The following is a 144,179-nucleotide window of genomic DNA, read 5'->3' as shown; positions in this document are numbered from 1 at the left end:
TAACGACCACCATGATCAACATCTTTTTCCTTCTTAACCTTCTATTTCATGAAGCTCACTTCTATATATTCTATCTATCTACTCTATATTTCTATCTACATATACGTACATACAAGCTTATATATATATATATATATATATATATATATATATATATATATACACACACATAAGCTAAATCAAACATCACCACCTCAAGAACCACTTTGAATCCATCGTAAAAACTGCTGCATTCTTTTCTGTCTTGATCGAACCTCAACTCCAACTTCGCTACTTATTTCTGTTTCAAATTGATAACCATCACCACAATCTCCTAACACCGCCATATTTCGTTCTATTTAACTGCTATTATATTTCAGTTTCTGTTATGGGTTGAATAACTGCCACCACCTACAAAACTCGCTGTAACAATTGTTATTATAACTTTGATAATGATGTTGATAATTAATGGTGATAAAGAATAAAGATGATGAAGGTGGACATACGTGGAACTGCTACTACGTAATACTTTTTCTGTTTGGCCGACAATTACTAAACAAGATAGCCCCACATGTGCAAGTGATTGAAACAAAAAGACGTCTAATAGTTCCTGTATAATCAAACCCATCTAGAGTTTATATTTGGGCCGAGATAATCAAATTGAATTGTTGGACCAAGCTCAAATTTTATTCTGTTGGGCTGCTGCCCGAGTTATCTATTTTCCTTTTCTGTCAAGGCCCAACATTTTTATCAAACCATTGTACGCCCATCTACTTCTGTCTTTTGTTTCTGCTGTATGAAACCAAACCAACCTTTCATTTAATTTCGTTTATACATTCTATAATCCAAAGTTATGATGACTAGATGATGATTTGGTGATGTTTAAATGATGTTAAAAGATCATGATAATGGAAGAAGGTTATAAATTTATGATGATAATTTGATGATGATGACGGATGTTATGATCTTATGAGGAAGAAGATGATTACATGTACATAATGATATGATGGTTATGAGGTTACAATAAAAGAACGATGAGGATGATATTGACGATGTTATGATCGTGAGACGATGATGACGGTTTGATTATGGAGAGATCACGATTAGAAGATGATGACCTAAAGAAACGAACCCATCCGGGTGTGTTGTCTGCATCGATTTAAAAAAAAAAAAAAAAAACCAAATATCCATCGGTCTGTTTATCTCAATCATATTAATGGGCTAGTGTGATGGATCTAAACTAATTAAGCATATGGACTATTAGTAAATGGGCCTTATTATTGTAACCAGGGACTTCGAAATTTAATGTTATATAAATTAAGGTATAATCTAAATCAGAAAAAGCGACTTGGCTAGATGGTTTGGATGTGTGTCCATTAAGCGGGAGGTTGCAGGTTCGAGCCTCGTCAAAGGCATTTATTTTGTGAAAAGCTCCAAAGGTAGTTATTGTTATTATTATTATTATCATTATTAAGTAAAAGTATTATTATTATCGATATTATAATTATTATTATAAATATTTTATTATCACTAAAATTACCATCATTATTAGGATTATCATAATTTTTATCATAATTAGTATTATTTTTATCATTTTTTATTATTAGCATATCAAATAAAGATTTTCTGTATTAAAAGATATTTATGACATAAAACATATCTATACTAATAATTTTTGTAATAAATATTATTTAGTAATTTAATGTATATAAAAATAAATATATCTAATTAGGTTACTAATGAAACATGTAATTTATTAAAATGATATTTATATCACTAATAATATAAAGTTGTTCGATTACGATTATGTGTGTTAATAATTATACAAATGATATAGGTTCGTGAATCCGAGGCCAACCCTACACTTGTTCAATATAGTCATATGTATTTTTACTACAAAATACATTAGGTGAGTTTCATTACTCCCTTTTTAAATGCTTTTGCAATATATATTTTTAGGACTGAGAATACATGCGCTGTTTTTATAACTGTTTTACGAAATAGACACAAGTAATCAAAACTACATTCTATGGTTGAATTATCGAAATCGAATATGCCCCTTTTTATTAAGTCTGGTAATCTAAGAATTAGGGAACATACACCCGAATTGACGCGAACTCTAAAGATAGATCTATCGGGCCCAACAAGCCCCATCCAAAGTACCGGATGCTTTAGTACTTCGAAATTTATATCATGTCCAAAGGAGGATCCCAGAATGATGGGGATATTCTAATATGCATATTGTGAATGTCGGTTACCAGGTGTTCAATCCATATGAATGATTATTTTGTCTCTATGTACGGGACGTATGTTTATGAGAAATGGAAATATGAAATCTTGTGGTCTATTAAAAGTTATGAAATGATTATTTATGATAAACTAATGAACTCACCAACCTTTTGGTTGACACTTTAAAGCATGTTTATTCTCAGGAATGAAAGAAATCTTCCGCTGTGCACTTGCTCATATTAGAGACCATTCTTGGAGTCATTCATGACATATTTCAAAAGACGTTGCATTCTAGTCGTCGAGTTCATCAAGATTATTATTAAGTCATTTATAGTTGGATGTATTATGAAATGGTATGCATGTCGTCAACTTTCAATGAAATGAAAGTTTGTCTTTTAAAAACGAATGCAATGTTTGTAAAATGTATCATATAGAGGTCAAGTACCTCGCGATGAAATCAACTATTGTGATTCGTTTGTAATCGATGTGGACTTCGTCCGGATGGATTAGGATGGGTCCTTTCATCAAGTACCTTCGTGACTCACTTTTTTTAATCACACCTACGACTGTTTCAATTCCCATTCCTGTTTACGTTCGAATAGTCACAAAAAAAATCAAGCACCAGATGCCATGTTGCTATTGTTCTGTGATCATTGTTATAGAACATCACCTTATCACCACCACCGAAGACCATTACAAATCCAATTTAATCACTGATGTTTATTCTTGTTTCTACTACAAAGTACAACCCATAACCACAATGATCAGTTTTTTTTCTCCTCTCTCCCTTACTCTCTTTTCCTGAAACAACCAACACAAACGAACACCTTATATTTTTTTTCTTTTTCTCATCGTTGTTGCTGCTTCAGCAGCCTTGTTATTACTGATTCAGTACAACGAATTTGATGATACATGATGATCCAGATGAAGAGATAATTAACGATGAGACATAGAACGATGATATAGGGTTACATAAAATAACGAATGGTGTAGGATTATAATTATGAACGAGCAATAGTGACCTATAGTTAATTTCCTGTGTTATTCGAAACCTTCACCTGCTACTCGCTGGGTGTTGTTGATGTACCATTCTTTTATCAAATACAGATACGAGAATGATGATGATATTGTGAATATTTTATGCTTATTGGGGATGAGCTGTAAAGATAAAAAAAATAAAAAAGAGGGTGCGTGTACGTTTTTGTCTTGCTCGAACCATCCCTTTTTGCATTTAACCGTTGGTTGTGATTTCCCTTTTAAGAACCAAAACCCTTAATGGGCTTTAACTTTAAAACATTAAAATTGATTCTTGGTTGGGCCGATTGTTGCTTTTGGGCCAAAATAAAGAAGTGGGCCGAGGAGTGGTTAAATAGATTTAGGCTATTGTTAAATCTTATAAGCCATGGCAGAGGAGTGGTTTGGCACTGTATGTGGTTAGCAAGAGGTTGCGGGTTCAAGTCCCGTCTAGGGCAGTTTTCTTCTTTTTAATGCTACTAAGGTATGATTTAATGTTATGATTATTATTTTTATTATTATGATTATTATTGTTATCACTATGAATATTGTTATTATTATTATTATGTTAACATAAGGATTAGGATTAGTATTACTATTAGTTTTGTTATTAAGTAATATCAATAAGTATTATTAGTGTTATTATTAGTAGTATTAGAATTGATATATGTATTATCATAATTAGGATTATTATTATTATTGTAGTATGAAAATATACCAAACTAGTATCATTAAATATTAATAATTTCATCATATTTACAATTTATATTATCATTATTATCATTAGTATTATTGTTAGTAGAAAAACTATTATAATTACTAATATTAGTATCATTATTAAAATTATTATATAAAGTATGGTTATTATACTTACTAAGCATATTATTATATTTATCATCAATAACATATTATTATCTAAAATTGTCATTTTTAGTAAAGATTAGTATTATTATTAAAAAGTATAATTATTACTATTATTACAATTGTATTATTATTAAACGAATCATTATAAGTAAAACTATCATTTTATTATTATTAGTAAAAAACATCAATTTTAGTAAAATTATCATTAATAAAGTTATAAGCATAAAATTAAAGATTAGATATATAAATATATATATTTAATACACATAACTTAACTATATTAATATAGCTATATATATAAAATGAAAATATATATAATGAAATTTATTAATCTATTATATAAATGAAGTACATCACTAATAATAATATATTTGCTCGATTACGATTATACGTTTTAATATAAATATACAAATGATATAGGTTCGTGAATCCGAGGCCAACCCTGCATTGTTCAGTTGTTCAATATCGTCATATTATTTTTACTACAAAATACATTAAGTGAGTTTCATTTACCTTTTTACCCTTTAAATTTTTGGGCTGAGAATACATGCGCAAGTTTTTATAACTGTTTTACGAAATAGACACAAGTAATCGAAACTACATTATATGGTTGAATGATCGAAATTGAATATGCCCTTTTATAGTCTGGTAATCTAAGAATTAGAGAACAGACACCCTAATTGACGCGAACTCTAAAGATAGATCTATCGGGCCCAACAAGCCCCATCTAAAGTACCGGATGCTTTAGTACTTCGAAATTTATATCATGTCCAAAGGAGGATCCCGGAATGATGGGGATATTCTTATATGCATATTGTGAATGTCGGTTACCAGCTGTTCAATCCACATAAATGATTATTTTTGTCTCTATGCATGAGACGTATATTTATGAGAAATGCAAATCTTGTGGTCTATTAAAATGATGGAAATGATTATTTATGTTAAACTAATGAACTTACCAACCTTTTAGTTGACACTTTAAAGCATGTTTATTCTCAGGTATGAAAGAAATCTTCCGCTATGTATTTGCTCATTTTAGAGACATTACTTAGAGTCGTTCATGACATATTTCAAAACACGTTGCATTTGAGTCGTTGCGTTCATCAAGATTATTATTAAGTCAATTATAGTTAGATATATTATGAAATGGTATACCTGCCGTCAACTTTTGATGTAAAGCAAGTTGTCTCTTAAAAATGAATGCAATGTTTGTAAAATGTATCATATAGAGGTCAAGTACCTCGCGATGTAATCAACTATTGTGAACCGGTTGTAATCGATATGGACTTCATCCAGATGGATTAGGACGGGTCGTTAGAGATCATCATCCAGACAACCTGAAAACGAACCTGAACCAGAAATGCAATATGAACCAGAACCTAAACAAGAACAACAATAACAACAACCTGATCAACACATACTACACTATGATCCGCAACAAGAATATGTTAATGCCTACGTACAATTTCCGATTCATCCAATAATAGAACACCCAACGATTCATGAAGAACAGTTGCATCCTAATTTGAGATTTGATCGAAGTTGGAGAGATTACCTGACATACCAAAGTAACAAATTTAAACTGGTAACGAAAAATGTAGAAGTGTCGAGGGTAATCGATTGGGAGCCTTTGGAAAGGGTCCAACTAGCTAACTCAGTTAGGCAGCATCTGATCCAAAGGTATGGGAACACTTCTTTTCCCGATTGGGAACATTTATTCACCATTCGTAGGCCTGTATATAAAGAGAGTTGTGTTGAGCTTATGAGTACTATATCACTTGATATGAATGTAGTTAGGTTAGACGATAGGAATTTTCTTAGATTTTTACTTGGCCGTAGGATGTATAGGATGTCCATGCTGGACATGGCCAGGACTTTACAGATTTACACTCCTGGTGAATTGCTACTACCTGATTGTACAAATTTGATTTATCATGATGAAAGGGTAGATAGAAATTTTGACGCTGACGCTGACGCTGTCTGGAGGCGTATGTCAAATTATAATGTTTTTACGCTGGGAGGAAGACACTCCTATTTGGATATTAACAAAGCAGAGCTTCGTATTATACATAGATTTTTAGCTAATTCGATTACACAAAGATGTAACAACAAGGAGAAGATGACCTTACACGATTTATTTTACCTTAAGTGTATTCGAAACACTAGAAGCTTTGTTAATATCCCCTACTGTGTTGGTTTTTATCTGTCCAAAATGGTGGCAGGAATACAGGACGGGGGAATAATAGGAGGTATTTTTGTTACTCTCATTGGAGAGTATTTGGGTGTAGATAGTGTGATGACCCGGGAATTTTCGACCAAATTTAAACTTAATCTTTATATGTTTCCGATACGATAAGCGAAGTATGTAAAGTTGAGTCTAGAAAATTTTGAAACGATGTTCATATACTCAATTGACCTTCGACTGCCCTCGACGATTCACGAACTATTGTCTATAGATAAATATTTAAATACATTTATGTAAATATGAATATAAGAATATATATGGTATTTTAAATAAATAGGATACACTTTAATTAATTAGAAATAAAACTGTAAAATAATAAACAAAATTTAAGTACAATTAAAAAGAATCTATACAAACTTATACAAGATATCATTATCTACATGTATATTTATGATTCAATATCCAATAAATGTTATCATAGGATATATAATATAATTATTAAAATATTACATAGCTAATAAGATATAATATCAATATATTAAACTTAGTTGTAAATAAAAACACAGTTACTATATTACTATCAATATTAATAGTAATATCTGTATTGATAATATTATTATACCTAACATATAGATATCAAAGTTGATATGTAAGAATTGCTCTATCATTTTTTTTATTATTAATATTATTATCATTTATTATAATTGGTATTATTATTTGTATTAATAATAATAATAGTAATATTATTAACGGTGTTATTAGTATTGCTTATTCTAAAATTTATTGACATTATCACTATTATTATTAATATCATCATAATATATTCATTATCATTATGTATTATTAGTATTATCTTATGAATAATATGGTGATTATTATCATTAATATAATTATTATTAAATAGTATTATTCTTATTACCAAAAAATATTATTTTTAGCACTATCATAATTCTTATTAATTTTATTATTGTTATTAATATTACTAGTATTATTTTATTAATATTATCATTATAATTTTACTAGGGAATATTAAAAGCATTATTATTATTATTTATATAGATATACTAAATAATTATTATAATAATTATATAATCTATTGTTAAAGCCAAGAAAAATCGTACATTCTGTTTCATGTATCACTCAATCTGCAGTATGATTTTTGTTTGAATCCTTTAAGTTGTTACCTATATCAATCATTCGTACAAATCAGTGGACTTTGTTAAACACTTTAATTTTTTTATTTATTTCCTGCTGGAAATTGCCTGTCAAAACAATGGATTATATAATCCAACGAATTACACATTATTATTGATTTGGTCTTTCACCTATACAATTTCTCTATCAATTAAAAACCATTGCAGTAATTATTTGATCGATTTTAAACTAAAAATTTTGAGAAAAACAGTCCAGACCCCTGTTCTTGTTTTCGTTTTTCAAAATTAGAGATTTCGAAATCCATTTTAAAATCTAATAATGCCAATTTGTTAGGATTCAATTTCTCAAACTATCTGCAAATCTTGAGCCTTTAATTTTTCGTATTGGTCACGAATTAGAGAGTCAAAGTTGTAAATTAAAAAGTCAACAGGATCGTTCATGAGAAAATTAGAATTCAACGTGATGTTTTATGATCAATTGATGATCCAGAAACTTTATAGAAATGATTTGTAACATGTTTGATGTTATAAATTTTGGCTAAAACCTTCCAGAAATCGAAATCCATTTTTGAGTTCTTATTTTTTTTCTCGATACAGCAGGTCTGTCTTTTATTTTTTTTAATTTTTTTTATGCTGCCACAATAAATTGTTGTTAACGATTATTGAGATGTTAATGAAAAATCTAATTATGGTTGGTAACTAATCCCTTTAGTTTTGATCTCTTGTCGATGTTTAATTGGGGAAGAAGATGAACAAATATAAACTGAAGGAAACAGGTTTTATATTTATGGGATAGGAATAATTCAGATAATCAGGGACAGCAGAATGGTTAGGGAAGGTTGCGGGTTAGCGAGTGGTCCTGGGTTCGAGCCCGGGTCGTAGCTGTTTTTTTTAAAAAAGCTTAATTATTGAGGTAGCCTATTTTCCTTTCATGTATTATTATTATTATTATTATTATTATTATTATTATTATTATTATTATTATTATTATTATTATTATTATTATTATTATTATTATTATTATTATTATTATTATTATTATCAATTATAGTTATTATTAGTTGTTATTATTAATACTAGTTATATTATATGTTTATTAGAATAATTAAAAGTATTATTATTATTAATATTAGGAACCTAATAAAACTTCCATTATAAACATTATAATTAGTGACAAAGTAATGCAACTTATTATTATTTTTGTAAATATTAGTAATTGTACCATTTTTAGTACTATTATTATTATTATGAATATGTTTAGAATTATTATTATTGTTATAAAACAATACAGGTTATTATTACTGAAATGTCCCGTTCTTATTGATTAAAAACGTTCCATATTAATTGATTTCATTGCGAGGTTTTGACCTCTATATGAGACGTTTTTCAAAGACTGCATTCATTTTAAAACAAACCATAACCTTTATTTCATCAATAAAGGTTTAAAAAGCTTTATATAGATTATCAAATAATGATAATCTAAAATATCCTGTTTACACACGACCATTACATAATGGTTTACAATACAAATATGTTACAACAAAATAAGTTTCTTGAATGCAGTTTTTACACAATATCATACAAGCATGGACTCCAAATCTCGTCCTTATTTAAGTATGCGACAGCGGAAGCTCTTAATAATCACCTGAGAATAAACATGCTTAAAATGTCAACAAAAATGTTGGTGAGTTATAGGTTTAACCTATATATATCAAATCATAATAATAGGCCACAAGATTTCATATTTCAATACACATCCCATACATAGAGATAAAAATCATTCATATGGTGAACACCTGGTAACCGACATTAACAAGATGCATATATAAGAATATCCCCATCATTCCAGGACACCCTTCGGATATGATATAAATTTCGAAGTACTAAAGCATCCGGTACTTTGGATGGGGTTTGTTAGGCCCAATAGATCTATCTTTAGGATTCGCGTCAATTAGGGTGTCTGTTCCCTAATTCTTAGATTACCAGACTTAATAAAAAGGGGCATATTCAATTTCGATAATTCAACCATAGAATGTAGTTTCACGTACTTGTGTCTATTTTGTAAATCATTTATAAAACCTGCATGTATTCTCATCCCAAAAATATTAGATTTTAAAAGTGGGACTATAACTCACTTTCACAGATTTTTACTTCGTCGGGAAGTAAGACTTGGCCACTGGTTGATTCACGAACCTATAACAATATATACATATATATCAAAGTATGTTCAAAATATATTTACAACACTTTTAATATACTTTGATGTTTTAAGTTTATTAAGTCAGCTGTCCTCGTTAGTAACCTACAACTAGTTGTCCACAGTTAGATGTACAGAAATAAATCGATAAATATTATCTTGAATCAATCCAAGACCCAGTGTATACGTATCTCAGTATTGATCACAACTCAAACTATATATATTTTGGAATCAACCTCAACCCTGTATAGCTAACTCCAACATTCACATATAGAGTGTCTATGGTTGTTCCGAAATATATATAGATGTGTCGACATGATAGGTCGAAACATTGTATACGTGTCTATGGTATCTCATGATTACATAATATACAATACAAGTTGATTAAGTTATGGTTGGAATAGATTTGTTACCAATTTTCACGTAGCTAAAATGAGAAAAATTATCCAATCTTGTTTTACCCATAACTTCTTCATTTTAAATCCGTTTTGAGTGAATCAAATTGCTATGGTTTCATATTGAACTCTATTTTATGAATCTAAACAGAAAAATTATAGGTTTATAGTCGGAAAAATAAGTTACAAGTCGTTTTTGTAAAGGTAGTCATTTCAGTCGAAAGAACGACGTCTAGATGACCATTTTAGAAAACATACTTCCACTTTGAGTTTAACCATGATTTTTGGATATAGTTTCATGTTCATAATAAAAATCATTTTCCCAGAATAACAACTTTTAAATCAAAGTTTATCATAGTTTTTTTAATTAACTAACCCAAAACAGCCCGCGGTGTTACTACGACGGCGTAAATCCGGTTTTATGGTGTTTTTCGTGTTTCCAGGTTTTAAATCATTAAGTTAGCATATCATATAGATATAGAACATGTGTTTAGTTGATTTTAAAAGTCAAGTTAGAAGGATTAACTTGTGTTTGCGAACAAGTTTAGAATTAACTAAACTATGTTCTAGTGATTACAAGTTTAAACCTTCGAATAAGATAGCTTTATATGTATGAATCGAATGATGTTATGAACATCATTACTACCTTAAGTTCCTTGGATAAACCTACTGGAAAAGAGAAAAATGGATCTAGCTTCAACGGATCCTTGGATGGCTCGAAGTTCTTGAAGCAGAATCATGACACGAAAACAAGTTCAAGTAAGATCATCACTTGAAATAAAATTGTTATAGTTATAGAAATTGAACCAAAGTTTGAATATGATTATTACCTTGTATTAGAATGATAACCTACTGTAAGAAACAAAGATTTCTTGAGGTTGGATGATCACCTTACAAGATTGGAAGTGAGCTAGCAAACTTGAAAGTATTCTTGATTTTATGTAACTAGAACTTGTAGAATATATGAAGAACATTTAGAACTTGAAGATAGAACTTGAGAGAGATCAATTAGAAGAAGAAAATTGAAGAATGAAAGTGTTTGTAGGTGTTTTTGGTCATTGGTGTATGGATTAGATATAAAGGATATGTAATTTTGTTTTCATGTAAATAAGTCATGAATGATTACTCATATTTTTGTAATTTTATGAGATATTTCATGCTAGTTGCCAAATGATGGTTCCCACATGTGTTAGGTGACTCACATGGGCTGCTAAGAGCTGATCATTGGATTGTATATACCAATAGTACATACATCTAAAAGCTGTGTATTGTACGAGTACGAATACAGGTGCATACGAGTAGAATTGTTGATGAAACTGAACGAGGATGTAATTGTAAGCATTTTTGTTAAGTAGAAGTATTTTGATAAGTGTATTGAAGTCTTTCAAAAGTGTATAAATACATATTAAAACACTACATGTATATACATTTTAACTGAGTCGTTAAGTCATCGTTAGTCGTTACATGTAAGTGTTGTTTTGAAACCTTTAGGTTAACGATCTTGTTAAATGTTGTTAACCCAATGATTATAATATCAAATGAGATTTTAAATTATTATATTATCATGATATTATCATGTATGAATATCTCTTAATATGATATATATATACATTAAATGTCTTTACAACGATAATCGTTACATATATGTCTCGTTTAAAAATCATTAAGTTAGTAGTCTTGTTTTTACATATGTAGTTCATTGTTAATATACTTAATGATATGTTTAATTATCATAGTATCATGTTAACTATATATATATCCATATATATGTCATCATATAGTTTTTACAAGTTTTAACGTTTGTGAATCACCGGTCAACTTGGGTGGTCAATTATCTATATGAAACATATTTCAATTAATCAAGTCTTAACAAGTTTGATTGCTTAACATATTGGAAACATTTAATCATGTAAATATCAATCTCAATTAATATATATAAACATGGAAAAGTTCGGGTCACTACAGTACCTACCCGTTAAATAAATTTCGTCCCGAAATTTTAAGCTGTTGAAGGTGTTGACGAATCTTCTGGAAATAGATGCGGGTATTTCTTCTTCATCTGATCTTCACGCTCCCAGGTGAACTCGGGTCCTCTACGAGCATTCCATCGAACCTTAACAATTGGTATCTTGTTTTACTTAAGTCTTTTAACCTCACGATCCATTATTTCGACGGGTTCTTCGACGGGTTCTTCGATGAATTGAAGTCTTTTAAACTCACGATCCATTAGCAAAAAATTTCTTCAAATTTGAGACGTGGAAAGTGTTATGTACAGCCGCGAGTTGTTGAGGTAACTCAAGTCGGTAAGCTACTGGTCCGACACGATCAATAATCTTGAATGGTCCAATATACCTTGGATTTAATTTCCCTCGTTTACCAAATTAAACAACGCCTTTCCAAGGTGCAACTTTAAGCATGACCATCTCTCCAATTTCAAATTCTATATCTTTTCTTTTAATGTCAGCGTAGCTCTTTTGTCGACTTTGGGCGGTTTTCAACCGTTGTTGAATTTGGATGATCTTCTCGGTAGTTTCTTGTATAATCTCTGGACCCGTAATCTGTCTATCCCCCACTTCACTCCAACAAATCGGAGACCTGCACTTTCTACCATAAAGTGCTTCAAACGGCGCCATCTCAATGCTTAAATGGTAGCTGTTGTTGTAGGAAAATTATGCTAACGGTAGATGTCGATCCCAACTGTTTCCGAAATCAATAACACATGCTCGTAGCATGTCTTCAAGCGTTTGTATCATCCTTTCGCTCTGCCCATCAGTTTATGGATGATAGGCAGTACTCATGTCTAGACGAGTTCCTAATGCTTGCTGTAATGTCTGCCAGAATCTTGAAATAAATCTGCCATCCCTATCAGAGATAATAGAGATTGGTATTCCATGTCTGGAGACGACTTCCTTCAAATACAGTCGTGCTAACTTCTCCATCTTGTCATCTTCTCTTATTGGCAGGAAGTGTGCTGATTTGGTGAGACGATCAACTATTACCCAAATAGTATCAAAACCACTTGCAGTCCTTGGCAATTTAGTGATGAAATCCATGGTAATGTTTTCCCATTTCCATTCCGGGATTTCGGGTTGTTGAAGTAGACCTGATGGTTTCTGATGCTCAGCTTTGACCTTAGAACACGTCAAACATTCTCCTACGTATTTAGCAACATCGGCTTTCATACCCGACCACCAAAAATGTTTCTTGAGATCCTTGTACATCTTCCCCGTTCCAGGATGTATTGAGTATCAGGTTTTATGAGCTTCTCTAAGTACCATTTCTCTCATATCTCCAAATTTTGGTACCCAAATCCTTTCAGCCCTATACCGGGTTCCGTCTTCCCGAATATTAAGATGCTTCTCTGATCCTTTGGGTATTTCATCCTTTAAATTTCCCTCTTTTAAAACTCCTTGTTGCGCCTCCTTTATTTGAGTAGTAAGGTTATTATGAATCATTATATTCATAGATTTTACTCGAATGGGTTCTCTGTCCTTCCTACTCAAGGCATCGGCTACCACATTTGCCTTCCCCGAGTGGTAACGAATCTCAAAGTCGTAATCATTCAATAATTCAATCCACCTACGCTGCCTCATATTCAGTTGTTTCTGATTAAATATGTGTTGAAGACTTTTGTGGTCGGTATATATAATACTTTTGACCCCATATAAGTAGTGCCTCTAAGTCTTTAATGCAAAAACAACCGCGCCTAATTCCAAATCATGCGTCGTATAATTTTGTTCGTGAATCTTCAATTGTCTAGACGCATAAGCAATCACCTTTGTTCGTTGCATTAATACACAACCGAGACCTTGCTTTAATGCGTCACAATAAATCACAAAATCATCATTCCCTTCAGGCAATGACAATATAGGTGCCGTAGTTAGCTTTTTCTTCAATAACTGAAACGCTTTCTCTTGTTCATCATTCCATTCAAATTTCTTCCCTTTATGCGTTAATGCAGTCAAGGGTTTTGCTATTCTGGAAAAGTCTTGGATGAACCTTCTGTAGTAACCAGCTAGTCCTAAAAACTGGCGTATGTGTTTCGGAGTTTTCGGGTTTTCCCACTTTTCAACAGTTTCTATCTTTGCCGGATCCACCTTAATACCTTTTTTGTTCACTATGTGACCGAGGAATTGAACTTCTTCCAACCAAAATGCACACTTTGAAAATTTAGCGTACAATTCTTCCTTCCTCAATAGTTCTAACACCTTTCTCAAATGTTCACCGTGTTCTTGGTCATTCTTTGAGTAAATAAGTATGTCATCAATGAAAACAATGACAAACTTGTCAAGGTATGGTCCACACACTCGGTTCATAAGGTCCATGAACACAGCTGGTGCATTAGTTAAACCAAACAGCATGACCATAAACTCGTAATGACCGTAACGTGTTCTGAAAGCAGTCTTTGGAATATCATCTTCTTTCACCCGCATTTGATGATACCCGGAACGTAAGTCAATCTTTGAATAAACAGACAAGCCTTGTAGTTGATCAAATAAGTCTTCGATTCTCGGTAGTGGGTAGCGGTTCTTGATGGTAAGTTTGTTCAACTCTCGGTAGTCGATACACAACCTGAATGTACCATCTTTCTTCTTGACAAACAAAACAGGAGCTCCCCACGGTGATGTGCTTGGTCGAATGAACCCACGCTCTAAAAGTTCTTGTAATTAGCTTTGCAGTTCTTTCATCTCACTGGGTGCGAGTCTGTAAGGAGCACGAGCTATTGGTGCAGCTCCTGGTACAAGATCTATTTGAAATTCAACGGATCGATGTGAGGGTAATCCCGGTAATTCTTTCGGAAATACATCGGGAAATTCTTTTGCGACGGGAACATCATTGATGCTCTTTTCTTCAGTTTGTACTTTCTCGACGTGTGCTAGAACATCATAGCAACCTTTTCTTATTAGTTTTTATGCCTTCAAATTACTAATAAAATGTAGCTTTGTGTTGCCCTTTTCTCCGTACACCATTAAGGGTTTTCCTTTTTCTCGTATAATGCGAATTGCATTTTTGTAACAAACGATCTCTGCTTTCACTTCTTTCAACCAGTCCATACCGATTATCACATCAAAACTCCCTAACTCTACTGGTATCAAATCAATCTTAAATGTTTCGCTAACCAGTTTAATTTCTTGATTCCGACATATATTATCTGCTGAAATTAATTTACCATTTGCTAATTCGAGTAAAAATTTACTATCCAAAGGCGTCAATGGACAACTTAATTTAGCACAAAAATCTCTACTCATATAGCTTCTATCCGCACCCGAATCAAATAAAACGTAAGCAGATTTATTGTCAATAAGAAACGTACCCGTAACAAGCTCCGGGTCTTCCTGTGCCTCTGCCGCATTAATATTGAAAACTCTTCCACGGCCTTGTCCATTTGTGTTCTCCTGGTTCGGGCAATTTCTAATAATGTTGCCCGGTTTTCCACATTTATAACAAACTACATTGGCATAACTTGCTCCGACACTACTTGCTCCGCCATTACTCGTTCCGACACCATTTGTTCCTTTCGTTCTGTTAACCCCTGGTCCGTAGACCTCACACTTCGCCGCGCTATGACCATTTCTTTTACACTTGTTGCAAAATTTGGTGCAGAACCCCGAGTGATACTTTTCACACCTTTGGCATAGCTGCTTCTGATTGTTGTTGTTGTTGTTGTTGTTGCGGTTGTTATTGTTGTTGGGACGATTGTTGTAGTTGCTGTTGTTGTTGTTGTTGTTGTTGTTGTTGTTGTTGTTGTTATTGTTGGGCCATTTGTTGTAGTTGCGATTGATGTTGCGATTGTTGGGATAATTGTTGCGATTATTATTGTAATTGCTGTTGTTGTTGTATTGGTGATTCTTATCACCGTTTTCCTCCCACTTTCTTTTGACTTGATTCACATTAGCCTCTTCAGCCGTCTGTTCTTTAATTCTTTCCTCAATCTGGTTCACTAGTTTGTGAGCCATTCTACATGCCTGTTGTATGGAGGCGGGCTCGTGTGAACTTATATCTTCTTGGATTCTTTTCGGTAATCCTTTCACAAACGCGTCGATCTTCTCTTCCTCATCTTCGAATGCTCCCGGACACAATAGGCACAATTCTGTGAATCGTCTTTCGTACGTGGTAATATCAAATCCTTGGGTTCGTAACCCTCTAAGTTCTGTCTTGAGCTTATTGACCTCGGTTCTGGGACGGTACTTCTCGTTCATCAAGTGCTTGAATGCTGACCACGGTAGTGCGTACGCATCATCTTGTCCCACTTGTTCTAGATAGGTATTCCACCATGTTAACGCAGAACCTGTGAAGGTATGCGTAGCGTACTTCACTTTGTCCTCTTCAGTACACTTACTTATGGCAAACACCGATTTGACCTTTTCGGTCCACCGTTTCAATCCGATCGGTCCTTCGGTTCCATCAAATTCCAAAGGTTTGCAGGCAGTGAATTCTTTGTAGGTGCATCCTACACGATTTCCTATACTGCTAGATCCAAGGTTATTGTTGGTATGTAGCGCATCCTGTACTGCAGCTATGTTTGAAGCTAGAAAAGTACGGAATTTCTCTTCATTCATATTCACGGTGTGTCGAGTAGTCGGTGCCATTTCCTTCAAAATAGTCAAATGGAACAAGTTAATCATACAGAATATTAAGAGTAGTTAATAGTATTTCGTAGCATAATATGAACTCATTTATAAAAGCTTTTTCTTCATATTAGCGTTTTATAAGTTTAAATTCGGGTAGTACCTACCTGTTAAGTTCATACTTAGTAGCTAATATACAATTCAACTACTACAATTCTATATGAAAAACTGATTATAATAATATTTCGCATTCAAACTTTTACACAATATTTTACAAACTTACAATACCGCTTATTTTACATATAACATGAAATATAGCACACAATAAATTTGATACAAGATGGTTGTGAAGATAATTCTAGCTAGTACACAACTCGTTCAGCAAAGGCAATAAAGACACATAATTCATACGTCCAGAAACAAGTCATGCATTCTGGTTTTACTAGGATTACTTCCCATCCTTGGTCTTGTGGAACTTAACCGTTATGGCCGTTGATAAGACAGCGTGTTGTAACGTCGTCAAAGGGATGAGGGTTACGTAATGACCAACAGTCTCGTAATAACCTAAAAACCTCATTTCTTACCCCAATTACCAACTCCGTCACTTGTGGGAACGTTTTGTTTAATAGTTTTAGCCCGATGTTCTTTTTCTCACTTTGGTGAGAAGCGAACATTACAAACCCGTAAGCATAGCATGCTTCTTTATGTTGCATGTTAGCCGCTTTTTCTAAATCATGAAGTCCTATATTCGGATACATTGAGTCAAAATAATTTCTTAACCCGTTGCGTAAAATAGCATTTGGGTTCCCCGCAATATATGCGTCAAAGTAAACACATCGTAACTTATGGGTTTCCCAATGTGATATCCCCCATCTTTCAAACGAAAGTCTCTTATAAACCAAGACATTCTTGGAACGTTCTTCGAATGTCTTACAAACTGATTTCGCCGTAAATAGTTGTGCCGAAGAATTCTGACCGACTCTAGACAAGATTTCATCAATCATGTCTCCGGGTAGGTCTCTTAAAATATTGGGTTGTCTATCCATTTTGTGTTTTTGTACTGTAAAATAGACAAGAGTTAGATTCATAAAAAAAATACTTATTAATACAAGCAATTTTTACATATATCATAAAGCATAAGCACACTATATTACATATATTACACCACATGAATACAACTATCTTATTCCGACTTGCTCGTTTCTTCTTCTTCGGTTTTGGTTCGTTTTGCCAAGTTTCTAGGGATATATGATGTTCCCCTAATACGAGCTGTCGTTTTCCACAACGGTTTAGAAAAACCTGGTGGTTTAGAGGTTCTCGGGTCATTGTTACAACTTAAGGGCTTCGGGGGTTGATGATACATATAAAGTTCGTCGGGGTTGGAATTAGATTTCTCTATTTTTATGCCCTTTCCCTTATTATTTTCTTTTGCCTTTTTAAATTCAGTTGGGGTAATTTCTATAACATCATCGGAATTCTCGTCGGAATCCGATTCATCGGAGAATTGGTAATCCTCCCAATATTTTGCTTCCTTGGCGGAAACACCATTGACCATAATTAACCGTGGTCGGATGGTTGAGGATTTTCTTTTACTTAACCGTTTTATTATTTCCCCCACCGGTTCTATTTCTTCAACCGGTTCTGATTCTTCTTCCGGTTCCGATTCTTCTTTTTGTTCCGACTCTTCTTCCGGTTCCTCTTCGGGAACTTGTGAATCAGTCCACGAATCATTCCAATTTACATTGGACTCTTCATTATTATTAGGTGAGTCAATGGGACTTGTTCTAGAGGTAGACATCTATCACATAATATCAAACACGTTAAGAGATTAATATATTACATAATATTCACATGTTAAAAATATATAGTTTCCAACAAAATTTGTTAAGCAATCATTTTTCAAGTAAACACGGTCGAAGTCCAGACTAACTAATGCATCCTAACAAACTCGATAAGACACACTAATGCAAAATTCTGGTTCTCTAAGACCAACGCTCGGATACCAACTGAAATGTCCCGTTCTTATTGATTAAAAACGTTCCATATTAATTGATTTCGTTGCGAGGTTTTGACCTCTATATGAGACGTTTTTCAAAGACTGCATTCATTTTAAAACAAACCATAACCTTTATTTTCATCAATAAAGGTTTAAAAAGCTTTATGTAGATTATCAAATAATGATAATCTAAAATATCCTGTTTACACACGACCATTACATAATGGTTTACAATACAAATATGTTACAACAAAATAAGTTTCTTGAATGCAGTTTTTACACAATATCATACAAGCATGGACTTCAAATCTCGTCCTTATTTAAGTATGCGACAGCGGAAGCTCTTAATAATCACCTGAGAATAAACATGCTTAAAACGTCAACAAAAATGTTGGTGAGTTATAGGTTTAACATATATATATCAAATCATAATAATAGACCACAAGATTTCATATTTCAATACACATCCCATACATAGAGATAAAAATCATTCATATGGTGAAAACCTGGTAACCGACATTAACAAGATGCATATATAAGAATATCCCCATCATTCCAGGACACCCTTCGGATATGATATAAATTTCGAAGTACTAAAGCATCCGGTACTTTGGATGGGGTTTGTTAGGCCCAATAGATCTATCTTTAGGATTCGCGTCAATTAGGGTGTCTGTTCCCTAATTCTTAGATTACCAGACTTAATAAAAAGGGGCATATTCGATTTCGATAATTCAACCATAGAATGTAGTTTCACGTACTTGTGTCTATTTTGTAAATCATTTATAAAACCTGCATGTATTCTCATCCCAAAAATATTAGATTTTAAAAGTGGGACTATAACTCACTTTCACAGATTTTTACTTCGTTGGGAAGTAAGACTTGGCCACTGGTTGATTCACGAACCTATAACAATATATACATATATATCAAAGTATGTTCAAAATATATTTACAACACTTTTAATATATTTTGATGTTTTAAGTTTATTAAGTCAGCTGTCCTAGTTAGTAACCTACAACTAGTTGTCCACAGTTAGATGTACAGAAATAAATCGATAAATATTATCTTGAATCAATCCACGACCCAGTGTGTACGTATCTCAGTATTGATCACAACTCAAACTATATATATTTTGAAATCAACCTCAACCCTGTATAGCTAACTCCAACATTCACATATAGAGTGTCTATGGTTGTTCCGAAATATATATAGATGTGTCGACATGATAGGTCGAAACATTGTATACGTGTCTATGGTATCTCAAGATTACATAATATACAATACAAGTTGATTAAGTTATGGTTGGAATAGATTTGTTACCAATTTTCACGTAGCTAAAATGATAAAAATTATCCAATCTTGTTTTACCCATAACTTCTTCATTTTAAATCCGTTTTGAGTGAATCAAATTGCTATGGTTTCATATTGAACTATATTTTATGAATCTAAATAGAAAAAGTATAGGTTTATAGTCGGAAAAATAAGTTACAAGTCGTTTTTGTAAAGGTAGTCATTTCAGTCGAAAGAACGACGTCTAGATGACCATTTTAGAAAACATACTTCCACTTTGAGTTTAACCATAATTTTTGGATATAGTTTCATGTTCATAATAAAAATAATTTTCCCAGAATAACAACTTTTAAATCAAAGTTTATCATAGTTTTTTTAATTAACTAACCCAAAACAGCCCGCGGTGTTACTACGACGGCGTAAATCCGGTTTTACGGTGTTTTTCGTGTTTCCAGGTTTTAAATCATTAAGTTAGCATATCATATAGATATAGAACATGTGTTTATTTGATTTTAAAAGTCAAGTTAGAAGGATTATCTTTTGTTTGCGAACAAGTTTAGAATTAACTAAACTATGTTCTAGTGATTACAAGTTTAAACCTTCGAATAAGATAGCTTTATATGTATGAATCGAATGATGTTATGAACATCATTACTACCTTAAGTTCCTTGGATAAACCTACTGGAAAAGAGAAAAATGGATCTAGCTTCAACGGATCCTTGGATGGCTCGAAGTTCTTGAAGCAGAATCATGACACGAAAACAAGTTCAAGTAAGATCATCACTTGAAATAAGATTGTTATAGTTATAGAAATTGAACCAAAGTTTGAATATGATTATTACCTTGTATTAGAATGATAACTACTGTAAAACAAAGATTTCTTGAGGTTGGATGATCACCTTACAAGATTGGAAGTGAGCTAGCAAACTTGAAAGTATTCTTGATTTTATGTAACTAGAACTTGTAGAATATATGAAGAACACTTAGAACTTGAAGATAGAACTTGAGAGAGATCAATTAAATGAAGAAAATTGAAGAATGAAAGTGTTTGTAGGTATTTTTGGTCGTTGGTGTATGGATTAGATATAAAGGATATGTAATTTTGTTTTCATGTAAATAAGTCATGAATGATTACTCATATTTTTGTAATTTTATGAGATATTTCATGCTAGTTGCCAAATGATGGTTCCCACATGTGTTAGGTGACTCACATGGGCTGCTAAGAGCTGATCATTGGAGTGTATATACCAATAGTACATACATCTAAAAGCTGTGTATTGTACGAGTACGAATACGGGTGCATACGAGTAGAATTGTTGATGAAACTGAACGAGGATGTAATTGTAAGCATTTTTGTTAAGTAGAAGTATTTTGATAAGTGTATTGAAGTCTTTCAAAAGTGTATAAATACATATTAAAACACTACATGTATATACATTTTAACTGAGTCGTTAAGTCATCGTTAGTCGTTACATGTAAGTGTTGTTTTGAAACCTTTAGGTTAACGATCTTGTTAAATGTTGTTAACCCAATGTTTATAATATCAAATGAGATTTTAAATTATTATATTATCATGATATTATCATGTATGAATATCTATTAATATGATATATATACATTAAATGTCTTTACAACGATAATCGTTACATATATGTCTCGTTTAAAAATCATTAAGTTAGTAGTCTTGTTTTTACATATGTAGTTCATTGTTAATATACTTAATGATATGTTTACTTATCATAGTATCATGTTAACTATATATATATCCATATATATGTCATCATATAGTTTTTACAAGTTTTAACGTTCGTGAATCACCGGTCAACTTGGGTGGTCAATTGTCTATATGAAACATATTTCAATTAATCAAGTCTTAACAAGTTTGATTGCTTAACATATTGGAAACATTTAATCATGTAAATATCAATCTCAATTAATATATATAAACATGGAAAAGTTCGGGTCACTACAATTACTCTCACTAATATTAGTATAAATATCATTGTCGTAATTATTAGTTTTACTATTATTATTATTAACATATGTATCAATTTTAACAATATCGTTATTTATATTAGTATTATCAATATTAAGAAAGTAATTATTATTAGTAAATCATTATTATCAAAACTATCATTTTCGTTACAAATAAATATTTTGTACCTAAAATATACTTAATACATATATTATAATCATATTAATAGTTTATATATCACCTACCAATTATAATAACATTATTTATATAAATAATTATATATAACGAATTAAGAATATTTTCATATAATACTAACCATATGTATATATATATATATATATATATATATATATATATATATATATATATATATATATATATATATATATTAATATAACTAAATATATAGATACTAAACAATTAAAACTAAATAAGTATAATATATAATTCAAGTTATAATATATAAACTTGTTCGAATACGATTATACATTTTAATATATATACAATTGATATAGGTTCGTGAATCCAAGGGCAACCCTGCATTGTTCAGTTTATCTAATGTTGTCATATGTATTTTTACTACAAAATACATTAGGTGAGTTCATTTGAATCCCTTTTACTCTTTACATTTTTGGGGCTGAGAATACATGCAAATGCTTTATTAACTGTTTTACAATATTTATATGCGTGAGTTTCATTTGCTCCCTTTTTAAATGCTTTTGCAATATATATTTTTGGGACTGAGAATACATGCGCAATTTTTATAAATGTTTTACTAAATAGACACAAGTAATCGAAACTACATTATATGGTTGAATTATCGAAATCGAATATGCCCCTTTTTATTAAGTCTGGTAATCTAAGAATTAGGGAACAGACACCCTAATTGACGCGAACTCTAAAGGTAGATCTATCGGGCCCAACAAACCCCATCCAAAGTACCGGATGCTTTAGTACTTCGAAATTATTATAATGGGGATATTCTTATATGCATATTGTGAATGTCGGTTACCAGGTGTTCAATCCATATGAATGATTTTTGTCTCTATGTATGGGACGTATGTTTATGAGAAACGGAAATATGAAATCTTGTGGTCTATTATAATTATGAAATGATTATTTATGTTAAACTAATGAACTCACCAACCTTTTGGTTGACACTTGAAAGCATGTTTATTCTCAGGTTTGAAAGAAATCGTTCGCTGTGCATTTGCTCATTTTAGAGACATTACTTGGAGTCATACATGACATATTTCAAAAGACGTTGCATTCGAGTCGTCGAGTTCATCAAGATTATTATTAAGTCAATTATAGTTAGATATATTATGAAATGGTATGCATGCCGTCAATTTTTAATGTAATGAAAGATTGTCTTTTCAAAAACGAATGCAATGCTTGTAAAATGTATCATATAGAGGTCAAGTACCTCGCGATGTAATCAACTGTTGTGAATCGTTTATAATCGATATAGACTTCGTCCGGATGGATTAGGACGGGTCCTTTCAGATAGGGATCAAGGGGGTCCACTGATGGTGTGTAGGGAACAGGTTGAGACTTTAGGATTGCGAGTCTATTAGGGTGCAAAGGTATTAAAGAGCAGACACAATCAGGCAGTACCATATGAGGGTCGTCATCCACAGGTAGAGAGAGGTTCAGATGAGGAAATGGAGGAACTGGATGACATTAGGGATGTCATTAGGGAGGCTATTACTGACGTTTACCAGCGTATAGATGAGGTAGAAATGACAAATGAGGCTAGACATAGTCAGTTCGAGCAGTGGCACGCCGAGAATATGTATGAGCATTCTAGGCAATGACAGCATGATAGATGGCACTATCATCAGCATCAGATCATGAGCCAGCTATCACCTCAGGTACCAAATAACTACGTACTTACCCGACCTGCTTACTATCCTACACACCAGCCCGATATGCGACCACCATTTACTCTCTACGACCCCAACCAGGCTTATCAGTACACCTATAACCAACTGTGGAACCCGACCGACGACATAAACTGGAACCCCTATCCAGATTGATACAGTTCCCGTTGGTGATTTCTATGATTTTTATATTTTTTATTATTTTTTATTTATGTTTAAACATATAATATTGTGATACTTGTTTTAACATTTTTATTATGTTGTACTAATATTTCATATTTGATTTGAAAGTGGGATGTTATGTCCCATTTCAAATTACCATGCATGTTATTATTTGTATGCATGTATATTGTCAATTGTACACGACATGGTAAAACAACGAATTTTCAAAGACTGGCATTAAGTTAAGCAAAAGCTACTAATTTTGACGACAAAACGAAAAACAAATGTGATGTAACAACAAGACGGAATGAACAAATGATGTGCACCATTTATCATTCAACAAACAAACGCCAATATGTTTGGAAACTTTGGTAAAATTTAATCATTTTTCTACGCTAATCACCCTCAATAATTTAAAATTGCTACTGATTTTTTGTAAATGAGGGCATTACAAGATCTTAAGTGTGGGAAGGGGTTAAATTCTTTCGGATTTTTAAAATTTTTTGACTTATACACTTGGTTACCATTAAAAATACTTGTAACGCAGTAGTTGTATTAGAATCTAGTGCTCTCTGATAATAAAGAACATCCCTAGTCTTATATACTGACTACCCAATTCTAGTAAAATTTTTCAAAATTTTCAAATAAATGAATTCAAAATCATGTTTATACATATTTATGAACGATAAAACTAGGTGTTAACACCGAAATTATTGTTACCTCGTAAAGGACATAAATTGAGAAACAACTTAAAATGTTAGAATTCATTTAAAATGGAATAGAGGAAAATAAAAAGGCAAAGAAAGGAAAATAAAAGCCAAGTGTGGGAAAATTTTACAAAAGTTATTTAGAACATATGTCATATATTTTTGTACAAATAATTGAAGATACTTTTGTTTTGGACAAAATTAACTGTTTTACCCAGTAAATTGTAATATATTTGAAAGAAAGATGGATCTACACGATGAATCAATTCCATCATTAAAAGGAAGTAAAGTATTCCGAGAAAAAAAGACACGCGCTTCTTGATTTAGGTCAGGAAGTTATCGTCCAGACCAGTTGTAGAGTCTACGAAAAACCTTGAAAAGTTTTCTCGAAAATCAGCTGAAAATCCACGGACCTCAGCATCAAACAGGGTCGCCAAGTGGTCAGACTTATCCTAACCATGAGAGGATCTGTCTTGTACAATGGGGGGCACCATGCAAATTAGCTTATAAGACTAATGAATCAGATCTCCAGAAAGGATAATCTCCTTAAAGATCAAAAATCAGCTTTTAAGCCTGATATTACTCAATCCTTGAGATTTACCTTAAAGATTGAGAATTACAAACTCATAGAATTCAGTGATATCTAAACTCGAGCTTGAACGAGAAAATATTTTGATCAAATTACAAACCGATTTGTTTTCTGAAAACCCTATTTTCAATGCGTTCATTACCATTGAACGTAAAATCCTAGGAATTCACCTGGAATTCATTAGGTCACCTGAACCAAATCGGGTGTCAACCGTAAGAACGGTGGTTGCATAGCATGGTCGAAGACAGGACCTTGTGCCAGAAAAAAAAACTATAGGGTGATCTTTACTATTGCTCCTACAAAGGATAGTAATTGTATCCGACACGATATAGACCATAATTAAAAGCATGTCACGGGACATTGCCTCAACAGTTGCTTGTTCAACGCTTTCCTTTACAACCGGACGGTAGTTTACTGAAAGGTAATATACGGAGCAAGTATACTGGACGTGTTGCTTTCCTAATAACTAGGTTAGCAAGTGGGTGACACAAAACCGCAAGTTTTAAGCTAAAATTTTCAAATCTGAAATCCACAAAACCCACAAACAATTTCGCAGACACCGGTGAAGGGTTATTCCAGAAAACTTATCTAGGGTAAAAGCTAGATTGAAATTTCAAAAAGATCAAATATTTTCATAAAGATCCAATTTCCTAAAGGATCTAAATTTTCATAGTCATGTGGGACTGTAAACCACAATGTTACTACCATTATTCATACCGTCGTATAGAAATCACTGATGTACAAAGTGTGAAGAATAAAGAAGTGATTCTAGTATTTTTATTTCAAGACTATATTGCTTGAGGACAAGCAACGCTCAAGTGTGGGAATATTTGATAATGCTAAAAACGAACATATATTTCATAGCATTATCCTTCAAGAAAGACAAGCTTTTGGTTGCAATTGTTCTATTTACAAGTGATATTCGTTTAAATAATAAAAGATGAAGACAAAAGACAGATTCGACGATTTGAAGATGCAAATGACCAAAAAGCTAAAAAGTACAAAGTACAATCAAAGTAGTTCAAATTATTGATGAGAAACGTCTAAAAATTACAAGAGTACGAGCCGCAAAACGCAAAGTACAAGATATTAAATTGTACGCAAGGACGTTCGAAAATCCGGAATCGGGACCAGAGTCAACTCTCAACGCACGACGCAACGGACTAAAAATTACAAGTCAACTATGCACATGAATATAATATAATATATAATTAATTCTTAAAATTATATATATATTATATTATATATTAAAACCGTCGGCAAACTAGCAAACAAGCAAATGTGAGCTGTCTCAGGGGGCCATGTGATCGCATGGCCAGGCTGTGTTAAATCCATGCGATCGCATGGCAAGAAGTAGCTGGCCACATCTATAAATTTCGCAGTTTTCAGCCGAATATGATACACCTAATTCAATCTCTCTCTCTCTCACGATATATATATATATATATATATATATATATATATATATATATATATATATATATATATATAATTTATAATTTTAATTTTAATTTAAGATTAATAATAATAATAACAAGGTTATGTTAGCGAAAGTTGTAAGTGTATAAGTTGACATTCTGTCCGTGTAACGCTACGCTATTATTAATCATTGTAAGTTATGTTCAACCTTTTTAAATTAATGTCTCGTAGCTAAGTTATTATTATGCTTATTTATGCTGAAGTAATCATGATGTTGGGCTAAATATTAAGATTGGGTAATTAGGTTTTGTACCATAATTGGGGTTTGGACAAAAGAACGACACTTGTGGAAATTGGACTATGGGCTATTAATGGGCTTTATATTAACTAAAAGATACCTCATTAATTTAATATAAAGATTACAATTTGACGTATCTATATATAACCACATACGCTTAATCGGGTACGGTGGGCGGGATATCTATAAATACGAATTATCGTTCATTTTACAGGATACGGGAATGGATTAATAGTTAATGGACTCATTAAAACAGGGGTGGATTACATTCAAGAGTAATTGGTGTAATTGTTAACAAAGTAGTAAAACCTTGGACTACACGCAGTCGATAACCTGGTGTATTCATTAAACAAAGTATTAAGACCTTGTTACAATTCGAATCCCCAATTAGTTAGAATATTTGACTTCGGGTATAAGGATAATTTGACGTAGACTCTCGCACTTTATATTTATGACTGATGGACTATTATGGACAAAACTATATGGACATATAGAATAATCCAGGACAAAGGACAATTAACCCATGGTAATAAACTAAAATCAACACGTCAAACATCATGATTATGGAAGTTTAAATAAGCATAATTCCTTTATTTCATATTTCATCGCACTTTTATTTACTGTCATTTTATTTATCGTACTTTTAATTATCGCAATTTTATTTATCTTCAATTTATTTATCGCACTTTTAATTATCGCACTTTAATTATCGTTATTTACTTTACGCTTTAAATTAAGTTATATTTATTTTTAATATTTTACATTAGGTTTTAACTGCGACTTAATACATAAAATCGGCAAACTGGTCATTAAACGGTAAAACCCCCCTTTTATAATAATAAATATTACTTATATATATATATATATATATATATATATATATATATATATATATATATATATATATATATATATATATATATATATATATATATATATATATATATATATTTATACAAATATAGTTTTAAAAATATAGCGTTAAACTTGGCTAGTTCCCTGTGGACGAACCGGACTTACTAAAAACTACACTACTGTACAATTAGGTACACTACCTATAAGTGTTGTAGAAAGGTTTAGGTATATCTACTCTATAAATAAATAAATAACTTGTGTAAATTTGTATCGTATTTAATAGTATTTCGTAGCAAAAATATAACTATTTCGTATACACCTATACGCACATCCGAAAGTAAAAAGGAAAAGACGGGTTGTTACATTACCTACTCCTTAAAAGAAATTTCGTCCCGAAATTTAAGTAGATGTAGTGGTCGTTGTTTCTTCCTCGAGATCTTGCGTTACAACTTCTACGAATAAGTGAGGATACTTTCTTTGCATTTCATCTTGTCTTTCCCAAGTAAACTCAGGTCCTCTTTTGGCATTCCAACGGACTTTGACAATTGGGATTTTACTTTGTTTTAGCGTCTTGACGGAGTGGTCCACAATTTCAACCGGTTCTTCCACGAAATGAAGTTTGTCATCAATGGTAAGCTCCTCGAGAGGGATGACGAGTTTGGGTTCAACAAGGAACTTCTTTAAATTAGATATATGGAAAGTAGGATGAACAGAGCTCAATTGGGTCGGAAGATCTAAACGGTAAGCAACGGGTCCAGTACGCTTCAAGATTTCAAAAGGACCAATATATCGCGAATTTCGCTTCCCACGTTTCCCGAAACAGATTACACCTTTCCAAGTTGCGACTTTTAACATTACATGGTCACCCACTTGGAATTCGAGATCCTTACGTCTAATGTTGGCATAGCTCATTTGACGACTATGGGCCGTCCTGAGCCTATCTCGGATTTGAACGATCTTCTAGGTTATCTCGTGAATGAGTTCGGGTCCGGTGATTTGCTTGTCACCTACTTTGGCCCAACAAATAGGAGAACGACACTTGATGCAAAATGGTTTGCCACACTCACCAAGATGATGTTTTTGGCACTTGTTATAATAAGGTAGGTATCCGGCATACCCTTTCATGCCATTGGAGGTGAAAGCCTTCTTGGCGAAGTTATTGTTGTTGTAGTTGCTTGATTGGGGGGCTTCCCACTTTGTTTTGTTGCCACCCGCTTTATCCTCGGCCTTAGGTGCCGGCACTTCAATTTCATCCACCGTCTCTATCAATTGACGGGCCATCTTTAAAGCCTCTTGTAGGTTAGCGGGTTTGGATGACATTACCCCGTGTTTGATGCTCTTAGGGAGGCCAGCCATTTAAAGTTCAACTCGTAGGGACTCGGGATTCACGAGGTTTGGACACATTAAGGCTAGCTCGGCAAACCATTTATTATAAGCCTTGAGGTCATTTCCGACCGCTTTTAACTTCTTAGCTCATTTTTTAGCCTTCGAGTCTCTTCACGTGGGAAGTATTCGGTGATCATCTTTTCCCTTAAATCGGCCCAAGAGAGAGCATGGGCTTCATCGGTACCCACTGATTTTACATACGTATTCCACCATGTGAGGGCGATACCGGCGAAAGTGTGAGTGGAGTACTTAACTTTGTCTTGGTCCCGGCAACCGCTTATGCTAAAAACGGCTTCTGTTTGTTCAAACCATCAGGTGAGAGCAACCGGTCCCCCGGTTCCATTGAAAGTGTGAGGTTTGCACCCCATGAAGTTCTTGTAGGAGCACGCTCGTTTGAATTACCGACTCCATGGTTGTTGTTATTGTGGTTGTTGTTATTGTTGTTGTTGGAGGAGTGATCGGCCATGGCTGCATCTACGGTGGTGGCTATCATTCATTGAAGAGCTTGTTTGGGAGTTTCATTGCGTTAACCTCGGCGAGGAGGCATTGTTCCTTCAAGACGCAAGAATATCGTTGATTAGTATTCTCAATAATACTAATCGTGATATGGAAATAAAGGTAGAGAGAAAATTTTCCTTAGCCCACCCTCAATTCTTTATGTTATAATGTCGGAACGTCCATATGAGTCACCGTAATATAATCCCGACAATTATATTACCTTAATTCATATGTGCATTCGACATTACCTCATAAGGTCAAGATGGTGTGTCAATCAAATTAAACATCGTGAGAATAAGATGAAATATGAGTTAGATACGAATAGAAGAGTTCAAGTATAAATGTACAAGTAGTCAAGCAAGTACTACTTCAAGTCTATATGCCGGTTGTAGTCTAGACTCACTAATGTACCCTATGACTCAGGGTTGACACTAATGAACTCTAAATCCCTACAACCAACGCTCCGATACCATCTGTAGCGACCCGACAAAATCAACATTGACGACTCCGTCTACTTAGGTCCCGTTACGTGGTCATAAGTCTTTAAAACAACGTTTGACCAAAATATGTCGCATTCATTTCAAATGTAAAGACGTTTCAAAGTTTACAAAGTAGTTCAACGACTAAACATATTACAACGTTTTAAGTACAAATGAAACCTATGCGACACAATTTTGAAACAACCCAACCCGTATTAAACACGAGTAAATTTTTTTTTTAAATAAAAACCATTAGCGCTCAATTAAACGGTTACATATATCCCATTTAACAATATCACAAGTTTAATATTTACAAAAGGCACGAAGGCCATTAATCAAATGTAATACAAGTTCGACCCACTTAAAATGATAGTTAAAATCCAAACTACACCCGAGCATGGTTTGGGGCTAAACTACCCAAAACGCTAGGTCGGCTACAAAAGCTTCAACACAAATCCAACATGGGGAACTAGTATCCAACAACCCCCTTTCCCTTCTCCGCACCTGCATCTAAAAAGATAAACAACGATAGGGGTAAGCTAACACTTAGTGAGTGCAATAAGTATACACATGCATATATAACCTACTTACTTGCAATCACAAACACAATACTGCATACAAGCTAGCAATTCAACAACCATGGAAACATCATGCATAAACTACTATCCGCGATTCATAATAAGCTAGCAATAACAATAACATATGGTTCACAATTTAATACGCTAAATACAAATTCACACAACCATGGTTAACCAATCGAACAAGGGAACGGTACTTGAAAGACCGTCGGAGTTCATAACATCCATTAGTGTACAATACCCCGCGTATTCACTAATCCCCCGGGTGATGTCTTGAACACCGTGACTAACTCACCCCCATGACAATGTGGTGTCTTGAACACCGCAACAATTCCACATGTCAATCAACCAATGAGTGGTGTCTTGAACACCGCGACAATTCAACTCCCATGACAATGTGGTGTCTTGAACACCGCGACAATTCCACATGTCAATCAAACCAATGAGTGGTGTCTTGAACACCGCGACAATTCCACTGGTTACATAGAATGTGGTGTCTTAAACACCGCGACAATTCCACATTCCACGCTACACAAATAAATACATTATATACGTACACGCATAATTATTCCACTCACCTTAACACCAAGATGATGATTATGCACTTCTAAAACTTCAAAGCAACGTACCTAATACATTAAGTACACATTCAATACACAACTTGTGGAACCAACCATAATACTTACACTTGAGCATTTAATGACCCAATTGCATTAAATAACTCAACTACACCAAAACCACCCATAAATGGCCAAGTGTAACGACCCGAAAATTTCCGACCAAATTTAAACCCTATTCTTTATATGTTTCCGACACGATAAGCAAAAACCTTAATATTGAGTCTAGAAAGTTTGAAATCTATATTCGGATAATCAGTTGCCCTTTTACCAAGCCTGACGATTCACGAACTATTATACTTAAATATATATATATATATAATTATTGTAGGAGTATTGCAGTATATATGCATAATATTAAATATATTATAGATGTGATTATATATTGCAAATATTATATAATTAATTAATAATATGTAATATCAATATAATTAAATGGTATTACAAGTTAAAATAGAATGACTATAATAATATTATTATTTACTTTCAATACTAATGTCAACATTTATATTGTCAATATTATTACTTTAAAAACACCACAAAAAAAAAAATATGAAATTTGATATAAATTGATATATTATTACATATATTTATTATCTTTATTAGATAGTATTATTATTATTATAAATAATAATGTTATTATTATTATTATTATTTTCATTATTATTATTGTTATTACTTAGTATTATTACATCTAATATTAATAATATTAATAGATTTAATTAATAGACTCATATTAGTAATTAAATGATATTACAGAATTTATTATTAATTAACAAGAAATCGATAATATAGGAATTGATATTTCAGATATATTTATAAATATATAAATATGTGTAATCTTATATATCAATATCAGAATCTGTTTAGTCTTGTTTTTATCTTCTTTTTCTGTTTACATGTGAGTAATGGTCTGTCCACTTTATTTAAATCGATTGGATAAGTGATATGATTCAACAACTGGTACTTTGTGTAATACTTACTGCAATTCGGGTTTTCTTTAAAAAAAAAAAAATCGATGAACACAGGTTACCCTCTGTACGTGCTAATTTTTACTCATAAATCAAATTTGAATCCTATCTCAAATTCTATAAATGCAGTTCTATTCTAAAACCTCTGTTTAAACTTTCTGAAAGCTTTCAAAACCCAATTTAAAGTATGGAGTGGGAATTCTCGAGTCAAATCTTCGGTTCTTATGACAAACGAAGTTACACAGATCGAATTGAAGATTTACAAGGAGTTTTAGTTGAAATTAATAAATTATAAAGTTTCTATTTGGGATTTAAAACGCATTTCGTTTTAGAGTCAATATCAAAAAGTGTCTGGATTAATGAATCAAATTTTGAGTTTATAATCGGGTTCGTGATCATCAGGGTCTGTACAGCGAGTGTTTCTGTTGTTGTCTGTTTAATTAAATCAAAGTAATCGATATGTTTGATTTCTGGTTACTGACAAAAATTTAAAACGAACGAACAAAACTAAGGTTGAAGGATCCTTGATTGATTTTGGGTCGAGGTTGAAGAAGATGATTATAATAGTAAAACTAATACGAGTTAAATAGAAATGGGTTCTTGTACATAACAGAAAAACAGATCAGCTTAGCTGGTTTAGTGCGTTAACGGTTACCCGAGAGGTCGGGAGTTCGAGACCAGGCAGGGACTTTATTTTTAGGATCTATTCTCTAAGGTAGCTACTTTTATTTATTATTATTATTATTATTATTATTATTATTATTAATTTAATCAATTTAATATTATTAACATTATTATTATAACTATTGTTATTATTGTTATTATAACAAAATAAAGTTATTATGACTATAATTAAAATAATAAAAGTTATGACTAATTTCAGTAACATTAATATTGGTATCACTTTATTAGAACTAATATTATTAATATTATCATTATTTTGTTTATTAGTATTGTTATTATTAAATTTATTTTCATGACAAACATTTTTTTATATATATAAAAATTTTTATCTTGATATCACTAAAGTTATCATTATTATTGTTACCAGTATTATCTATATTATTATTATTATTATTATTAATTATGATTATGAAAATGAAAGTTTTAATGATGTTATTAATGTTTTAGGCGTAAAAAAAAAAATGAAAATTATATATAAATATATATTTATTTCACATAATTTAACTATATAAATATTTCTATATATATATATATAAAATGAAAATATATATAATGAAACTTATTACTTTATTATATAAATTACATCACTAATAATAATAATGTTCGATTACAATTACGTGTGTTAATATTTATACGAATAATATAGGTTCGTGAATCGAAGGCCAAACTTATACGTGTTCAACGATGTTATATGTATTTTTACTACAAAATACATTAGGTGAGTATATAGTCCCTTTTTAAACTATAAATATTTTTGGGCTGAGAATACATGTGCTATTTTTATAAATGATTTACGTTATGGACACAAGTGACTAAAATTACGTTCTACATGGGTTTGAATCAAAAATCCCCTAGCTTGGTAACTTTAACTATTGGTTTATGAACTGGTAGGCGCGAATCCTAAAGATAGATCTATCGGGTTTTACACCCCCACCCAGATGTTGTTCTAGTCAAAACTAGAAGAACGGGTGTTTAGTACTTCGAGGTTAACGGAACGCACTTGATTCGGTGCATATATTATTATAACTCAGGGGTACACACTCTTGTTAAGGCTAGTTACCGGGTGCCCACTACTTAGAATGCTTTTCATACACTTGCGAGTGTATTATGTTTATAAACTTTAAATCTTGTGGTCCATAGTTATAACGCTGCTAGCAACAAACCTATATATCTCACCAACTTTATGTTGACTTTTTAAAGCATGTTTATTCTCAGGTACGAATTAAGTCTTCCGCTGTGCATTAGCTCATACTAAGGACCTTACTTGGAGTCGATCATCGCAATGGAACCAGATATTGATGATTTCGTCCACGGGGACTTGGACGGGGTTTGACACCAAGGCTCATCTTTAATCATTAAAGCTAGTGATATAAAGTCTACTAACTCTTACTAACACAAACTTAGGGTATTTCATACCCATTTCACCTATTTAGGTCAACATTACCCATTTGACCCATTTTAACACTTAGACTTACAAATTTGGTCAAACTTAACCCATTTACAATCTTTCAACATTTAGCAAGTGTATTAGTGCCTAATCAACACAATTAACACTTACAAATCTCAATTTTCATGACCAAACCCTAGATTATAGCCATTTGGGTTTCCTTTCATCAATATAACCTAAATTCACCCATTTAACCCCCAAATAGGTCATACAAGACTCAAGTAAACAAAACCCTAACCATAAATCAATTAAAACTCAAAACATAGAGTTAAGACTTACCAATACAACCACAATGTAGCTAGTGACATAGGGAACAACTTTAAAGCTTGGGTTCGGGTGAGATTTGGCCTTCTTCTTCACCAAAGTGAGCTCTCTCACTCTAAAACCTTATCTCTCTCTCTAGATTTAATTTGGGTAGATGAGAAAGTGATAAATGAGGATGGGATAAGGTTGAACCAGTTTTAGACTCCCCAAAACCAGCCATAAGTGAATAGACTAATATGCCACCAAAAGATGCCATTTAAAATGGCTAAAAAGTCATTTCAGCGACATTTGTCGCGTTTTGCGACACAATGTCGCGTTCCGCAACAACCAAACGCGACAAACATGTTTCAAACGCGATAACCTTGACAGAAGTGGGGTTCTGGAGTTGTCACGTACAGCTTTGTCGCGGTTCGCGACAAACCAAAACGCGATGGGACACATTAAAAGGCGATAGATCATCTGGTCAAGCCATTTTTCAACATTTTCTACATTTAAACCATACACACTCATTCGCGGTTAATATTAAACGTTAGCAAGGTAAAATACGTACCGCGACAAACCAAAACGCGATGGGACACATTAAAAGGCGATAGATCATCTGGTCAAGCCATTTTTCAACATTTTCTACATTTAAACCATACACACTCATTCGCGGTTAATATTAAACGTTAGCAAGGTAAAATACGTACCTTTTTAACCATGTATGGGGAAACGGGATGTTACAACTCTCCCTACTTGAATCAGAGCGCGTCCTCGCGATCCAAGCCGCATGACAAGCTGGAAGATAAACCAGAACAAACTCTTCGGATTCCCACGTAAACTCGGAACCCTTTCGATGTCACCATTGCACTTTGTAAGTTCGAACTTCCTTGTTTCGCAACATCTTAACCTTCTCATCAAGAATAGCTATTGGTTCTTCAACGTATTCTAGCTTGTTGTTCAAGGTAATCTCATCTAATGGCACCCAAGTCGAGTCATCCGCAAGATACGGAGATGGGAAACATGAAATGTGTTATGAATTCCCGCAAGTTCTTCGGGTAACTCTAGTCGATAAGCAACCTCACCAACACGAGCCAAAACCTTGAAGGGTCCAATAAACCGAGGAGCTAACTTTCCTCACTTTCGAAACCGAATAACACCCTTCCATGGAGATACCTTAAGCATCACCATGTCACCTTCTTGAAACTCAATCGGTCTCCTACCTTTATCGGCATAAGATTTTTCTCTATCTTGCACCGCCTTTAGACGATCCCGAATCATCTCAATCTTACTATTCGTCTCTAAAACCAAATTGGTACTCCCGATTTCTCTTTGACCCACTTCACCCCAACAAATAGGAATTCGACACCTACACCCATAAAGCATCTTATAAGGTGGCATTCCAATACTAGTGTGGTAACTATTATTGTACGAGAATTCCACCAATGGTAAGTGCTCATCCCAACTACCACCGAAATTAATAACACACGCCCTTAACATATCCTCCAACGTTTGATTCGTACGTTTGGTTTGACCGTCCGTTTGAGGATGATACACCGTGCTCATTTTCAATTGAGTACCCATATCTTCATGAAACTTATTCCAAAACCGAGAAGTGAAATGAGTATCTCGATCCGAAACAATAGATATAGGAACCCCATGTCTTGATATCACTTCCTTGATAAACAACTTGGACAAAGTCTCCGACGATATCGTTTCCTGAATGGGAAGAAACAAAGCACTCTTCGTCAACCGATCAACTATCACCCAAATCGTATCATATTGGGTTCTCGCCATCTTTGGTAACTTGGTAATGAAGTCCATGGTAATTGTGACGACCCGGAAATTTACGATCAAATTTAAACTTTAATCTTAATAATATCTCGACATGATAAGCAAAGTCTAATAAATTGAATCTCAAAATTTTTTAAACTATTCATTTAACCGTTGACTAATCTGGACAACTCACGATACAATTATTTGTAAATAGATATGCATATAATTAAACATATATACATATATGAATATATATGTAGATAATAAAATGAAATATTATATATTGTATTGGTCGGAATTATTTATGTAAATAAGGATAATATATAATAAATATTATTCAGAAAGTATATATATATACATATAAATAAAGTGTATAGAATATATGTTTACTGATTTTGAAATTATTTAGTAAACGACGGTAAGGCTCAAATTTTCATTCGAATGATAGAAAATGAGTTAAAAAGAAACTTATGTAATTTAAAATGAAGGGTGATCCGAAAGATGAGTTTTATAAATCATAGGCTTATTAAAAATAGATTTAGGAACTATTTGTTGAATTTTAAAACTTTTTATATTTTACTTGGAGTTGGGAGTGAACAATTAATGTAATTTTTATTTAATAGTTAATGATCGAATTTTATAACATAGTGACCAGAATAAATAAATGGACTTAATTTAAAAATTAGGGATTTTTAGGAACACTTGTATATTTTAACTGTTTAGCAATGGACACGATTTAATATCCCGTGAAAACCGTCGGCAAAAACAATCCAAATAATTGCGATGGCTTTACTATTTCGCACAGTATAGATGGAAAATTATTAAGTGAACTCACTGTTTTTGTTTTTACTCATAATATAAAATCTTTTACTCATAATATAAAATCTTATACGGAGTATATGTAAAATATATGATTAGCAACTAATGCTTATTTCTGTGTAACCATCGACCAAACTTTACTCTTCTACTTGATTATGTTCTCTTCGACATTCCTCAACGGCACAACCACCTCTCACCACCACAACAAACCGCCATCTACCATGAACACCCATATCACCACCTCTATTTTTTTCCTCTTCTTCTTTCCCTGCGAAACCGTCATTATAACGACCACCCTCATCACTCTTGCATTATTATTTTTTTACTGCTACATACAACCTGAACAGGCTGCCTTGCTGCCGCCACAAAGCCACCCTAAATCAGCTATTATACAGCCCAAAATCACCACCCGTTACCACCCTGAACCACCACCACCGAACCTGCATAGAAACTACATTTTTTTTTCTCTTCTTTTTATTCGCTGTTCACATCACCCCACCACCTTGTGTTGCTACTGCGCTACGAATGATGAAACAATGATGATGATGTTACGGAGGTGATAACGAAGACGATGATGATGAGATAATGATGATGATGTTCGATGAAGTTGAAGATTAGGTTATGATTTTATGTTGATAAATGATAATGTTAGGGTATGAAAAGATAATCATGATGATGATTTTGATGATGAGGTATAGTTCTGGTTCTGTTTTTTTTTTTTTTAGAAGAAGAAGAAGTCCAAACAGAAAATGGTTAAATATATATGTCATACGATTTAAATCAGGATAACTGAATAGCTCAGTTGGTTAGGAGTGTTGTGTTTAACCAAGAGGTCGTAGGTTCGAAACTAGGATATTACAATTATTTTTTTTAAGAAAAGAGATGCTGTGAAGATTTGATATTTGAAAGCTGGGCCGATTTTGAACTTCAGTTGGGCTGCCATTCTATTTGGGCCGAAGGGATTGATTAAGTATATATGGTATAGGTTTTTAATTAGAAAGGCAAGGATAGAGGGATGGTTGGGCGTGTTGTCTTTAAGCTAGAGGTTGCGGGTTCGAGTCCAGGCTGAGGTGTTTTTTGTTTTTTTTGGGAAAGCTTTAAAGGTATTATTACTAATACTTATTAATATTACGATTATTATTATTATCATTATTATTATTGTTATTATTATAACTATTATTGTCATTAATATTATATTTTTTTTTTAGTATTAACATTATGTATTATTAGTATTAAGGGTTATTATCAAAATTATAATTTTATTTTAAAAGTAATACTTTTTATTTTATTATCATCATTGTTAAAATTATCATTTTCACTAAAACTATATTATTATAAAAAAAATAATAACATTATTAATAAAATTATTTTTTTTTATATATATTTGAATTGACATTATTTATATCATTAATATTATCATTATAATGAGATCACAACTTTTTATTTATTAGTATTAGTATTATTTTACCAAATAACAATTAGTACATAACACTATGTTTAAAACATATAACATATGATTTATTAAAATAACAAGTATATCTCTAATGTTATAAATTCGTTCGATTACAATCATGTGTGTTAATAAATACATAAATGATTTAGGTTCGTGAATCCGAGGCCAACCCTACATTTGTCCATTGTCGTTATATGTATTTTTACTACAAAATATATTAGGTGAGTTCATTTGATTCCCTTTTACTCTTTACATTTTTGGGGCTGAGAATACATGCAAATGTTTTATTAACTGTTTTACAATAATTAGAAGCGTGATTTTTCATTACTCCCTTTTAAATGCTTTTGCAATATATATTTTTGGGACTGAGAATGCATGCGCTGCTTTTATAAATGTTTTACGAAATGGACACAAGTGATCGAAACTACATTCTATGGTTGGATTATCTAATCGAATATGCCCTTTTTATTAAGTCTGGTATTCTAAGAATTAGGGAACAGACACCCTAATTGACGCGAACTCTAAAGATAGATCTATCGGGCCCAACAAGCCCCATCCAAAGTACCGGATGCTTTAGTACTTCGAAATTTATATCATGTCCGATGGAGGATCCCGGAATGATGGGGATATTCTTATATGTATATTGTGAATGTCGGTTACCAGGTGTTCAATCCATATGAATGATATTTTAGTCTCTATGCATGGGACGTATGTTTGTGAGAAATGGAAATATGTAATCTTGTGGTCTATTAAAATTATGAAATGATTATTTTTGTTAAACTAATGAACTCACCAACCTTTTGGTTGACACTTTAAAGCATGTTTATTCTCAGGTACGAAAGAAATATTCCGCTGTGCATTTGCTCATATTACATGGACTCGTTCATGGAATATAGAGGTCCGTTCATCGCAATGGTACCAGATGTTATTGAATTCGTTCAGGAAAAATTTGGACGGGGTATGACATGTGGTATCAGAGCGGTGGTCTTGGCGAACCAGGTCTTGCATTAGTGTGCCTAACTGATAGTTGCTTAGATGCATTAGTGAGTCTGGACTTCGACCGTGTCTGCATGTCAAAAGTTTTGCTTATCATTTCGTGTTAAAAATTACCTACTTATCATCCTTAGGAAATTACCTGCTTATCATTCTTAGTCTAGACACATCTTACTGCATAGATTGCATAAATAGTGTATAGACAAAAATTCATATCTTAGCGTATCTGCTAATTCATATCTTATAGTATCTGTTACTGTAAATCTTGTCTGACATATTCCGTAAATTCCTCCGTAATCTACGAAATCTTTTGTTCTATATATAGATATATATATATATATATATTCTATATAATTAGAATACCACCCGATAGCCGGAAATAATTTCATATCAAAAAATTCTTTACTCAATCGAACGAAATGGAACTCACCAATAGTTCAAGTTCTTCAGAATTCGACAGCTATTCCGATATGGATGTTCACCTAAGCTCCGAAAGTAGTATAACCGGAATGGATCAACAAATCAGTCATCACCAATTCTGGATGAATTGGGGATGGGTTCGTAGTCGACTTAATCAATGGAGACGAGAAGTAGATAATCCCTTCCATCCATCACATTTTCCTCTTGACGAAGAACCTGAAGCACTTATCGGCGAACCTGTCTGTAATACCATTTTCTCTCTCATTTCCAGAGTATCTCGTCATGATTATATACTATCTCAAATTCAAAACCTTATTCACCCGCTTATTCCAACCACCAATCATCCCGGAGTAATCGAAGAAGTCAACGAGCTTCGCGCCTGAGTAATGATTTTGGAGAATATGGTGCAAAACATACCAGATCCAGCAACAACACTCGTACCATCAACACCACACACCACAATATCACAATCTATACCCCAAGCATGATCTTCGTTCTACGTATCGTTCTACATCATTTATCTTAGTTCTACCTGACAATTATATAACCTCTAAAGTTTTAGAGATTATGTATTCTGGTTCTAACGGTAAATTAAATGAGATTAATGCCTTATTAACTCATCAAATCCATAATTACATATGAAGACAATATACATGTAAGTATATTTTTATAAAGTTTGTAATTAAAAATTCCTTTGTACAAAATATTAATGATGAAAATATTTTAACGGGTAGGTAATACCCGAAAAATATTTAGATTTCACATTAATATAATACAGCATTCTTCAATTCCGATTCAACAATCATTATCTACCTTATTTAACTCCGCATAGATACGTATCCGTTCACCGCAGAATAACCATTTTCATTCAAATTCAAATTTTATATTCGGATTTTGACCGATTAGAATCCAAGTCAAGATTTGACAAGTGGCATAATGAGGAAAATAATGGACAAAAATAAAATTGATTAGTAACCAATTAATTAATTACGTAAAATTTCTTCATCATCTCCTAATTTTAAATATTTAAAATTTTAAGATTTTATATCGGACTGTTGGACTACTAACATTGGATTTCTAACCTTGGACAATTACAACGTATTAAAATATTGATCATAACATATGAAACTAAACATTTCTTCTAGTTTTCCACTTGATTTCATCTTAAACATCCTTTGTATCTTGACGATTACCATCAGCGTTTAATCATCTAAAAACACAGTTCTCTTGAAACCACCTTGGATTGATAACCGATGATTCAGATATGGTAGCATTAAATGCAGAGGAAACAGGAAAATTTTAGATGGTCTAAACGGCCAAAAGTTTGATAATAAAGAAAGGAATGTTGGGAACGCTCGATAGAAAATTTGGTACTGAAAAATGAATTGAGCTAACCATGAAGGAGACCTAGGACAAATACAAGGACCAAACCCTATATTCAAAGAATCCAGATGATTCTGTATCTGATGAACTCCTTAGCGAATATCTTGCTCCTTAGCTAATCTAAATCCTCGAGGAAGAATTTTCTACATCAAATTTCAAACTTAGAAATCTCAAAATATCATCATAAATATCTTCGATATTCCTGAAGATATTTTCATAAATATTCTCGTTCGAAATTATACATCTCTTCGTGCTATCTATATTACATCATAAAGGAAACTATTTTAGTTTCTAAATTTCTTTAAAATTCGGGTTCAAATTATGAATGGTTTCTGGAGAAGTGTTGGGAATTGAAGCATGAGTTAGTATAATATAATGACACTTGGTCAACGTGATTATATTACAATAAGTCATGCTGAGTTTCTAATGGAACGTGATGATTCACAGATCATAACGTCATCATGTGTCATGTTACACGACTCTACATTCTATTTAACCTCTGAACATATCAGGAAAATATATTCTTGATAGTTCTATCCTCTGTGATTCTGGTAATTTACCAAAATCAAAATCGTGCTATTACGTTCCTTCCTGCTTAGAACATTATGATCATTCGAAACTTTATATCCACGAATTCTGGACCATTATTCGCTTGATTTAGAATCGAAAAGAGAAAACAAGAGCATGGAGCTCCGAAATATAAAGGAAAATATAAAGCCGATCACAAACACATAAATTACAAACCGTGTATATCAATGCAGATAGCAACATAAATACACGGGAGAATGAAAAGCACTATAACCCCAAGGTAACAGTAGAAGTTAACAGATTCCTCCAGTGGTAGATGAAAAAGGAGGAAGACAGAAGCGATTGTCAGAAGAAGGACAAGGATCAGTACTGGATTAAGCATTCCTCTGGTGGTAGATGAAAAAGGAGGAAGACAGAAGCGATTGTCAGAAGAAGGACAAGGATCAGTACTGGATTAAGCATTTTCACAATCTTTGAAAGTATGAATTGAGGAAGAAAGTATTGGAATTGTGAAAATAATGGAACGGAAAGAGATTAATTTATAGCAAAATATCAGACATAACAATCGAGGTAGATGACTGCATTTAATTATAGAGATCTTAATTTCCTTACTCGTCGAAGAATCAAATCTTTTAGATTTCGAAGATTTTCTTTAAATCCCTTGAATTCCGGAATTCAACAAAGACAATGTCAAAAGTTAAGACGCATCTTATTTTCTAAATTCAACCATGACTACATCAAAAGTAAAGACGAATATCTATTACCTTATCTCAATCTTTTGTGATAGCTTCACTCATACGCTTCGAGTAATCGAATCGTTTTATCCAAATTATTCAATGGTGATAAAACTCTATTTATCAACTCATATTCGTCATGAAAACATTTTTATTGTTAGCCATGACCACCTCACTCAAATTTCGGGACGAAATTTCTTTAACGGGTAGGTACTGTGACGACCCGGAAATTTACGATCAAATTTAAACTTTAATCTTAATAATATCTCGACATGATAAGCAAAGTCTAATAAATTGAATCTCAAAATATTTTAAACTATTCATTTGACCATTGACTAATCTCGACAACTCACGATACAATTATTTGTAAATAGATATGCATATAATTAAACATATATACATATATGAATATATATGTAGATAATAAAATGAAATATTATATATTGTTGATAATGCTAAAAATGAACATATATTTCATAGCATTATTCCTCAAGAAAGACAAGCTTTTAGTTGCAATTGTTCTATTTACAAGTGATATTCGTTTAAATAATAAAAGGTGAAGACAAAAGACAGATTCGACAAATTGAAGACGCAAACGACCAAAAAGCTCAAAAGTACAAAAGACAATCAAAAAGGTTCCAATTATTGATAAGAAATGTCTCGAAATTACAAGAGTACGAGATTCAAAACGCAAAGTACAAGATATTAAATTGTACGCAAGGACGTTCGAAAATCCGGAACCGGGACCAGAGTCAACTCTCAACGCTCGACGCAACGGACTAAAAATTACAAGTTAACTATGTATATAAATATAATATAATATATAATTAATTATATTAATTATATATATATTATATTTATATTATAAACCGTCGATAAACAAAGAGCCAAACTCCTCTGAGCTGTAAAAGCAAACTCCGCGACTCGCGGAGTTTGAAGGCCAAAAAGGCCGCGAGTCGCGGAGCCCCCAGTTTTGAAACTCCCTATAAAGCAAACCGAATTCTGATCATTTTCATCATCTTTTTCTTCTTCTCCTCATACGTAAAATATATATATATATTTATAATTCATATTTTAATTTTAATTATAATTCTAATAATAAGGGTATGTTAGCGAATGTTGTAAGGGTGTAATTCGAAATTCTGTCCGTGTAACGCTACGCTATTTTTAATCATTGTAAGTTATGTTCAACCTTTTTACATTAATGTCTCGTAGCTAAGTTATTATTATGCTTATTTAAAACGAAGTAATCATGATGTTGGGCTAATTACTAAAATTGGGTAATTGGGCTTTGTACCATAATTGGGGTTTGGACAAAAGAACGACACTTGTGGAAATTAGATTATGGGCTATTAATGGGCTTTATATTTGTTTAACTAAATGATAGTTTGTTAATGTTAATATAAAGATTGACAATTGGACGTCCCTATAAATTACCATATACACTCAATCGGACACGATGGGCGGGGTATTTATATGTACGAATAATCGTTCATTTAACCGGACACGGAAATGGATTAATAGTTAATAAACTTGTTGAAACAGGGGTGAATTACATTCAAGGGTAATTGGTGTAATTGTTAACAAAGTAGTAAAACCTTGGTTTACACGCAGTCGATAACCTGGTGTATTCATTAAACAAAGTATTAAAACCTTATTACAATTCGAATCCCCAATTAGTTGGAATATTTAACTTCGGGTATAAGGATAATTTGACGAGGACACTCGCACTTTATATTTATGACTGATGGACTGTTATGGACAAAAACCAGACGGACATATTAAATAATCCAGGACAAATGACAATTAACCCATGGGCATAAAACAAAAATCAACACGTCAAACATCATGATAACGGAAGTTTAAATAAGCATAATTCTTTTATTTCATATTTAATTTCCTTTATTTTATATTTAATTGCACTTCTAAATATCGCATTTTTATTATTATTGTATTTAATTGCACTTTTAATTATAGTACTTTTTAATTATCGCAAGTTTATTTTATCGCACTTTTATTATTCGCAATTTCATTATCGTCATTTACTTTACGCTTTAATTTAAGTCTTGTATTTATTTTTAATATTTTACATTTGGTTTTAACTGCGACTAAAGTTTTAAAATCGACAAACCGGTCATTAAACGGTAAAAACCCCCCTTTATAATAATAATATTACTTATATATATATTTGTATTTTTATAAAAGTAAACTAATATAGCGTTAAGCTTTGTTTAAAGATTTCCCTGTGGAACGAACCGGACTTACTAAAAACTACACTACTGTACGATTAGGTACACTGCCTATAAGTGTTGTAGCAAGGTTTAAGTATATCCATTCTATAAATAAATAAATATCTTGTGTAAAATTGTATCGTATTTAATAGTATTTCTTGTAAAAATTTAATAACTATTTTATATACACCCCGCTGCACATCAAGTATTTTTGCCGCCGCTGCCGGGGAACTTTCTAAACGCCGGAAGCGCAACGCTAATTTAAAAAAAAAAAAAACGTTTTAAATATTAGAAAATATAAAAAGAAAAACAAAAATATAAATATTTTTAGGAGTTTGATAAATATTTAAGTTTTATAAAGTTTCTTTGTTTTTATAAAAACATATAAATATAAAAAAATATATATATATAAATCTAGTTTTAAGATTTTTATTTATAAAATTATAAAGTGATTCTATTTTTATTTAAGTTTTAAATATAAAGTTTTATTAATACACATATTTAAAAACAGAAAATAAAATAAATAAATAAATAAATAAAGAAAAACGCGTTGAAATTAAACCTGTCAGTTGAAATTCTGAACCCCGCGACTCGCGGGGTTTGCTGCATCGAATACCGCAACTCGCGGAGATATTCTGACACGCGACAAAAGCCCTAATCCTGCATTTATTACGGTAATTATTAATTAATTATTATTATAAACCCTAATTATTATTATTATTATAATTAGTTTTAGTTTAATTTAAGTTTAATTTAATTTATATTTTAGTTTATTAAGTTTAATTAAATTGTAAAATTAATAGTTTAATAAAATAAATAATATAAAAAATAATATTTTTATAAAAATTGTACTTTTTACAACTTTTTGTATATTTTTATATTTTGTCCCTTTTTAATCGTTTTAACGTAATATTTGTATTTTTCGCTCATATTTAGTTTTAAACTTAGTTTTTGCCATAGTCATTTTTACTCTTAGATTTTTAGGCTTTGCCGTAGAATTCCTTAAGTGCTTTTTCTTTAGACTAAGATTTAGGTACTTTAGAATTTTGCGACGCCTTTTTAAGTTTTAGTTTCTTTTTAAGTTATTTCCATTTGGGATTTAGTTTTTCCTGTAAGCTTTAATATTTTTAGACGACTTTTACCTATGTATCAATTATCATTCCAATTAGTAATTTCAATTTGCGATTATAATTTTAAGTTAGTTGTAGTAATAAGGTTAGGTTAGTCAAGTATTTTTAAGTTTTATAAGTTTCTTTTATTTTTTCGTCACCTTTTATTTTTCAACCATTTTTCTTTTTCGACCTTTTTCGACGAACTCTTTTTCTTTCTTATTTTTCGCTATTCTAGTTTTAGGACATAGATTTTTATTCTACTTCTTATCTAAATTTCTTAAAATTACGAAAATTTATTTTAAGTGGTTAAATTAATAGACATCAAAATTTTCTGGTTCGTAGTAATAGTTGGATTTGTACGTGGACCGGGTTATTGGAGCCAAACAGTCCTCAATTATATTGAGACCAAATGAATCCTGCCCCTCTGCTGCATCTTTTGGCTATTCGAAACGTGGGCAAAATCAGAAAAGTCTATTGATTAGATAACTTATTATAATTTTTCTTTCCTTTTAAAAACTAATAGGATATTCAGTAAATGCACCGAGCAAGACGTTCATCACCTTTTGTACGTTCACCACCTGTAACTAGATCAAGACATTTAGCAAATATAACCGCCAAGTCATCCAGTAGACCAAGTACTTCAGTTCAAATTTCCGATAATCCATTTTTTGAACCCGACCTCACAATTGAGAATCCGGAAAATATTCAGGAACGGTTCGTAGATCCTGAACCATTAAACTTTCCTCCAGAACCACCAATCATTCAAACAGAGATTGTTGAGGAACGAACCATTAAATCAGAATCATCTAGTGATACCGATTCAACAAATTCAATTATGGAGAATCTGGAACCTTTAAGTATGGAAGACCGAATGAGAGCTAAACGCACTGGCCAAGGTCACGCAATTACTCATCCAGACATTAATGCGCCAGATTATGAAATCAAAGGACAAATTCTACACATGGTGACTAATCAATGCCAATTTAGTGGTGCGCCGAAGGAAGATCCAAATGAACATCTACGTACCTTTAATAGGATCTGCACACTATTTAAAATCCGAGAAGTGGAGGATGAACAGATATATCTCATGTTATTTCCCTGGACTTTAAAGGGAGAAGCCAAAGATTGGTTGGAATCGTTACCTGAAGGGGCGATCGATACATGGGACGTTTTAGTTGACAAATTTCTTAAACAATTCTTTCCTGCATCTAAAGCCGTAAGACTTCAAGCAGAAATTGTTACGTTTACACAGAAACCAAATGAAACTCTATATGAGGCGTGGACTAGATATGGAAAGTTGTTAAGAGGATGTCCGCAACATGGTTTAGACACCTGTCAAATAGTACAAATATTCTACCAAGGATGCGACATCACTACAAGGAAAGACATAGATATAGCAGCTGGTGGTTCTATTATGAAGAAAACCGAAACTGATGCTTACAAAATTATTGATAATACTGCTTCCCACTCACATGAGTGACACCAAGAAAAAGACATCGTTAGATCATCTAAAGCAGCTAGAGCCGATTCTAGCCATGACTTAGATTCCATTTCCGCAAAGATAGATGCTGTGGAGAGACGAATGGAAAAGATGACTAAAGATATTCACTCAATACGAATTAGTTGTGAGCAGTGTGGAGGACCACATTTGACAAAAGATTGTCTCAGTATTGAATTAACAATGGAACAAAGAGAGAATATTTCATACATAAACCAAAGGCCTGGAAATAATTATCAGAATAATTATCAACCGCCAAGACCGATTTACAATCAAAACCAGAATTATAACAGAAATATTCCATACAACAACCAACAAGGTCCTAGCAATCAACAAGTATCCAATAATACTTACAATCAGCAAAGACCGAATTTTCAAAACAAACCACCACAACAAACCGATGATAAAAATCCGAATTTAGAAGATATGATGACGAAGCTAGTTGAAACTCAAACGCAGTTTTTCACATCTCAGAAACAAACCAATGAACAAAATGCTCAAGCATTTAGAAATCAACAAGCTTCTATTCAAAATCTGGAACAAGAAGTGAGTAACCTAGCAAGGTTAATAGGTGAAAGAAAACCGGGAAGTCTACCTAGTGATACAAATGCTAACCCCCGGAATGAAACAGCTAAAGCCATTACCACAAGAAGTGGTATAACACTTAAACCACCTGAAATAACTGTAACTTCTGATGAAGCCATTCCTACTCCACAAGAACCACAACCTGATCAAGATAAGGAAAAAGAACCGGTAGTTGAAAAGGTTAATGAAGATAACACAGTTAAGGTTAAACCTTATGTTAAACCATATCAACCACCACTTCCTTACCCGAGTAAAATAAAGAAAGAGAAACTTGAAGCCGAGCAATCCAAATTCTTGGATATGTTTAAACAGATAAATGTAAATCTTCCTTTCATTGATGTGATTTCAGGAATGCCTAGATATGCTAAATTCTTGAAAGATCTAATCTCAAATAGAAAGAAAATGGAAGAGCTCTCGGCTGTTACTATGAATGCTAATTGTTCAGCAGTGCTGTTGAATAAGATACCAGAAAAATTATCTGATCCAGGAAGTTTCACAATTCCATGTTTTCTGGGTAGTCTTAGTTCAATAGAAGCATTGGCAGACTTAGGTGCTAGTATAAATCTAATGCCGTATTCACTATACACTAAACTAGACCTTGGAGAATTGAAACCAACCAGAATAAGCATACAACTAGCCGATAGATCAATAAAATATCCTAGAGGGATAATGGAGAACATGCTAGTTAAAGTTGGTACTTTAATATTTCCAGTAGATTTTGTTGTTTTGGACATGGAAGAAGATTCTCAAGTTCCTCTCATATTAGGAAGACCATTCTTAAACACGGCTAAAGCAATGATAGACGTGTTCGGTAAGAAACTGACCCTAAGTATAGAGGATGAGAGTGTTACCTTTTCAGTTTATAGAGCAATGCAACAACCACAATCTGCAGATGATACATGTTATTATATTCAAACTATAGATGCACATGCAGAATTATTAGAAGAATTTCCAGAATTACAAGGAACAGGAGAATGTTCTTTAGGAGAAGGTAATGAACCAATTGATGAAGCTGAAATGTTAGCTACACTTATAGCTAATGGATATGAACCAACAACAGAAGAAATTCAAATGCTAAAAGAAGAAGACAGATATCGATACAAATCATCGATAGAAGAACCTCCGAAATTAGAGTTAAAGCCACTTCCAAACCATTTGGAATACGCTTATTTACATGGTGAATCTGAATTACCTGTAATAATATCATCTTCTCTTACTGAAAATGAGAAATCACAACTCATTTCTGTGTTGAAAGCTCATAAACCAGCCATTGCATGGAAGATTCATGATATTAAAGGAATAAGTCCTTCGTATTGCACACATAAAATCCTTATGGAAGAAGGTCATAAAACATATGTGCAACGCCAACGAAGACTAAATCCTAATATGCAAGATGTAGTTAAGAAAGAGATTATTAAACTGCTAGATGCAGGTTTGATATATCCAATCTCTGATAGTCCATGGGTAAGCCCAGTTCAATGCGTGCCTAAGAAGGGTGGCATGACTGTCATTACAAATGAGAAAAATGAGCTTATTCCTACTAGGACTGTAACAGGATGGCGTGTGTGTATTGATTATAGAAAATTAAATGACGCCACCAGAAAAGATCACTTTCCCTTACCTTTCATAGATCAAATGTTGGAAAGATTAGCCGGAAATAGTTACTATTGTTTTCTAGATGGATTTTCCGGATATTTTCAAATTCCAATAGCACCCGAAGATCAAGAGAAAACCACATTCACGTGCCCTTATGGTACTTTTGCTTACAAACGCATGCCATTTGGACTTTGTAACGCCCCTGCAACCTTTCAAAGGTGTATGATGGCGATTTTTCACGACATGATAGAAGAATGCATGGAAGTATTCATGGATGACTTTTCAGTCTTCGGTGATACATTTAAATCATGTCTAGTTAATCTGGAACGAATGCTAATTAGATGCGAAAAATCAAATCTAGTACTTAATTGGGAGAAATGCCATTTCATGGTTAAAGAAGGCATCGTTCTTGGACATAAAATTTCAAAAGAAGGAATTGAAGTGGATAGAGCTAAAGTAGATGTAATTGCTAAACTTCCACATCCCACCAATGTTAGAGGAGTTAGGAGTTTTCTAGGGCATGCCGGTTTTTACCGACGTTTCATAAAAGATTTTTCTAAAATTGCCACTCCTATGAATAAACTCCTAGAAAAGGATGCTCCATTCATCTTTTCAGATGAGTGTATCAAATCTTTTAATATTCTTAAAGAGAAACTCACTAATGCACCGATCATGATAACACCAAATTGGAATCTACCATTTGAACTAATGTGCGATGCAAGTGATTTTGCAATGGGAGCCGTTTTAGGACAAAGGATTGAAAAACGATTTCAACCTATATATTATGCTAGTAAGACATTACAAGGAGCACAAACGAACTATACAACTACTGAAAAAGAACTCCTTGCTATTGTCTTTGCTTTTGACAAATTTCGATCATATCTCGTTCTAGCAAAAACGGTGGTCTATACCGACCATTCTGCTCTTAGATACCTATTTTCAAAACAAGATGCTAAACCAAGATTAATCCGTTGGATCTTACTCTTACAAGAGTTTGATATTGAAATCCGAGATAAAAGAGGAGCAGAAAATCTCGCCGCTGATCATCTTTCTCGTCTTGAAAATCCTGAGTTAGAAGTTCTAAATGAATCGGCCATACAAGAAAACTTTCCTGATGAATATCTATTGAAGATAGATTATAAAGAAATCCCATGGTTTGCAGACTATGCAAACTACTTAGTTTGTGGATTCCTTGAAAAGGGATTATCGTACCAAAGACGAAAGAAATTCTTCAGTGATATAAAACACTATTTTTGGGAAGATCCACATCTGTTTAAAAGTTGTCCCGATGGAATAATACGCCGATGTGTATTTGGAGATGAAGCTAGTAAAATATTAAACCATTGTCACACAGGACCAACAGGAGGGCATTATGGGCCTCAACTAACAGCAAGAAAAGTTTATGAAGCTGGATTCTATTGGCCTACAATTTACAAAGACGCACACCTTCTTTGCAAATCCTGTGATGCATGTCAAAGGGCCGGAAAAATAAGTCAACGTGATGAAATGCCACAAAATGTCATCCAAGTATGTGAAGTATTTGACATTTGGGGTATTGACTTTATGGGTCCATTTCCAAAATCTCATAATAATCTATATATACTCGTAGCCATTGATTATGTATCTAAATGGGCGGAAGCACAAGCTCTCCCAACTAACAATGCACGAGTTGTAGTCAATTTTTTAAAACGTCTTTTTGCAAGGTTTGGAACACCGAAAGCTTTAATAAGTGATCGGGGTACTCATTTCTGTAATAATCAACTTGAGAAAGTTCTTAAAAGATATGGAGTAACTCATAAAATCTCCACCGCATATCATCCACAAACAAGTGGACAAGTTGAAAATACCAACCGAGCTTTAAAACGTATTCTAGAGAAAACCGTAGGATCAAATCCGAAGGAATGGTCCATTAAATTAGAGGATGCACTCTGGGCTTTTAGAACAGCCTACAAAACTCCAATTGGAACCACACCTTTTAGACTTGTTTATGGAAAAGCATGTCATCTTCCAGTAGAAATTGAACACAAAGCATTTTGGGCTTTGAAGACATGTAATCTTGATTTACATGAAGCCGGACGTCTACGATTAAGTCAACTAAACGAATTAGAAGAATTAAGACATGAAGCATACGATAATTCGTTAATCTATAAAGAAAGAACGAAGAAATTGTGAAGACCCGTCCTAATCCATCCGGACGAAGTCCATATCGATTATAAACGATTCACAACAGTTGATTACATCGCGAGGTACTTGACCTCTATATGATACATTTAACAAACATTGCATTCGTTTTTGAAAAGACAAACTTTCATTACATCGAAAGTTGACAGGCATGCATACCATTTCATAATATATCCAACTATAATTGACTTGATAATAATCTTGATGAACTCGACGACTCGAATGCAACGTCTTTTGAAATATGCCATGAATGACTCCAAGTAATATCTATAAAATGAGCAAATACACAGCGGAAGATTTCTTTCGTACCTGAGAATAAACATGCTTTAAAGTGTCAACCAAAAGGTTGGTGATTTCATTAGTTTAACTTAAACAATCGTTTCCATCATTTTAATAGACCACAAGATTTCAGATTTTCATTTCTCATAAACATACGTCCCATGCATAGAGACAAAAATATCATTCATATGGATTGAACACCTGGTAACCGACATTAACAATATGCATATATAAGAATATCCCCATCATTCCGGGATCCTCCTTCGGACATGATATAAATTTCGAAGTACTAAAACATCCGGTACTTTGGATGGGGCTTGTTGGGCCCGATAGATCTATCTTTAGGATTCGCGTCAATTAGGGTGTCTGTTCCCTAATTCTTAGATTACCAGACTTAATAAAAAGGGGCATATTCGACTTCGATAATCCAACCATAAAATGTAGTTTCACGTACTTGTGTCAATTTCGTAAAACAGTTATAAAAGTTGCGCATGTATTCTCAGCCCAAAAATATAAAGGGTAAAAAGGCAAATGAAACTCACGTATATAAAGATTGTAAAACAGTTAATAAAGTATTTGCATGTATTCTCAGCCCAAAAATGTAAAGAGTAAAAGGGATCAAATGAAACTCACGATACTGTATTTTGTAGTAAAAATACATATGACGTCATTGAACAATGCAGGGTTGGCCTCGGATTCACGAACCTATATCAATTGTGTATATATTAATACGTATAATGTAAGTTACAAAATTTCATTTATTAATATGTATTATTTATATATTATAGTTTTGTAGAATTTATTCTAACCTTTATTTTAAAACGTATATTTATATTATATTTTAAGTTATATTTTATATATATATCGATTTTATGTATATATATCTATAATGATTTACGTTTATATAAATAGTGACATTAATATATTTATATACATATATTTGTGGTTAGTATTGTATTTATGAAATTTTATTAGTTTGTTATGTGAATTATTAATACAATCCTAGTATATACCATAAGTATATATATAGTGTACAAAAGATTTATTTGTTAAAATAATAATTTAGATAATAATGATTTACTAATAATAATAATAATTTTATTAATAATGATAATACTAATAGCAAAAAAATGAAAATGATAACTGTTAATGATACTAATAATAATAACTCTAAAATAATATTAATACTAATACCATACTTATGTTAATAATAAGGGTTCTAATATTTATAAAATGATAAATGATAATCATAATAATACTAGTAAATATTAATGATGATACTGATAAATATGATATTATTAATTGTAAATGTACTGATGATACTATTATTTATAAACCGGTACAAATTCTAATATTGATGATAATAATATATTTTTATTTCCTTCATAATAATAATAATGATAATCATAATCATAATCCTAATGATGATAAAATACTAAAATGATAAGTTTATTACTAATAATAATATTATTAATACCTATCATAATAATAATAGTAATGTCTATAATACTTTCAAATATGATAACAAGTATGATACTAATAATAACAATAACAATAACAATCAAAACAATCACAATAATAATAATAATACTAATAATAATTAATATATAATAACAATAATAAAATTAGAAAAGAAAACTACCTCACATGAAAAGAGTTTCAAAAAAAAAAAAGAAACTACCGTCCTCTGGACTCGATCTCGTGACCACATGCTCACACGCAAACACTCTCGACCATCCCACCAATTCTGATTCTCTGTACTAATATCGAATTTAAATTTTATATATAAACTGTTTTTCTTTTATTCCTCTTCTTCTCCACAAGTCTCATGGATTCAACAAAACATCAATAACCAAAAAAAAAAAAAAAAATCGGGGTTCCCTTTAAAGCTTCAAAACATTACAGAAAAAAATAATAATTTGGGTTCTAAAATAAAAAAAAAAACACTAAAGGCCTACTGCAGCGTCGGTTCTTGGAACAAAACAAAAAAAATTGATTTCGTAATAGATAACATTATAGATAATGTTTATAACACGAAATAGTTTTCTAAACATGTATAAAAACTACTGGAATTGTCAATTTGATCAGAAACATATACACGAACGCGAATTTGTCTCAAGAACAATTGTTGACTTTTTTTAAACTAAACTTTGACTTCAAAATTCAAGATCGATATAAAGATTTGATAGTTGAGATTTTGCAGATAGATTCAAAGAAAGATTTCTAACCTTTCTGCATTTTTAGATTTTGAAACTTTATTCGAAATTGAATTAAGAGAAAAAAAAATTGGAGCGTGTAGAGAAGAAGAAAAAAAAATATCGCTGTGCTCTTTAATCCCATTGGATTCCCTTTTTATTTGATTTGCAATTATACATAATCATGTTGTAATAATAGAGATCGGTTGATAAAAAATGGAGAAAATGTCAACACAGGTTCACGAGTTGGGAGCAGGAAAGAAACAAAAAAAATAATAATAATAGAGATAAAGGATACAGAGGTCAAGCGTATAATATAGATCCCTACTGTTTTTTTTAATTAATAATAATAATATATAATAACAATACTATTAATATCTAATAATATTAATAAAATTAATAATAATGATAAATATAATATTAATGAAAATAATAATTGTAAAAATGATAATAATAATAATAATAATAATAATAATAATAATACCATACTAATTATGATAATATTAATATTTTATCGATAATAATAATATTAGTAATAATAATCTAATTTATACATCTAATTTCATCTTTATATGATATAAAGTGATATTATGAATACAAATATTGATATTTGACGATACAAATAACATTACTACAACAACTATATTTGTATTTAAATTTAATAATTATGTAATATGTATTGTAACATATACTGAATATTATATATTTATGCATTTTAATATAAATATATTATAATATTTATTTACATACTAATTATATTATACTTATGTATGTAATTATGAAAAATATAAATGTTTTATATATGTAAGTATTATATATATTTATTAAAATAGTACATTATTTCATCATAGATATATTATAAATTTCTACATATACATAATATAATAATTATGTATAAAATCATATATATATATATATATATATATAGTTATATTTATGTATATATGTATACTACCATATATATATAAAATCATGTTTTAAATGTTGAGTAGATGATTAATTATGTATATTAAACAATTAACTACAAAGTATAACATTGTACATTTAATATTTTGATAACGTTGGTAAAATATGTTTGAATCATTTATATACAATATACTATATATATTCAAAATGAAAATCTTTAGTTATTAAATGTTATCTTTTATAATAACAAAATTACTTAATAGTTCATTAATACTAATATAATTAGTTTTATATATAATTATTTATATTTACATTCTTAGTTACAATTAAAGGTTCGTGAATCGTCAGAAATAGTTAAAGGTCAAATGTTATCATGAAATAGTTCAAACATAATGAGACTCGGTTTAATAGACTTTGCTTATCGAGTCGAATCATATAAGATTATGTTTAAATTTGGTCGGAAATTCCCGGGTCATCACAGTACCTACCCGTTAAAGAAATTTCGTCCCGAAATTTGAGTGAGGTCGTCATAGCTAACAATAAATATGTTTTCCTGACGAATATGAGTTGATAACTTGAGTTTTATCATCATTGAGTAATATGGATAAAAATAATTCGATTATTCGAAGAGTGCGAATGAAGCTATTCACAAAAGGATGAAATGAGAAACAAAGATTTGTTTTTAACTTTTGACGTAGTCAGGTTTGAATTTAGAAAATAAGGCGCGTCTTAACTTTTGACATTGCCTTGGTTGAATTCCGGAATTTAAGGGATTTAAAGAAAATCTTGAAGATCTATAAAATCTGATTCTTCGGGATTTATGGAAATTAAGATCTCTTTAATTAAATACGGTGATCGGCCCCGATTACTACGTCTGATATTTCCAGTATAAATTAAGCTCTTCCTTTCCATTATTCTCACCATTCTTATACTTTCTTTCTTAGTTCATACATCCAAAAGATTCTGAAAATGATTAATCCAGTTCTGATCCTTGTCCTCATCCTTACTATCGCAACAATCATTCTCCTTTTCCAACTTCCACCAGAGGAATCTGCTTTCTTCTACTTCGCCCTCGGGATTATAATGTTTTTAATTCTCCCGTGTCTTTATGTTGCGATAAACATTGATATACACGGTTTGTAATTTATGTGTTATTATCGGACTTTATATTCTCCCTTATATTTCAAAGCTCTATGCTTTTGTTTTCTCTTCCCGACTTCAAGTCAAGCGAATAATGGTCCAGAATTTATAGATATAGAGTTTTGAATGATTATAATGTTCTAAGCATGAAGGAACGTGATAGCACGATTTGATTTTCAAATTTATTAACATCACGAAAGATAGAACCATCAAGAATACATTTTCTTGATTTGTTACGGAGTTAAGTAGGATGAAAGAGTTATGTAACATGGCACATGATGACGTTATGATCTGTGAATCATCACGTTTCATTTAGAAACTCAGCATGACTTACTGTAATATAATCACGTTGATCAAGTGTCATTATATTATACTAACTCATGCATCAGTTCCCATCATTACTACAATAACATTCATATTTTAAGCTTGAAAATTTACAGAATATAGAAACTAACAGTTTCTATATGATGTAATATTGATAGCACGAAAAGATTAATGATTTCAGATAAGAATAGTTATAAAAATATCTCCAGAAATATGGAGGATATTTATAATGAAAGGTACGATAATATCTCAGAATATCTAAGATCAGAGGATGATAGAAACTATTGTCTGCAAGGGTTTAGAGTAAGGAGCAAGTTATTCACTATAGACTTTAGCAGACATTGAATTATTTAGATTCTTTGAAGTCAAACTTATTCTTTGTGATTTATCCACCGCTTTCTTCATAGTTTCGCATAATCTGCTTTTCGGTACTATATTTTCTATTGAATGTTTCCAATATATTGATACACAGGAAGCACGAAGAGGTATATAATTTCGGACGAGAATATTTATGAAAATATCCTCAGAAATATCAAAGATATTGATGATGATATTTTGGAATTTCTAAGTTCGACGGTTAATGGAGAAAGATTTTCCGCAAGATTTTAACATGACTTCGGAGCAAGATATTCTCTAAAGATTTCAACGGATCCAGAATTACCTGAATCCTTTGAATATAGGATTTGGTCCTTGTATTTGTCCTTGGTCTCCTTCATGGGTAACTCAATCTGTTTTTCAATACCCAATTTTCTATCGAGCGTTCCTAACACTCCTTTCTTTATCATCAAACTTTTGTCCGTTTAGACCATCTACCATTTTTCTGTTTCCTCTGCATTTAATGCTATGATATCTGAATCATCGGTTATTAATCCGAGGTGGTTTCAGGAGAATTGTGTTTTTAGATGATTAAACGCTGATGGTAATATGATGGAATATGAAAGGTTACCTGGTAACAATAAAAGAGCACGCGTATATATAAACGTTATAATAAGGTTGTTTCGTACGAAAAGTCGAAGTTGGCTTGTTGGAGCTGTGACAAAATTGGCTAATTTTGAAAAGGGATCGTAAAGTTGTTTTTGTTAATAAATGCCAAAGGATCTGACGCGGCTACGTGTTGAACTTTTACTCAATTACCGAGAGTTTCTCAGGTGCATAACTATATGCATAAATCTTTCCTTACGTAGATGAAGTGCGGTTGATTCATCCTATCGATTGAGGTGTTTTCAAGAATCATGAAAGGTTTGAACGCAGAATGTAATCGTGAAGATACAAATGAGGTTTAAGACGAAATCAAGTGGCAAACTTGAAGAATTGTTTAGTTTCATATGTTATATTCAATATTTTAATTCATTTTAATTGTCCAATGTTATTAGTCCACAGTCGATAGTCCACAGTTGACAGTGCAATCATTCATATATAGTTTAATATATAATATTTGAATTAATTAATACGTATCGTGACCCGTGTACATGTCTCAGACTCGATCACAACTCAAAGTATATATATTATTATAGAATCAACCTCAACCCTGTATAGAGAACTCGATCATTACTGCATATAGAGTGTCTATGGTGATTCCAAATAATATATATAGATGTGTCGATATGATATGTCAAAACCTTGTATACGTGTCCCGATATTTAAAGTACGTAAAATAAATAACAGAAATTAAATGACGATAAATAAAGTGCGTAAAGTAAATAACAGAAATTAAATGACAATAAATAAAATTGCGAGAATATAAATTGCGATAAAATAAATTGCGATAAAATAAATTGCGATAAATAAATTGCGATAAATAAAATGTAATACGGAATTAACAGTTAGCTAGGAACAGTTAGCTAGGATTTTGTTAGCGTGGTTTCTTAATAAAATTTAATATTGTTAATTAGTCTATTTCTAATCAATTTTTATTGTGTCCATTATTTCTTCATTATGCCACTTGTTGGATTCTGATAGGTCAAAATTCAAATATGAAATTGAATTTGAATGAAAATAGTTATTCTTTGGTGAACGGATAAGTATCCCGGTGGTTGTAAATAGGATAGTGAATAACTGTTGAATCAGATTCGAAGAATATACAGTGTAACTTATTAATGTGAAATTTAAATATTCCTCGGGTATTACCTACCCGTTAAAATATTTTTATTATTAACAGTTTGTACAAAAGAATTTTTAATTACAATCTTTATGAAAACATATATACATATATATTTTCTTCAGATGTAATCATGAATTTAATGAGTTAACATGATATTAAACTCATTTAGTTTTCAGTTGGAACTAGAATAAATAATCTCTAAAACATTAGAGATTACATAATCACCATGTCGAACGAAGATAACTGATGTAGAATGTCATGTAGAATGATGATTATACTCGAGGTATAGATTGAGATGTTGAGGCATGTGATATTGAAATTTGGGTTGTTGGTGGTACTGTTGGTGCCGGTGATTTGGATGAAGCTGGTACGTTTTGCACCATATTTTCCAAGACTACAACTTATGCGCGAAGTTCGTTAACTTCTTCTATTACACCGGGATGATTGTCGGTTCGGACGAGCGGATGAATGAGGTTTAGAATCTGAGATAGTATATGATCGTGATGAGATACTTTGGAAATGAGAGAGAAAATGGTGTCTCGAACAGGTTCGCCGGTAAACGTTTTAGGTTCATTGTCAAGAGGTGAATTTGGTTAGTGGAAATGATCGCCTTCTTCGCGTTTCCATTGATTAAGTTGACTACGAACCCATCTCCAATTCATTCAGAATAGATGATGGCTAATTGATCGATTCATTCCGGTTACTCTGCTTTCGGAGCTCGAGTGGAAATCCATATCGAAATAGCTGCCGGAATAACTATCGAAATAGCTATCGAAATCTGATGGACTCGAACTGGTTGAGGGATTCATCTCGTACGATCAGATGAAGGATTTTCGATAAGAAATAGATTATAGGATGTAGATTAGTACCCTGCAATACATAATTTACATATGCATATATAATACTAAAATCCCATAAGCTACGGAGGAATCTACGGAAGCTGTCAGGCAAAGGTAACAATAACAGATACGCTAAGATATGAATTTAACTATACACTGTCTATGCAATAAAGGCAGTAAGACGTGTCTTAGAGTTTAAGGATGATAAGCAAATAATTTTTCGACACTAAATGATAAGCAAAACTTTTGACATGCAAACACGGTCGAAGTCCAGACTCATTAATGCATTCTAACGACTATCAGTTAGACTCACTAATGCAAGACCTGGTTCACTAAGACCACCGCTCTGATACCAACTGTGAAGACCCGTCCTAATCCATCCGGACGAAGTCCATATCGATTATAAACGATTCACAACAGTTGATTACATCGCGAGGTACTTGACCTCTATATGATACATTTTACAAACATTGCATTCATTTTTGAAAAGACAAACTTTCATTACATCAAAAGTTGACAGGCATGCATACCATTTCATAATATATCCAACTATAATTGACTTGATAATAATCTTGATGAACTCGACGACTCGAATGCAACGTCTTTTGAAATATGCCATGAATGACTCCAAGTAATATCTATAAAATGAGCAAATACACAGCGGAAGATTTCTTTCGTACCTGAGAATAAACATGCTTTAAAGTGTCAACCAAAAGGTTGGTGAGTTCATTAGTTTAACTTAAACAATCGTTTCCATCATTTTAATAGACCACAAGATTTCAGATTTCCATTTCTCATAAACATACGTCCCATGCATAGAGACAAAAATATCATTCATATGGATTGAACACCTGGTAACCGACATTAACAATATGCATATATAAGAATATCCCCATCATTCCGGGATCCTCCTTCGGACATGATATAAATTTCGAAGTACTAAAACATCCGGTACTTTGGATGGGGCTTGTTGGGCCCGATAGATCTATCTTTAGGATTCGCGTCAATTAGGGTGTCTGTTCCCTAATTCTTAGATTACCAGACTTAATAAAAAGGGGCATATTCGACTTCGATAATCCAACCATAAAATGTAGTTTCACGTACTTGTGTCAATTTCGTAAAACAGTTATAAAAGTTGCGCATGTATTCTCAGCCCAAAAATATAAAGGGTAAAAAGGCAAATGAAACTCACGTATATAAAGATTGTAAAACAGTTAATAAAGTATTTGCATGTATTCTCAGCCCAAAAATGTAAAGAGTAAAAGGGATCAAATGAAACTCACGATACTGTATTTTGTAGTAAAAATACATATGACGTCATTGAACAATGCAGGGTTGGCCTCGGATTCACGAACCTATATCAATTGTGTATATATTAATACGTATAATGTAAGTTACAAAATTTCATTTATTAATATGTATTATTTATATATTATAGTTTTGTAGAATTTATTCTAACCTTTATTTTAAAACGTATACTTATATTATATTTTAAGTTATATTTTATATATATATCGATTTTATGTATATATATCTATAATGATTTACGTTTATATAAATAGTGACATTAATATATTTATATACATATATTTGTGGTTAGTATTGTATTTATAAAATTTTATTAGTTTGTTATGTGAATTATTAATACAATCCTAGTATATACCATAAGTATATATATAGTGTACAAAAGATTTATTTGTTAAAATAATAATTTAGATAATAATGATTTACTAATAATAATAATAATTTTATTAATAATGAGAATACTAATAGCAAAAAAAATGAAAATGATAACTGTTAATGATACTAATAATAATAACTCTAAAATAATATTAATACTAATACCATACTTATGTTAATAATAAGGGTTCTAATATTTATAAAATGATAAATGATAATCATAATAATACAAGTAAATATTAATGATGATACTGATAAATATGATATTATTAATTGTAAATGTACTGATGATACTATTATTTATAAACCGGTACAAATTCTAATATTGATGATAATAATATATTTTTATTTCCTTCATAATAATAATAATGATAATCATAATCATAATCCTAATGATGATAAAATACTAAAATGATAAGTTTATTACTAATAATAATATTATAAATACCTATCATAATAATAATAGTAATGTCTATAATACTTTCAAATATGATAACAAGTATGATACTAATAATAACAATAACAATAACAATCAAAACAATCACAATAATAATAATAATACTAATAATAATTAATATATAATAACAATAATAAAATTAGAAAAGAAAACTACCTCACATGAAAAGAGTTTCAAAAAAAAAAAAGAAACTACCGTCCTCTGGACTCGATCTCGTGACCACATGCTCACACGCAAACACTCTCGACCATCCCACCAATTCTGATTCTCTGTACTAATATCGAATTTAAATTTTATATATAAACTGTTTTTCTTCTATTCCTCTTCTTCTCCACAAGTTTCATGGATTCAACAAAACATCAATAACCAAAAAAAAAAAAAAAAAAAAAATCGGGGTTCCCTTTAAAGCTTCAAAACATTACAGAAAAAAAAAATAATTTGGGTTCTAAAATAAAAAAAAAACACTAAAGGCCTACTTCAGCGTCGGTTCTTGGAACAAAACAAAAAAAATTGATTTCGTAATAGATAACATTATAGATAATGTTTATAACACGAAATAGTTTTCTAAACATGTATAAAAACTACTGGAATCGTCAATTTGATCAGAAACATATACACGAACGCGAATTTGTCTCAAGAACAATTGTTGACTTTTTTTAAACTAAACTTTGACTTCAAAATTCAAGATCGATATAAAGATTTGACAGTTGAGATTTTGCAGATAGATTCAAAGAAATATTTCTAACCTTTCTGCATTTTTAGATTTTGAAACTTTATTCGAAATTGAATTAAGAGAAAAAAAAAATTGGAGCGTGCAGAGAAGAAGAAAAAAAAAATATCGCTGTGCTCTTTAATCCCATTGGATTTCCTTTTTATTTGATTTTCAATTATACATAATCATGTTGTAATAATAGAGATCGGTTGATAAAAAATGGAGAAAATATCAACACAGGTTCACGAGTTGGGAGCAGGAAAGAAACAAAAAAAATAATAATAATAGAGATAAAGGATACAGAGGTCAAGCGTATAATATAGATCCCTACTATTTTTTTTAATTAATAATAATAATATATAATAACAATACTATTAATATCTAATAATATTAATAAAATTAATAATAATGATAAATATAATATTAATGATAATAATAATTGTAAAAATGATAATAATAATAATAATAATACCATACTAATTATGATAATATTAATATTTTATCGATAATAATAATATTAGTAATAATAATCTAATTTATACATCCAATTTCATCTTTATATGATATAAAGTGATATTATGAATACAAATATTGATATTTGACGATACAAATAACATTACTACAACAACTATATTTGTATTTAAATTTAATTTATTAATATCATCTATTATTATGTAATATTTAATAATTATGTAATATGTATTGTAACATATACTGAATATTATATATTTATGCATTTTAATATAAATATATTATAATATTTATTTACATACTAATTATATTATACTTATGTATGTAATTATGAAAAATATAAATGTTTTATATATGTAAGTATTATATATATTTATTAAAATAGTACATTATTTCATCATAGATATATTATAAATTTCTACATATACATAATATAATAATTATGTATAAAATCATATATATATATATATATAGTTATATTTATGTATATATGTATACTACCATATATATATAAAATCATGTTTTAAATGTTGAGTAGATGATTAATTATGTATATTAAACAATTAACTACAAAGTATACCATTGTACATTTAATATTTTGATAACGTTGGTAAAATATGTTTGAATCATTTATATACAATATACTATATATATTCAAAATAAAAATCTTTAGTTATTAAATGTTATCTTTTATAATAACAAAATTACTTAATAGTTCATTAATACTAATATAATTAGTTTTATATATAATTATTTATATTTACATTCTTAGTTACAATTAAAGGTTCGTGAATCGTCGGAAATAGTTAAAGGTCAAATGTTATCATGAAATAGTTCAAACATAATGAGACTCGGTTTAATAGACTTTGCTTATCGAGTGGAATCATATAAGATTATGTTTAAATTTGGTCGGAAATTCCCGGGTCATCACAGAAATGGCATGATAAAAGAATCAGAAGTTCAAAAGAATTTAAAGAAGGAGACAGAGTTCTTCTTTTCAATTCACGATTCAAGCTATTTCCTGGAAAATTGAAATCAAGATGGTCTGGACCATTCATAGTCAAAAGAGTTTTCCCATACGGAACGATAGAATTAATAAATTCAAATGGGATTGAATTTAAAGTTAATGGTCACAGAGTTAAATATTACATACATGGTCCGATGGAAGTCGACAACGAAGTTAATCACAATTTCGACACAACAGCTAACTAAGTGTGGGGAGAATCAAGTCTTTAAAGGATAATATGTATTTCTGTTAGAGTTAGATTGTCTATTTTCGTGTAGTTCTCGAAAATGGAACCCGAATGGTCTTTCCCTAGCAGACCCTAAAGAACTAGTCTTCTCCCCCCATTCTGAATTTTTATTTTTTTTAGGTTTTTACAAAATGAAGACTGCCTGTGAACTAAACCATGGTCTAATGCTACACGCTTTGATCACTAAACGTAATAATGACATACTACCGAGTGAAATAGTATCAGTAATCAGAGAAAGAATGGACGGAGTTAGAAAAGAATCCAGATGCGAAGATAATAAGTTACAATTTGGTAAAGGAAAATCAAAATCCGCAGCAAAAAGAAGAGCACGACACCTAGAAAGATGTCACAAATGCGGAAAATGGTCACATGGAGGTAAATGTTCAAATAATCAAACCTATTCAAATACCGAATTTGTTACTTTATGCAAAGACGGACCGTTCATATGTTTAGAAGAAAAGACACTGAATGCTCGAGGTTACGCCTATGTAGCCATGGAAAACCAATTAAACCAACTATCTTATGAATGGGATAGATCATATAACTAAGAAATCTATTTCACAGGTATGTCTGTACAGTTTTTATTTTTATTTTTATTTTTAACCTTTTGATAATAAACGCTAATTTGTTCGCTAAAAAGTATTAAATTGGTATTGAATAAAATTAGGTTTGGCGACCGAAATTATTGATATCATTCAAAAATTTATTACATCACTGCGAAATTTAACGTTTATTCTTAAGGTATAAATATGTTTAATCAATCAACCCAAAGTATTTCAAAAATTCGTCATGAGTTAAATTAGGTTTTGGAACCGAAATTACTTTACCGAAAAGAGGGGCGCATATTTTTGATAATATTTGATTGATTAAAGTGGGATAAAAAGACAAAAAGTTTTTTAATTTTATTTTTACCATGTTTTTAAAATTAATATTTAAATCTTAAATTAATATTGTAAACTTTGTAAAATCAATATTTTTAAAATTGTAAATATTTGAAAAAAAATTAATATAAGTTTGGTGTGAATTTATAATATGAATTTTTAAATTAAGTTTGGTGTGAACTTTTAATTTTTAAAGTATGAATTTTTAATTTTATGCATTTCAAATTTTAAGTTTGGTGTGAATTTTTAATATTAATTTTGAATTTCATATTTAAGTTGTGTGAATTTAAAAACAAAAATTTACTTTATCTCATTAAGTTAAAAATATGATTTTTAAAATTCGTCGTAAGTTGAAGACTAGGTCTTTGAACCGAAATTGCTTTACCCGAGAGAGGGACGAGAACTTTTATTATCATTATTTTTAATCTCATTGAATTAAAGTATGCCAAAAACATTAAAAAACCCCAAAAATCTTAGCTTTTAAAACAATCGCTACAAAAAGACAAATTTTAAAATTTTGTCGAGGGACGGACTAGGACAACGATCCGAAACGACCTCGTCCTAAATAACAAGGGAAACAAAATTTTAAAATTAAGTACTTAATTGTTTTATAAGTTAATGATTATAAAAAATAAAAAAATAAAAAAATACCAAACTCCGCGACTCGCGGAGTTTGGAGGGTTAATCCCCGCGACTCGCTGGAGGACCAATTTACAGAAAAAAAAAATAAAACGCACAAACTGATCAGTCCACACCCCCAAAACAGAAAATAACTGCGAAATAACCCACGAAAAACCCGAAAAATACACCCCAAAATCACAATTTTTAACCGTTAATCACCAAATCTTTTACTAAAATCATGTTGAGAAGGATGCTATCTAGGAATTACTCAAGAAAAACGGTAAATTTCTACACCTAAACTCCATTTAATCCGAAATTTGGTGTTCTTGAACAATTTTTTCCCCAATTTGATTTTGATGCTTTTTAGTGTAATTAGGCTTAAATTGTTTATGTATTATGCTTGTATAACCTAGATTGATGCTGTTTAACATGATTAGAAGCCTTAAACTTCAAATTTTGAGTAATCTAGGGTTTGTGTTCTTGAGCAAATTTGGGACTTTTTGATATAAACAGGTTATGGCCGATTTTTGTCATGAATTGTTGCTAAATTGAGTAGTGTAACATGTCTAGGTAGTTAAATGATCCAAACTTTGAGCCTAAACATGATTTTGAGAATTAAAGTGGACTTTTTCAAGTCTAAAATTCATGAACTTGATTTTTGAAAGATAATGCCATTTGACACTTGTTTAATTGCTAATAATGATTATTTTGACATGTTATTTGAGTTGAATGCTTATGAACTTGGCAAACATTTTCGTATATGCTTATTTGAAAAAGTGTAGATTTGATGAAAATGTGAAAATGAGCTTAAGTTTGATATAAATTGATCATGTCATTGTGATTATTTTGATTGATGATTTTGCTGACACTAATGCATATTTGGATGCACAAAAATTGTGTTTGATGTGTTTTGCAGACTGAAAGGGGTGAATCTTCATCTCAAGCCCGCAATGCTCCTACTGAGAATGTGGAACAACAGGAGGTGGATAACTACTACAAGCAGGATATACCTCATCCAGTCATGACCTTTTCTGATATGCACTTGGAAGAATTGCACCCGAACCTGAGATTTGACAGACTTTGGATAGATTATCCAAAATATCAAAGGGGTTTGCATACTCTTCATTCTAAGGTTGTTGAGGTACCAAGGGTCATAGAATGGGGACCCTTAGAAGCTGTAGAATTGGCCGGGCCAATTAGGGAATTACTTGTACAGAGGTATGGTAATTCTTCTTTTAATGACTGGGTACGTTTATTCACCATGCGTAGACCTGTATATAAAGTATGGTGTGAAGAATTGTTATGTAGTATAGAGTTGAATGATCGGGTAGCTAGTTTAATCGATCGTTCTTTTATTAGATTTTTGTTAGGCGGTTCGATGCGCCACATGTCTTTGCTCAGGCTTTACGTATATATACGCCTGAGGAGTTAGCATCTGCCGATTGTAGAGGGTTGATACTAAACGGTAGAAAGATAGATGAAAATTTTGATACACACGGTGTGTGGAGTCAAATGACAAGCCATCACCGTTTCAAAGGGGGAAATTACTCTTATTTGGATATAGATAGAGCTGAATTAAGAGTGATACATAGGTTTTTAGCTAATTCGATTACACAAAGGGGTAAGAACAAGGAAAAAGTAAATGAACAGGATTTGTTTTACCATATGTGTATTCGAGACCCACAAAGCGCTGTAAGTATACCGTATTGTGTGGGTTATTATTTATCAGCTATGGTTCGGGGGATGCGACCGCATAGCATAATAGGAGGTGGTATTTTTATTACTTTGATTGGTGAATATCTCGGTGTGGATATAAGTCGGGGGGGATTATTAGTAGAAGAACCGGAACCCCGCGATACTATAGGTTTAAATGTATACCATGGTGCGAAAGTTTTGAAGAGGCGAAATAACGCCGCAGTACAATACCATGGTAGACATCCACAGGTGGAGAGAAACCAACAGCAAGGTAATGCAGGAGGGGGGAATGAGATGCAAGAAATGCAAAGGTTTATAGCTTCTCAGGAATACGAAAATGCTAGACAGAGAGCATTTGAAGATTGGCAAGTTCATCAGAACCAAATCATAGCTCATTGCCAACATATAGGTAGAAACTATATTCCTACACCGAAACCCATCTTCCCTCCCTGGTCTATAGAGATGCAGCCACCGTATCCTACGTATGACCCTGCCGAAGCATTCTATAGCACCTATGGTTATGCCTGGAACCCCTATTGGTACCAGTATCATCCCTAGTATACTTATTTTTTTTTGTAATTTGTAATTATTGATACGTTTAATACTTTTGTTAATATTGTAATCATTTTTATAATTATCTAACTTTTATTCTTAGATTTTAATAATTTTTGAATGTGGGGTAATATACCAAACTTCAAAAATATGTATATATGTTTGCAAGTTTATCTTATGTACACAACAGGGTAAAACAACGCATTTTCAAAGACTGGCATTAAGTTCAGCAAAAGCAACTAATTTTGACGACAAGATGCAAAATATATGTGAAATAACAACAAGACGGAATGAACAAATGATGTGCACCATTTATCATTCAGCAAACAAACGCCAATATATTTGGAAACTTTGGTAAAATTTAATCATTTTCACACAAATCACCCTCAATAATTTAAATTGTTACTGATTTCTTGCAAATGAGGGCATTGCAAGATCTTAAGTGTGGGAAGGGGTTAAATTCTTTCGGATTTTAAAATTTTTTACTTTATACCCTTGGTTACCATTAAAAATACTAGTAAAGCAGTAGTTGTATTAGAATCTAGTGCTCTCTGATAATAAAGAACAGTCCTGGTCTTATATACTGACTACCCAATTCTAGTAAAATTTTTCAAAATTTTCAATTAAATGAACTCAAAATCATGTTTATACATATTTATGAACGATAAAACTAGGTTTTAACACCGAAATTATTGTAACCTCGGAAAGGACATAAATTGAGAAACAAACCAAAATGTTAAAAATTCAGTTAAAATGGAATAGAGGACGATAAAAAGGAAAATAAAAGCCAAGTGTGGGAAAATTTACCAAGTTATCTTAAACATATGTCACATATATCTGTAACAAATAACTGAAAATACTTTTGCTTTGGACTAAACTAAACTGTTTTACCCGATAAAAGAAAAGAAGAGATGGATCTACACGATGAATCAATTCCATCATTAAAAGGAAGTAAAGTCTTCCGAAAAAGACATGCGCTTCTTGATTTAGGTCATGAAGTTGTCGTCCAGACCAGCTGTAGGTTGACGAAAAATCTAGAAAAGTCATCACTAAAATCAGCAGGAAATCCACGGACCTCAGCATCAAACAGGGTCGCCAAGTGGTCAGATTTATCCTAACCATGAGAAGGATTTATCTCGTACAATGGGGGGGGCACCGTGCAAACTAGCTTGATAAGACTAATGAATCAGATCCCCAGAAAGGATAATCTCCTTAAAGATTAAAAATCAGCTTTTAAGACTGATATTACTCAATCATAGAGATTGACCTTAAAGATTGAGAATTCAAACTCATGGAATTCAATGATATCTAAACTCGAGCTTGAACGAGAAAATATTTTGATCAAAATTACAAACCGATTTGTTTTCTGAAAACCCATTTTCAATGCGTTCATTACCATTGAACGTAAAATCCTAGGAATTCACCTGGAATTCATTAGGTCACCTGAACTAAAACGGGTGTCAACCGTAAGAACGGTGGTTGCATAGTGGTCAAAGACAGGACCTTGTGCCATACCGAAATTAAAAGCATGTCAGGGGACATTGCCTTAACAGTTGCTTGTTCAACGCTTTCCTTTACAACTGGACGGTAGTTTACCGAAAGGTAATATACGGGACAAGTAAACTGGACGTGTTGCTATTCAAATACAAGGTTAGCAAGTGGGTGACACAAAACCGCAAGTTTTGAGCTAAAATTTTCAATTCTGAAACCCACCAAACCCACAAAAATATTTTGCAAACACCGGTAAAGGGTTATTCCGGAAAACTTATCTAGGGTAAAAACTAGATTTAATTTTCAAAAGATCAAATGTTTTCATAAAGATCCAATTTCCTTAATGGATCTAAATTTTTATAGTCATGTGGGACTGTAAACCATATCGTTACTACCATTGTTTATACCGCCGTATAGAAATCACTGATGTACAAAGTGTGAAGAATAAAGAAGTGATTCTAGTATTTCAAGACGATATTGCTTGAGGACAAGCAACGCTCAAGTGTGGGAATATTTGATAATGCTAAAAACGAACATATATTTCATAGCATTATTCCTCAAGAAAGACAAGCTTTTAGTTGCAATTGTTCTATTTACAAGTGATATTCGTTTAAATAATAAAAGGTGAAGACAAAAGACAGATTCGACAAATTGAAGACGCAAACGACCAAAAAGCTCAAAAGTACAAAAGACAATCAAAAAGGTTCCAATTATTGATAAGAAACGTCTCGAAATTACAAGAGTACAAGATTCAAAACGCAAAGTACAAGATATTAAATTGTACGCAAGGACGTTCGAAAATCCGGAACCGGGACCAGAGTCAACTCTCAACGCTCGACGCAACGGACTAAAAATTACAAGTTAACTATGTATATAAATATAATATAATATATAATTAATTATATTAATTATATATATATTATATATATATTATAAACTGTCGGTAAACAAAGAGCCAAACTCCTTTGAGCTGTAAAAGCAAACTCCGCGACTCGCGGAGTTTGAAGGCCAAAAAGGCCGCGAGTCGCGGAGCCCCCAGTTTTGAAACTCCCTATAAAGCAAACCGAATTCTGATCATTTTCATCATCTTTTTCTTCTTCTCCTCATACGTAAAATATATATATATATATATTTATAATTTATATTTTAATTTTAATTATAATTCTAATAATAAGGGTATGTTAGCGAATGTTGTAAGGGTGTAAGTCGAAATTCTGTCCGTGTAACGCTACGCTATTTTTAATCATTGTAAGTTATGTTCAACCTTTTTACATTAATGTCTCGTAGCTAAGTTATTATTATGCTTATTTAAAACGAAGTAATCATGATGTTGGGCTAATTACTAAAATTGGGTAATTGGGCTTTGTACCATAATTGGGGTTTGGACAAAAGAACGACACTTGTGGAAATTAGATTATGGGCTATTAATGGGCTTTATATTTGTTTAACTAAATGATAGTTTGTTAATGTTAATATAAAGATTTACAATTGGGCGTCCCTATAAATTACCATATACACTCAATCGGACACGATGGGCGGGGTATTTATATGTACGAATAATCGTTCATTTAACCGGACACGGAAATGGATTAATAGTTAATAAACTTGTTGAAACAGGGGTGAATTACATTCAAGGGTAATTGGTGTAATTGTTAACAAAGTAGTAAAACCTTGGTTTACACGCAGTCGATAACCTGGTGTATTCATTAAACAAAGTATTAAAACCTTGTTACAATTCGAATCCCCAATTAGTTGGAATATTTAACTTCGGGTATAAGGATAATTTGACGAGGACACTCGCACTTTATATTTATGACTGATGGACTGTTATGGACAAAAACCAGACGGACATATTAAATAATCCAGGACAAAGGACAATTAACCCATGGGCATAAAACAAAAATCAACACGTCAAACATCATGATAACGGAAGTTTAAATAAGCATAATTCTTTTATTTCATATTTAATTTCCTTTATTTTATATTTAATTGCACTTCTAAATATCGCATTTTTATTATTATTGTATTTAATTGCACTTTTAATTATCGTACTTTTTAATTATCGCAAGTTTATTTTATCGCACTTTTATTATTCGCAATTTCATTATCGTCATTTACTTTACGCTTTAATTTAAGTCTTGTATTTATTTTTAATATTTTACATTTGGTTTTAACTGCGACTAAAGTTTTAAAATCGACAAACCGGTCATTAAACGGTAAAAACCCCCCTTTATAATAATAATATTACTTATATATATATTTGTATTTTTATAAAAGTAAACTAATATAGCGTTAAGCTTTGTTTAAAGATTTCCCTGTGGAACGAACCGGACTTACTAAAAACTACACTACTGTACGATTAGGTACACTGCCTATAAGTGTTGTAGCAAGGTTTAAGTATATCCATTCTATAAATAAATAAATATCTTGTGTAAAATTGTATCGTATTTAATAGTATTTCCTGTAAAAATTTAATAACTATTTTATATACACCCCGCTGCACATCAATTGTAATGGTCAGAATTATTTATGTAAATAAGGATAATATATAATAAATATTATTCAGAAAGTATATATATATACATATAAATAAAGTGTATAGAATATATGTTTACTGATTTTGAAATTATTTAGTAAACGACGGTAAGGCTCAAATTTTCATTCGAATGATAGAAAATGAGTTAAAAAGAAACTTATGTAATTTAAAATGAAGGGTGATCCGAAAGATGAGTTTTATAAATCATAGGCTTATTAAAAATAGATTTAGGAACTATTTGTTGAATTTTAAAACTTTTTATATTTTACTTGGAGTTGGGAGTGAACAATTAATGTAATTTTTATTTAATAGTTAATGATCGAATTTTATACCATAGTGACCAGAATAAATAAATGGACTTAATTTAAAAATTAGGGATTTTTAGGAACACTTGTATATTTTAACTGTTTAGCAATGGACACGATTTAATATCCCATGAAAACCGTCGGCAAAAACAATCCAAATAATTGCGATGGCTTTACTATTTCGCACAGTATAGATGGAAAATTATTAAGTGAACTCACTGTTTTTGTTTTTACTCATAATATAAAATCTTTTACTCATAATATAAAATCTTATACGGAGTATATGTAAAATATATGATTAGCAACTAATGCTTATTTCTGTGTAACCATCGACCAAACTTTACTCTTCTACTTGATTATGTTCTCTTCGACATTCCTCAATGACACAACCACCTCTCACCACCACAACAAACTGCCATCTACCATGAACACCCATATCACCACCTCTATTTTTTTCCTCTTCTTCTTTCCCTGCGAAACCGTCATTATAACGACCACCCTCATCACTCTTGCATTATTATTTTTTTACTGCTACATACAACCTGAACAGGCTGCCTTGCTGCTGCCACAAAGCCACCCTAAATCAGCTATTATACAGCCCAAAATCACCACCCGTTACCACCCTGAACCGCCACCACCGAACCTGCATAGAAACTACATTTTTTTTTCTCTTCTTTTTGTTCGCTGTTCACATCACCCCACCACCTTGTGTTGCTACTGCCCTACGAATGATGAAACAATGATGATGATGTTACGGAGGTGATAACGAAGACGATGATGATGAGATAATGATGATGATGTTCGATGAAGTTGAAGATTAGGTTATGATTTTATGTTGATAAGTGATAATGTTAGGGTATGAAAAGATAATCACGATGATGATTTTGATGATGAGGTATAGTTCTGGTTCTGTTTTTTTTTTAGAAAAAGAAGAAGTCCAAACAGAAAATGGTTAAATATATATGTCATACGATTTAAATCAGGATAACTGAATAGCTCAGTTGGTTAGGAGTGTTGTGTTTAACCAAGAGGTCGTAGGTTCGAAACTAGGCTATTACAATTATTTTTTTTAAGAAAAGAGATGCTGTGAAGATTTGATATTTGAAAGCTGGGCCGATTTTGAACTTCAGTTGGGCTGCCATTCTATTTGGGCCGAAGGGATTGATTAAGTATATATGGTATAGGTTTTTAATTAGAAAGGCAAGGATAGAGGGATGGTTGGGCGTGTTGTCTTTAAGCTAGAGGTTGCGGGTTCGAGTCCAGGCTGAGGTGTTTTTTTTTTTTGGGAAAGCTTTATAGGTAGTATTACTAATACTTATTAATATTACGATTATTATTATTATCATTATTATTATTGTTATTATTATAACTATTATTGTCATTAATATTATATTTTTTTTAGTATTAACATTATGTATTATTAGTATTAAGGGTTATTATCAAAATTATAATTTTATTTTAAAAGTAATACTTTTTATTTTATTATCATCATTGTTAAAATTATCATTTTCACTAAAACTATATTATTATAAAAAAAATAATAACATTATTAATAAAATTATTATTTTTTTTATATATTTGAATTGACATTATTTATATCATTAATATTATCATTATAATGAGATCACAACTTTTTATTTATTAGTATTAGTATTATTTTACCAAATAACAATTAGTACATAACACTATGTTTAAAACATATAACATATGATTTATTAAAATAACAAGTATATCTCTAATGTTATAAATTCGTTCGATTACAATCATGTGTGTTAATAAATACATAAATGATTTAGGTTCGTGAATCCGAGGCCAACCCTACATTTGTCCATTGTCGTTATATGTATTTTTACTACAAAATACATTATGTGAGTTCATTTGATTCTCTTTTACTCTTTACATTTTTGGGGCTGAGAATACATGCAAATGTTTTATTAACTGTTTTACAATAATTAGAAGCGTGAGTTTTCATTACTCCCTTTTAAATGCTTTTGCAATATATATTTTTGGGACTGAGAATGCATGTGCTGCTTTTATAAATGTTTTACGAAATGGACACAAGTGATCGAAACTACATTCTATGGTTGGATTATCTAATCGAATATGCCCTTTTTATTAAGTCTGGTAATCTAAGAATTAGGGAACAGACACCCTAATTGACGCAAACTCTAAAGATAGATCTATCGGGCCCAACAAGCCCCATCCAAAGTACCGGATGCTTTAGTACTTCGAAATTTATATCATGTCCGATGGAGGATCCCGGAATGATGGGGATATTCTTATATGTATATTGTGAATGTCGGTTACCAGGTGTTCAATCCATATGAATGATATTTTAGTCTCTATGCATGGGACGTATGTTTGTGAGAAATGGAAATATGTAATCTTGTGGTATATTAAAATTATGAAATGATTATTTTTGTTAAACTAATGAACTCACCAACCTTTTGGTTGACACTTTAAAGCATGTTTATTCTCAGCTACGAAAGAAATCTTCCGCTGTGCATTTGCTCATTCTAGAAATATTACTTGGAGTCATTCATGGTCTATTTCAAAAGATGTTGCATTCGATTCATTGAATTTATCAAGATTATTATTAAGTCAAATATAGTTAGATATATTATGAAATGGTATGCATAATGTCAACTTTCGATGTAATGAAAGATTGTCTTTTAGAAACGAATGCAATGTTTGTAAAATGTATCATATAGAGGTCAAGTACCTCGCGATGTAATCAACTGTTGTGAATCGTTTATAATCAATATGGACTTTGTCCGGATGGATTAGGACGGGTCCTTTCAGTAATGTGCTCCCATTTCCATTTTGGAACTTCCAACGGTTGTAACTTACCATACGGCTTTTGGTGTTCGGCTTTAACTTGCAAACACGTAACGCATTGTTCAACATACTTAACAATATCGGGCCACCAATACTCTTTCTTCAAGTCATAGTACATCTTTGTTGCACCCGGATGAATGGAATACTTTGACTTATGTGCTTCATCAAGTAGCACTTGTCGGTAGTTACCCATCTTAGGCACCCACACTCTTCCTTGAAAAGACAACAAACCATGCGGACCTAAAGTAATAGACTCTGTTTGCCCCACAATCCGCTCTTCATGTTTGTTGTGAACGTACGCTTCTATTTGAATCTCACCAAGCTTTACAAGAAAATCGTTAGTAATGATCATGCGTAACGACCCTACTCGTATTGCTGGATGTTGACTCTTTCGACTTAACGAATTCGCGACCACGTTCACCTTACCCGGATGATAAAGTATTTCGCAATCATAATCCTTTACCACATCCATCCACCTACGTTGACGATAATTCAAATCTCGTGGTTAAAGAGGTGTTTCAAACTCTTATGATCCGAATAAATCGTACACTTGACACCATACAAGTAGTGGCGCCAAATTTTCAACGCATGTACCACTCCACCAATTCAAGATCATGAGTCGGGTATCTCTTTTCGTTTTCCTTTAATTGTCGAGAGGCGTAAGCGATGACTTTACCTCTTTGCATTAGAACACACCCGATTCCATTTAATGAAGCATCACAATAAACCGTCATATCTTCAATTCCTTCCAGTAATACCAACACCGGAGCTTGACACAATTTTCCTTCAATAATTGGAAAGCAATTTCTTGCTCGTTTTCCCAATTAAACCTCACGTTCTTCCTTGTTAACTTCATCAAAGGAGAAGCAATTTTAGAAAAGTCTTGGATAAACCGACGATAATAACCGGCCAACCCGAGAAAACTTCGAATTTTCGTAGGCGTAGTCGGTTTTCCCCAATTCTTCACCGTTTCTATTTTCCCTGGATCTACTTGAATACCTTCTTTATTCACAATATGGCCAAGGAATTGAACTTCCCTTAGCCAAAATTCACATTTGGAGAATTTAGCATACAACTTCTCCTTCCGCAACGTCTTCAACACTTCACGTAAATGGTGCTCATGTTCCTTCATACTCTTAGAATAAACAAGTATGTCATCAATGAACACAATTACGGACTTGTCCAACCTGTACACTCGGTTCATAAGATCCGTGAATGTTGCCGATGCATTCGTAAGACCAAAAGGCATAACTACAAACTCAAAATGCCCGTAACGAGTTCGGAAAGCCGTTTTCTCTATGTCTTCCTCACGGACCCGCACTTGATGATAGCCAGATCGTAAGTCAATCTTAGAAAAATACGTTGCACCTTGGAGTTGGTCAAACAAATCGTCAATCTGAGGCAAGGGATAACGATTCTTGATTGTCACTTTGTTCAACTCCCGATAATCGATGCACATCTGCACACTACCATCTTTCTTTTTCACAAACAAAACCGGAGCACCCCATGGCGAGGAACTCGGTCGAATAAAAGCCTTTTCAAGTAACTCTTGGGTTTGATTTAACAATTCTTGCATTTTCATCGGCGCTAAACGATAAGGAGTTTTAGCAATGGGAGTAGCTCCCGGAACCAACTCAATGCGAAATTCGACTTGTCTTTTCACCGGAACACCTGGTAATTCATCCGAAAAAACATCTTCAAATTCATTAACCACCGGAATTTCACGAATGGATGGTGGCTCATCACGAGTATCAACTACATGGGCAAGATAAACCATACCACCACTCTTAAGAAAACGTCGTGCCCGTGCATAAGTGCATAATGGTACTAGTCTTCTTCGTTTATCGCCATGAATAATCAACTCTCCCCCACTTGGGGTCTTGAAACGAATGAACTTATCATGGCATGCAATATCGGCTCTATAACGATCGAGCCAATCCATACCCACAAAAATATCAAACTCACCCAAAGTCATCGGAATGAGATCAATTTTAAACGTTTCGGTACCAAACACAACATTACAATCCTTACACACATCAACCCCTAGCACCGTCTTACCATCCGCTATATCAACTTCTACCGGATGACTTAACTTAGCTAGTGGTTTGTTAAGCTTAGGCACAAATCGAGGCGACACAAAAGACAAATTAGTACCGCTATCAAATAATATCCTTGCCGGATTAGAGTTAACCATGAAAGTACATGAGACAACTTCATTGGATTGCTTGGCCTCATCATTGGTCATCAAATAGTTTCGCCCCTTAGCCGTGCTCGTCACCTTCTCTAACCTCTTAACATTATCATTATTCAAATCGGGACACTCCGGCCTTCGGTGCCCATCTTTACCACAATTGTAACAAGTAAGTTTGGTTGTAATAGATGGTTTGATGCAATCACGTGTAGTGACCCGAACTTTTCCATGTTTATATATATTAATTGAGATTGATATTTACATGATTAAATGTTTCCAACATGTTAAGCAATCAAACTTGTTAAGACTTGATTAATTGAAATATGTTTCATATAGACAATTGACCACCCAAGTTGACCGGTGATTCACGAACGTTAAAACTTGTAAAAACTATATGATGACATATATATGGATATATATATAGTTAACATGATACTATGATAAGTAAACATATCATTAAGTATATTAACAATGAACTACATATGTAAAAACAAGACTACTAACTTAATGATTTTTAAACGAGACATATATGTAACGATTATCGTTGTAAAGACATTTAATGTATATATATCATATTAAGAGATTTTCATACATGATAATATCATGATAATATAATAATTTAAAATCTCATTTGATATTATAAACATTGGGTTAACAACATTTAACAAGATCGTTAACCTAAAGGTTTCAAAACAACACTTACATGTAACGACTAACGATGACTTAACGACTCAGTTAAAATGTATATACATGTAGTGTTTTAATATGTATTTATACACTTTTGAAAGACTTCAATACACTTATCAAAATACTTCTACTTAACAAAAATGCTTACAATTACATCCTCGTTCAGTTTCATCAACAATTCTACTCGTATGCACTCGTATTCGTACTCGTACAATACACAGCTTTTAGATGTATGTACTATTAGTATATACACTCTAATGATCAGCTCTTAGCAGCCCATGTGAGTCACCTAACACATGTGGGAACCATCATTTGGCAACTAGCATGAAATATCTCATAAAATTACAAAAATATGAGTCAAGACTTATTTACATGAAAACAAAATTACATATCCTTTATATCTAATCCATACACCAACGACCAAAAACACCTACAAACACTTTCATTCTTCAATTTTCTTCATCTAATTGATCTCTCAAGTTCTATCTTCAAGTTCTAAGTGTTCTTCATATATTCTACAAGTTCTAGTTACATAAAATCAAGAATACTTTCAAGTTTGCTAGCTCACTTCCAATCTTGTAAGGTGATCATCCAACCTCAAGAAATCTTTGTTTCTTACAGTAGGTTATCATTCTAATACAAGGTAATAATCATATTCAAACTTTGGTTCAATTTCTATAACTATAACAATCTTATTTCAAGTGATGATCTTACTTGAACTTGTTTTCGTGTCATGATTCTGCTTCAAGAACTTCGAGCCATCCAAGGATCCGTTGAAGCTAGATCCATTTTTTTCTTTTCCAGTAGGTTTATCCAAGGAACTTAAGGTAGTAATGATGTTCATAACATCATTCGATTCATACATATAAAGGTATCTTATTCGAAGGTTTAAACTTGTAATCACTAGAACATAGTTTAGTTAATTCTAAACTTGTTCGCAAACAAAAGTTAATCCTTCTAACTTGACCTTTAAAATCAACTAAACACATGTTCTATATCTATATGATATGCTAACTTAATGATTTAAAACCTGGAAACACGAAAAACACCGTAAAACCGGATTTACGCCGTCGTAGTAACACCGAGGCTGTTTTGGGTTAGTTAATTAAAAACTATGATAAACTTTGATTTAAAAGTTGTTATTCTGAGAAAATGATTGTTATTATGAACATGAAACTATATCCAAAAATTATGGTTAAACTCAAAGTGGAAGTATGTTTTCTAAAATGGTCATCTAGACGTCGTTCTTTCGACTGAAATGACTACCTTTACAAAAATAACTTGTAACTTATTTTTATGACTATAAACCTATACTTTTTCTGTTTATATTCATAAAATAGAGTTCAATATGAAACCATAGCAATTTGATTCACTCAAAACGGATTTAAAATGAAGAAGTTATGGGTAAAACAAGATTGGATAATTTTTCTCATTTTAGCTACGTGAAAATTGGTAACAAATCTATTCCAACCATAACTTAATCAACTTGTATTGTATATTATGTAATCTTGAGATACCATAGACACGTATACAATGTTTCGACCTATCATGTCGACACATCTGTATATATTTCGGAACAACCATAGACACTCTATATGTGAATGTTGGAGTTAGCTATACAGGGTTGAGGTTGATTCCAAAATATATATAGTTTGAGTTGTGATCAATACTGAGATACGTATACACTGGGTCATGGATTGATTCAAGATAATATTTATCGATTTATTTCTGTACATCTAACTGTGGACAACTAGTTGTAGGTTACTAACGAGGACAGCTGACTTAATAAACTTAAAACATCAAAATATATTAAAAGTGTTGTAAATATATTTTGAACATACTTTGATATATATGTATATATTGTTATAGGTTCGTGAATCAACCAGTGGCCAAGTCTTACTTCCCGACGAATTAAAAATCTATGAAGGTGAGTTATAGTCCCACTTTTAAAATCTAATATTTTTGGGATGAGAATACATGCAGGTTTTATAAATGATTTACAAAATAGACACAAGTACGTGAAACTACATTCTATGGTTGAATTATCGAAATCGAATATGCCCTTTTTTATTAAGTCTGGTAATCTAAGAATTAGGGAACAGACACCCTAATTGACGCGAATCCTAAAGATAGACCTATTGGGCCTAACAAACCCCATCCAAAGTACCGGATGCTTTAGTACTTCGAAATTTATATCATATCCGAAGGGTGTCCCGGAATGATGGAGATATTCTTATATATGCATCTTGTTAATGTCGATTACCAGGTGTTCACCATATGAATGATTTTTATCTCTATGTATGGGATGTGTATTGAAATATGAAATCTTGTGGTCTATTATTATGATTTGATATATATAGGTTATACCTATAACTCACCAACATTTTTGTTGACGTTTTAAGCATGTTTATTCTCAGGTGATTATTAAGAGCTTCCGCTGTCGCATACTTAAATAAGGACGTGATTTGGAGTCCATGCTTGTATGATATTGTGTAAAAACTGCATTCAAGAAACTTATTTTTTTGTAACATATTTGTATTGTAAACCATTATGTAATGGTCGTGTGTAAACAGGATATTTTAGATTATCATTATTTGATAATCTACGTAAAGCTTTTTAAACCTTTATTGATGAAATAAAGGTTATGGTTTGTTTTAAAATGAATGCAGTCTTTGAAAAACGTCTCATATAGAGGTCAAAATCTCACAACGAAATCAATTAATATGGAACGTTTTTAATCAATAAGAACGGGACATTTCATCACGGGCCATATTCCCCTTTCATCCACAATTGTGACAAACATAAGGAAAATCTCCGGAAGCACCTTTCTTCACACTACCAAAACTCTCGAAGCCCTTCTTGTTCTTCTTGTTTGAAAAGTTCGAATGACTAGTAGCTTCAAACTTCCTTTTGCCAAAAGTAAAGCCACTCTTTCTCAACACAAGCGCCTCAAAACCTTTGGCCATATTGAACAACTCATCAAAACTCTTCACCACATTTACACTAATATTCTCTTGATAAATATCGTTCAAGATTCGCTAGAAGTCTTCCTTCAACATTTTATCATTCCCGACATACTCCGGGCAAAATTGGGTCTTGGACAAGAAAACGAATTTGAGAGTGTTCAAATCCATCGACCCTTGCCTTATGGAACGTAATTTTTCCTTAAGCCTTGTAAGATCGGCCGAAGTTCGATATTCGTCAAAAAATTCCGCCTTGAATTCATCCCAAGTGAATTCCATGCATTGTTCTTCACCATAAACTTGGATCTTTGCGTCCCACCATAACTTGGCAACGCCCCTCAACATGCTACAACCGTACCTCGTCTTTTTATCAAGAGGGCATTCATAAATACGAAAAGCTCCCACCATATCGGAGATCCATCAGGCACTCTTAAGTGGGTCCCGTTCGCCCTCAAAAGTGGGAGGTTGAGCATATTTGAAATTTTTGTAGAAAAAGTCACGCCTTCCAACGTTATCCTCTTGAAGGACAACCTTAATTTGTTCCTTTACTACATTGACTAATTGCTTGTCAATCGTATCTAGAAACATCTTCTTAACATCTTCTAGGAAAGACATATGATGACTTTTCAAAATGGCCTCAACCTTGGCCGTGAACTCGGGGTCCTCGCTCGTCCCCCCATTATCGGTGTCGTGTCCGTTTCTCATCTTCATTCTATAAAACAGAAGAGGTTAAACATCGAAACGAAAAGACATAACATATATATGTAACATATATATATATATATATATATATATATATATATATATATATATATATATATATATATATATATATATATATATATATATATATATATATATATATATATATATATATATATATATATATATATATGTGTGTGTGTGTGTATGTGTGTGAGTGCACATATACACCTTACAGCCCTATCTTGCTCAACATTCATCGTACATCGCTTGTTTGACACGATTTGCACCCGTAACAATGGTAGCTAGTCATTGTTACGCGAGCACCTCGCATTAACTTGCTAGTACAACGTCTATCTCTCTTGATGTGTAGAGACCCGTCCTAATCCATCCGGACGAAGTCCATATCGATTATAAACATTTCACAACAGTTGATTACATCGTGAGGTACTTGACCTCTATATGATACATTTTACAAACATTGCATTCGTTTTTGAAAAGTCAATCTTTCATTACATCGAAAGTTGACGACATGCATACCATTTCATAATATATCTAACTATATTTGACTTAACAATAATCTTGAAGAATTCAACGACTCGAATGCAACGTCTTTTGAAATATGTCATGAATGACTCAAAATAATATCTTTAAAATGAGCAATTGCACAGCGGAAGATTTCTTTCGTACCTGAGAATAAACATGCTTTAAAGTGTCAACCAAAAGGTTGGTGAGTTCATTATTTTAACATAAATAATCATTGTAGTGACCCAAACTTTTCCATTTTATATATATATTAAATGAAATTTTTATTTACATGATTAAGTGTTTCCAACATGTTAAGCAATCAAACTTGTTAAGACTTGTTTAATTGAAATAGGTTTCATATAGACAATTGACCACCCAAGTTGACCGGTGATTCACGAACGTTAAAACTTGTAAAAACTATACGATGACATATATATGGTTATATATATAGTTAACATGATTTTATTATAAGTATGTATCTCATTAGGTATTTTAACAATGAGTTATATACATAAAAATGAGACTATTAATTTAAGAAACTCGAAAACGATATATATAACGATTATCGTTATAACAACGTCTTACTAGGTACATATGAATCATATTAAGATATTGATACACTTGGTTAATTATGTTAAATGATAAGTAAATATATTATGAAGTGTATTAACAATGAAATACATATGTAAAAATAAGACTACTAACTTAATGATTTCGAAACGAGACATATATGTAACGATTATCGTTGTAACGACATTTAACTGTATATATATCATACTAAGATATATTATATATCATAATATCATGATAATATAACAATTTAACATCTCATTTGTTATAATAAACAATGGGTTAACAACATTCAACAAGATCGTTAACCTAAAGGTTTCAAAACAACATTTACATGTAACGACTAACGATGACTTAACGACTCAGTTAAAATGTATATACATGTAGTGTTTTAATATGTATTCATACACTTTTGAAAGACTTCAAGACACTTATCAAAATACTTCTACTTAACAAAAATGCTTACAATTACATCCTCGTTCAGTTTCATCAACAATTCTACTCATATGCTCCCGTATTCGTACTCGTACAATACACAGCTTTTAGATGTATGTACTATTGGTATATACACTCCAATTGTAGTGACCTGAACTTTTCCATGTTTATATATATTAATTGAGATTGATATTTACATGATTAAATGTTTCCAACATGTTAAGCAATCAAACTTGTTAAGACTTGATTAATTGAAATATGTTTCATATAGACAATTGACCACCCAAGTTGACCGGTGATTCACGAACGTTAAAACTTGTAAAAACTATATGATGACATATATATGGATATATATATAGTTAACATGATACTATGATAAGTAAACATATCATTAAGTATATTAACAATGAACTACATATGTAAAAACAAGACTACTAACTTAATGATTTTTAAACGAGACATATATGTAACGATTATCGTTGTAAAGACATTTAATGTATATATATCATATTAAGAGATATTCATACATGATAATATCATGATAATATAATAATTTAAAATCTCATTTGATATTATAAACATTGGGTTAACAACATTTAACAAGATCGTTAACCTAAAGGTTTCAAAACAACACTTACATGTAACGACTAACGATGACTTAACGACTCAGTTAAAATGTATATACATGTAGTGTTTTAATATGTATTTATACACTTTTGAAAGACTTCAATACACTTATCAAAATACTTCTACTTAACAAAAATGCTTACAATTACATCCTCGTTCAGTTTCATCAACAATTCTACTCGTATGCACCCGTATTCGTACTCGTACAATACACAGCTTTTAGATGTATGTACTATTGGTATATACACTCCAATGATCAGCTCTTAGCAGCCCATGTGAGTCACCTAATACATGTGGGAACCATCATTTGGCAACTAGCATGAAATATCTCATAAAATTACAAAAATATGAGTAATCATTCATGACTTATTTACATGAAAACAAAATTACATATCCTTTATATCTAATCCATACACCAACGACCAAAAACACCTACAAACACTTTCATTCTTCAATTTTCTTCATCTAATTGATCTCTCTCAAGTTCTATCTTCAAGTTCTAAGTGTTCTTCATAAATTCCAAAAGTTCTAGTTTCATAAAATCAAGAATACTTTCAAGTTTGCTAGCTCACTTCCAATCTTGTAAGGTGATCATCCAACCTCAAGAAATCTTTGTTTCTTACAGTAGGTTATCATTCTAATACAAGGTAATAATCATATTCAAACTTTGGTTCAATTTCTATAACTATAACAATCTTATTTCAAGTGATGATCTTACTTGAACTTGTTTTCGTGTCATGATTCTGCTTCAAGAACTTCGAGCCATCCAAGGATCCATTGAAGCTAGATCCATTTTTCTCTTTTCCAGTAGGTTTATCCAAGGAACTTAAGGTAGTAATGATGTTCATAACATCATTCGATTCATACATATAAAGCTATCTTATTCGAAGGTTTAAACTTGTAATCACTAGAACATAGTTTAGTTAATTCTAAACTTGTTCGCAAACAAAAGTTAATCCTTCTAACTTGACTTTTAAAATAAACTAAACACATGTTCTATATCTATATGATATGCTAACTTAATGATTTAAAACCTGGAAACACGAAAAACACCGTAAAACCGGATTTACGCCGTCGTAGTAACACCGCGGGCTGTTTTGGGTTAGTTAATTAAAAACTATGATAAACTTTGATTTAAAAGTTGTTATTCTGAGAAAATGATTGTTATTATGAACATGAAACTATATCCAAAAATTATGGTTAAACTCAAAGTGGAAGTATGTTTTCTAAAATGGTCATCTAGACGTCGTTCTTTCGACTGAAATGACTACCTTTACAAAAACGACTTGTAACTTATTTTTCCGACTATAAACCTATACTTTTTCTGTTTAGATTCATAAAATAGAGTTCAATATGAAACCATAGCAATTTGATTCACTCAAAACGGATTTAAAATGAAGAAGTTATGGGTAAAACAAGATTGGATAATTTTTCTCATTTTAGCTACGTGAAAATTGGTAACAAATCTATTCCAACCATAACTTAATCAACTTGTATTGTATATTATGTAATCTTGAGATACCATAGACACGTATACAATGTTTCGACCTATCATGTCGACACATCTATATATATTTCGGAACAACCATAGACACTCTATATGTGAATGTTGGAGTTAGCTATACAGGGTTGAGGTTGATTCCAAAATATATATAGTTTGAGTTGTGATCAATACTGAGATACATATACACAGGGTCGTGGATTGATTCAAGATAATATTTATCGATTTATTTCTGTACATCTAACTGTGGACAACTAGTTGTAGGTTACTAACGAGGACAGCTAACTTAATAAACTTAAAACATCAAAATATATTAAAAGTGTTGTAAATATATTTTGAACATACTTTGATATATATGTATATATTGTTATAGGTTCGTGAATCAACCAGTGGCCAAGTCTTACTTCCCGACGAAGTAAAAATCTGTGAAAGTGAGTTATAGTCCCACTTTTAAAATCTAATATTTTTGGGATGAGAATACATGCAGGTTTTATAAATGATTTACAAAATAGACACAAGTACGTGAAACTACATTCTATGGTTGAATTATCGAAATCGAATATGCCTCTTTTTATTAAGTCTGGTAATCTAAGAATTAGGGAACAGACACCCTAATTGACGCGAATCCTAAAGATAGATCTATCGGGCCCAACAAGCCCCATCCAAAGTACCGGATGCTTTAGTACTTCGAAATATATATCATATCCGAAGGGTGTCCTGGAATGATGGGGATATTCTTATATATGCATCTTGTTAATGTCGGTTACCAGGTGTTCACCATATGAATGATTTTTATCTCTATGTATGGGATGTGTATTGAAATATGAAATCTTGTGGTCTATTACTATGATTTGATATATATAGGTTAAACCTATAACTCACCAACATTTTTGTTGACGTTTTAAGCATGTTTATTCTCAGGTGATTATTAAGAGCTTCCGCTGTTGCATACTTAAATAAGGACGAGATTTGGAGTCCATGCTTGTATGATATTGTGTAAAAACTGCATTCAAGAAACTTATTTTTTTGTAACATATTTGTATTGTAAACCATTATGTAATGGTCGTGTGTAAACAGGATATTTTAGATTATCATTATTTGATAATCTACGTAAAGCTTTTTAAAACCTTTATCTATGAAATAAAGGTTATGGTTTGTTTTAAAAATGAATGCAGTCTTTGAAAAACGTCTCATATAGAGGTCAAAACCTCGCAACGAAATCAATTAATATGGAACGTTTTTAATCAATATGAACGGGACATTTCAGTTAGTATCCGAGCGTTGGTCTTAGAGAACCAGAAAATTTGCATTAGTGTGTCTTATCAAGTTTGTTAGGATGCATTAGTGAGTCTGGACTTCGACCGTGTTTTCTTTAAAAATGATTGCTTAACATTTTTATTGGAAACTATATATTTTTAACATATGAATATTATGTGATATATTAATCTCTTAACGTGTTTGATATTATGTGATAGATGTCTACCTCTAGAACAAGTCCCATTGACTCACCTAATAATAATGAAGAGTCAAATGTAAATTGAAATGATTCGTGGACTGATTCACAAGTTCCCGAAGAGGAACCGGAAGAAGAGTCGGAACCGGAAGAAGAATCGGAACCGGAAGAAGAATCGGAACCGGAAGAAGAAATAGAACCGGTAGGGGAAATAATAAAACGGTTAAGTAAAAGAGAATCCTCAACCAACCGACCAAGGTTAATTATGGTCAATGGTGTTTCCACCAAGGAAGCAAAATATTGGGAGGATTACCAATTCTCCGATGAATCGGATTCCGACGAGAATTCCGATAATGTTATAGAAATTACCCCAACTGAATTTAAAAAGGCAAAAGAAAATAATAAGGGAAAGGGCATAAAAATAGAGAAATCTAATTCCAACCCCGATGAACTTTATATGTATCGTCAACCCCCGAAGTCCTTAAGTTGTAACAATGACCCGGGAACCTCTAAACCACCAGGTTTTTCTAAACCAATGTGGACAACGACGGCTCGTATTAGGGGAACATCATATATCCCTAGAAACTTGGCAAAACGAACCAAAACCGAACAAGAAGAAACGAGCGAGTCGGAATAAGATAGTTATATTCGTGTGGTGTAATATATGTAATATAGTGTGCTTATGCTTTATGATATATGTAAAAATTGCTTGTATTAATAAGAAATTTTTATTTATGAATCTAACTCTTGTCTATTTTACAGTATAAAAACACAAAATGGATAGACAACCCAATATTTTAAGAGACCTACCAGGAGACATGATTGATGAAATCTTGTCTAGAGTCGGTCAGAATTCCTCGGCACAACTATTTAAGGCGAGATCAGTTTGTAAGACATTCGAAGAACGTTCCAAGAATGTCTTGGTTTATAAGAGACTTTCGTTTGAAAGATGGGGGATATCACATTGGGAAACCCATAAGTTACGATGTGTTTACTTTGACGCATATATTGCGGGAAACCCAAATGCTATTTTACGCAACGGGTTAAGAAATTATTTTGACTCAATATATCCGAATATTGGACTTCGTGATTTAGAAAAAGCGGCTAACATGCAACATAAAGAAGCATGTTATGCTTACGGATTAGTAATGTTCGCTTCTCACCAAAGTGAGAACAAGAACATCGGGCTACAACTATTAAACAAAACGTTTCCACAAGTGACGGAGTCGGTAATTGGGGTAAGAAATGAGGTTTTTAGATTGTTACGGGACTGTTGGACATTACGTAACCCTCGTCCCTTTGACGACGTTACAACACGCTGTCTTATCAACGGCCATAACAGTTATGTTCCACAAGACCAAGGATGGGAAGTAATCCTAGTAAAACCAGAATGCATGACTTGTTTCTGGACGTATGAATTACGTGTCTTTATTGCCTTTGCTGAACGACTTGTGTACTAGCTAGAATTATCTTCACAACTATCTTGTATCAAAGTTATTGCGTGCTATATTTCATGCTTTATGTAAAATAAGCGGTATTGTAAGTTTGTAAAATATTGTATAAAAGTTTGAACACGAAATATTATTATAATCAGTTTTTCATATAGAATTGTAGTAGTTGAATTGTATATTAGCTACTAAGTATGAACTTAACGGGTAGGTACTACCCGAATTTAAACTTATAAAACGCTAATATGAAGAAAAAGCTTTTATAAATGAGTTCATATTATGCTACGAAATACTATTAACTACTCTTAATATTCTGTATGATTAACTTGTTCCATTTGACTATTTTGAAGGAAATGGCACCGACTACTCGACACACCGTGAATATGAATGAAGAGGAATTCCGTACTTTTCTAGCTTCAAACATAGCCGCAGTACAGGCTGCGCTACATACCAACAATAACCTTGGATCTAGCAGTACAGGAAATCGTGTAGGATGCACCTACAAAGAATTCACTGCCTGCAAACCTTTGGAATTTGATGGAACCGAAGGACCGATTGGATTGAAACGGTGGACCGAGAAGGTCGAATCGGTGTTTGCCATAAGTAAGTGTACTGAAGAGGACAAAGTGAAGTACGCTACGCATACCTTCACAGGTTCTACGTTAACATGGTGGAATACCTATCTAGAGCAAGTGGGACAAGACGATGCGTACGCACTACCGTGGTCAGCATTCAAGCACTTGATGAACGAGAAGTACCGTCCCAGAACCGAGGTCAATAAGCTCAAGACAGAACTTAGAGGGTTACGAACCCAAGGATTTGATATTACCACGTACGAAAGACGATTCACAGAATTGTGCCTATTGTGTCCGGGAGCATTCGAAGATGAGGAAGAGAAGATCGACGCGTTTGTGAAAGGATTACCGGAAAGAATCCAAGAAGATATAAGTTCACACGAGCCCGCCTCCATACAACAGGCATGTAGAATGGCTCACAAACTAGTGAACCAGATTGAAGAAAGAATTAAAGAACAGACTGCTGAAGAGGCCAATGTGAAGCAAGTCAAAAGAAAGTGGGAGCAAAACGGTGATAAGAATCACCAATACAAAAACAACAGCAATTACAACAATAATCGCAACAATTATCCCAACAATCGCAACATCAATCGCAACTACAACAAACGGCCCAACAACAACAACAACAACAACAACAACAACAACAACAACAACAACAACAACAACAACAGCAACTACAACAATCATCCCAACAACAATAATAACTGCAACAACAACAACAATCAGAAGCAGCTATGCCAAAGGTGTGAAAAGTATCACTCGGGGTTCTGCACCAAATTTTGCAACAAGTGTGAAAGAAATGGTCATAGCGCGGCGAAGTGTGAGGTCTACGGACCAGGGGTTAATAAAACGAAAGGAACAAATGGTGTCGGAACGAGTAATGGCGGAGCAAGTAGTGTCAGAGCAAGTTATGCCAATGTAGTTTGTTATAAATGTGGAAAACCGGGCCACATTATTAGAAATTACCCGAACCAGGAGAACACGAATGGACAAGGCCGCGGAAGAGTTTTCAATATTAATGCGACAGAGGCACAGGAAGACCCGGAGCTTGTTACGGGTACGTTTCTTATTGACAATAAATCTGCTTACGTTTTATTTGATTCGGGTGCGGATAGAAGCTATATGAGTAGAGATTTTTGTGCTAAATTAAGTTGTCCATTGACGCCTTTGGATAGTAAATTTTTACTCGAACTAGCAAATGATAAATTAATTTCAGCAGATAATATATGTCGGAATCGAGAAATTAAACTGGTTAGCGAAACATTTAAGATTGATTTGATACCAGTAGAGTTAGGGAGTTTTAATGTGATAATCGGTATGGACTGGTTGAAAGAGGTGAAAGCAGAGATCGTTTGTTACAAAAATGCAATTCGCATTATACGAGAAAAAGGAAAACCCTTAATGGTGTACGGAGAAAAGGGCAACACGAAGCTACATCTTATTAGTAATTTGAAGGCACAAAAACTAATAAGAAAAGGTTGCTATGCTATTCTAGCACACGTCGAGAAAGTACAAACTGAAGAAAAGAGCATCAATGATGTTCCCATTGCAAAAGAATTTCCCGATGTATTTCCGAAAGAATTACCGGAATTACCCCCACATCGATCCGTAGAATTTCAAATAGATCTTGTACCAGGAGCTGCAACAAAAGCTCGTGCTCCTTACAGACTCGCACCCAGTGAGATGAAAGAACTGCAAAGCCAATTACAAGAACTTTTAGAGCGTGGTTTCATTCAACCAAGCACATCACCGTGGGGAGCTCCTGTTTTGTTTGTCAAGAAGAAAGATGGTACATTCAGGTTGTGTATCGACTACCGAGAGTTGAATAAACTTACCATCAAGAACCGCTACCCAATACCGAGAATCGACGACTTATTTGATCAACTACAAGGCTCGTCTGTTTATTCAAAGATTGACTTACGTTCCGGGTATCATCAAATGCGGGTGAAAGAAGATGATATTCCAAAGACTGCTTTCAGAACACGTTACGGTCATTACGAGTTTATGGTCATGCCATTTGGTTTAACTAATGCACCAGCTGTGTTCATGGACCTTATGAACCTAGTGTGTGGACCATACCTTGACAAGTTTGTCATTGTTTTCATTGATGACATACTTATTTACTCAAAGAATGACCAAGAACACGGTGAACATTTGAGAAAGGTGTTAGAAGTATTGAGGAAGGAAGAATTGTACGCTAAGTTTTCAAAGTGTGCATTTTGGTTGGAAGAAATTCACTTCCTCGGTCACATAGTGAACAAAGAAGGTATTAAGGTAGATCCGGCAAAGATAGAAACTGTTGAAAAGTGGGAAACCCCGAAAACTCCGAAACACATACGCCAGTTTTTAGGACTAGCTGGTTACTACAGAAGGTTCATCCAAGACTTTTCCAGAATAGCAAAACCCTTGACTGCATTAACGCATAAAGGGAAGAAATTTGAATGGAATGATGAACAAGAGAAAGCGTTTCAGTTATTGAAGAAAAAGCTAACTACGGCACCTATATTGTCATTGCCTGAAGGGAATGATGATTTTGTGATTTATTGTGACGCATCAAAGCAAGGTCTCGGTTGTGTATTAATGCAACGAACGAAGGTGATTGCTTATGCGTCTAGACAATTGAAGATTCACGAACAAAATTATACGACGCATGATTTGGAATTAGGCGCGGTTGTTTTTGCATTAAAGACTTGGAGGCACTACTTATATGGGGTCAAAAGTATTAAATATACCGACCACAAAAGTCTTCAACACATATTTAATCAGAAACAACTGAATATGAGGCAGCGTAGGTGGATTGAATTATTGAATGATTACGACTTTGAGATTCGTTACCACCCGGGGAAGGCAAATGTGGTAGCCGATGCCTTGAGCAGGAAGGACAGAGAACCCATTCGAGTAAAATCTATGAATATAATGATTCATAATAACCTTACTACTCAAATAAAGGAGGCGCAACAAGGAGTTTTAAAAGAGGGAAATTTAAAGGATGAAATACCCAAAGGATCGGAGAAACATCTTAATATTCGAGAAGACGGAACCCAGTATAGGGCTGAAAGGATTTGGGTACCAAAATTTGGAGATATGAGAGAAATGGTACTTAGAGAAGCTCATAAAACCAGATACTCAATACATCCTGGAACGGGGAAGATGTACAAGGATCTCAAGAAACATTTTTGGTGGCCGGGTATGAAAGCCGATGTTGCTAAATACGTAGGAGAATGTTTGACGTGTTCTAAGGTCAAAGCTAAGCATCAGAAACCATCAGGTCTACTTCAACAACCCGAAATCCCGGAATGGAAATGGGAAAACATTACCATGGATTTCATCACTAAATTGCCAAGGATTGCAAGTGGTTTTGATACTATTTGGGTAATAGTTGATCGTCTCACCAAATCAGCACACTTCCTGCCAATAAGAGAAGATGACAAGATGGAGAAGTTAGCACGACTGTATTTGAAGGAAGTCGTCTCCAGACATGGAATACCAATCTCTATTATCTCTGATAGGGATGGCAGATTTATTTCAAGATTCTGGCAGACATTACAGCAAGCATTAGGAACTCGTCTAGACATGAGTACTGCCTATCATCCACAAACTGATGGGCAGAGCAAAAGGACGATACAAACACTTGAAGACATGCTACGAGCATGTGTTATTGATTTCGGAAACAGTTGGGATCGACATCTACCGTTACCAGAATTTTCCTACAACAACAGCTACCATTCAAGCATTAAGATGGCGCCGTTTGAAGCACTTTATGGTAGAAAGTGCAGGTCTCCGATTTGTTGGAGTGAAGTGGGGGATAGACAGATTACGGGTCTGGAGATTATACAAGAAACTACCGAGAAGATCATCCAAATTCAACAACGGTTGAAAACCGCCCAAAGTCGACAAAAGAGCTACGCTGACATTAAAAGAAAAGATATAGAATTTGAAATTGGAGAGATGGTCATGCTTAAAGTTGCACCTTGGAAAGGCGTTGTTCGATTTGGTAAACGAGGGAAATTAAATCCAAGGTATATTGGACCATTCAAGATTATTGATCGTGTCGGACCAGTAGCTTACCGACTTGAGTTACCTCAACAACTCGCGGCTGTACATAACACTTTCCACGTCTCGAATTTGAAGAAATGTTTTGCTAAAGAAGATCTCACTATTCCGTTAGATGAAATCCAAATCAACGAAAAACTTCAATTCATCAAAGAACCCGTCGAAATAATGGATCGTGAGGTTAAAAGACTTAAGCAAAACAAGATACCAATTGTTAAGGTTCGATGGAATGCTCGTAGAGGACCCGAGTTCACCTGGGAGCATGAAGATCAGATGAAGAAGAAATACCCGCATCTATTTCCAGAATATTCGTCAACACCTTCAACAACTTAAAATTTCGGGACGAAATTTATTTAACGGGTAGGTACTGTAGTGACCCGAACTTTTCCATGTTTATATATATTAATTGAGATTGATATTTACATGATTAAATGTTTCCAACATGTTAAGCAATCAAACTTGTTAAGACTTGATTAATTGAAATATGTTTCATATAGACAATTGACCACCCAAGTAGACCGGTGATTCACGAACGTTAAAACTTGTAAAAACTATATGATGACATATATATGGATATATATATAGTTAACATGATACTATGATAAGTAAACATATCATTAAGTATATTAACAATGAACTACATATGTAAAAACAAGACTACTAACTTAATGATTTTTAAACGAGACATATATGTAACGATTATCGTTGTAAAGACATTTAATGTATATATATCATATTAAGAGATATTCATACATGATAATATCATGATAATATAATAATTTAAAATCTCATTTGATATTATAAACATTGGGTTAACAACATTTAACAAGATCGTTAACCTAAAGGTTTCAAAACAACACTTACATGTAACGACTAACGATGACTTAACGACTCAGTTAAAATGTATATACATGTAGTGTTTTAATATGTATTTATATACTTTTGAAAGACTTCAATACACTTATCAAAATACTTCTACTTAAAAAAAATGCTTACAATTACATCCTCGTTCAGTTTCATCAACAATTCTACTCGTATGCACCCGTATTCGTACTCGTACAATACACAGCTTTTAGATGTATGTACTATTGGTATATACACTCCAATGATCAGCTCTTAGCAGCCCATGTGAGTCACCTAACACATGTGGGAACCATCATTTGGCAACTAGCATGAAATATCTCATAAAATTACAAAAATATGAGTAATCATTCATGACTTATTTACATGAAAACAAAATTACATATCCTTTATATCTAATCCATACACCAACGACCAAAAACACCTACAAACACTTTCATTCTTCAATTTTCTTCATCTAATTGATCTCTCTCAAGTTCTATCTTCAAGTTCTAAGTGTTCTTCATAAATTCCAAAAGTTCTAGTTTCATAAAATCAAGAATACTTTCAAGTTTGCTAGCTCACTTCCAATCTTGTAAGGTGATCATCCAACCTCAAGAAATCTTTGTTTCTTACAGTAGGTTATCATTCTAATACAAGGTAATAATCATATTCAAACTTTGGTTCAATTTCTATAACTATAACAATCTTATTTCAAGTGATGATCTTACTTGAACTTGTTTTCGTGTCATGATTCTGCTTCAAGAACTTCGAGCCATTCAAGGATCCATTGAAGCTAGATCCATTTTTCTCTTTTCCAGTAGGTTTATCCAAGGAACTTAAGGTAGTAATGATGTTCATAACATCATTCGATTCATACATATAAAGCTATCTTATTCGAAGGTTTAAACTTGTAATCACTAGAACATAGTTTAGTTAATTCTAAACTTGTTCGCAAACAAAAGTTAATCCTTCTAACTTGACTTTTAAAATCAACTAAACACATGTTCTATATCTATATGATATGCTAACTTAATGATTTAAAACCTGGAAACACGAAAAACACCGTAAAACCGAATTTACGCCGTCGTAGTAACACCGCGGGCTGTTTTGGGTTAGTTAATTAAAAACTATGATAAACTTTGATTTAAAAGTTGTTATTCTGAGAAAATGATTGTTATTATGAACATGAAACTATATCCAAAAATTATGGTTAAACTCAAAGTGGAAGTATGTTTTCTAAAATGGTCATCTAGACGTCGTTCTTTCGACTGAAATGACTACCTTTACAAAAACGACTTGTAACTTATTTTTCCGACTATAAACCTATACTTTTTCTGTTTAGATTCATAAAATAGAGTTCAATATGAAACCATAGCAATTTGATTCACTCAAAACGGATTTAAAATGAAGAAGTTATGGGTAAAACAAGATTGGATAATTTTTCTCATTTTAGCTACGTGAAAATTGGTAACAAATCTATTCCAACCATAACTTAATCAACTTGTATTGTATATTATGTAATCTTGAGATACCATAGACACGTATACAATGTTTCGACCTATCATGTCGACACATCTATATATATTTCGGAACAACCATAGACACTCTATATGTGAATGTTGGAGTTAGCTATACAGGGTTGAGGTTGATTCCAAAATATATGTAGTTTGAGTTGTGATCAATACTGAGATACGTATACACAGGGTCGTGGATTGATTCAAGATAATATTTATCGATTTATTTCTGTACATCTAACTGTGGACAACTAGTTGTAGGTTACTAACGAGGACAGCTAACTTAATAAACTTAAAACATCAAAATATATTAAAAGTGTTGTAAATATATTTTGAACATACTTTGATATATATGTATATATTGTTATAGGTTCGTGAATCAACCAGTGGACAAGTCTTACTTCCCGACGAAGTAAAAATCTGTGAAAGTGAGTTATAGTCCCACTTTTAAAATCTAATATTTTTGGGATGAGAATACATGCAGGTTTTATAAATGATTTACAAAATAGACACAAGTACGTGAAACTACATTCTATGGTTGAATTATCAAAATCGAATATGCCCCTTTTTATTAAGTCTGGTAATCTAAGAATTAGGGAACAGACACCATAATTGACGCGAATCCTAAAGATAGATCTATCGGGCCCAACAAGCCCCATCCCAAGTACCGGATGCTTTAGTACTTCGAAATTTATATCATATCCGAAGGGTGTCCCGGAATGATGGGGATATTCTTATATATGCATCTTGTTAATGTCGGTTACCAGGTGTTCACCATATGAATGATTTTTATCTCTATGTATGGGATGTGTATTGAAATATGAAATCTTGTGGTCTATTACTATGATTTGATATATATAGGTTAAACCTATAACTCACCAACATTTTTGTTGACGTTTTAAGCATGTTTATTCTCAGGTGATTATTAAGAGCTTCCGCTGTTGCATACTTAAATAAGGACGAGATTTGGAGTCCATGCTTGTATGATATTGTGTAAAAACTGCATTCAAGAAACTTATTTTTTTGTAACATATTTGTATTGTAAACCATTATGTAATGGTCGTGTGTAAACAGGATATTTTAGATTATCATTATTTGATAATCTACGTAAAGCTTTTTAAAACCTTTATCTATGAAATAAAGGTTAAGGTTTGTTTTAAAAATGAATGCAGTCTTTGAAAAACGTCTCATATAGAGGTCAAAACCTCGCAACGAAATCAATTAATATGGAACGTTTTTAATCAATAAGAACGGGACATTTCACCAATGATCAGCTCTTAGCAGCCCATGTGAGTCACCTAACACATGTGGGAACCATCATTTGGCAACTAGCATGAAATATCTCATAAAATTACAAAAATATGAGTAATCATTCATGACTTATTTACATGAAAACAAAATTACATATCCTTTATATCTAATCCATACACCAACGACTAAAAATTTCATAACCCGTCCTAATCCATCCGGACGAAGTCCATATCGATTATAAACGATTCACAATAGTTGATTACATCGCGAGGTACTTGACCTCTATATGATACATTTTACAAACATTGCATTCGTTTTTGAAAAGACAATCTTTCATTACATCGAAAGTTGACGTCATAATATATCCAACTATAATTGACTTAATAATAATCTTGATGAAATCGACGACTCGAATGCAACGTCTTTTGAAATATGCCATGAATGAATCCAAGTAATATCTATAAAATGAGCAAATGCACAGCGGAAGATTTCTTTCGTACCTGAGAATAAACATGCTTTCAAGTGTCAACCAAAAGGTTGGTGAATTCATTAGGTTAACATAAATAATCATTTCATAATTTTAATAGACCACAAGATTTCATATTTCCATTTCTCATAAACATACGTCCCATGCATAGAGACAAAAATATCATTCATATGGATTGAACACCTGGTAACCGACATTCACAGTATACATATAAGAATATCCCCATCATTCCGGGATCCTCCTTCGGACATGATATAAATTTTGAAGTACTAAAGCATCCGGTACTTTGGATGGGGCTTGTTGGGCCCGATAGATCTATCTTTAGAGTTCGCGTCAATTAGGGTGTCTGTTCCCTAATTCTTAGATTACCAGACTTAATAAAAAGGGGCATATTCGATTTCAATCATTCAACCATATAATGTAGTTTCAATTACTTGTGTCTATTTCGTAAAACAATTATAAAAACAGCGCATGTATTCTCAGTCCCAAAAATATATATTGGGAAAGCATTTAAAAAGGGAATAATGAAACTCACCTAATGTATTTTGTAGTAAAAATACATAGAACGACATTGAACAAGTATAGGGTTGGCCTCAGATTCATGAACCTATATCATTTATATATCTATTAACACATATAATGGAAATCACATAATTTCATTTATTACTATATATTATTTATATATTTGTAGTTATATAGAATTTATACTAAATTCCATTTAAAAACGTATACTTATATTATATCTTAAATTATGTGTTATATATATTTATTTGTTAAAAATGATAGTTTTGATATTAACAGTTCTACTAATAATAACTTTATTAATAACAATAATACTAATAATAAAAATGATAATGATAATAATGATAATACATATGTTAATAATGATTCTAATAATACTAATAAGTACATAATGATACTAATACTAATATTAATAATAATAATAATAATAATAATAATAATAATAGTTTGTGTTATTTTGATAATAATAATAATCCTAATCATAATAATAGTAATAATACATATATTAGTAATAATGATAATGATAAAGATTATAATTTTAGTAACAATAACAATAATAATAATAATAATAATAATAATAATAATAATTTTGGTAATGAAATCTACCTTCAAAAGCCTTTCTAAAAAATATATGTCCCGAACCGGATTTGAACCCGAGACCTCTCACTCACCTACAAACACCCTTAACCATTCTTCCATTCATGTCTTTCTGATTATACTACAACCCAAATATATATATCTAGTACTTGTTTCAACTAGTTCATCATCTTCTTCACCATAATTAAAATCAAACAGAGGCAATTTATAACAACAATCGAAAGGGTATTGAACTTAGGATTTATAAACAATCATGAACAAAAAATAAAAGTGTTCTTGTAATTAAGAAAATTCAAAAAAAACTGAAAACGAGCCTACTGCTGAAGCTCGTAGCTTCTTAAAAAAAAATGTTCTTCCATTTCGAATACGTTTTGGACAATTCTTACAACACGAAATATGTTTCAAATCATTCCTAAAAACTATTGGAATCGTCATTTGAACTTAAAACATCAAAACAAGCTCTAATTTCTCGATGAACAAATTAGTTGACTTTTGACAAAATAACTTTGACTCGCAAATTCGAATTCGTTATTAAGAATTGGAACTTGAGATTTTACAGAAAGTTTAAGTAAATGATTCCTAGCAATGCTGCATTTTTAGTTTTTGAAATTTATTTCGAGTTCAAGTTTTTGTATATCACTGTCAAGAACCCATGAACTCAAAAGTTGATTTTTAGATTAAGACTGTTATAGATTATGATTACAACATGAATTGTGCTGCAAATCATTCCTATAATCTTTATGGATCATCAAATTAACTGAAAACATCAAAACAAATTCGAATTTGATTCAAGAACACTCAGTTGACTTTTAAAACCAAAACTTTGACACAAAAATTAGATTTCGATAGAAAGAATTGAGGATTGAAAACTTACAGATAGTTTAGATAGACGATTCCTAACAAGACTGTGTTATTACATTTTGAAAATTCATTCAAAATAAAAATATGGTTAAAAAGATGAAGAACAGAGGTTACGGTTTGTTTTTCTTGAGTTTTCTGTCTTAATTGATTCTCAATTGCATATGTATATAAACGAATTTTGATTGTCAATGATCTGTAACAAACTCCAACATAGACAAAAATTAACAACAGTTTGGATGGGTATGTGAAACTGAATTGGAATCTCATTGTACCATTTTTGATTATATAATTATTACAAATATAAATATATTAACAATAATAATACTTTATATTATTAATAAAATAAAAATAAAAATAATATAAATAACAAAAATAATGATTTTTATTAATAATAATGTCAATATTAATATTAATAATAATAATGACATTAATGATAATTGTAATAAATTTAAAAATAACAATACTTATTTTAATAATCTCAATAATAATAATGATATTAATAATATTAATATTGTTAGAAATACCAATATTAATATAACACATTATGCGTATTAAATTTAATATTACTGTTACTAATATTATTATTAGTATTATTATTAATAATGAAATTAATGATCTTAATATAGCACTTATATTCAAATTTGTAATTACGTTTACTATATTAATATTACAATTTATTATTAATTAGGTAATTTTTAACATATCTTCTATATTTAATAATTATACATTTTTTATAGTACAATATACATAAACACGTTTTAAATAAACGTTGCAAGTTACTTATATATCTAACAACCAATATTCCAACTTAAGTTATTTAAACAAAGACATTTTAATAACAAGTTCTATTATATCGAAAAACATTTTTGCACGTTTGAAAATAGATCAATCAAGTATTATGAAATTCAATTCTCCATTAACTTCTGTCTGACACTAGATAAGTGATACTTTGTTCTCATTTGAAAATCACTTTACTATTTATTCCGAATACTGTTAAAAAGAAACGATTTTTCAAATTAACGTGGGCCTCGTAACAGAGACTCGTAATCATAATTCAATGTATCTGATAATTCAATCATATGATATTATCTTTTAATTCCGTCAATAACTATATTGAACAAATATCGAAACAAACACGTTTATGTAAAATATTATACATCTAATATCTTAACGTTTTCAATTAATAATTATATATTATATATACATATCTATATACACATAAATGTTCGTGAATCGTCAGGCATGGTCAAAGGGTAATTGATTACATGAATATAGATTTCAAAACTTTCGAGACTCAACATTACAGATTTTGCTTATCGTGTCGGAAACATATAAAGATTAAAGTTTAAATTTGATCAGAAATTTCCGGGTCATCACAGTACCTACCCGTTAAAGAAATTTCGTTCCGAAATTTGATCGAGGTCGTCATGGCTAACTATAAAAATGTTTTCATGACGAATATGAGTCGATGAATCGAGTTTTATCATCATTGAGTAATAAAGATAAAACAATTTGATTACGCGAAGAGTATAATCGAAGCTATCGCAAGAGAGGGAAATGAGTAAATGTAGAATCGTTTAAACTAATGACGTAGTTATAATTGATTTCCGGAATTCATGGGATTTAAAGAAAATCTTCGTAATAAGATTTGGTTCTTCGGCGATATAGGAAATCAGATCTTCTTTAATTAAATGCAATAATCTATTTCGATTGCTCTGTCGGATATTTTACTATAAATCCACCCCCTTCGTTTCCTTATTTCCATATCTCACACCTTCCATTCTTTCTCCCCTAATTCATATTTTTAAAGCATTCATCAATATGCTCTATCCATTACTGATTCTTGATATACTCCTAACTTTTATATCTATCATTCTTCTTTTTCATCTACCGTCGGAGGAATCTATTCACTTTTACTATACTCTTGGCTTTATAGTGTTTTTAGTTCTCCCGTGTCTTTACGTTGCAATACTTATTGATATACACGGTTTGTAATGTATGTGTTGTTGTTGGGATTTATACCTTTCCTTATTCTTCGAAGTCCATGCTTGTGTTTCCTATAATCATTATCATCCATAGTTAATGCTCTCTCCTATTTGCTGCGATTTATACCCTCATTTACACTTCGAAACTTCATTCTTTCGTTTCCTCTTCTTGCTATTAAGCATCGTATGTAAAAGTCCAGAATTTGTAGGTATGGATTTCAGAATGAACATAGTATATGTTCTAAGAAGGAAATCGAAATGGCGCGATTTTGATTTGTTAAATTACCAGAATACCCTGGAAAATAGAACTATCAAGAAAATATGTTCTTAACATGTTTAGAGATTGAGTAGAATGCAAGAGTCGTGTAAATGGCACATGATGACGGTATGTTATGTGAATCATCACGTTCCATTAGAAACTCAGCATGAATTACTGTAATATAATCACATTGATCAAGTGTCATTATATTATACTAACTCATGCATCAGTTCCCAACACTACCTCAAAAACATTCATATTCGAATTTTTCAGAATTTAGAAACTAACACAGTTTCTCTTATGTTGCAAATATTACGGAGAGATAAAAGATTTCAGATAAGAATAGTTGTGAGAATATCTCCAAAAATATGGAGAATATGTATAATGGGAGATACGAAGATATCTTATAATATTTAAGATAAGATGATGATGAAGAATAATGTCCGTAAAGGTTTAGAGTAGGGAGTAAGGTGTTTGCTAACGATTTCAGCAGACACTGAATCATTTGAATTCTTTGAAGGCAGGTTTAGTCTTTGTGATTTGTCCACAGCTTCCTTCATGGTTTACTCAATCCGTTTTCCAGTTCCAATCCTTTTCTTTTTCTCAACCTTACCACCATGCTATTCTTTATCATCAAACTTTTGATCTTTAAAGTCGTTTGCAGTTTTTGCTGCTTCCTCAACATTTTTCCAATTTTAGAGAACTAGTTCAAAGTTTGGGATGTTTTTCAGAAACTTCACATTCTAATTTTGTAAGTATCGGAGTTAGGCGTTATATGTATACATATAACTGTTGGCGTAGAATCGTTGCGAATTTCAAAATACTGATTGCTGATTCCCAGTAGTTGGTATGCCCATTATTGTTACAGGATGTAGGTGAGTACATGATGGGGTTTCAATGAATAAGTACAATGACTTTTCGGAGAGGCTTAAGTCAAAGGTTAATGAAGTTGTTGATAAGTCTACTGTTAATGTGGCGAGATATAAAAGGTTCCCCAGTAACGATGGTAAAAGGACAACATATCCATCGAGGTTATAATAAGACTAGTCCGACTGAAGAGTTGAAATTGACTTGCTGGAGCTGGACAAAATTGGCTAATTTTGAAAGAAATCGTAAGGTTGTTTTTGCTAATAAATGATAAAGAATTCGACACGGGTACGTGTTAAACTATGACTTCGGTTTCGAGAGTTTTTCAGGTACAAGACTGCGATTAATGTGTGGTTGGATCATCATTTCGATAGTTCATTATTTGAAGTGTCTTCCGAAATTTCGAAGTGTTTTAAATGCAGCTTGTCATTGTCAATATCCAAAGGATGAAATCGTCATGAATCTCGATTGATTCTCATATCCTTCTGAGTGTTACAAATAAAAGTGATGTTCTATCACAGTTTTGAAGTCAAAGAATAGCTTTGAAAAATGTAAAGATCTAAGAGTGATGGTTTTGCTTATATCTCGAGTTGCATTCTGAGATTTCAAAATCAGAATATGTAATTGAATTTGAATGAGTATGGTTGCTTTGATTTCTTATAAAAGAAGGTATATTGTTGTGAAAATAAGGAGTATAGTTGATGATTTACTGAATTAGAATCAAAGAATGTAATATATTAATTGTGAATTTATATATTTCTCGGGTATTACCTACCCGTTAAAAAAATTTCACAAATAATATTTTGAACAAGAATTTTTCATTACAGTCTTGATGAAAATATATGTATGTATATTTTCTTCAGATGTAATACAGATTTAACGAGTTAATATCATATTAAGCTCATTTAGTTTTTGGCTTGAATTAGTAAAGAATAATCTCTAAAACATTAGAGATTACATAATCTTCGCGGAGTATTTCGCTAACGTAATCAATACTTCAATATTTATTCTTATAGATATCTCCTTAGTGAATCATGTTAATGCTCATAGAACTCTTGCTAACTTCGCAAGATACGAATGTTGTTTTCTAGTAAGTTTCGAGTACATCGAAGATGAAAGTGTAAAATCAAACATGTTATTGAGTGATACACTTGGTTTATTATGAAACCAAATTCATTTAATTGAAACAGAGATCATAATTAACGATGGTTAGGTTGTTAACGAAGGATGTACATCATAGCATATTGGTAATATGAATTTAACCGAGTAGTATCTACCCTTTTTCAATTCATACTCAATAGCTTAGTACGAAAGATTTATATAGTTTCAGAATTCATATATAAAATATATATATAAATTCTTCCGAAAGAATGAGTTATTACTTCATAACTCGTTGATACAATATACTCGTTGTTGATCAGTGATGATGTCCACGGCGATTCTTGAATTGGCGGAACTTGTGATGTCATAGGTGCTGCTGATGATGCTGACGATATTGTTGGTGCTGATAATACTTCCGGTAACTGCTGATGATGCTTGTATAACAAGTTTAGCTTGTAAATCACGCACCATTCTTGTCATGGCTTTGATTCTTCTTTCTATCATTTCTATCCACTTATCTGATTTGTGGTTAAGGCTGAAGTAGATAATCTCTAAGACTTTAGAGATTACATAATCATCGTAGAATGTTTCTCTAATGAAGTTATGAATCAATACTTCATCGTTTGTTGTTGTTGGTATTCCTTGGCATCTATAGTGCGTGTGATGTTGATATCCGAGGTACAGATTGTAATGTTTGAGGCATGTGATGCGGATGTGATTGTTGGTGGTGGTAATGGTACTGTTGGTGTTGATGATGGTGATACTGTTGATGCCGGTGATGCTGCTGATGTTTAGGGTATTGGGGCTTGCGATGTTGTTGTTACTGGTGGTACGGATTATGCTGCTGGTGCTGCTGATGGTGTTTGTAATCCTTGCACCATGTGTTCCAAAGCCACTACTCGAGCGCGAAGTTCGTTAACTTCTGCTAGTACACCGGGATGATTGGCGGTTGGAACGAGTGGATGAATAAGATTTGCAATATGGAATATTATATAATCGTAACGGGATACTCTAGCAATGATTGAGAAAATGGTATCTCGAACAGGTTCACCGGTAAGTGCTTCAGGTTCATCGCCAAGAGGGCAATGTGGTGGATGGAAGGGATCATCTTCTTCTTGTCTCCAATGATTGAGTAGACTACGGACCCATCCCCAATTCATCCAAAATAGATGATGGGAAATTGGTTGATCCATTCCGGTCACACTGCTTTCAGAGCTCGAATGGAAATCCATATCGGCATAGCTGTCGGAATCTGAGGAATTCGAACTAGATGCGGAATCCATCTTGTATAATTGGGGAAATAAATTTTTGGTGTGAAATAGATTATAGGAGTTAGATTTGGTATTCTTCAATACATAATTTACATATGCATATATAATACCATAGTCCCGTAATTTATGGAGAATCTTTGAAAAGATATCAGTCAAAGTTAGCAGTAATAGATGTGTTAAGATAAGAATTCGTCTATACACTGTTATGCAATAAATGCAGGAAAACGCGTCTAGACTTAAGCATGATAAGCAGTAAGAATAATAAGCAGACATTTCCTAAGAATGGTAAGTAAATGATTTCCGACTAAAAATGATAAGCAAAATTTTTGACATGCAGACACGGTCGAAGTCCAGACTCACTAATGCATCTTAACGACTATCTATTAGACACACTAATGCAAGACCTGGTTCGCTAAGACCACCGCTCTGATACCAACTTTCATAACCCGTCCTAATCCATCCGGACGAAGTCCATATCGATTATAAACGATTCACAACAGTTGATTACATCGCGAGGTACTTGACCTCTATATGATACATTTTACAAACATTGCATTCGTTTTTGAAAAGACAATCTTTCATTACATCGAAAGTTGACGTCATAATATATCCAACTATAATTGACTTAATAATAATCTTGATGAACTCGACGACTCGAATGCAACGTATTTTGAAATATGCCATGAATGAATCCAAGTAATATCTATAAAATGAACAAATGCACAGCGAAAGATTTCTTTCGTACCTGAGAATAAACATGCTTTCAAGTGTCAACCAAAAGGTTGGTGAATTCATTAGTTTAACATAAATAATCATTTCATAATTTTAATAGACCACAAGATTTCATATTTCCATTTCTCATAAACATACGTCCCATGCATAGAGACAAAAATATCATTCATATGGATTGAACACCTGGTAACCGACATTCACAGTATACATATAAGAATATCCCCATCATTCCGGGATCCTCCTTCGGACATGATATAAATTTCGAAGTACTAAAGCATCCAGTACTTTGGATGGGGCTTGTTGCGCCCGATAGATCTATCTTTAGAGTTCGCGTCAATTAGGGTGTATGTTCCCTAATTATTAGATTACCAGACTTAATAAAAAGGGGCATATTCGATTTCGATCATTCAACCATATAATGTAGTTTCAATTACTTGTGTCTATTTCGTAAAACAATTATAAAAACAGCGCATGTATTCTTAGTCCCAAAAATATATATTGCGAAAGCATTTAAAAAGGGAATAATGAAACTCACCTAATATATTTTGTAGTAAAAATACATAGAACGACATTGAACAAGTATAGGGTTGGCCTCAGATTCACGAACCTATATCATTTATATATCTATTAACACATATAATGGAAATCACATAATTTCATTTATTACTATATATTATTTATATATTTGTAGTTATATAGAATTTATACTAAATTCCATTTAAAAACGTATACTTATATTATATCTTAAATTATGTGTTATATATATTTATTTGTTAAAAATGATAGTTTTGATATTAACAGTTCTACTAATAATAACTTTATTAATAACAATAATACTAATAATAAAAATGATAATGATAATAATGATAATACATATGTTAATAATGATTCTAATAATACTAATAAGTACATAATGATACTAATACTAATATTAATAATAATAATAATAATAATAATAATAATAATAATAATAATAATAATAATAATAATAATAATAATAATAATAATAGTTTGTGTTATTTTGATAATAATAATAATCCTAATCATAATAATAATAATAATACATATATTAGTAATAATGATAATGATAAAGATTATAATTTTAGTAACAATAACAATAATAATAATAATAATAATAATTTTGGTAATGAAATCTACCTTCAAAAGCCTTTCTAAAAAATATATGTCCCGAACCGGATTTGAACCCGAGACCTCTCGCTCACCTACAAACACCCTTAACCATTCTTCCATTCATGTCTTTCTGATTATACTACAACCTAAATATATATATCTAGTACTTGTTTCAACTAGTTCATCATCTTCTTCACCATAATTAAAATCAAACAGAGGCAATTTAACAACAACAATCGAAAGGGTATTGAACTTAGGATTTATAAACAATCATGAAACAAAAAATAAAAGTGTTCTTGTAATTAAGAAAATTCAAAAAAAACTGAAAACGAGCCTACTGCTGAAGCTCGTAGCTTCTTAAAAAAAAATGGTCTTCCATTTCGAATACGTTTTGGACAATTCTTACAACACGAAATATGTTTCAAATCATTCCTAAAAACTATTGGAATCGTCATTTGAACTTAAAACATCAAAACAAGCTCTAATTTCTCGATGAACAAATTAGTTGACTTTTGGCAAAATAACTTTGACTCGCAAATTCGAATTCGTTATTAAGAATTGGAACTTGAGATTTTACAGAAAGTTTAAGTAAATGATTCCTAACAATGCTGCATTTTTAGTTTTTGAAATTTATTTCGAGTTCAAGTTTTTGTATATCACTGTCAAGAACCCATGAACTCAAAAGTTGATTTTTAGATTAAGACTGTTATAGATTATGATTACAACATGAATTGTGTTGCAAATCATCCCTATAATCTTTATGGATCATCAAATTAACTGAAAACATCAAAACAAATTCGAATTTGATTCAAGAACACTCAGTTGACTTTTAAAACCAAAACTTTGACACAAAAATTAGATTTCGATAGAAAGAATTGAGGATTGAAAACTTACAGATAGTTTAGATAGACGATTCCTAACAAGACTGTGTTATTACATTTTGAAAATTCATTCAAAATCAAAATATGGTTAAAAAGATGAAGAACAGAGGTTACGGTTTGTTTTTCTTGAGTTTTCTGTCTTAATTGATTCTCAATTGCATATGTATATAAACGAATTTTGCTTGACAATGATCTGTAACAAACTCCGACATAGACAAAAATTAACAACAGTTTGGATGGGTATGTGAAACTAAATTGGAATCTCATTGTACCATTTTTGATTATATAATTATTACAAATATAAATATATTAATAATAATAATACTTTATATTATTAATAAAATAAAAATAATAATAATATAAATAACAAAAATAATGATTTTTATTAATAATAATGTCAATATTAATATTAATAATAATAATGACATTAATGATAATTGTAATAAATTTAAAAATAACAATACTTATTTTAATAATCTCAAAAATAATAATGATATTAATAATATTAATATTGTTAGAAATACCAATATTAATATAACACATTATGCGTATTAAATTTAATATTACTGTTACTAATATTATTATTAGTATTAATATTAATAATGAAATTAATGATCTTAATATAGCACTTATATTCAAATTTGTAATTACCTTTACTATATTAATATTATAATTTATTATTAATTAGGTAATTTTTAACATATCTTCTATATTTAATAATTATACATTTTTATATAGTACAATATACATAAACACGTTTTAAATAAACGTTGCAAGTTACTTATATATCTAACAACCAATATTCCAACTTAACTTATTTAAACAAAGACATTTTAATAACAAGTTCTATTATATCGAAAAACATTTTCGCACGTTTGAAAATAGATCAATCAAGTATTATGAAATTCAATTCTCCATTAACTTCTGTCTGACACTAGATAAGTGATACTTTGTTCTCATTTGAAAATCACTTTACTATTTATTCCGAATACCGTTAAAAAGAAACGATTTTTCAAGTTAACGTGGGCCTCGTAACAGAGACTCGTAATCATAATTCACTGTATCTGATAATTCAATCATATGATATTATCTTTTAATTCCGTCAATAACTATATTGAACAAATATCGAAACAAACACGTTTATGTAAAATATTATACATCTAATATCTTAACGTTTTCAATTAATAATTATATATTATATATACATATCTATATACACATAAATGTTCGTGAATCGTCAGGCATGGTCAAAGGGTAATTGATTACATGAATATAGATTTCAAAACTTTCGAGACTCAACATTACAGATTTTGCTTATCGTGTCGGAAACATATAAAGATTAAAGTTTAAATTTGATCAGAAATTTCCGGGTCATCACAGTACCTACCCGTTAAAGAAATTTCGTCCCGAAATTTGATCGAGGTCGTCATGGCTAACTATAAAAATGTTTTCATGACGAATATGAGTCGATGAATTAAGTTTTATCATCATTGAGTAATAAAGATAAAACAATTTGATTACGCGAAGAGTATAATCGAAGCTATCGCAAGAGAGGGAAATGAGTAAATGTAGAATCGTTTGAACTGATGACGTAGTTATAATTGATTTCCGGAATTCATGGGATTTAAAGAAAATCTTCGTTATAAGATTTGGTTCTTCGGCGATATAGGAAATCAGATCTTCTTTGATTAAATGCAATAATCTATTTCGATTGCTCTGTCGGATATTTTACTATAAATCCACCCCCTTCGTTTCCTTATTTCCATATCTCACACCTTCCATTCTTTCTCCCCTAATTCATATTTTTAAAGCATTCATCAATATGCTCGATCCATTACTGATTCTTGATATACTCCTAACTTTTATATCTATCATTCTTCTTTTTCATCTACCGTCGGAGGAATCTATTCACTTTTACTATACTATTGGCTTTATAGTGTTTTTAGTTCTCCCGTGTCTTTACGTTGCAATACTTATTGATATACACGGTTTGTAATTTATGTGTTGTTGTTGGGATTTATACCTTTCCTTATTCTTCGAAGTCCATGCTTCTGTTTCCTATAATAATTATCATCCATAGTTAATGCTCTCTCCTATTTGCTGCGATTTATACCCTCATTTACACTTCGAAACTTCATTCTTTCGTTTCCTCTTCTTGCTATTAAGCATCGTATGTAAAAGTCCAGAATTTGTAGGTATGGATTTCAGAATGAACATAGTATATGTTCTAAGAAGGAAATCGAAATGGCGCGATTTTGATTTGTTAAAATACCAGAATACCCTGGAAAATAGAACTATCAAGAAAATATGTTCTTAACATGTTTAGAGATTGAGTAGAATGCAAGAGTCGTGTAAATGGCACATGATGACGGTATGTTATGTGAATCATCATGTTCCATTAGAAACTCAGCATGAATTACTGTAATATAATCACATTGATCAAGTGTCATTATATTATACTAACTCATGCATCAGTTCCCAACACTACCTCAAAAACATTCATATTCGAATTTTTTAGAATTTAGAAACTAACACAGTTTCTCTTATGTTGCAAATATTACGGAGAGATAAATGATTTCAGATAAGAATAGTTGTGAGAATATCTCCAAAAATATGGAGAATATGTATAATGGGAGATACGAAGATGTCTTATAATATTTAAGATAAGATGATGATGAAGAATAATGTCCGTAAAGGTTTAGAGTAAGGAGTAAGGTGTTTGCTAACGATTTTAGCAGACACTGAATCATTTGAATTCTTTGAAGGCAGGTTTAGTCTTTGTGATTTGTCCACAGCTTCCTTCATGGTTTACTCAATCCGTTTTCCAGTTCCAATCCTTTTCTTTTTCTCAACCTTACCACCATGCTATTCTTTATCATCAAACTTTTGATCTTTAAAGTCGTTTGTAGTTTTTGCTGCTTCCTCGGCATTTTTCCAATTTTAGAGAACCAGTTCACAGTTTGGGATGTTTTTCAGAAACTTCACATTCGAATTATGTAAGTATCGGAGTTAGGCATTATATGTATACATATAACTGTTGGCGTAGAATCGTTGCAAATTTCAAAATACTGATTGCTGATTCCCAGTAGTTGGTATGCCCATTATTGTTACAGGATGTAGGTGAGTACATGATGGGGTTTCAATGAATAAGTACAATGACTTTTCGGAGAGGCTTAAGTCAAAGGTTAATGAAGTTGTTGATAAGTCTACTGTTAATGTGGCGAGATATAAAAGGTTCCCCAGTAACGATGGTGAAAGGACAACATATCCATCGAGGTTATAATAAGACTAGTCCGACTGAAGAGTTGAAATTGACTTGCTGGAGCTGTGACAAAATTGGCTAATTTTGAAAGAAATCGTAAGGTTGTTTTTGCTAATAAATGATAAAGAATTCGACACGGGTACGTGTTAAACTATGACTTCGGTTTCGAGAGTTTTTCAGGTACTAGACTGCGATTAATGTGTGGTTGGATCATCATTTCGATAGTTCATTATTTGAAGTGTCTTCCGAAATTTCGAAGTGTTTTAAATGCAGCTTGTCATTGTCAATATCCAAAGGATGAAATCGTCACGAATCTCGATTGATTCTCATATCCTTCTGAGTGTTACAAATAAAAGTGATGTTCTATCACAGTTTTGAAGTCAAAGTATAGCTTTGAAAAATGTAAAGATCTAAGAGTGATGGTTTTGCTTATATCTCGAGTTGCATTCTGAGATTTCAAAATCAGAATATGTAATTGAATTTGAATGAGTATGGTTGCTTTGATTTCTTATAAAAGAAGGTATATTGTTGTGAAAGTAAGGAGTATAGTTAAACTCAAAGTGGAAGTATGTTTTCTAAAATGATCATCTAGACGTCGTTCTTTCGACTTAAATGACTACCTTTACAAAAATGACTTGTAACTTATTTTTCCGACTATAAACCTATACTTTTTCTGTTTAGATTCATAAAATAGAGTTCAATATGAAACCATAGCAATTTGATTCACTCAAAACGGATTTAAAATGAAGAAGTTATGGGTAAAACAAGATTGGATAATTTTTCTCATTTTAGCTACGTGAAAATTGGTAACAAATCTATTCCAACCATATCTTAATCAACTTGTATTGTATATTATGTAATCTTGAGATACCATAGACACGTATACAATGTTTCGACCTATCATGTCGACAGATCTATATATATTTCGGAACAACCATAGACACTCTATATGTGAATGTTGGAGTTAGCTATACAGGGTTGAGGTTGATTCCAAAATATATATAGTTTGAGTTGTGATCAATACTAAGATACGTATACACTGGGTCGTGGATTGATTCAAGATAATATTTATCGATTTATTTCTGTACATCTAACTGTGGACAACTAGTTGTACGTTACTAACGAGGACAGCTGACTTAATAAACTTAAAACATCAAAATGTATTAAAAGTGTTGTAAATATATTTTGAACATACTTTGATATATATGTACATATTTGTTATAGGTTCGTGAATCGACCAGTGGCCAAGTCTTACTTCCCGACGAAGTAAAAATATGTGAAAGTGAGTTATAGTCTCACTTTTAAAATCTAATATTTTTGGGATGAGAATACATGGAGGTTTTATAAATGATTTACAAAATAGACACAAGTACGTGAAACTACATTCTATGGTTGAATTATCGAAATCGAATATGCCCCTTTTTATTAAGTCTGGTAATCTAAGAATTAGGGAACAGACACCCTAATTGACGCGAATCCTAAAGATAGATCTATTGGGCCTAACAAACCCCATCCAAAGTACCGGATGCTTTAGTGCTTCGAAATTTATATCATATCCGAAGGGTGTCCCGGAATGATGGGGATATTCTTATATATGCATCTTGTTAATGTCGGTTACCAGGTGTTCACCATATGAATGATTTTTATCTCTATGTATGGGATGTGTATTGAAATATGAAATCTTGTGGTCTATTGTTACGATTTGATATATATAGGTTAAACCTATAACTCACCAACATTTTTGTTGACGTTTAAAGTATGTTTATTCTCAGGTGAATACTAAGAGCTTCCGTTGTTGCATACTAAAATAAGGACAAGATTTGGAGTCCATGTTTGTATGATATTGTGTAAAAACTACATTCAAGAAACTGATTTCGATGTAACATATTTGTATTGTAAACCATTATGTAATGGTCGTGTGTAAACAGGATATTTTAGATTATCATTATTTGATAATCTACGTAAAGCTTTTTAAACCTTTATTTATGAAATAAAGGTTATAGTTTGTTTTAAAAATGAATGCAGTCTTTGAAAAACGTCTCATATAGAGGTCAAAACCTCGCAACGAAATCAATTAATATGGAACGTTTTTAATCAATAAGAACGGGAGATTTCAGTTGGTATCCGAGCGTTGGTCTTAGAGAACCAGAAATTTGCATTAGTGTGTCTTATCGAGTTTGTTAGGATGCATTAGTGAGTCTGGACTGTTTTCTTTAAAAATGATTGCTTAACATTTTTGTTGGAAACTATATATTATTAACATGTATATATTATATGATATATTAATCTCTTAACATGTTTGATATTGTGTGATAGATGTCTACCTCTAGCACAAATCCCATTGACTCACCTAATAAAAACGAAGAGTCGAATATATATTGGACTGATTCACAAGTTCCTGAAGAAGAACCGGAAGAAGAATCAGAACCGGAAGAAGAATCAGAACCGGAAGAGGAGGAACCGGAGGAGGAAATAGAACCGGTGGGGGAAATAATAAAATGGTTAAGTAAAAGAAAATCCTCAACCAACCGACCAAGGTTAATTATGGTCAATGGTGTTTCCGCCAAGGAAGCAAAATATTGGGAGGATTACCAATTTTCCGATGAATCGGATTCCGACGAGAATTCCGATGATGTTATAGAAATTACCCCAACTAAATTTAAAAAGGCAAAATAAAATAATAAGGGAAAGGGCATAAAAATAGAGAAATTTAATTCCAACCCCGATGAACTTTATATGTATCGTCAACCCCCGAAGCCCTTAAGTTGTAACAATGACCCGGGAACCTCTAAACCACCAGGTTTTTCTAAACCAATGTGGAAAACGACGGCTCGTATTAGGGGAACATCATATATCCCTAGAAACTTGAAATGTCCCGTTCTTATTGATTAAAAACGTTCCATATTAATTGATTTCGTTGCGAGGTTTTGACCTCTATATGAGACGTTTTCCAAAGACTGCATTCATTTTTAAAACAAAACATAACCTTTATTTCATAAATAAAGGTTTAAAAAGCTTTACGTAGATTATCAAATAATAATAATCTAAAATATCCTGTTTACACACGACCATTACATAATGGTTTACAATACAAATATGTTACATAGAAATCAGTTTCTTGAATGCAGTTTTTACACAATATCATACAAACATAGACTCCAAATCTTGTCCTTATTTTAGTATGCAACAGCGGAAGCTCTTAGTATTCACCTGAGAATAAACATTCTTTAAACGTCAACAAAAATGTTGGTGAGTTATAGGTTTAACCTATATATATCAAATCGTAACAATAGACCACAAGATTTCATATTTCAATACACATCCCATACATAGAGATAAAAATCATTCATATGGTGAACACCTGGTAACCGACATTAACAAGATGCATATATATAAGAATATCCCCATCATTCCGGGACACCCTTCGAATATGATATAAATTTCGAAGTACTAAAGCATTCTGTACTTTAGATGGGGTTTGTTAGGCCCAATAGATCTATCTTTAGGATTCGCGTCAATTAGGGTGTCTGTTCCCTAATTCTTAGATTACCAGACTTAATAAAAAGGGGCATATTCGATTTCGATAATTCAACCATAGAATGTAGTTTCACGTACTTGTGTCTATTTTGTAAATCATTTATAAAACCTGCATGTATTCTCATCCCAAAAATATTAGATTTTAAAAGTGGGACTATAACTCACTTTCACAGATTTTTACTTCGTCGGGAAGTAAGACTTGGCCACTGGTTGATTCATGAACCTATAATAATATATACATATATATCAAAGTATGTTCAAAATATATTTACAACACTTTTAATATATTTTGATGTTTTAAGTTTATTAAGTCAGCTGTCCTCGTTAGTAACCTACAACTAGTTGTCCACAGTTAGATGTACAGAAATAAATCGATAAATATTATCTTGAATCAATCCACGACCCAGTGTATACGTATCTCAGTATTGATCACAACTCAAACTATATATATTTTGGAATCAACCTCAACTCTGTATAGCTAACTCCAACATTCACATATAGAGTGTCTATGGTTGTTCCGAAATATATATAGATGTGTCGACATGATAGGTCGAAACATTGTATACGTGTCTATGGTATCTCAATATTACATAATATACAATACAAGTTGATTAAGTTATGGTTGGAATAGATTTGTTACCAATTTTCACGTAGCTAGAATGAGAAAAATTATCCAATCTTCTTTTACCCATAACTTCTTCATTTTAAATCCGTTTTGAGTGAATCAAATTGCTATGTTTCATATTGAACTCTATTTTATGAATCTAAACAGAAAAAGTATAGGTTTATAGTCAGAAAAATAAGTTACAAGTCATTTTTGTAAAGGTAGTCATTTCAGTCCAAAGAACGACGTCTAGATGACCATTTTAGAAAACATACTTCCACTTTGAGTTTAACCATAATTTTTGGATATAGTTTCATGTTCATAATAAAAATCATTTTCCCAAAATAACAACTTTTAAATCAAAGTTTATCATAGTTTTTAATTAACTAACCCAAAACAGCCCGCGGTGTTACTACGACGGCGTAAATCCGATTTTACGGTGTTTTTCGTGTTTCCAGGTTTTAAATCATTAAGTTAGCATATCATATAGATATAGAATATGTGTTTAGTTGATTTTAAAAGTCAAGTTAGAAGGATTAACTTTTATTTGTGAACAAGTTTAGAATTAACTAAACTATGTTCTAGTGATTACAAGTTTAAACCTTCGAATAAGATAGCTTTATATGTATGAATCGAATGATGTTATGAACATCATTACTACCTCAAGTTCCTTGGATAAACCTACTGGACATGAGAAAAATAGATCTAGCTTCAAAGGATCCTTGGATGGCTTGAAAGTTCTTGAAGCAGAATCATGACACGAAAACAATTTCAAGTAAGATTTCCACTCGAAATAAGATTGTTATAGCTATAGAAATTGAATTAAAGTTTGAATATGATTATTACCTTGTATTAGAAAGATAACTTACTGTAAGTAACAAAGGTTTCTTGATCTTGGTTGATTACTTGGAATGGATTTAGAAAACTTGGAAGTAAATTTGCAATCTTGGAAGTATTCTTGATTTTATGAAACTAGAACTTTTGGAATTTATGAAGAACACTTAGAACTTGAAGATAGAACTTGAGAGAGATCAATTAGATGAAAAAAATTGAAGAATGAAAGTGTTTGTAGGTGTTTTTGGTCGTTGGTGTATGGATTAGATATAAAGGATATGTAATTTTGTTTTCATGTAAATAAGTCATGAATGATTACTCATATTTTTGTAATTTTATGAGACATTTCATGCTAGTTGCCAAATGATGGTTCCTACATGTGTTAGGTGACTCACATGGGCTGCTAAGAGCTGATCATTGGAGTGTATATACCAATAGTACATACATCTAAAAGCTGTGTATTGTACGAGTACGAATACGGGTGCATACGAGTAGAATTGTTGATGAAACTGAACGAGGATGTAATTGTAAGCATTTTTATTAAGTAGAAGTATTTTGATAAGTGTCTTGAAGTCTTTCAAAAGTGTATGAATACATATTAAAACACTACATGTATATACATTTTAACTGAGTCGTTAAGTCATCGTTAGTCGTTACATGTAAATGTTGTTTTGAAACCTTTAGGTTAACGATCTTGTTGAATGTTGTTAACCCATTGTTTATTATAACAAATGAGATGTTAAATTGTTATATTATCATGATATTATGATATATAATATATCTTAGTATGATATATATACAGTTAAATGTTGTTACAATGATAATCGTTACATATATGTCTCGTTTTGAAATCATTAAGTTAGTAGTATTATGTTTTACATATGTATTTCATTGTTAATACACTTAATAATATATTTAATTATCATTTAACATAATTAACCAAGTGTATCAATATCTTAATATGATTCATATGTACCTAGTAAGACGTTGTTATAACGATAATCGTTATATATATCGTTTTCGAGTTTCTTAAATTAATAGTCTCATTTTTATGTATATAACTCATTGTTAAAATACCTAATGAGATACATACTTATAATAAAATCATGTTAACTATATATATAACCATATATATGTCATCGTATAGTTTTTACAAGTTTTAACGTTCGTGAATCACCGGTCAACTCGGGTGGTCAATTGTCTATATGAAACCTATTTCAATTAATCAAGTCTTAACAAGTTTGATTGCTTAACATGTTGAAAACACTTAATCATGTAAATAACAATTTCATTTAATATATATATAAACATGGAAAAGTTCGGGTCACTACAGTACCTACCCGTTAAATAAATTTCGTCCCGAAATTTTAAGCAGTTGGAGGTGTTGACGTATCTTCTGGAAATAAATGCGGGTATTTCTTCTTCATCTGATCTTCACGCTCCCAGGTGAACTCGGGTCCTCTACGAGCATTCCATCGAACCTTAACAATCGGTATCTTGTTTTGTTTAAGTCTCTTAACCTCACGATCCATTATTTCGACGGGTTCTTCAATGAATTGAAGTTTTTCATTGATTTGGATTTCGTCCAACGGAATAGTGAGATCTTCTTTAGCAAAATATTTCTTCAAATTTGAGACGTGGAAAGTGTTATGTACAGCTGCGAGTTGTTGAGGTAGCTCCAGTTGGTAAGCTACTGGTCCGACACGATCTATAATCTTGAATGGTCCAATGTACCTTGGATTTAGTTTCCCCCGTTTACCAAATCGAATAACGCCTTTCCAAGGTGAAACCTTAAGCATGACCATTTCTCCAATTTCAAACTCTATATCTTTTCTTTTACTGTCAGCGTAGCTCTTTTGTCGACTCTGGGCGGTTTTCAATCTTTGTTGAATTTGATGATTTTCTCGGTAGTTTCTAGTATTATCTCTGGACTCGTAATCTGTATATCCCCCACTTCATTCCAACAAATCGGAGACCTGCACTTTCTACCATAAAGTGCCTCAAACGGCGCCATCTCAATACTAGAATGATAACTGTTGTTGTAGGAAAATTCTGCTAACGGTAGGTGTCGATCCCAACTGTTTTCGAAATCAATAACACATGCTCGTAGCATGTCTTCAAGTGTTTGTATCGTCCTTTCGCTCTGCCCATCAGTTTGTGGATGATAGGCAGTACTCATGTCTAGACGAGTTCCTAATGCTTGCTGTAATGTCTGCCAGAATCTTGAAATAAATCTGCCATCCCTATCAGAGATAATAGAGATTGGTATTCCATGTCTGGAGACGACTTCCTTCAAATACAGTCGTGCTAACTTATCCATCTTGTCATCTTCTCTTATTGACAGGAAGTGTGCTGATTTGGTGAGACGATCAACTATTACCCAAATAGTATCAAAACCACTTTCAGTCCTTGGCAATTTAGTGATGAAATCCATGGTAATGTTTTCCCATTTCCATTCCGGGATTTCGGGTTGTTGAAGTAGACCTGATGGTTTCTGATGCTCAGCTTTGACCTTAGAACACGTCAAACATTCTCCTACGTATTTAGCAACATCGGCTTTCATACTCGCCCACCAAAAATGTTTCTTGAGATCCTTGTACATCTTCCCCGTTCCAGGATGTATTGAGTATCTGGTTTTATGAGCTTCTCTAAGTACCATTTCTCTCATATCTCCAAATTTTGGTACCCAAATCCTTTCAGCCCTATACCGGGTTCCGTCTTCCCGAATATTAAGATGCTTCTCCGATCCTTTGGGTATTTCATCCTTTAAATTTCCCTCTTTTAAAACTCCTTGTTGCGGCTCCTTTATTTGAGTAGTAAGGTTAGTGTGAATCATTATATTCATAGATTTTACTCGAATGGGTTCTCTGTCCTTCCTGCTCAAGGCGTCGGCTACCACATTTGCCTTCCCCGGGTGGTAACGAATCTCAAAGTCGTAATCATTCAACAATTCAATCCACCTACGCTGCCTCATATTCAGTTGTTTCTGATTAAATACGTGTTGAAGACTTTTGTGGTCGGTATATATAATACTTTTGACCCCATATAAGTAGTGCCTCCAAGTCTTTAATGCAAAAACAACCGCGCCTAATTCCAAATCATGCGTCGTATAATTTTGCTCGTGAATCTTCAATTGTCTAGACGCATAAGCAATCACCTTCGTTCGTTGCATTAATACACAACTGAGACCTTGCTTTGATGCGTCACAATAAATCACAAAATCATCATTCCCTTCAGGCAATGACAATATAGGTGCCGTAGTTAGCTTTTTATTCAATAACTGAAACTCTTTCTCTTGTTCATCCTTCCATTAAAATTTCTTCCCTTTATGCGTTAATGCAGTCAAGGGTTTTGCTATTCTGAAAAAGTCTTGGATGAACCTTCTGTAGTAACCAGCTAGTCCTAAAAACTGGCGTATGTGTTTCAGAGTTTTCGGGGTTTCCCACTTTTCAACAGTTTCTATCTTAGCCGGATCCACCTTAATACCTTTTTTGTTCACTATGTGACCGAGGAATTGAACTTCTTCCAACCAAAATGCACACTTTGAAAATTTAGCGTACAATTCTTCCTTCCTCAATACTTCTAACACCTTTCTCAAATGTTCACCGTGTTCTTGGTCATTCTTTGAGTAAATAAGTATGTCATCAATGAAAATAATGACAAACTTTTCAAGGTATGGTCCACACACTTGGTTCATAAGGTCCATGAACACAGCTGGTGCATTAGTTAAACCAAACGGCATGACCATAAACTCATAATGACCGTAACGTGTTCTGAAAGCAGTCTTTGGAATATCATCTTCTTTCACCCGCATTTGATGATACCCGGAACGTAAGTCAATCTTTGAATAAACAGACGAGCCTTGTAGTTGATCAAATAAGTCGTCGATTCTCGGTAGTGGGTAGCAGTTCTTGATGGTAAGTTTGTTCAACTCTCGATAGTCGATACACAACCTGAATGTACCATCTTTCTTCTTGACAAACAAAACAGGAGCTCCCCACGGTGATGTGCTTGGTCGAATGAAACCACGCTCTAAAAGTTCTTGTAATTGGCTTTGCAGTTCTTTCATCTCACTGGGTGCGAGTCTGTAAGGAGCACGAGCTATTGGTGCAGCTCCTGGTACAAGATCTATTTGAAATTCAACAGATCGATGTGGGGGTAATCCCGGTAATTCTTTCGGAAATACATCGGGAAATTCTTTTGCGACGGGAACATCATTGATGCTCTTTTCTTCAGTTTGTACTTTCTCGACGTGTGCTAGAACAGCATAGCAACCTTTTCTTATTAGTTTTTGTGCCTTCAAATTACTAATAAGATGTAGCTTTGTGTTGCCCTTTTCTCCGTACACCATTAAGGGTTTTCCTTTTTCTCGTATAATGCGAATTGCATTTTTGTAACAAACGATCTCTGCTTTCACTTCTTTCAACCAGTCCATACCGATTATCACATCAAAACTCCCTAACTCTACTGGTATCAAGTCAATCTTAAATATTTCGCTACCCAGTTTAATTTCTCGATTCCGGCATATATTATCTGCTCAAATTAATTTACCGTTTGCTAATTCGAGTAAAAATTTACTATCCAACGGCGTCAATGGACAACTTAATTTAGCACAAAAATCTCTACTCATATAGCTTCTATCCGCACCCGAATCAAATAAAACGTAAGCAGATTTATTATCAATAAGAAACGTACCCGTAACAAGCTCCGGGTCTTCCTGTGCCTCTGCCGCATTAATATTGAAACTCTTCCGCGGCCTTGCCCATTCGTGTTCTCCTGGTTTGGGCAATTTCTAATAATGTGGCCCGGTTTTCCACATTTATAACAAACTACATTGGCATAAATTGCTCCGACACTACTTGCTCCGCCATTACTCGTTCCGACACCATTTGTTCCTTTCGTTCTGTTAACCCCTGGTCCGTAGACCTCACACTTCGCCGCGCTATGACCATTTCTTTTACACTTGTTGCAAAATTTGGTGCAGAACCCCGAGTGATACTTTTCACACCTTTGGCATAGCTGCTTCTGATTGTTGTTGTTGTTGCGGTTGTTATTGTTGTTGGGATGATTGTTGTAGTTGTTGTTGTTGTTGTTGTTGTTGTTGTTGTTGTTGTTGTTGTTGTTGTTGTTGTAGTTGTTGGGCCGTTTGTTGTAGTTGCGATTCATGTTGCTATGTTTGGGATAATTGTTGCAATTATTATTGTAATGGCTGTTGTTGTTGTTGTATTGGTGATTCTTATCACCGTTTTCCTCCCACTTTCTTTTGACTTGCTTCACATTGGCCTCTTCAGCCGTCTGTTCTTTAATTCTTTCCTCAAACTGGTTCACTAGTTTGTGAGCCATTCTACATGCCTGTTGTATAGAGGCGGGATCGTGTGAACTTATATATTCTTGGATTCTTTCCGGTAATCCTTTAACAAACGTGTCGATCTTCTCTTCCTCATCTTCGAACGCTCCCAGACACAATAAGCACAATTCTGTGAATCGTCTTTCGTACGTGGTAATATCAAATCCTTGGGTTCGTAACCCTCTAAGTTCTGTCTTGAGCTTATTGACCTCGATTCTGGGACGGTACTTCTCATTCATCAAGTGCTTGAATGCTGACCACGGTAGTGCGTAAGCATCGTCTTGTCCCACTTGCTCTAGATAGGTATTCCACCATGTTAACGCAGAACCTGTGAAGGTATGCGTAGCGTACTTCACTTTGTCCTCTTCAGTACACTTACTTATGGAAAACACCGATTCGACCTTCTCGGTCCACCGTTTCAATCCGATCGGTCCTTCGGTTTCATCAAATTCCAAAGGTTTGCAGGCAGTGAATTCTTTGTAGGTGCATCCTACACGATTTCCTGTACTGCTAGATCCAAGGTTATTGTTGGTATGTAGCGCAGCCTGTACTGCGGCTATGTTTGAAGCTAGAAAAGTACGAAATTCCTCTTCATTCATATTCACGGTGTGTCGAGTAGTCGGTGCCATTTCCTTCAAAATAGTCAAATGGAATAAGTTAATCATACAGAATATTAAGAGTAGTTAATAATATTTCGTAGCATAATATGAACTCATTTATAAAAGCTTTTTCTTCATATTAGCGTTTTATAAGTTTAAATTCGGGTAGTACCTACCCGTTAAGTTCATACTTAGTAGCTAATATACAATTCAACTACTACAATTCTATATGAAAAACTGATTATAATAATATTTCGTGTTCAAACTTTTATACAATATTTTACAAACTTACAATACCGCTTATTTTACATAAAGCATGAAATATAGCACACAATAACTTTGATACAAGATAGTTGTGAAGATAATTCTAGCTAGTACACAAGTAGTTCAGCAAAGGCAATAAAGACACGTAATTCATACGTCCAGAAACAAGTCATGCATTATGGTTTTACTAGGACTACTTCCCATCCTTGGTCTTGTGGAACATAACCGTTATGGCCGTTGATAAGACAGCGTGTTGTAACATCGTCAAAGGGACGAGGGTTACGTAATGACCAACAGTCTCGTAATAACCTAAAAACCTCATTTCTTACCCCAATTACAGACTCCGTCACTTGTGGGAACGTTTTGTTTAATAGTTGTAGCCAGATGTTCTTTTTCTCACTTTGGTGAGAAGCGAACATTACTAACCCGTAAGCATGGCATGCTTCTTTATGTTGCATGTTAGCCACTTTTTCTAAATCATGAAGTCCTATATTCGGATACATTGAGTCAAAATAATTTCTTAACCCGTTGCGTAAAATTGCATTTGGGTTCCCCGCAATATATGCGTCAAAGTAAACACATCGTAACTTATGGGTTTCCCAATGTGATATCCCCCATCTTTCAAACGAAAGTCTCTTATAAACCAAGACATTCTTGGAACGTTCTTCGAATGTCTTACAAACTGATTTCACCGTAAATAGTTGTGCCGAAGAATTCTGACTGACTCTAGACAAGATTTCATCAATCATGTCTCCTGGTAGGTCTCTTAAAATATTGGGTTGTCTATCCATTTTATGTTTTTATACTGTAAAATAGACAAGAGTTAGATTCATAAAAAAAATACTTATTAATACAAGCAATTTTTACATATATCATAAAGCATAAGCACACTATATTACATATATTACACCACACGAATACAACTATCTTATTCCAACTCGCTCGTTTCTTCTTCTTCGGTTTTGGTTCGTTTTGCCAAGTTTCTAGGGATATATGATGTTCCCCTAATACTAGCTGTCGTTTTCTACAACGGTTTAGAAAAACCTGGTGGTTTAGAGGTTCCCGGGTCATTGTTACAACTTAAGGACTTCGGGGGTTGACGATACATATAAAGTTCATCGGGGTTGAAATTAGATTTCTCTATTTTTATGCCCTTTCCCTTATTATTTTCTTTTACTTTTTTAAATTCAGTTGGGGTAATTTCTATAACATCATCGGAATTCTCGTCGGAATCCGATTCATCGGAGAATTGGTAATCCTCCCAATATTTTGCTTCCTTGGCGGAAACACCATTGACCATAATTAACCTTGGTCGGTTGGTTGAGGATTTTCTTTTACTTAACCGTTTTATTATTTCCCCCACGGTTCTATTTCCTCCTCCGGTTCCTCCTCTTCCGGTTCTGATTCTTCTTCCGGTTCTGATTCTTCTTCCGTTTCCTCTTCGGGAACTTGTGAATCAGTCCAATATATATTCGACTCTTCGTTATTATTAGGTGAGTCAATGGAATTTGTGCTAGAGGTAGACATCTATCACACAATATCAAACATGTTAAGAGATTAATATATCACATAATATATACATGTTAATAATATATAGTTTCCAACAAAAATGTTAAGCAATCATTTTTAAAGAAAACACGGTCGAAGTCCAGACTCACTAATGCATCCTAACAAACTCGATAAGACACACTAATGCAAATTTTCTGGTTCTCTAAGACCAACGCTCTGATACCAACTGAAATGTCCCGTTCTTATTGATTAAAAACGTTCCACATTAATTGATTTCGTTGCGAGGTTTTGACCTCTATATGAGACATTTTTCAAAGACTGCATTCATTTTTAAAACAAACCATAACCTTTATTTCATAAATAAAGGTTTAAAAAGCTTTACGTAGATTATCAAATAATGATAATCTAAAATATCCTGTTTACACACGACCATTACATAATGGTTTACAATACAAATATGTTACATAGAAATCAGTTACTTGAATGCAGTTTTTACACAATATCATACAAACATGGACTCCAAATCTTGTCCTTATTTTAGTATGCAACAGCGGAAGCTCTTAGTATTCACCTGAGAATAAACATGCTTTAAACGTCAACAAAAATGTTGGTGAGTTATAGGTTTAACCTATATATATCAAATCGTAACAATAGACCACAAGATTTCATATTTCAATACACATCCCATACATAGAGATAAAAATCATTCATATGGTGAACACCTGGTAACCGACATTAACAAGATGCATATATATAAGAATATCCCCGTCATTCCGGGACACCCTTTGGATATGATATAAATTTTGAAGTACTAAAGCATCCGGTACTTTAGATGGAGTTTGTTAGGCCCAATAGATCTATCTTTAGGATTAGCGTAAATTAGGGTGTCTATTCCATAATTCTTAGATTACCAGACTTAATAAAAAGGGGCATATTCGATTTCGATAATTCAACCATAGAATGTAGTTTCACGTACTTGTGTCTATTTTGTAAATCATTTATAAAACCTGCATGTATTCTCATCCCAAAAATATTAGATTTTAAAAGTGGGACTATAACTCACTTTCACAGATTTTTACTTCGTCGGGAAGTAAGACTTGGCCACTGGTTGATTCACGAACCTATAACAATATATACATATATATCAAAGTATGTTCAAAATATATTTACAACACTTTTAATATATTTTGATGTTTTAATATTATTAAGTCAGCTGTCCTCGTTAGTAACCTACAACTAGTTGTCCACAGTTAGATGTACAGAAATAAATCGATAAATATTATCTTGAATCAATCCACGACCCAGTGTATACGTATCTCAGTATTGATCACAACTCAAACTATATATATTTTGGAATCAACCTCAACCCTGTATAGCTAACTCCAACATTCACATATAGAGTGTCTATGGTTGTTCCGAAATATATATAGATGTGTCGACATGATAGGTCGAAACATTGTATACGTGTCTATGGTATCTCAAGATTACATAATATACAATACAAGTTGGTTAAGTTATGGTTCGAATAGATTTGTTACCAATTTTCACGTAGCTAAAATGAGAAAAATTATCCAATCTAGTTTTACCCATAACTTCTTCATTTTAAATCCGTTTTGAGTGAATCAAATTGCTATGGTTTCATATTGAACTCTATTTTATGAATCTAAACAGAAAAAGTATAGGTTTATAGTCGGAAAAATATTTTACAAGTCGTTTTTGTAAAGGTAGTCATTTCAGTCGAAAGAACGACGTCTAGATGACCATTTTAGAAAACATACTACCACTTTGAGTTTAACCATAATTTTTGGATATAGTTTCATGTTCATAATAAAAATCATTATCCCAGAATAACAACTTTTAAATCAAAGTTTATCATAGTTTTTAATTAACTAACCCAAAACAGCCCGCGGTGTTACTACGACGGCGTAAATTCGGTTTTACGGTATTTTTCGTGTTTCCAGGTTTTAAATCATTAAGTTAGCATATCATATAGATATAGAACATGTGTTTAGTTGATTTTAAAAGTCAAGTTAGAAGGATTAACTTTTATTTGCGAACAAGTTTAGAATTAACTAAACTATGTTCTAGTGATTACAAGTTTAAACCTTCGAATAAGATAGCTTTATATGTATGAATCGAATGATGTTATGAACATAATTACTACCTCAAGTTCCTTGGATAAACCTACTGGAAATGAGAAAAATGGATCTAGCTTCAAAGGATCCTTGGATGGCTTGAAAGTTCTTGAAGCAGAATCATGACACGAAAACAATTTCAAGTAAGATTTCCACTCGAAATAAGATTGTTATAGCTATAGAAATTGAATTAAAGTTTGAATATGATTATTACCTTGTATTAGAAAGATAACCTACTGTAAGTAACAAAGGTTTCTTGATCTTGGATGATTACTTGGAATGGATTTAGAAAACTTGGAAGTAAACTTGCAATCTTGGAAGTATTCTTGATTTTATGAAACTAGAACTTTTGGAATTTATGAAGAACACTTAGAACTTGAAGATAGAACTTGAGAGAGATTAATTAGATGAAGAAAATTGAAGAATGAAAGTGTTTGTAGGTGTTTTTGGTCGTTGGTGTATGGATTAGATATAAAGGATATGTAATTTTGTTTTCATGTAAATAAGTCATGAATGATTACTCATATTTTTGTAATTTTATGAGATATTTCATGCTAGTTGCCAAATGATGGTTCCTACATGTGTTAGGTGACTCACATGGGCTGCTAAGAGCTGATCATTGGAGTGTATATACCAATAGTACATACATCTAAAAGCTGTGTATTGTACGAGTACGAATACGGGTGCATACGAGTAGAATTGTTGATGAAACTGAACGAGGATGTAATTGTAAGCATTTTTGTTAAGTAGAAGTATTTTGATAAGTGTCTTGAAGTCTTTCAAAAGTGTATGAATACATATTAAAAAACTACATGTATATACATTTTAACTGAGTCGTTAAGTCATCGTTAGTCGTTACATGTAAATGTTGTTTTGAAACCTTTAGGTTAACGATCTTGTTGAATGTTGTTAACCCATTGTTTATTATAACAAATGAGATGTTAAATTGTTATATTATCATGATATTATGATATATAATATATCTTAGTATGATATATATACAGTTAAATGTCGTTACAACGATAATCGTTACATATATGTCTCGTTTTGAAATCATTAAGTTAGTAGTCTTATTTTTACATATGTATTTCATTGTTAATACACTTAATAATATATTTACTTATCATTTAAAATAATTAACCAAGTGTATGAATATCTTAATATGATTCATATGTACCTAGTAAGACGTTGTTATAACGATAATCGTTATATATATTGTTTTCGAGTTTCTTAAATTAATAGTCTCATTTTTATGTATATAACTCATTGTTAAAATACCTAATGAGATACATACTTATAATAAAATCATGTTAACTATATATATAACCATATATATGTCATCGTATAGTTTTTACAAGTTTTAACGTTCGTGAATCACCGGTCAACTTGGGTGGTCAATTGTCTATATGAAACCTATTTCAATTAATCAAGTCTTAACAAGTTTGATTGCTTAACATGTTGAAAACACTTAATCATGTAAATAACAATTTCATTTAATATATATATAAACATGGAAAAGTTCGGGTCACTACAAAACTTGGCAAAATGAACCAAAACCGAAGAAGAAGAAACGAGCGAGTCGGAATAAGATAGTTGTATTCGTGTGGTGTAATATATGTAATATAGTATGCTTATGCTTTATGATATATGTAAAAATTGCTTGTATTAATAAGTATTTTTTTTATGAATCTAACTCTTGTCTATTTTACAGTATAAAAACACAAAATGGATAGACAACCTAATATTTTAAGAGACCTACCCGGAGACATGATTGATGAAATCTTGTCTAGAGTCGGTCAGAATTCTTCGGCACAACTATTTACGGCGAAATCTGTTTGTAAGACATTCGAAGAACGTTCCAAGAATATCTTGGTTTATAAGAGACTTTCGTTTGAAAGATGGGGGATATCACATTGGGAAACCCATAAGTTACGATGTGTTTACTTTTACGCATATATTGCGGGGAACCCAAATGCTATTTTACGCAACAGATTAAGAAATTATTTTGACTCAATGTATCCGAATATAGGACTTCATGATTTAGAAAAAGCAGCTAACATGCAACATAAAGAAGCAAGCTATGCTTACGGGTTAGTAATGTTCGCTTCTCACCAAAGTGAGAAAAAGAACATCGGGCTACAACTATTAAACAAAATGTTCCCACAAGTGACGGAGTCGGTAATTGGTTTAAGAAATGAGGTTTTTAGGTTATTACGAGACTGTTGGTCATTACGTAACCCTCGTCCCTTTGACGAAGTTACAACACGCTGTCTTATCAACGGCCATAACGGTTATGTTCCACAAGACCAAGGATGGGAAGTAGTCCTAGTAAAACCAGAATGCATGACTTGTTTCTGGACGTATGAATTACGTGTCTTTATTGCCTTTGCTGAATGACTTGTGTACTAGCTAGAATTATCTTCACAACTATCTTGTATCAAAGTTATTGTGTGCTATATTTCATGCTTTATGTAAAATAAGCGGTATTGTAAGTTTGTAAAATATTGTATAAAAGTTTGAACGCGAAATATTATTATAATCAGTTTTTCATATAGAATTGTAGTAGTTAAATTGTATATTAGCTACTAAGTATGAACTTAATGGGTAGGTACTACCCGAATTTAAACTTATAAAATGCTAATATGAAGAAAAAACTTTTATAAATGAGTTCATATTGAAATGTCCCGTTCTTATTGATTAAAAACGTTCCATATTAATTGATTTCATTGCGAGGTTTTGACCTCTATATGAGACGTTTTTCAAAGACTGCATTCATTTTTAAAACAAACCATAACCTTTATTTCATAAATAAAGGTTTAAAAAGCTTTACGTAGATTATCAAATAATGATAATCTAAAATATCCTGTTTACACACGACCATTACATAATGGTTTACAATACAAATATGTTACATCGAAATCAGTTTCTTGAATGCAGTTTTTACACAATATCATACAAACATGGACTCCAAATCTTGTCCTTATTTTAGTATGCAACAGCGGAAGCTCTTAATATTCACCTGAGAATAAACATGCTTTAAACGTCAACAAAAATGTTGGTGAGTTATAGGTTTAACCTATATATATCAAATCGTAACAATAGACCACAAGATTTCATATTTCAATACACATCCCATACATAGAGATAAAAATCATTCATATGGTGAACACCTGGTAACCGACATTAACAAGATGCATATATAAGAATATCCCCATCATTCCGGGACACCCTTCGGATATGATATAAATTTCGAAGTACTAAAGCATCCGGTACTTTGGATGGGGTTTGTTAGGCCCAATAGATCTATCTTTAGAATTCGCGTCAATTAGGGTGTCTGTTCCCTAATTCTTAGATTACCAGACTTAATAAAAAGGGGCATATTCGATTTCGATAATTCAACCATAGAATGTAGTTTCACGTACTTGTGTCTATTTTGTAAATCATTTATAAAACCTGCATGTATTCTCATCCCAAAAATATTAGATTTTAAAAGTGGGACTATAACTCACATTCACAGATTTTTACTTCGTCAGGAAGTAAGACTTGGCCACTGGTTGATTCATGAACCTATAACAATATATACATATATATCAAAGTATGTTCAAAATATATTTACAACACTTTTAATATATTTTGATGTTTTAAGTTTATTAAGTCAGCTGTCCTCGTTAGTAACCTACAACTATTGTCCACAATTAGATGTACAGAAATAAATCGATAAATATTATCTTGAATCAATCCACGACCCAGTGTATACGTATCTCAGTATTGATCACAACTCAAACTATATATATTTTGGAATCAACCTCAACCCTGTATAGCTAACTCCAACATTCACATATAGAGTGTCTATGGTTGTTCCGAAATATATATAGATGTGTCGACATGATAGGTCGAAACATTGTATACGTGTCTATGGTATCTAAAGATTACATAATATACAATACAAGTTGATTAAGTTATGGTTGGAATAGATTTGTTACCAATTTTCACGTAGCTAAAATGAGAAAAATTATCTAATCTTGTTTTACCCATAACTTCTTCATTTTAAATCCGTTTTGAGTGAATCAAATTGCTATGATTTCATATTGAACTCTATTTTATGAATCTAAACAGAAAAAGTATAGGTTTATAGTCGGAAAAATAAGTTACAAGTCGTTTTTGTAAAGGTAGTCATTTCAGTCGAAAGAACGACGTCTAGATGACCATTTTAGAAAACATACTTCCACTTTGAGTTTAACCATAATTTTTGGATATAGTTTCATGTTCATAATAAAAATCATTTTCTCAGAATAACAACTTTTAAATCAAAGTTTATCATAGTTTTTAATTAACTAACCCAAAACAGCCCGCGGTGTTACTACGACGGCGTAAATCCGGTTTTACGGTGTTTTTCGTGTTTCCAGGTTTTAAATCATTAAGTTAGCATATCATATAGATATAGAACATGTGTTTAGTTGATTTTAAAATTCAATTTAGAAGGATTAAGTTTTGTTTGCGAACAAGTTTAGAATTAACTAAACTATGTTCTAGTGATTACAAGTTTAAACCTTCGAATAAGATAGCTTTATATGTATGAATCGAATGATGTTATGAACATCATTACTACCTTAAGTTCCTTGGATAAACCTACTGGAAAATAGAAAAATGGATCTAGCTTCAATGGATCCTTGGATGGCTCGAAGTTCTTGAAGCAGAATCATGACACGAAAACAAGTTCAAGTAAGATCATCACTTGAAATAAGATTGTTATAGTTATAGAAATTGAACCAAAGTTTGAATATGATTATTACCTTGTATTAGAATGATAACCTACTGTAAGAAACAAAGATTTCTTGAGGTTGGATGATCACCTTACAAGATTGGAAGTGAGCTAGCAAACTTGAAAGTATTCTTGATTTTATGTAACTAGAACTTGTAGAATTTATGAAGAACACTTAGAACTTGAAGATAGAACTTGAGAGAGATCAATTAGATGAAGAAAATTGAAGAATTAAAGTGTTTGTAGGTGTTTTTGGTCGTTGGTGTATGGATTAGATATAAAGGATATGTAATTTTGTTTTCATGTAAATAAGTCATGAATGATTACTCATATTTTTGTAATTTTATGAGATATTTCATGCTAGTTGCCAAATGATGGTTCCCACATGTGTTAGGTGACTCACATGGGCTGCTAAGAGCTGATCATTGGAGTGTATATACCAATAGTACATACATCTAAAAGCTGTGTATTGTACGAGTACGAATACGGGTGCATACGAGTAGAATTGTTGATGAAACTGAACGAGGATTTAATTGTAAGCATTTTTGTTAAGTAGAAGTATTTTGATAAGTGTCTTGAAGTCTTTCAAAAGTGTATGAATACATATTAAAACACTACATGTATATACATTTTAACTGAGTCGTTAAGTCATCATTAGTCGTTACATGTAAGTGTTGTTTTGAAACCTTTAGGTTAACGATCTTGTTAAATGTTGTTAACCCAATGTTTATAATATCAAATGAGATTTTAAATTATTATATTACCATGATATTATCATGTATGAATATCTCTTAATATGATATATATACATTAAATGTCTTTACAACGATAATCGTTACATATATGTCTCGTTTAAAAATCATTAAGTTAGTAGTCTTGTTTTTACATATGTAGTTCATTGTTAATATACTTAATGATATGTTTACTTATCATAGTATCATGTTAACTATATATATATCCATATATATGTCATCATATAGTTTTTACAAGTTTTAACGTTCGTGAATCACCGGTCAACTTGGGTGGTCAATTGTCTATATGAAACATATTTCAATTAATCAAGTCTTAACAAGTTTGATTGCTTAACATGTTGGAAACATTTAATCATGTAAATAACAATCTCAATTAATATATATAAACATGGAAAAGTTCGGGTCACTACAGTACCTACCCGTTAAATAAATTTCGTCCCGAAATTTCAAGCTGTTGAAGGTGTTGACGAATCTTCTGGAAATAGATGCGTGTATTTCTTCTTCATCTGATCTTCATGCTCCCAGGTGAACTCGGGTCCTCTACGAGCATTCCATCGAACCTTAACAATTGTTATCTTGTTTTGCTTAAGTCTTTTAACCTCACGATCCATTATTTCGACGGGTTCTTCGATGAATTGAAGTTTTTCGTTGATTTGGATTTCATCTAACGGAATAGTGAGATCTTCTTTAGCAAAACATTTCTTCAAATTCGAGACGTGGAAAGTGTTATGTACAGCCGCGAGTTGTTGAGGTAACTCTAGTCGGTAAGCTACTGGTCCGACACGATCAATAATCTTGAATGGTCCAATATACCTTGGATTTAATTTCCCTCGTTTACCAAATCGAACAACGCCTTTCCAAGGTGCAACTTTAAGCATGACCATCTCTCCAATTTCAAATTCTATATCTTTTCTTTTAATGTCAGCGTAGCTCTTTTGTCGACTTTGGGCGGTTTTCAACCGTTGTTGAATTTGGATGATCTTCTCGGTAGTTTCTTGTATAATCTCCGGACCCGTAATCTGTCTATCCCCCACTTCACTCCAACAAATTGGAGACCTGCACTTTCTACCATAAAGTGCTTCAAACAGCGCCATCTCAATGCTTGAATGGTAGCTGTTGTTGTAGGAAAATTCTGCTAACGGTAGATGTCGATCCCAACTGTTTCCGAAATCAATAACACATGCTCGTAGCATGTCTTCAAGCGTTTGTATCGTCCTTTCGCTCTGCCCATCAGTTTGTGGATGATAGGCAGTACTCATGTCTAGACGAGTTCCTAATGCTTGCTGTAATGTCTGCCAGAATCTTGAAATAAATCTGCCATCCCTATCAGAGATAATAGAGATTGGTATTCCATGTCTGGAGACGACTTCCTTTAAATACAGTCGTGCTAACTTCTCCATCTTGTCATCTTCTCTTATTGGCAGGAAGTGTGCTGATTTGGTGAGACGATCAACTATTACCCAAATAGTATCAAAACCACTTGCAGTCCTTGGCAATTTAGTGATGAAATCCATGGTAATGTTTTCCCATTTCCATTCCGGGATTTCAGGTTGTTGAAGTAGACCTGATGGTTTCTGATGCTCAGCTTTGACCTTAGAACACGTCAAACATTCTCCTACGTATTTAGCAACATCGGCTTTCATACCCGGCCACCAAAAATGTTTCTTGAGATCCTTGTACATCTTCCCCGTTCCAGGATGTATTGAGTATCTGGTTTTATGAGCTTCTCTAAGTACCATTTCTCTCATATCTCCAAATTTTGGTACCCAAATCCTTTCAGCCCTATACCGGGTTCCGTCTTCCCGAATATTAAGATGCTTCTCCGATCCTTTGGGTATTTCATCCTTTAAATTTCCCTCTTTTAAAACTCCTTGTTGCGCCTCCTTTATTTGAGTAGTAATGTTATTATGAATCATTATATTCATAGATTTTACTCCAATGGGTTCTCTGTCCTTCCTGCTCAAGGCATCGGCTACCACATTTGCCTTCCCCGGGTGGTAATGAATCTCAAAGTCGTAATCATTCAATAATTCAATCTACCTACGCTGCCTCATATTCAGTTGTTTCTGATTAAATATGTGTTGAAGACTTTTGTGGTCGGTATATATAATACTTTTGACCCCATATAAGTAGTGCCTCCAAGTCTTTAATGCAAAAACAACCGCGCCTAATTCCAAATCATGCGTCGTATAATTTTGTTCGTGAATCTTCAATTGTCTAGACGCATAAGCAATCACCTTCGTTCGTTACATTAATACACAACCGAGACCTTGCTTTGATGCATCACAATAAATCACAAAATCATCATTCCCTTCAGGCAATGACAATATAGGTGCCGTAGTTAGCTTTTTCTTCAATAACTGAAACGCTTTCTCTTGTTCATCATTCCATTCAAATTTCTTCCCTTTATGCGTTAATGCAGTCAAGGGTTTTGCTATTCTGGAAAAGTCTTGGATGAACCTTCTGTAGTAACCAGCTAGTTCTAAAAACTGGCGTATGTGTTTCGGAGTTTTCGGGGTTTCCCACTTTTCAACAGTTTCTATCTTTGCCGGATCCACCTTAATACCTTCTTTGTTTACTATGTGACCGAGGAATTGAACTTCTTCCAACCAAAATGCACACTTTGAAAACTTAGCGTACAATTCTTCCTTCCTCAATACTTCTAACACCTTTCTCAAATGTTCACCGTGTTCTTGGTCATTCTTTGAGTAAATAAGTATGTCATCAATGAAAACAATGACAAACTTGTCAAGGTATGGTCCACACACTCGGTTCATAAGGTCCATGAACACAGCTGGTGCATTAGTTAAACCAAACGGCATGACCATAAACTCGTAATGACCGTAACGTGTTCTGAAAGCAGTCTTTGGAATATCATCTTCTTTCACCCGCATTTGATGATACCCGGAACGTAAGTCAATCTTTGAATAAACAGACGAGCCTTGTAGTTGATCAAATAAGTCATCGATTCTCGGTAGTGGGTAGCGGTTCTTGATGGTAAGTTTGTTCAACTCTCGGTAGTCGATACACAACCTGAATGTACCATCTTTCTTCTTGACAAACAAAACAGGAGCTCCCCACGGTGATGTGCTTGGTCGAATGAAACCACGCTCTAAAAGTTCTTGTAATTGGCTTTGTAGTTCTTTCATCTCGCTGGGTGCGAGTCTGTAAGGAGCACGAGCTATTGGTGCAGCTCCTGGTACAAGATCTATTTGAAATTCAACGGATCGATGTGGGGGTAATCCCGGTAATTCTTTCGGAAATACATCAGGAAATTCTTTTGCGACGGGAACATCATTGATGCTCTTTTCTTCAGTTTGTACTTTCTCGACGTGTGCTAGAACAGCATAGCAACCTTTTCTTATTAGTTTTTGTGCCTTCAAATTACTAATAAGATGTAGCTTCGTGTTGCCCTTTTCTCCGTACACCATTAAGGGTTTTCCTTTTTCTCGTATAATGCGAATTGCATTTTTGTAACAAACGATCTCCGCTTTCACTTCTTTCAACCAGTCCATACCGATTATCACATCAAAACTCCCTAACTCTACTGGTATCAAATCAATCTTAAATGTTTCGCTAACCAGTTTAATTTCTCGATTCCGACATATATTATCTGCTGAAATTAATTTACCATTTGCTAATTCGAGTAAAAATTTACTATCCAAAGGCGTCAATGGACAACTTAATTTAGCACAAAAATCTCTACTCATATAGCTTCTATCCGCACGCAAATCAAATAAAACGTAAGCAGATTTATTGTCAATAAGAAACGTACCCGTAACAAGCTCCGGGTCTTCCTGTGCCTCTGCCGCATTAATATTGAAAACTCTTCCGCGGCATTGTCCATTCGTGTTCTCCTGGTTCGGGCAATTTCTAATAATGTGGCCCGGTTTTCCACATTTATAACAAACTACATTGGCATAACTTGCTCCGACACTACTTGCTCCGCCATTACTCGTTCCGACACCATTTGTTCCTTTCGTTCTATTAACCCCTGGTCCGTAGACCTCACACTTCGCCGCGCTATGACCATTTCTTTTACACTTGTTGCAAAATTTGGTACAGAACCCCGAGTGATTCTTTTCACACCTTTGGCATAGCTGCTTCTGATTGTTGTTGTTGTTGCGGTTATTATTGTTGTTGGGATGATTGTTGTAGTTGCTGTTGTTGTTGTTGTTGTTGTTGGGCCGTTTGTTGTAGTTGCGATTGATGTTGCGATTGTTGGGATAATTGTTGTGATTATTGTTGTAATTGCTGTTGTTGTTGTATTGGTGATTCTTATCACCATTTTCCTCCCACTTTCTTTTGACTTGCTTCACATTGGCCTCTTCAGCAGTCTGTTCTTTAATTCTTTCTTCAATCTGGTTCACGAGTTTGTGAGCCATTCTACATGCCTGTTGTATGGAGGCGGGCTCGTGTGAACTTATATCTTCTTGGATTCTTTCCGGTAATCCTTTCACAAACGCGTCGATCTTCTCTTCCTCATCTTCGAATGCTCCCGGACACAATAGGCACAATTCTGTTAATCATCTTTCATACGTGGTAATATCAAATCCTTGGGTTCGTAACCCTCTAAGTTCTGTCTTGAGCTTATTGACCTCGGTTCTGGGACGGTACTTCTCGTTCATCAAGTGCTTGAATGCTGACCACGGTAGTGCGTACGCATCGTCTTGTCCCACTTGCTCTAGATAGGTATTCCACCATGTTAACGCAGAACCTGTGAAGGTATGCGTAGCGTACTTTACTTTGTCCTCTTCAGTACACTTACTTATGGCAAACACCGATTCGACCTTCTCGGTCCACCGTTTCAATCCGATCGGTCCTTCGGTTCCATCAAATTCCAAAGGTTTGCAGGCAGTGAATTCTTTGTAGGTGCATCCTACACGATTTCCTGTACTGCTAGATCCAAGGTTATTGTTGGTATGTAGCGCATCCTGTACTACGGCTATGTTTGAAGCTAGAAAAGTACGGAATTCCTCTTCATTCATATTCACGGTGTGTCGAGTAGTCGGTGCCATTTCCTTCAAAATAGTTAAATGGAACAAGTTAATCATACAGAATATTAAGAGTAGTTAATAGTATTTCGTAGCATAATATGAACTCATTTATAAAAGCTTTTTCTTCATATTAGCGTTTTATAAGTTTAAATTCGGGTAGTACCTACCCGTTAAGTTCATACTTAGTAGCTAATATACAATTCAACTACTACAATTCTATATGAAAAACTGATTATAATAATATTTCGCGTTCAAACTTTTACACAATATTTTACAAACTTACAATACCGCTTATTTTACATATAGCATGAAATATAGCACACAATAAATTTGATACAAGATGGTTGTGAAGATAATTCTAGCTAGTACACAAGTCGTTCAGCAAAGGCAATAAAGACACATAATTCATACGTCCAGAAACAAGTCATGCATTCTGGTTTTACTAGGACTACTTCCCATCCTTGGTCTTGTGGAACATAACCGTTATGGCCGTTGATAAGACAGCGTGTTGTAACGTCGTCAAAGGGACGAGGGTTACGTAATGTCCAACAGTCCCGTAACAATCTAAAAACCTCATTTCTTACCCCAATTACCGACTCCGTCACTTGTGGGAACGTTTTGTTTAATAGTTGTAGCCCGATGTTCTTGTTCTCACTTTGGTGAGAAGCGAACATTACTAATCCGTAAGCATAACATGCTTCTTTATGTTGCATGTTAGCCACTTTTTCTAAATCACGAAGTCCAATATTCGGATATATTGAGTCAAAATAATTTCTTAACCCATTGCGTAAAATAGCATTTGGGTTCCCCGAAATATATGCGTCAAAGTAAACACATCGTAACTTATGGATTTCCCAATGTGATATCCCCCATCTTCCGAACGAAAGCCTTTTATAAACCAAGGCATTCTTGGAACGTTCTTCGAATGTCTTACAAACTGATCTCGCCTTAAATAGTTGTGCCGAAGAATTCTGACCGACTCTAGACAAGATTTCATCAATCATATCTCCGGGTAGGTCTCTTAAAATATTGGGTTGTCTATCCATTTTGTGTTTTTATACTGTAAAATAGATAAGAGTTAGATTCATAAAAAAAATACTTATTAATACAAGCAATTTTTACATATATCATAAAGCATAAGCACACTATATTACATATATTACACCACACGAATACAAATATCTTATTCCGACTCGCTTGTTTCTTCTTCTTCGGTTTTGGTTCGTTTTGCCAAGTTTCTAGGGATATATGATGTTCCCCTAATACGAGCCGTCGTGATCCACATTGGTTTAGAAAAACCTGGTGGTTTAGAGGTTCCCGGGTCATTGTTACAACTTAAGGACTTCGGGGGTTGACGATACATATAAAGTTCATCGGGGTTGGAATTAGATTTCTCTATTTTTATGCCCTTTCCCTTATTATTTTCTTTTGCCTTTTTAAATTCAGTTGGGGTAATTTCTATAACATCATCGGAGTTCTCGTCGGAATCCGATTCATCGGAGAATTGGTAATCCTCCCAATATTTTGCTTCCTTGGCGGAAACACCATTGACCATAATTAACCTTGGTCGATTGGTTGAGGATTTTCTTTTACTTAACCGTTTTATTATTTCCCCCACCGATTCTATTTCTTCATCCGGTTCCGATTCTTCTTCCGGTTCCGATTCTTCTTCCGGTTCCGACTCTTCTTCCGGTTCCTCTTCGGGAACTTGTGAATCAGTCCACGAATCATTCCAATTTACATTTGACTCTTCATTATTATTAGGTGAGTCAATGGGACTTGTTCTAGAGGTAGACATCTATCACATAATATCAAACGCGTAAAGAGATAAATATATCACATAATATTCACATGTTAAAAATATATAGTTTCCAACAAAATTTGTTAAGCAATCATTTTTCAAGTAAACACGGTCGAAGTCCAGACTCACTAATGCATCCTAACAAACTCGATAAGACACACTAATGCAAAATTCTGGTTCTCTAAGACCAACGCTCTGATATCAACTGAAATTTCCCGTTCTTATTGATTAAAAACGTTCCATATTAATTGATTTCATTGCGAGGTTTTGACCTCTATATGAGACGTTTTTCAAAGACTGCATTCATTTTTAAAACAAACCATAACCTTTATTTCATAAATAAAGGTTTAAAAAGCTTTACGTAGATTATCAAATAATGATAATCTAAAATATCCTGTTTACACACGACCATTACATAATGGTTTACAATACAAATATGTTACATCGAAATCAGTTTCTTGAATGCAGTTTTTACACAATATCATACAAACATGGACTCCAAATCTTGTCCTTATTTTAGTATGCAACAGCGAAAGCTCTTAATATTCACCTGAGAATAAACATGCTTTAAACGTCAACAAAAATGTTGGTGAGTTATAGGTTTAACCTATATATATCAAATCGTAACAATAGACCACAAGATTTCATATTTCAATACACATCCCATACATAGAGATAAAAATCATTCATATGGTGAACACCTGGTAACCGACATTAACAAGATGCATATATAAGAATATCCCCATCATTCCGGGACACCCTTCGGATATGATATAAATTTCGAAGTACTAAAGCATCCGGTACTTTGGATGGGGTTTGTTAGGCCCAATAGATCTATCTTTAGGAGTCGCGTCAATTAGGGTGTCTGTTCCCTAATTCTTAGATTACCAGACTTAATAAAAAGGGGCACATTCGATTTTGATAATTCAACCATAGAATGTAGTTTCACGTACTTGTGTCTATTTTGTAAATCATTTATAAAACCTGCATGTATTCTCATCCCAAAAATATTAGATTTTAAAAGTGGGACTATAACTCACATTCACAGATTTTTACTTCGTTAGGAAGTAAGACTTGGCCACTGGTTGATTCACGAACCTATAACAATATATACATATATATCAAAGTATGTTCAAAATATATTTACAACACTTTTAATATATTTTGATGTTTTAAGTTTATTAAGTCAGCTGTCCTCGTTAGTAACCTACAACTAGTTGTCCACAATTAGATGTACAGAAATAAATCGATAAATATTATCTTGAATCAATCCACGACCCAGTGTATACGTATCTCAGTATTGATCACAACTCAAACTATATATATTTTGGAATCAACCTCAACCCTGTATAGCTAACTCCAACATTCACATATAGAGTGTCTATGGTTGTTCCGAAATATATATAGATGTGTCGACATGATAGGTCGAAACATTGTATACGTGTCTATGGTATCTCAAGATTACATAATATACAATACAAGTTGATTAAGTTATGGTTGGAATAGATTTGTTACCAATTTTCACGTAGCTAAAATGAGAAAAATTATCCAATCTTGTTTTACCCATAACTTCTTCATTTTAAATCCGTTTTGAGTGAATCAAATTGCTATGGTTTCATATTGAACTCTATTTTATGAATCTAAACAGAAAAATTATAGGTTTATAGTCGGAAAAATAAGTTACAAGTCGTTTTTGTAAAGGTAGTCATTTCAGTCGAAAGAACGACGTCTAGATGACCATTTTAGAAAACATACTTCCACTTTGAGTTTAACCATAATTTTTGGATATAGTTTCATGTTCATAATAAAAATCATTTTCTCAGAATAACAACTTTTAAATCAAAGTTTATCATAGTTTTTAATTAACTAACCCAAAACAGCCCGCGGTGTTACTACGACGGCGTAAATCCGGTTTTACGGTGTTTTTCGTGTTTCCAGGTTTTAAATCATTAAGTTAGCATATCATATAGATATAGAACATGTGTTTAGTTGATTTTAAAAGTCAAGTTAGAAGGATTAACTTTTGTTTGCAAACAAGTTTAGAATTAACTAAACTATGTTCTAGTGATTACAAGTTTAAACCTTCGAATAAGATAGCTTTATATGTATGAATCGAATGATGTTATGAACATCATTACTACCTTAAGTTCCTTGGATAAACCTACTGGAAAAGAGAAAAATGGATCTAGCTTCAATGGATCCTTGGATGGCTCGAAGTTCTTGAAGCAGAATCATGACACGAAAACAAGTTCAAGTAAGATCATCACTTGAAATAAGATTGTTATAGTTATAGAAATTGAACCAAAGTTTGAATATGATTATTACCTTGTATTAGAATGATAACCTACTGTAAGAAACAAAGATTTCTTGAGGTTGGATGATCACCTTACAAGATTGGAAGTGAGCTAGCAAACTTGAAAGTATTCTTGATTTTATGTAACTAGAACTTGTAGAATTTATGAAGAACACTTAGAACTTGAAGATAGAACTTGAGAGAGATCAATTAGATGAAGAAAATTGAAGAATGAAAGTGTTTGTAGGTGTTTTTGGTCGTTGGTGTATGGATTAGATATAAAGGATATGTAATTTTGTTTTCATGTAAATAAGTCATGAATGATTACTCACATTTTTGTAATTTTATGAGATATTTCATGCTAGTTGCCAAATGATGGTTCCCACATGTGTTAGGTGACTCACATGGGCTGCTAAGAGCTGATCATTGGAGTGTATATACCAATAGTACATACATCTAAAAGCTGTGTATTGTACGAGTACGAATACGGGTGCATACGAGTAGAATTGTTGATGAAACTGAACGAGGATGTAATTGTAAGCATTTTTGTTAAGTAGAAGTATTTTGATAAGTGTCTTGAAGTCTTTCAAAAGTGTATGAATACATATTAAAACACTACATGTATATACATTTTAACTGAGTCGTTAAGTCATCGTTAGTCGTTACATGTAAGTGTTGTTTTGAAACCTTTAGGTTAACGATCTTGTTAAATGTTGTTAACCCAATGTTTATAATATCAAATGAGATTTTAAATTATTATATTACCATGATATTATCATGTATGAATATCTCTTAATATGATATATATATACATTAAATGTCTTTACAACGATAATCGTTACATATATGTCTCGTTTAAAAATCATTAAGTTAGTAGTCTTGTTTTTACATATGTAGTTCATTGTTAATATACTTAATGATATGTTTACTTATCATAGTATCATGTTAACTATATATATATCCATATATATGTCATCATATAGTTTCTACAAGTTTTAACGTTCGTGAATCACCGGTCAACTTGGGTGGTCAATTGTCTATATGAAACATATTTCAATTAATCAAGTCTTAACAAGTTTGATTGCTTAACATGTTGGAAACATTTAATCATGTAAATATCAATCTCAATTAATATATATAAACATGGAAAAGTTCGGGTCACTACACATATTATGCTACGAAATACTATTAAATACTCTTAATATTCTGTATGATTAACTTGTTCCATTTGACTATTTTGAAGGAAATGGCACCGACTACTCGACACACCGTGAATATGAATGAAGACGAATTCCGTAATTTTGTAGCATCAAACATAGCCGCAGTACAGGCTGCGCTACATACCAACAATAACCTTGGATCTAGCAGTACAGGAAATCGTGTAGGATGCACCTACAAAGAATTCACTGCCTGCAAACCTTTGGAATTTGATGGAACCGAAGGACCGATCGGATTGAAACGGTGGACCGAGAAGGTTGAATCGGTGTTTGCCATAAGTAAGTGTACTGAAGAGGAAAAAGTGAAGTACGCTACGCATACCTTCACAGGTTCTGCGTTAACATGGTGGAATACCTATCTAGAGCAAGTGGGACAAGATGATGCGTACGTACTACCGTGGTCAGCATTCAAGCACTTGATGAACGAGAAGTACCGTCCCAGAACCGAGGTCAATAAGCTCAAGATAGAACTTAGAGGGTTACGAACCCAAGGATTTGATATTACCACGTACGAAAGACGATTCACAAAATTGTGCCTATTGTGTCCGGGAGCGTTCGAAGATGAGGAAGAGAAGATCGACGCGTTTGTGAAAGGATTACCGGAAAGAATCCAAGAAGATATAAGTTCACACGAGCCCGCCTCCATACAACAGGCATGTAGAATGGCTCACAAACTAGTGAACCAGATTGAGGAAAGAATTAAAGAACAGACGTCTGAAGAGGCCAATGTGAAGCAAGTCAAAAGAAAGTGGGAGGAAAATGGTGATAAGAATCACCGATACAACAACAACAGCAATTACAATAAAAATCCCAACAATTATCCCAACAATCGCAACATCAATCGCAACTACAACAAACGGCCCAACAACAACAACAACAACAACAACAACAACAGCAACTACAACAATCATCTCAACAACAATAACAACCGCAACAACAACAACAATCAGAAGCAGCTATGCCAAAGGTGTGAAAAGTATCACTCGGGGTTCTGCACCAAATTTTGCAACAAGTGTAAAAGAAATGGTCATAGCGCGGCGAAGTGTGAGGTCTACGGACCAGGGGTTAACAGAACGAAAGGAACAAATGGTGTCAGAACGAGTAATGGCGGAGCAAGTAGTGTCGGAGCAAGTTATGCCAATGTAGTTTGTTATAAATGTGGAAAACCGGGCCACATTATTAGAAATTTCCCGAACCAGGAGAACACGAATGGACAAGGCCGCGGAAGAGTTTTCAATATTAATGCGGCAGAGGCACAGGAAGACCCAGAGCTTGTTACGGGTACGTTTCTTATTGACAATAAATCTGCTTACGTTTTATTTGATTCGGGTGCGATTAGAAGCTATATGAGTAGAGATTTTTATGCTAAATTAAGTTGTCCATTGACGCCGTTGGATAGTAAATTTTTACTCGAATTAGCAAACGGTAAATTAATTTCAGCAGATAATATATGCCGGAATCGAGAAATTAAACTGGGTAGCGAAATATTTAAGATTGATTTGATACCAGTAGAGTTAGGGAGTTTTGATATAATAGTTGGCATGGACTGGCTGAAGAAGGTGAAAGCAGAGATCGTATGTTATAAAAATGCAATTCGCATTGTACGAGAAGAAGGAGAACTCTTAATGGTGTACGGAGAAAAGGGCAACATGAAGCTACATCTTATTAGTAATTTGAAGGCACAAAAACTAATAAGAAAAGGTTGCTATGCTGTTCTAGCAAACGTCGAGAAAGTACAAACTGAAGAAAAGAGCATCAATGATGTTCCCGTCGCAAAAGAATTTCCCGATGTATTTCCGAAAGAATTACCGGGACTACCTCCACATCGATCTGTTGAATTTCAAATAGATCTTGTACCAGGAGCTGCACCAATAGCTCGTGCTCCTTATAGACTCGCACCCAGCGAGATGAAAGAACTGCAAAGCCAACTGCAAGAACTATTAGAACGTGGTTTCATTCGACCAAGCACATCACCATGGAGAGCTCCTGTTTTGTTTGTCAAGAAGAAGGATGGTACATTTAGGTTGTGTATTGACTACAAAGAGTTGAACAAACTTACCATCAAAAGCCGTTATCCACTGCCGAGAATTGACGACTTATTTGATCAACTACAAGGCTCATTGGTTTATTCGAAGATCGATTTACGTTCTGGATATCATCAAATGCGAGTAAAGGAGGATGATATTCCAAAAACTGCTTTTAGGACGCGTTATGGTCATTACGAGTTTATGGTTATGCCGTTTGGATTGACTAACGCACCAGCTGTGTTCATGGACCTTATGAACCGAGTGTGTGGGCCATATCTTGACAAACTTTTCATTGTTTTTATCGATGACATACTTATTTACTCAAAGAATGATCAAGAGCACGAAGAACATTTGAGAAAAGTGCTAGAAGTATTGAGGAAAGAAAAACTGTACGCTAAGTTTTCAAAGTGTGCATTTTGGTTGGAAGAAGTTCAATTCCTCGGTCACATAGTGAACAAAGAAGGTATCCAGGTGGACCCGGCAAAGATCAAAACCGTTGAAAAGTGGGAAACCCCAAAAACTCCGAAGCATATACGTCAATTTTTAGGATTGGCTGGTTACTACAGAAGATTCATCCAAGATTTCTCCAAAATAGCAAAACCCTTGACTGCATTAACGCATAAAGGGAAGAAATTTGAGTGGAAGGATGAACAAGAGAAGGCGTTTCAATTATTGAAGAAAAAGCTAACTACGGCACCTATATTGTCATTGCCTGAAGGGAATGATGATTTTGTGATTTATTGTGACGCATCAAAGCAAGGTCTCGGTTGTGTATTAATGCAACGGACGAAGGTGATTGCTTATGCGTCTAGACAATTGAAGAATCACGAGCAAAATTATACGACGCATGATTTGGAATTAGGCGCGATTGTTTTTGCATTAAAGACTTGGAAGCACTACTTATATGAGGTCAAAAGTATTATATATACCGACCACAAAAGTCTTCAACACATATT

The sequence above is a fragment of the Rutidosis leptorrhynchoides genome, chromosome 8, assembly GCF_046630445.1.
Source record: "Rutidosis leptorrhynchoides isolate AG116_Rl617_1_P2 chromosome 8, CSIRO_AGI_Rlap_v1, whole genome shotgun sequence".
NCBI classification, from domain to species: Eukaryota; Viridiplantae; Streptophyta; class Magnoliopsida; order Asterales; family Asteraceae; genus Rutidosis; species Rutidosis leptorrhynchoides.
The sequence above is the reverse complement of the archived record's forward strand: the minus strand, read 5'-3'. Positions refer to the sequence as shown.